The 140,557-nt window shown below is 55.3% G+C and overlaps 2 protein-coding genes across 3 annotated transcripts; both read left to right on the forward strand.

Moving 5' to 3' along the window:
* The first annotated feature begins 8,300 nt into the window (after positions 1-8,300).
* Positions 8,301-19,590, forward strand: LOC146890873 (uncharacterized). Its single transcript, XM_085680123.2, has 2 exons — positions 8,301-9,307; positions 19,263-19,590. The coding sequence occupies exons 1-2, from the start codon at positions 8,301-8,303 to the stop codon at positions 19,588-19,590; spliced, it is 1,335 nt and encodes a 444-aa protein (XP_085536249.1).
* Positions 19,591-19,631: 41 nt separating this feature from the next.
* Positions 19,632-93,785, forward strand: Grm4 (glutamate metabotropic receptor 4). 2 transcript variants are annotated; one of them, XM_087898399.1, is made up of 10 exons: positions 19,632-20,150; positions 47,171-47,387; positions 63,702-63,837; positions 66,104-66,258; positions 68,029-68,169; positions 79,447-79,647; positions 79,803-79,939; positions 82,319-83,254; positions 87,623-87,869; positions 92,905-93,785. In XM_087898399.1, exons 1-10 carry the CDS (start codon positions 19,632-19,634, stop codon positions 92,952-92,954), a joined length of 2,739 nt encoding a protein of 912 aa, XP_087754525.1. In that variant the 3' UTR covers positions 92,955-93,785. The 2 variants fall into 2 exon arrangements, with proteins under 2 accessions (XP_087754525.1, XP_087754526.1); XM_087898400.1 differs by lacking the exons at positions 63,702-63,837; positions 66,104-66,258; positions 68,029-68,169.
* Positions 93,786-140,557: the final 46,772 nt, after the last annotated feature.

The following is a 140,557-nucleotide window of genomic DNA, read 5'->3' on the forward strand; positions in this document are numbered from 1 at the left end:
TGGGATTAAAGGCGTGCGCCACCACCGCCAGGCTTTATGGGGTCTTATCACCCCTTTCTGTTTATCTAACATATTCTTTAGAATTTGATTTGATCTTTCTACAGCTGCCTGCCCTGTGGATTGTGTTGTATACCTGTAACATGCTTTGTATCATAACAAGCAAAAAGCTGTTTCATTTTTCTTAGACACAAATGCTGGACCATTGCCTGTCTTTATTTGTGCAGGTATACCCATGATGGTTATAACTTCTAGTAAATGTGTAATCACCAAATCAGCTTTTTCCAAACTCTAAGCAGTTGCCCATTGAAAGCCCGAATAGGCATCAATGGTGTAGTGTACATATTTTAGTTTTCTAAATTCTATGAAATGGAACATATCCATTGACAAGATTTCATTCTTTTGAGTACTCTTTGAATTACTTCCTGCAGGTAGTGGTGTTTGGTTATATAAAGAATGAGTAACATTTGCTTATAATTTCCTTGGTTTGTTGCCACATGATGGAAAAGTCTTTTATTTATTTATTTATTTATTTATTTTTTGAGACAGGGTTTCTCTGTAGCTTTGGTGCCTGTCCTGGAACTCGCTCTTGTAGACCAGGCTGGCCTCAAATTCACAGAGACCCGTCTGCCTCTGCCTCCTGAGTGCTGAGATTAAAGGCGTGCACCACCATTGCCCAGTGTGTTCCCCATTTTTTTTAATGTGGGGGAAAAAATCTCTCCCATTTTAACCAATTCCTCCCTTTAAGAATTCCCAATTTTTGCCGGGTGCTGGTGGTGCACGCCTTTAACTCCAGCACTCGGGAGGCAGATACAGGTAGATCTCTGTGAGTTCAAGGCCAGCCTAGTCTACAAGAGCTAGTTCCAGGACAGGCTCCAAAGCTACAAAGAAACCCTGTCTTGAAAAACCTAAAAAAAAAAAAAGAATAAGTCTGCCACTGATGATGAAGAAGATGTGTGGCTTACTGCTGCTGTGTAGAACAGTAAAAGCCTGACTGGATTACAGGACCACTACGAAGCTTGGCAGCAGTCTGAGAAAGGGATCCAGGAAAAGCCCACCAGGAGAGAAGAAAGGAACACCTAGCCAGCAGGGCAGTGACTCTGGCTATGTGTAGCTCCGGCCTATGTTGGTGGCTACAAAGCCACACACAAATGTCCTTTTTGTGAATTCATATCCCAAAAGTTGGGTGCCTAAGTTTCCTTAGTTATTGTTCATTTGTTTGTTTTGTTTTCTTTTTTTGAGATAGGATCCCTCTGTGTAACCCTGGCTGTCCTGGGACTTGCGGTGTACAACAGGCTGACCTTGAACTCATAGAGACCCACCTGCCTCTGCCTCCCAAGTGCTGGGAATAAAGGCATGGGCCACCACAGCCTGGCTTTTTTTGTTTTTGTTTTTTTTGTTTTGTTTTTGAGCTAGCATGTCCTAGGGTTTCTATTGCTGTGAAGAGACATTATGACCATATCAACTCTTATAAAGGAAAACATTTATTTGAGCCTGGCTTCTAGTCTGAGAGGTTTAGTCCATTATTGTTTGGTGGGAAGCAAGGCAACCTGAAGACAGACATGGTACTGGAGAAGGAGCTGAGGATTCTATATCTAGATTCACAGCAACAGGAAGTGAACTATGTCCCACACTGGGCATAGCTTGAGCACATGAGACCTCAAAGCTCGCCCCCAAGGTGACTCCAACAAGGCCACGCCTCCTAATAGTACTACTCCCTATATATAGGATAGGCCAAGCATTCAAACACATGGGTCTATGGGGCCATACCTATTCAAACTACCATACAGGGTTTCTTTGTGTAGCCCTGAGTGTCCTGGAATTTGCTCTGCCGACCAGGCTGACCTCAAACTGACAGAGAGCCCCCTGCCTCTGCTGGGATTAAAGGCATGTGCCACTAAATGTCTGTAGCTTGTGTCACGTTTACAAAAAAGAAAGCGCTGGCCTTTTGCACAGATCTAAATTAGCAGGTTTGAGGTACAGCTTGGAGTTTAATAAGAGTCCTTGTAGCTCCATCGTGTAGCAAGTGTGCACATTGACCAAGAGGGCTGACTGGAAGGGCTGAAGGTTGCAACTTTCTGCCCATCCTTGCTGGCTTCCATCCTTGGCATCACCTCCTACTTAAGAAACTGGGGACCCCCCTCACCTGTGGTCTTTTTTAAAGGGCGCATGTGGATTAGAAAAAGCTTTCTTCCGTCATTGCAGGTGAGTGGCTGCGCACGAATCTGAGGGCGGCGGCCCAGCTGGGAAACAGTCCTGAAATAGGCCCCCTGCCACCCCCGCTGCCTCCTCCCAGAATCTGTTCAGGTGAAAACAACTCTCTCCATCCCGGTGCCTCCCCTCCTCCCGCTCCTGCGGGCAGCTCACACCTGGGGTCCTGCTCGATCCGAAGACGAGCCGGAGGCTGGCCAGCGCATGCAGTAAGGGCACTTGGCCACGGGGAGGCGCTGCAGGCTCGCGATGGGAGCGCATCCAGGCTCTGCTCGCGGGCATCTAAGAGATGGCTTCTTATTTGAGAATGGTGGTGTGTGGCCAAATGAGACTCCATCCTGTAGAGGATGCTTAGAACAATTCACATTCTGCTGCTATGGGTACAGGAGAAGAGGGTTGGAACCCTGCAGACTCCCCCCCAGGTCTCTATATTCACCCTCCGGCTGCTGATTTTGGTCCATTTCCACAGTTTCTGAAGTCTAAACTTGGTGGGTACAGGAGTCAACCCACCCACCATGCACTGAGATCACTGAGATAATGTCACCCCCTACAAGCCAAAGAAACGGGAGGAGTATATAACTCCATCTGCGGGAGGAGAACCGTGGACCTGGGTACCTTAAAAATTTCCACTTGGGCCTTTAAAATTGCAGAGAAATTTGGGGTGGAGAAGGCGTCTGGACAGAGGGTGAGAAGGAGCCCATATGGGGCTGGAGGACTGTGAGGCTGTGGGAGTCGCTGGGTGCCGCCTCGGGGTCAGCCCAGCAGCCTGGGTTGTGGAACACTGTTCCTCCTCCTCAGACAGGAGACCAAGGCCAGAGAGGCCTGGAGGAGACGCAGTCAGTGGGCCTGAGTGCAGGTGTGGCTGTGGCTTGAGATAGGGTCCCCTTATGTAGACCAGGTTGGCCTCAAATTCGGTGCTCCTCAGTCCCTCCTGAGCCCCAAGACCACAGAGGTGTGCCTAGGTGGCCCTGCCCAGTGAGCGTCCCAGGCTCCTTGGGCCCCGTTCTCACGGTCACGGTTGTCCCCTCCTCTTGGAGAGAGCCTGTGGCAGCCTGCACCTGGGCAATGTGGAGGGAAAGCGACTACCTCTGAAAACGCTTTGGGGTCAGGTGGAGAACCAGATGGAGCAAAGCCTGAGAGGAGCCTTGGGGTCACCAAGACTCCTGCATCCCCAGGGTGCCGGGCAGCCTGAGCATAGTGCTGAATGGCTGCCTGGCTTGGCTTCTTTGGGTCCAAACACGCATCCAAACCAGGAGGGGTGGTGCCATCTCAGAGGCAGGGAGGGCTGCAGCTAAGTCAGGGGCGGGAAGTCAGGCATGCGCTGGGGGTGTGGTGTGGGAGGGCCCTGGTACTCAGTGGACCCCTTCCCTAGGACCCACGGTGGGTCTGTGTGCCACACTGGCCTAGTGACTGGCTTCGGAGCATCTGTATCTTAGAGTGGGTGGTTACACAAACCCCCTGCTGCAGGCTATCAGGGAGAGTCTGGCTCATATGGTCTTAGCAGTGCACCTGAAGGCACACAAACTTTCTCTTCCGATACCCAGTGACACAACCCTGTCTCAACTCAGCTCCCTTCCTCTTCAGGCATATTCCCACTTCTCCTTCCTGTTCCCCCTTTTTTATCCATTGTGGGGGCCTCATGCCCCTCTCCAGCTGGTTGAAAGTCTATTAATATTTCAGTTTGATGAATTAGAGATTCTTTCCTACCCTCCTTCTGATGTCCCAGGAGGGAATTAAGAGCGCATCCGATCCAATCAAATGCCATTAGAATGCAGCCCACGGGGTAGGTACTGGCAGCGCAAGCCTTTCTTCCCCAGCCTGCTTTGTTTTGGGGGTCTGCACTGTGGCGGAGTGGCCGAGAGAGAGAGCACCCGGAGGAGTAAGGGAACCATGGCAGGGTGACTGAGAGGCAGCAGCCGGAGGCGGGGAGGAGAAGAGGTAATCTGGGGCTGGTGGGGAGTGGGTGCGTGTCCCTGCAGCTGTGACCTCAGCCCCTCAGCTCTGCTCCCTGCCAGGACACAGTACCCCTCCTGCTCACCTCCACGGGGATTTTTTTCTGGGTCAGTCTAGTGTTTTGGTGTTCTGTGCTCCATGCTGAAGATAACCTCTGAGCAGGGTGGAGAGCTCCAGATGAATCTGGATCGATGGCCTCTTCCAGGCTCTGGCAGTGAGCTGTCCCAGGGGCATTTCCAGCTTTCTGTCCATCCTGGTCCTCCACACGGAGGGAGCCACTGTCCAGCAGTTTCCTAAATAGGCCAGGGCTGTAGTGTGGTGGGGGCAGTTGACAGAGGGGCCCCCAACCATCCATCGGCTAGGCTGTGTGGCTGGAGGACAAGGGTTTCCAGGCCCAGTCATGGAGTCTCTTATGCCTGTTTCTTTCTTTTCTCCCCATGCAGTCGAGTGAGTGGCTACATTACGATTCCCGACTGATAACCAAGGCTGGGATGGCCCCAGGAAGGGCAGTCGGCCTATGACAGTGTTGGGCTGGGACAGAAGCCCAGAGTCCTAAGGTATGAGCGGCCGGCAGTTCAGGAAAGGTCCAGATGGAAGACAGGATGAAGGGGACTCCCGTGGGTGCTGGGAAGCCGGACACTGCTACAGGTCCCTCCCTCCTCCCCACCTTATCTGAGCACCAGGCCAGCGAGGAGGCCTCCTGCAGTCTCCTGGTAGCCCCCTTTGGTGCCCAAGGCCCTGCCACTCAGTGGAAGGAGCCACAGAGTGGCTGGTCACCAGGCTGAGGGCGGGCGGGAGCAGCTTTTAAATGTTAATTGTATTTTGACATCTGGGCTTGTGACATCCATCCTAATGACATTTGGCTCGCAGCTGACAGCCCCTGGACATGTGGGGAGAGAGAGAGAGCCGTGATAAGTAGTTTTAAATTGCAGAGTGGCAAAGAAGCTGGAAAATCCTGAGTCTTAAGAAAAAAGAGAGAGGGAAGGCGGAGGCGAGCGGAAAGGAGCAGGGTAGGAGAGCCGCTCACTGCTGAGCGCCAACTGTATGCACGGAGCATTCACTGTATCTACTGTATGTTGGGAGAATCAAAGGCCTCTGGAGGATTCAGGTGTGTCCAGCTGTGTTTGCCACACCCCACATCTGGAGCTGTTGTTTTCTTAAACCTTTGCATCTTTCAAGGCCTCATTCAAACTCTCCCTGCTCCGGAGGCCTCTCTGTCTTGGTAGTCCCCAATCCCAGCATCCTTAGGTGTGAGACAGCAGATGTTCCATGAACCATGAACGAGAGGGTCTAGGTCCTTGGGAGGGTGGGGACCGCTGCCTCCTCTCCAGATCTCACTCCATCTTCTTCACTAGGTCGCTGTGCCATGGCAGCTGAGGCAGGCTAACCCTGCTCCCAGTCTCCCCTGCTTTTCTTCCCTCGTCAGAGGGAAACTGAGGCTGTGGAAAGAATTTGATGCTTCTCTTTCAGACCAGGAGACTCTGGAATGGCAGTTGAGGAGAAGGGTTGGCCTGGGGGCCCCTTTGTCCCCCTTGCCTCCCTGCCCAGAGCTACTCCTGCCCTGGTCCCTGTGCACAGCCTTCTTGCTAGTGGCAGCAGACACAGGCCCTTGCCACCCCTGACCTCTTGTCCTGCCTCCCCTTGCCATGCTGCAGGTGCTAAGGGGCACCTGGCACATTGCTGAATTGCAGCCCATCCTGATTGTCCTGTGGTGGGCACAGCACTGTGGTTCCGGGAGACTTGGCTTCGCAGAGGTGTGTCTGACACCCTATTGTCCCACGTTGTCCCACCTTGTCCTGTTAGCCAATCAGAGCAAATGGAAATTGTGGGTCTGAGTGTCAGGGGCACACCTGGATGGAATGTTAGGGGTACATAGGCATGGGACCAGGAGGGACTGGAAGTTGCAAGGCTAACATGGTGACAGTCTACGGGAGACCTGTGGGCAGTAAGTATGCCGTGTTGGTGGCACTCCTGTCCTGTAGTCACGGAGCTGCAGGAGGCTCAGAGAGGGGCCTTCAGCCAGGTTCTTGTGTCCTGCGAATGTCTCTGAAGCGAACAGGCAGATTGCAGCTGGCAGAGTGGTTTGGATTTGGGAGTCACAGTGAGGACGCTATTCTGCTCTGGAGGATTCTGAGAAGCTGGCATGTCTCAGAGCAGATTCCTGGCCCTCTGGGGTTACTCACCTTGCCCCTTCCTGAGAATGGGTGAGGGGAGACACTGTCTCCTGGAAAGGTTTGAGGTGAGGCTTGACTCTGCAGTCTCGAGAGTCCCACCAGCCATACCATGTCAGGAAGGCTGGGAACTCCACATCCAGTGGCTCTTGGTACAGAGGACCCAGCCCTGTCCCCCTCCCCTCCAGCCTGGACCAGCTCTGAGGTCCAGAGGGTCTGCAATTGGTCTTCAGGGGACAACGGTTTGAGTGCAGGCCTTGGAGATGCGGGTCCAGCAGAGCCCGCAGGTCACTGGAGGTCACTTCCTCCACGGTGCCTGGCTTCCTGGCAGGAGCCACCATGGAAGTTCTCTGAAGGGCATGTTTGTCTCTCTCCACGACCAAACCAGTCAGGCCAACTGGGGCCCATGGCTGATGGGGGAGTGCTTTGGAGGTCTGAGGTGTCATGGATACCGGGCAGATCTCCTCTCTGCTGGGGACCTGCCTCTGGCCCAGCCACAGACTTGGCATCTGCCAGCAACTGTTTCTTTTTTTAATCTCTGAAAAACAAAAACAAAAACAAAAACAACATAGCCCTTTCCGGCTTTAGCAACACAGCTGGTGGCGGATGGGGTAATTATGGGCGGAGTGGAGGCAACACTGGGGGGCAGGAGTAGGGAGCGGCTGATAGTAGTAGCTTTGGGTCTATTAAACCGTGGCCTGTGTTATTTTCAGTTCCATCTACCCATCCAACCCAAGGAGGCAGGGATTATGTTCTGTCTAGGAACTGTTGTGGCTCCCACTAACAGGAGCCCAGAGAGGCAGCCAGTGCAGTGGACTCAATTCCCTTTATGCTGGCTTTGTAGGAGGGCCTAGGGCAGGGACAGCTTGGAGATGGGCGCCTGGGTACAATGGATGGAGGAACCTCTGACTCCAGTTCCTCACAGACCACAGCCACGCACCCTTGGCTGCGGAGGAGTTCTGCCGCCTTTGCATCTGTGGTTGGAGATGCACACAGCTGAGGTCACTAGTGGCCCTGTCCGTATCCACCTTGTGAGTGAAGCAGGGTCCCCGGTGTCAGTTACATACAGACAAAATGTAGATGAATAAACAGTCTGGCCGCTTCCATCAGAGACTCCAGACTGACTGGCAAAGGAGACATGCATTTGGGTCAGCAAGGAGAGAACGCGGTTTGCCACTAGTTATCCATTCACCAAACACTCCTAAGCTCACCGTGGTCCAGGCTCGGTGCCAGGCACTGCGTGAAAGATGGTTAACAGATACAGCACGGGCCTTCATCGGCTTCAGAGCCGGAGGTGCAGAGCCAGCACTGGTAGGGACTCAGGGAGGGAAGCAGACAGAACACAGGAGCTCAGACATGGTCTCCCCAGACTCCCTAGCGTTCCTCTAGAGTCTTTGGAAATCAGTGGTGCAGCAACCAGGATAGCCTAATGCTCCAGGCCTGGTGGCTCTCCTGCAGAGAGCCAGGGTGAAGGAGGCCCCTAGCCCTCCCCATCTCTGTTGGCCACCCTCTCTCCAGTCTCCCTAGGACAAGGCTGGGCACTTCTCCGGCTCTCAAGGAAGCCGGCTCTGCACTCTGGGCCCAGCGTTTGCCGCTCTACAAGGACTGTTTGACTTGTCCCTGGCTTTCTCAGCCGGCCTCTGACGCATCCTTTCGGGATCACCAAAGCCCACGCGAGGGAAAGGGGGCAGCCAGCTGTCAGCTTCTGGGTCTGAGGGACTCTTCTTGGGGCTAGCTCCAGGCCACCTGTTACACTGCGTTCAGCAGATCCGGGCCTGAATTGCTCCCCTGGTCTGGGGGCACAGGATTGCTAGGGGTTCTAAGAGTGCTTACAGGCCATGAGACCTGGGCCAGGAGGAGTCACCTCTCTGGGCCTCAGTTTCCTTCCTCGGCATGCATGCTCGTGACAGGAGTGTGTAAATGAGCATGCCACGGGGGGGGGGGCATATGCCACGTGTGTGTTCGGCTATGAGAAGCGGCCCTGCGGGTGGGGGTTCCAGTGACGCACCGGGTGGGTGTAGCGCGCCCCTCTGCGTCCCTGAGCTCTGCTGTACTTTGCCGGGTGTGCGGAGGAAAGCTGGGCTCCCTGACCCTCGACCTGTGGGGGTGAGGAGGGGTCTCCGCCATGTCTTTGGGGTGCAGGGGGTGGTGAGTTGGCACGCGCATGGGGCTGGGGGACAGGAGGGGAGGCTTCCTGAAGCGGGTGACAAACGGGTGCGGTGGGAGCGGGAGCCGCGGGCGGGGCGGGCGTGGAGGGGTGGCGAGTCCCAGCTTCCGGAGGTGGAGGTGCAGGTGTGTGTGTCGGGGGTGGGGGGAGGACCCGGGCGCTCGCTCTTTAAAAGGCTGGCGGAAGTGTGGCGCGCTCGACCCGCACTCGCGGCGCAAACTTGCGGGCAGGGCTCGCGCGTGCGGTGCGGCAGGGCGGTGGGCGCCGGGAGCGGTGCGGCCCCCTCGGCCCTCGGCCCGCGCTCCCGGCGCTCGCGCCCCTCCCGCGCCGCCCGGCTTTCCGTGCCTGGCTCGCACGCTCTCATTTTCTCCCCGCCGCTGCCGCCGCTGCCGCCGTCAGGTGCCCGCACCCCGGCCGGCTGCGCTCGCTCGCTCCGCAGCCCCGAGCCTCGGCGCACGCAGCGCCCCGCACCGCCTCGCTCGCGCTCTCGGGCTCGGCGGCGGCGGCGGCGGCGGCAGTGGCGGCAGCAGCAGCGGCACGGTGGCGGCCGCTCCCAGCTCCAGCTTCCCGGGAGCTGCCGCCGAACGCCGCACGCTGCTCCGGGGCTCCGGCCAAAGCGGCCGCCAGCTCCTCCCCGCCGCGCCCGGGACTGCCGGCGGCTCCGCGCCCGCCGTGGTCCGCAGCGTCAGCGCCGCCCGCCCTGGCCCGGGCTCCCGGCACCGAGAGCAGCTAGCGGCTGGCCTCCGCCTCCCTGCGCTCTCCGGGCGCAGCCGACCCCCGGCCGCCGCGTTCACCTCGCCGATGCGCGGTGAGTTGTGGTCCGAGAGCACGGGCGGAGGGGACTATGCCCTCCGGTCTCCGGGAGCGCGGGCTGCGGTGGGGACCCCAGCATTTTGGGAGGTGGCCTCAGCGAGCTCCCTAGTTCCGGGAAGAGGGCTCGGGACCCGGGTACAAGGGCTCCTCTTCGGGCTGGGGCCACCTCTCCGATGCTCCCTCGGGGATGGGGCACAGCTGTCTGCGGATCTGGGGGAAAGTGGGGTGGGGGCTGCCCTGATGACAGGTGGAGTTGGCCCCGATGGGGACGGCGACACCAGCGTGCCCCCTCTGCGGAAAGGCTAGGTGGTGGGGGCGCGGGCCAGGGTGTGCGCCTTTGCCCCGTGGTCCTCGGCCGGAGGGCAGTGCCAGCGCGGCGCTGGGGCTCCCTTCTCTGAACCGCGTCGGGCCCCGGCACCACCTTCGCCACTGGCTGGAGCCCGAGCACCTCCCGCCCGCAGCAGCCGCCGTGGTTTGCGGTGGCGCTGCAGGTCTGGGGTCTCTCCACAGCTCCGGGACCTGGGGTCAGGTTTTCTTAACACTTGGGGCCATACCATCCCCGAAACCCCGGTGAACCGGGCGCCTCTAAGGAATCTGTGAGAGCGCTCGTGTAGCGGGGGAGGTCCCTGCTCCGGGGTCGGATCCCCGAGCCCGGGCAGTCGTGTCCCCTCCCCGCGCGGGGGCGGGGCCGAGGTGGAGGCCCGACTGTGCGCTGCGCCCCCGCACCTCGCGCTGCGAGGCTGTTTGTGCTGAGCTGGGGCAGCAGTACGGCGGCGGGGAGTCCTGAGCCCAAAGAACGAGCGCCCTCTGCCCCTGGCCCTGGGCGACACTTGCAGACAATCCTTTCTGCAGGGGGCACCTGGTTTCTTCTTGCTTCGCTCACTACTCCTACCCCGACTAGGGAGAAAACTGGCTTTTGGTGGCACCCTCTGAGCTGGGCTTTCAGGGCCAGGGTACCCCAAGTCACATGTGTGGCAGTGTGGTGGCCATCCTGCTGTGAGTCTGGCGGCAGGTGTGTATGTGTGCTCACAGTCACCCGCTCTACTCTGGATGGTTGGACTTAGGGCAGACAGGCAGGCCAGTACTCTGAGGATGTCTCCCTTCTGAGCACCTCAGGCCGCTGGAGCATCTCTGCAGCGGAGCCTAACATCTAACCAGCCCTGGGGAAAGGACTTCCCTTCTCCCCTCTCATGCCAGCTCTCTACCTCTCAGGGTTGGTCTTGGCCCTCTTTCCCCTGGGCTCAGTTCCCCTGTGCACAGGAGGAGGTGACAGGCCTTTGGTGAGGAGCTGAGAACTTGGGAGCTTTCCTGAGCTGCTCCTATAGGAGCTCAGAGATGGGAGGTGGGGTAGGGGACAACTGGATTACAGAGGACCAGCACAGGTGGTGGTGGGGTCACAGAGGACCAGCACAGGAGGTGGGGGGGTCACAGAGGACCAGCACAGGTGGTGGGGGGGGTCACAGAGGACCAGCACAGGAGGTGGGGGGGTCACAGAGGACCAGCACAGGCGGTGGGGGGGTCACAGAGGACCAGCACAGGTGGGGGGTCACAGAGGACCAGCACAGGTGGGGGGTCACAGAGGACCAGCACAGGCGGTGGGGGGGGGTCACAGAGGACCAGCACAGGCGGTGGGGGGGTCACAGAGGACCAGCACAGGAGGTGGGGGGGTCACAGAGGACCAGCACAGGTGGTGGGGGGGTCACAGAGGACCAGCACAGGTGGTGGGGGGGTCACAGAGGACCAGCACAGGCGGTGGGGGGGTCACAGAGGACCAGCACAGGAGGTGGGGGGGTCACAGAGGACCAGCACAGGTGGTGGGGGGGTCACAGAGGACCAGCACAGGTGGTGGGGGGGTCACAGAGGACCAGCACAGGTGGGAGGGTCACAGAGGACCAGCACAGGCGGTGGGGGGGTCACAGAGGACCAGCACAGGCCCTGGGCAGGCTGTAGGGGGCTGTGGGCATTAGTCCTCAACAGAAGACTGCTTCCTGGAGGAGCCCCCAGCCTTGGTCAGATTCTTGCCCCTGGGGGATAGTCCCCCCATCTCTTCTCAGCCCTGAGCTGCATGCCTGCCCCCCCCACCCCGGGGAAAGACGGCTACCATTTTCCTGGATTCTTCTCACCTGCCTCACACCACTCAGGGATAAACACCCCAGAAATGATCCCGCACCCTGAAAGTTGGCAGTGGTTAGCCTAGAGGAACATTCCATGAATGGTGGATTTCCAGGCAGGTTCAGAGATGGCTCACATAGAACAGACCCGGAGCAGGAAGGGCTGTAGGAACAGGCCGGGAGCTGTGCAGATTTCCTGGTCTTGGCCTAGCAGAGGGTACTCCCCTCCTCCTCTGACCTGTATCATGGCTTCTGCATCCTTCTGTTGGAGGCATGATGTCTCCAGGAGCTTGGCAGTCAGCCTGTGACTGAATGGTTTGCTGGCCAGAAGAGCCCGGAAGGCTCTGCACAGCTTTGCCCCTGTCCCGAGGGCTCCACAGCCCAACCTTGGGGCTGCTGGGCCATCCCTACCCCACCGCAGGGGCCAGCTGCTGGGAAGACATGGAGCAGAACCTATGGACTTCAGAGCCTTGTAATTACAGCTGACAGGCCTGTCCTCTTCCTGCAGCTCAGAGCAGCAGCCCCTAATTACCACCCACCCCAAGACATCTGCCCACCCCTGCTGTCCTCCTCCTCCTCGCCCAGAACCCAACTTTCCAGTGGGCAGGCCCTGCTGGGAGACTGGGCAGCTGGGCTGGCAGCTCCTGCCACTGGAAGGTGGTTTGCACACTTCTGCAGAGCCCACCTCATGCCACCTGGAGAAGAAGCAGAGGAGCTTGGGGTGGGGACAACATCTTCCTGTCACTCCCTGTAAGACCCTATTTCCAAGAGTGCCAGCTCTGCCCGAGTCAGCTGGGATTACCAGGCAATGGGCTGACAGGAAGCAGGAGGATGGCTCATTTGGCAAGCCTCAGGTTCTCAGTTTGGGTGCTGGCACCTGGGTGAGCAAGCACTGTGGTGATGTACCTGTGATCCGGCACTGGGGAGGCAGAGGCAGGTCACGGCTCAGTCAGCCTAGCCTAACCATGGGCTTCCTAGTCAGTGAGTAAGAGCCTGTCTCAACGAATAGGGAGGAGAGGAACCGAGGGAGACAGCTGTCGGCCACGTCTGGTCTCCATATGTGCACAAGTGTGCACGCGTATGCGCACAATCCATAGACAACATAGATCACTACTACTCTATGCACACAGCAGGATTGGGAGATGTCCCTGCCTGGAGATGTCCCTTGGAGAGCAGGCTGTCTCCCCGGTCCCATGCACCTGCTCTCTATGCAGTAACACCTCCCTCCGACCTCGCCCCTTGCTCCCTCCCCAGGCTCTGGTTCCTCTCTCTGAACAGCTTTGCTTCTGCAGGGAAGGCGGTGAAAAGGAACCCAAGAGAAGCAACTGCTGGCTCCAAGCTGGGCTAGCCCACGGCAGCCATCCTCTCTGAGCCCTGTGAGGCTGCAGGCCGAGAGAGGCTGCTCTGCCTTGTCCCAGTCCTCTGGTTTCTCGGTAAAACCAGCACACCGAGGAGCGGACAAGTGACCCCTAAATGAAAGCCGATCCCTCCCATCCAAGTGTCGTCCCGTGAACGTCACTGTGAAGCAGTCTCATGGTGGCAGCCAGGTGTTAATATGTGTGTACACGCAGATATTAAATGAATTGGGTAACTTGGAGGATAATGGCATTATCAGGACCCTGTTCAATTAAAGCAGATAATATCTGCAGTAATTGGAAAATGACAGCCCATAATGGCAGCCGGTGCCATCTTAGGCCTTCGCGAGACAGTGTCGTTAAGCTGTTCCTCTCCTGGAGAAGGTTAGGCCACAATCATTGGGCTGAGAGTGATAACTTCGGGACCAGAAGGAACCAGCAACTGCTCCCATGGGTTGTACTAAGGCGTGAGTGAGTGTGTGTGTGTGTGTGTGTGTGTGTGTGTGTGTGTGTGGCGGGGGGCGTGAGACCAGAGTTCTGGGCTCTCTGGCTACCTCCTCACATTCTTGGGTGACAGAAACCAGCCCTTGTACCTACTGGTTGGGTTAGGACTTCTAGGTAAAAAAAAAATCTCTGCCCTGGATGAAGAACCGTCTTTAGTTTCAAATAGAGATGAGAGTCAGGACTCAGCCTGAATTCTGCAGCTTCTGGCAGGCACTGTCTGTCACAGTTATCAGCATGGCCACTTATGGTCCATGGCCTTTGTGTGGCTGGCCTAGGGATGGAGTCTTGTCCTTGGACGTGGCCGTGTCTCTAACTCTGCGGCAGGATGATTCAGATTGGGCTGAGCACCCTACTCCAGCAGTACTTGGGCCTGGGGCATTGGGTTTAGGGAGAGAACAGGACAAGGAGGGGGCATTATCAGGGCCACAGCAACCCCAGCTGCTGGCTCAGACACCCGTGTGCTTGGGTCTTGTGCAGGGAGGGCTGGGGACCCTGGCGAGGAGATGGGGAGATGAGACAGGGAGGAGAGGGCTGGGCAGTGGGTCCTGGGCCTGAAGGTGGAGGAGGCAGCGTGGACTTCACTGCCCCAGAGAAGGTGGCAGAGCAGGCAGGACGGATGGCTGATGTCCTGAGCTTTGGTGATTAGCTGACCTGGAATGGCCCTTTCTGCTGATCTGGGCATCTGTGGCCTGCATAGGTGGCCGTCCCTCTGGGCCTCAGGTTTCTTTCTCATCTTGTTGCTGGGCTCAAAGCCCCCATTTCTCTGTCTGAACAGTGGCCATGGAGTCTGACTTGACCTTAGCCAGTCACCCTCCCTGAATTTGTCCCCTCTGCTCCCTCCCTGTCCTCTGGACATGCTGTCCTCTTGCTCTTCCTTGACAAAAAGCTAAGCACCAACCTTGGGGCCTATGTCCCTCTGGTCCCCTCCTGGCTTCTGCCCCAGAAGCCCACAGGGCTAATCTGTCCCTGTTTTACTTTCTGTTTGAATGCAACTCCTCAGAGACACCTTCCCCCATGATCCTCTTCCCAAAGGGCTCTTGCAGGTACCTTCCCTCGCCCCCTGCAATGCTGCGTGGCTCTTGTGAGTACCGTCCCTGACCCCTCCCCAAGTGCTACGTGGCTCTTGTGCCCCCCTCATCTCCATTCAGCTACCCAGGTATGTGTGCCTGAGTCTTAGTGGGGCAGATGGTCACGGCAGAAGGGACTGCAGTCCGTGTTTGGCCACACATGAGGGTCCCAAGGGTTTGGTTGAAGGGCTGAGTCCCCATCTGTGGACGGCAGGCGTTGCTGCTGACTGTCCTGGGCTCTGCCTCAGTGGAGTGACATGACTGACTCCGGGCGGGGACCTGCCTCTGCCTGTCATTGATTGAGCGTGTTATTTTGTCTTCTGAACCGTGGATGAAGCACAGGAGATGTAAAGAAGCTGGTCACATGGGCCCCGGATGTGCCGCCAACCCCCAGCATCAGCTTCAGCATGAGCGAGGCTGTAATATCTGCTTCAGGATTTCCTGGGGAAGGAGGGCTCTCGGCTGCCCCTGGGAGGGCAGAAGTACAGGACCTTGGATGCCGTGTTTTCCTTTTCCTCATTCCCACTGATATTAAGCTGAGGTGTTACTTGCTGTGTCCTCTCCACCTCCTGCCCCGTTCTCGTCTCTCCTTCCACACACGACAACCTCTGCATCAGACCTGTGCTCTTGCAGAACCTGAATGAATGGGTGCCTGCGGGTGTGGACTGTTCTAGAACTTGATGTGGTTTGGGAGCTTCAGCTATTTGGGTTGGGGCTTCCAGAGTGGGCACCAGCATGACACTCTCGGTTACCAGCCTGTGGCTGTGGTGATGCTGAGGGACCCAGAGCTTCTCTTTAGAATAATTCTCAGTCGGCTGAGTGGGTGGAAAGTTCCAGATGCCTCAATGCCTTGGCCTTGCCAGTCAGTCCTGTTTATGGCCTGAAAACCTACCCCAAGATCCACCTTTAGAACTAGCAGTGTTAATATATCATAGGGTCTTGTGAATACAGAGCCGGGCCCTGGGGAGCAGTGCAGGCAAGCATCCATTCTTCATACCATGCTGAGAATATAGGACTGATATGCCAGGGTGCAGAGGCCATGGAGGGCACAGCCTCCTCATGGGAGGCTTTGTGCCAAGTGGGGTTGCGAAACTGTTCTCAGACAGGCAGGGTTATTGTGGACTTTCTCACTGCTGGCCAGGGGAGAGTTTGAGTGGCTGGCTTCCTGTGTCTGGGCACAGGTCATGTCCTGTAGGGAGGGTACTGACTCACAAGCCGATCCTTTGCTGGGTGGTGGAGAGAAGCTCAGGCAGCAAGAGGGGAGAGGCCTCTGGGTCCCTTTCATTTTGCCTGTTAGTGTGTGAGATGCTGAGGGCAGCCCCAACTCAGCCATTCACAGTCTCCAGCTTACTGAGCACCTGACTGGATGGAAACCAGAGGTATCCAAGGGGGCAGGTCACCGTGGTGATGGAGCAAGGCTCAGGAGGGCTGAGGGTATGGTCTGGCCTCTAGTTTCCCCTATGGCACCCCATGGATGGCTTGGTCCTCTGCACATGTATTTCCCAGGGCACAGCCCTCAGAAGATCAAGTATAATGACTCCCACCCTGTCTTGTGACAAGGTACATGGTTACCCCCATTTCCTGCCCTCGAGTTTGCTGTTTGGGTTTTGTCCTGTTTGGTTGGTTTGGAAGAGTGAAAGGCAGCTCAGTGAAGGACGCCTGGAGTTTTGGTGGATCCTGGTTCTCCTGGCCTGGTTGTTGCTCTGTGCCCCAGTTCCTCCTGGACTGGGCCCTGCCTGGGCGGGAAGGACTGAGATCAGAAGGGCACGATGGACCTGCTTGAGGGAACTCTGCGCTGCCAATGAGACAGGGTCCTGAGCCCCCCCATGATGGAGGCCCTCAATTGGTCCTTGCCCCTCTTATTGTGCAGCCCACCCCAAGTTACCTTTGCCACCCTCATTCCCTGAAGAGACTTCTCTGGAAAATGCCTGACTATTGGCCCGTGAGCCAGTGCTCTATGGGGGAGGACTCTCTGTCTGACCATCGGCCCGTGAGCTGATACTCTACGGGGGAGGACTCTCTGCCTGACCATCGGCCTGTGAGCTGATACTCTACGGGGGAGGACTGTCTGCTCTGCTCCTCCTCTGGTACTGCCACCGTCCACCCTGAAACCAGTGGGAGGGAGTAGGGAGGACTAAGCCAGGGATGGTGGGAAGGGAGAAGGGGAAGAGGAGGAGATGCTGGACTTGCAGCCATCCTGGTGGCTCCTTCTGCAGGGAGGTTTGAGCTTCCCTGGCTATTTTGAAATGTGTGTGTGTGTGAGTCTGAGGCCTGGAGAATGGACTTCAAAGACCCCCCCCTTCCCCTGCAGGTGGAGACAGATGTCCCCAGGGATATCTCTGCCTCCTTTCAGGGTATTTTTACTTCCCCCATGTTCCTCTTACAGCATCAAAAGATGGTGTGGACGCTAAAGTAGGTGCGTCCACCAATCCCCTTAGAGGAACTGCAATCTGCCCGGGGACCTGATATGGCCAGAGAGGAAGGAACTCATGGGGCAGGTCTGGCAGCTGGAAAAGTTGCCTTTGGGGCTCCCGATTCTGGCCCTGCTGTGTTGGGCATGCTTCCCTCATGCCCTGATCGTTCCCACATGTGGGCAGTGTGCTGAGTCCCTAGGAATTGTCAGTGAACCCCGGGAAAGGGCTTCAGTGGAGTGACCGGAGCCTAGGGCACCCTGCACAGACACTGGATTCCTGGGCTCTGTGTGACTCGCAGTCTGCAGCTGCTCCCTCTGTGGGCCGGGCTGAACGCTCCACCCTACTCCAGGGCAGCGCACTGTGCTCTTCCACTGCCCTGGGGTTGTCTGAACTGTTCAGTAACCCCTTGGCAGTTGCCGGCATGTCCATGCCCTGCCGGCACGCAGATCATTACCCAAGGAGCCTGCATGGTGCCCAGACTGGAGCCTCGCCCAACTGACCCCACTTACATATCTAAACACAAGAGAGACCCATGGGAGATGTGTCCACCTGGCAAGGCAGGGCAGGGTTCTGGGACCCCATGTGACACCAATCTCTGTCCAACTGCTTATGAACCGCCTAGTGCCCATCTAACCATTCTCACAATCACCTCGAAAGTGAGCCCATAAAGCCCTTCTCCTGAGGGGTGAGGGATGGCAGCTCTGAACAGGGATGGCCTTGAGACTGGCCGTGGCTCTAGCCCTGGGTCCCTGGGTCTTGGAGAAGGTGGATCTTCGAGGTTCTCTATGTGTCTGTTTCTAGACCCGACACATCTGATGTGCTGGGTGACTTTGAGAGGGTTATGAGATGCCTCTGGGCTACCAGTTCTCTGGTTGAATGGCGCTAGGTGGGGTCCTTGCTAGAGGCTTGACTGCTGAGGGCTGTTGCAGAGGGAGATTCGAGGTCTGGTCTCATAGCTCGGGGGTGGAGAGCTTGCCTAGCTTGCGCTTGACCCTGGGGTTCAATCCTGTCCCCCAACACTCACTGTGAGGCTCCCAAGGCCAGATAAGCTCAGAAGCTGAGGCTGTAATTGGGTCTGCATCCTTCCATTCCCTCCCCTAGGGGCTTCAGTAGGTGAACCAGAGGGGAGTTGGGGAGGGGAGGCTCCAAGACCACTGCTGGGCCTTGATGGAAGCACCCCATTTCTAGGGGGATGTTTTCCATTCAGATCCCAGCTCCTTCAGTGCATGGGAAACTGAGGCACAGAGTGACCAAATAGCTAGCTGGCTTTCACTTGAAAAACCCTTGGAGAAGGGGTCTTGGGGTCGCCTCTTAGCCCAGCCCTGACTCAGCTATCAGCCATTTTGTTGGTGGCCTTTGAAGTAGAGGAAGTAGAAGGGGAAGGCTGCTGGCTTTAGGGGGAAGGCTGGGGGGTGTGCACAGAATTCCCAGGGGAAATTAGCCCAAATTAGCTGTGAGAATGAGGAAAAGCTCTGTTTTCTCCTCTACCCTGCAGATAAATATTTAACCACAACAATAACAACAATGATGACAACTGGAGCCCCACTGGGGCAGACAGAGGGCAGAGAAGACCAGACCGGGCAGGGAGAGGGACAGGAGGAGGAGACCTGACTCTGCCCTCTGCTTGGGCACTTGTGTGACTGGGGTGAACTGCCTCTGAACCCCAGATTTCCACTTCTTCCCATCTTTGGAGTTGCAGCTCCTGGCCTGGGCCCGGCCAGCACTCTAGCCTTCTTGGGCAGGCTGCTATCCTCCCGGGGTCTTGGCTTTCCTTCCAGAACTCTGGGTCCCCCCAAAACAGCTACGTTTCTTATTTAGGGCTAAGGTGAGAAAGATCTGTGGGATTCGGCCCAGACTTCTATGGGACCTCAATTCTTTCCTTCCCCCCTTCCCTTCCCTTCCCTTCCCTTCCCTTCCCTTCCCTTCCCTTCCCTTCCCTTCCCTTCCCTTCCCTTCCCTTCTTCCTCTTCCTCTTCCTCTTCCTCTTCATTTTGAGACAGGGTTTCTCTGTGTAGCTTTGGACGCAGTCCTGGAATGGAACTTGTTCTGTAGACCTGACTGGCTTTGAACTCACAGAGACCCACCTGCCTCTGCCTCCAGAGTACTGGGATTAAAAGCGTGCACCACCACTGCCTGGCCAGTTTCCTCATTCCTGTCATGAGGTTGGATTGACAGAATAGGTATCTCGCTATATCTTCCCAGGGCATGCTGAGGAACCCATTCCTCCCCAGCCATGCTTGCTGTCCCTAGGAGTACTTTCTCAGAGGCCTGGCCTCTGAGGGCAATGGGTCCTGGCCAGTGAAGGTCTTTAAACATGACCCAGTTTCTGCTTCCAGCTCTGCATTTCCTCAGGAGCTGGGCCGCAGCAATGAAAATCAAGTAGAGATTTATGGCGTCTTTGGCGATAACCTCTGGGCTCCCTCTCCCAGGCTCCTGATGAGGAATCAGAATAGTAAATGTCCTCCTCGGGCTGAGTTGATAGTCTCTCTCTCTTCCCAGGTTGTCAGCACTGGTCGGAGCTGTTTTCTCCTTGATGCTAAGATCCTGCCAGGATAGGAGCTCAGCTCCCTTTCCACAGCCAGACGCGGCAATCTGGCCTGCAGGACACGGGGACAAAGATCTGAGACCTCCTGTAGCTCCGGCCACTTTCTGTCGTCTGGGGATTTGGCCTGTGTGGGCCATTGAGCTCCATTCAAGTATCAAAGAGGAGGAGGGGAGGAGATCTTTGGAATGGGCCAGTCCATTGGCCATCTCCAGCCACCCTGCTGCTGAAGCTGCCTTGCTCATGTGTACCCAGGTCGTGGGACCCAGGGCCTGCCAGGGCTAGGAGTGGGGCCCACTCTTCATGGGTCTCTAGGCCTTTTCGACATGTCTGGGAAGGGAGGCTGGGGCTGGTGGTGGGCCCGGCTGCCCCTCTGCCTGCTCCTTAGCCTTTATGGCTCCTGGGTGCCTTCATCCCTAGGGAAGCCCAAGGGCCACCCCCACATGAACTCTATCCGCATCGATGGGGACATCACCCTGGGAGGCCTGTTTCCTGTCCACGGCAGAGGCTCTGAGGGTAAAGCCTGTGGGGAGCTGAAGAAGGAGAAGGGCATTCACCGGCTGGAGGCCATGCTCTTTGCGCTGGACCGCATCAACAATGACCCGGACCTGCTGCCCAACATCACGCTGGGTGCCCGCATTCTGGACACCTGCTCCAGGGACACCCACGCTCTCGAGCAGTCGCTGACCTTCGTGCAGGCGCTCATTGAGAAGGACGGCACCGAGGTCCGCTGTGGCAGCGGCGGCCCACCCATCATCACCAAGCCTGAGCGCGTGGTGGGCGTCATCGGGGCTTCAGGAAGCTCAGTCTCAATCATGGTGGCCAACATCCTCCGCCTTTTCAAGGTTAGTGTCCTCCACAGCCCAGGGTGCCTGGCCCACGACTCCTTCCTTCCTCTCTACCTGAGAAGCGAGGCAGCCCTCTTGGCTCTGGTGCCTGATCCTGTGTCTGAAGCTTGTGCACGGTGGAGTGAGGGTGGGGCTGAGGGATGGGGCTCGGCGCTGGCCGTGGTTCTGAAGCAGCACCCGCTCGGGCTCTTGCTTTAGACCCTGAACCTGGAGCGGGGCTGGAAGTGCGAAGGAACACCAGAGAGGCAGACAGACAAATGGAGGACAGGTGGATCGATGGAAGGGCAGACAGACAGAATGTAGAATGGAAACCACAGTGTTGCAGATTGCCAGGGGGATAAAGCAAGACTTCTGTTTTGACATTGTTTCCAAATAATTGCAATTCCCGAGAAAGATTTGTTTTCTTCTGGTTAGTTGAGGAAGCCCCTGGTGGCCCTCCCAGCCCGCCCTTCAGTTCCAGCTAGAGAAGAGTGTCCTGGTTTTCGGTTGGGGGTGGGGTTGTGTGTGTGTGTGTGTGTGTGTGTGTGTGTGTGTGTGTGTGTGTGATGAAGCCAGGAAGGGGAAGCTGGCCTATTCAACCTTAGCCTAGTTACCTGAACCTAACCTTGGCCTCCCTCCCATCCTCCCCTCTGCCCTCTGCCCTCCTCTTTTAAGGTCCTTCTCATCTATCTCCCAGCCCCTCCCTGCCCCCTCCACCACCTCCCTCCTGCTCTTCCCGGGGCAAGAGCTGCTGATTTGCAATTCAATTGGAGCCAAGTGCTTGCTAAGCTGCTAAAACAACTGAAAGCTACTGGGGAGAGGGAGAACGTTACGAGCATTTTACCAATAATTATGCACCAGCTCCCCCCACCCCCGAGCCTGCCTCTTTTGCTCGGTCTGTGGTGTGAGTGATGAGGGGGAGGGGGAGGAAGGGACCAGAAGAGGCCACTGGTCCTCTGACTCTGACATCTGGGTCCCTTTGCCTGGTCTCCAGAGCTTGCTGAGGCCTGGGAAAGGCTGTTTGAGCAGCTTAGGGTGGGAGGAGAGGAAGCCAGTGCCTCTCACCCGGATCTCATCTGTCTAACGCTGAGGATACATCAGTACTGGGGATGGTGTGCTGTGAGTGCTCCGGGAGGGGTAGAGTTGAGCCATGACTAGTCTCAGGTAACCCCACTACAGAATGCATACCCTGCCTCCCTCTGCAACCATCATAAATGTGTGTGCACACACGTGTGCACCTGCTGTGCTCCCAGGATAGCCTTTTCCTGGGTGGTTTTACTTGATTTGGGTGTAGGAACAGCAGGAACCTCTAAGGAGTCAATGTCCCTGCAAGGGACATTTCAGGGAGTCCCCAGGGACCTCGTGATCCTGATCATCATTTCGTGGGTTCTCAGAGTACCGCGTTGGAGTGAACAGCCTGGTTGGGTCTTCCCATGCCTCCAGCCTCAGGAAGAGGAGAGGACAAAGGGAAAACTGGGGCTGTCTGTCCCAGGCCTGTTCCACTGATGGCTGGGACAGCTGAGTCATCCAGGCCCTGCCAGGCCTGGGAGGGAGGCAGCCTGGGCCACCCAACTGTGCTCCCAGTGATGTTGGCCCAGCCTCCACTCATTGCAAGTGAACCTTGCATGAAACCCTGAGACTCTTCTCCTGGTGCTCAAGAGAGAAGGGCCCCCTGACTTTCTGTGTGCTGAGCCCCTAGAACGGCCTATCTGGATGCTAGACTTCAAAGTGCATTTGTAGGACCACATATATCTGGGAGACAAGATGCTCAAGGCACCCCGAGGTGGGGGTGGCTGGTATTTCTGTGCTGTTCTGCCCAAGGATGGACACAGTTGGTATGATAGGAGCCAGGGCTCAGGCCACCTTGTTTCCTGGTCAGGTGTGAAGAGGCCTGGCTGCTAGGTCTGCGCCTGCCTTGTGAGGTGGGCAGGCTGCATTGATTGCTGGTCTGGAAAGAGAGGGAGTGGGGGAGGGGAGCATCCAGAAGTTGTGGTCAGTGTTCCCTGGGTCCCTTTTAGTGATGTCAGTGGTCCAAGCTGGGACAAGCTGCTTCTTCGCTAATGAATCTGATAGAACTGAGAGGCTGGCCCAGGAGCTCAGAAGCCATTTACAGAGGCAAGAAGGTTAGCTTGGGGAGGGTGGGCAGGGCAAGCTCAGACCGCGCCAGCTGGCTGTCCAGCTCTGGGGCGTGTGGGTATCTGTTCCCCTGTGCGTGTATAGGGGGGTGTCACTGTCTGACTCTGCCTTCCCACTAGATGCAGGGGGACCTGGGCTCTGCTGCTCTGATCAATGCTTTCCTTCCCTCTGAAGGGAGTTCCAGGGGCCAGCCTGCCTGGAGGGGGCTATTGGGATGTCAGGGGCCAGATCTGTGCTTCCTCTAGCTGGCTCACACCAGCGCAAAGTGGGATGGGGGCCTGGCCATGGGGAGCAGACGCCTGACTCTGGGGATCCACAGGCCTGGCAACCATTTACATCCTGCTCAGTAGCCTTGGTTTGGCCTGTTCTCCCTCGGGCACCTCGCTGAGGCCCCATGGTCCCTGAGGAAGACACGGCAGAGACTATGGACACCATGTAATGGTGACAGCCTTAGGCAAGGTCAAGCCTTAGCATTAATCCTGCTCCTCCGGAGTCATTACCACCCCACTTACTGTAGCAGCCATTGACACCGGAGTTTGACTGAGCCAACAGGATCTTCTGAGGACAGACACTGTTGAGAGTGGCCAGCGCAGAGTGCAGACTCCAACCTGTGCCCTGGAGAGAACTCAGAGGAGCCGACTCTCTCATAGGAGAGTGTTGAGGCCTGGAGGAGAGGGCAGCCGGGCTGACCACTTGGGCATGCTGGTTGGCCTTAGCCTGCCTTCCTTTGCAAACTGTGTACGACAGCTGCCCCAACCCCCTCAGCCAAGTGGATGGAATTAGGAGGTGAGGTGTGAGCAAGGTCAGCACAGGGCCTGGCACACAGTCAGCCCATGGGAAATGTCACACCCAGCTTGGAGCTGGGCCTCAAGTCAGCGTGAGACACTGCATCGATGCCCAAGAGCTGGGAGCAGGCAGGCTGCAACAGACGGTGACCTTTGAGGCTGATCCCAGAGAGTTCCCGCCATCTGCTGGGCTTCTCGTTTCTTCCTGTGAGGGCCTCGAGCTTGCTCGGTGCTGACTGAAGCAGCCCGTGTCTCCACGGGTAGTGACAGGGCTCCAGGTGGGCCTAGTGCCCCAGCCTGGCCTTGAGGGTACTGCCCTCGCACGTGGGGCTGTGAGTGGCCTCATGGCTCCTGGCTGTTGAGCAGATCCAAAGCACAGCCCTCAGCCCCTGCTCAGGGCTCCTGGAAGCTTTGTGGCAGAGTTGAGACCAGATTTCCTGTGGAAGAAACAGCTTTGTGCTTTCACCATGTCCCAGGTCGTGGATGAGAGGAACTCTGAGAGTCTCCAACTATTCCATGGCCGTTTATGTCCCTGGAAGGCATGACACTGCCTTCCAGGCCCAAAGCTGGGACTTTCAGGTACTGGGCCCTTCCTTTTTGTGAAGGAAGTGGCTTGGGTTAGTTCTGAGCTCATTCTAGGGCTCCCCAGCCTTCCCTTCCAGCCTGTCCCCTGCCCTCCCTCCCAGCCTCTCCCCAGCCCTTCCTTCTAGTCTCTTGCTTGGTTCTGCCTCATGCTTCTCCACAGGCTGCTAAGTGTTTTGAACAGTCTTTCTTTCCCTCCCTCCCTTCTTCCCTCCCTCCCTCCCTCCCTCCCTCCCTCCCTCCCTCCCTTCCTCCCTCCTCCTCTTCAACAAGGTCTCCAGTAGTTCATGCCAGCCTCAAACTAGCTGTGTAGAGGGCTGACCCTCTTCCCTCCACCTCCAGTGCTGGGCTGACAGGCATCACTATGTCCTGGTTTTTATTTTATTTTTAATTTTTTCCCCAAACTTGACACAAGTTGTCTGGCAAGAGGAATCTCAGCTGAGGAAATGCCTCCATCAGATTGGTCCATGGGCAAGTTTATAGGGCATTTTCTTGATTGATGATTGGTGTGGGAGGGCACAGCCCATTGTGGGCGGAGCCACCTCTGGGCGGGTGGTCCTGGGTGTGTAGAAATCAGGCTGAGCAAACCGTGGGGACAGCCAGGACACAGCTCTTCTCCTCGGCTTTTGCATCGGCCCTTGCATCGGCCCCTGCCTTGGGTTCTGCCCTGGCTCCCCTCAGTGATGGAGTGCTACCCCAAAGTGTGAGTTCATTTTGGTCACGGTCTGTCTCACAGCCATGGAGACCTAAGACACACCCTCAGGCCCAGTTTATGCAGGGCTTTCCTTCTGCAATGCTAGGAAGCCCCCACCCCTGGGCCACATTCCAGCCCCCGGAACCACCTTTCTAGAGCTCAAATTGAGCCCCCTGCCTCAGCTGCTCAAACCTGGTGTTGACTTCCCATTGTGCTTAACAGTGTCAAGTCCTGCTGGAGGCCTGTGGCACCTGATAGCCTCAGCTACATCCTGTCTCTCAGAGAGCACCCCACACCAGCCATACAGGGTGCACCCCACACCAGCCATACAGGGTGCACCCCACACCAGCCATTCAGGGTGCACCCCACACCAGCCATACTGCTTTCTTCACATTGCTGAAGACATCAAACTGCTTTTCAACCCAAGGGCCTTTGGCCCCATTGTCTCCTCTATGTGGAATCTCTTATTTATTTATTTAGACAGAGTCTCTCTGTTAGCCCAGGCTAGCCTCGCGCTCACAGAGATCTGCCCAGCTGGGCCTTTCTCATGCAGCCCTCAGTGTGAGGCTCCTCTCCCACCTGACTTCACTTCCTCTTCATGGCACTCACTCCTTGTCACCATCTGGGTCATGCGCTCTCCTGTCTGTCTGCTCTCCCCTTGGCTCCCTTTCTAGACCAGACCCCTATCTGGCCTGCTCCTGCTTTCATATGCTCTGTGAGTTACAGAAGGTCCTTATGTCCCAGATGTGTCTCGTCCAGGCCTGAGGCTGCGTGTACTCTAGAACAGATACAAATATAGCCGAACACAAAGTCATAAACTTACTTAAACATTTTGAGGGTGCTGTGTGATATTTTGATTGTATTCTGACAAATAAAACTTGCTTGGAGTCAGAGGGCGGAGTTAGCCACTAGCCAACCAAAATGAACCACAAGGGTTTTAGAAGACTCAATAGATAGGACAGGAAGTAGGAAGGTGGGGCGGAGAGGGATCTGGCTCTCTGTTTGGAGGAAGGAATAGAGCAGGTCAGGAGGGTTAGTGACTTCTCTACTTCTCTGATCTTTCAGGCTCTTACCCCAATATCTGACTCCTGAATTTTTATTGATAAAGAATAATTAGAGTAACACGTTCCTCGAGGGGCTGGAGAGTTGCTGCTCTTCAGAGGACCAGGCTCAGTTCCCAGCACCCACATCAGGGGGCCAGAATTACCTGTAACACCGCTTCAGGAGACTCAGTCGCCCTCTTTTGGACTCTGTGTGCGCGCACGTGTACACACACACACACAGACATAAATAAGTAATAAAAACATATTGTTAAAAATTGTGATATTTTGGGCCAGTGAGATGGCTCAGTGGGTATAGAGGCACCTGTTGCTAAGCCAGATTGCTGGAGTTCAATCCCCAGGGTCCATATGGTAGAAGGAGAGAACTGACTCCCATAAACTGTGGTGTATATACACTATCACACATATACATAAACACACACACACACATACACATAAACACACATACAAAATAATGTAACTTTTTTTTTTTAATTATGAGGCTTTGATCTCTGTGAGTTCAAGGCCAGCCTGGTGAGTTCCAGGAGAGCCAAGGCTACACAGAAAACCCAGCCTTGAAAAACCAACAATAACAAAAAAATTGTGGCTTAAAAAACAAAAACCTCAACTGCCTAGTTATCATGTGTGCTCTGCTGTGTTACCCTGTCAAAAGCTCGGGTATACCTGGAACCCCCAAATACAACGTGTGATAACGTGAGAAAGTCTGCAGGACACAGCCACAGCTGCCTGCTTCCTGCTCCTGACCTACAGCTTCAGGAGCTGCTGAGGTCCCACTGTCGAGCTGCGGGCCTCCTGGTGGAGGCCAGGAGAATAGCAGGTCCCAGAGGGACCTCCTCCATGGGCTCCTGGAGGGAGGGGACACATATCCCATGAGCAACCGCTGCAGCTGAGGTCTGAGTAACTCCCCTGGAAGTTCCTGCATGGGGAGGGAGTAGCTGAGGTCACCTCCCAGTGCACCACACCAGGGTCACCGTCTGGATGTGTTCCTCCTGGAACACTCCCTCCGTGCTCTTTGTGTCCCACCCAACTCCTTGTCCCTGTGGAAAGGGCTCATGGTTTCGATAGGGTTTGTGCATAGCTCGGGGGGGGGGGAGTGCAGTTCCCCTAGCAGCAGGGGCTCAGGACCTGCCCTCCTTTTACACATGTATGCACAACTAAAGAGTGTGCTCAGTGTCACACAGGTGACCTGGAGAGCCTGAGTATGCAATGGGCACCCGGACCCAGCTCAGCCCCCTCCCCACCATCTCCTGCCCCCCCCCAGTGGGTGTGGGTGGCTCGCTGGCAGAACCTGCAGTGTGCACCCAGAGCTCTTAACGGGGTCTGGAATGCTGGTGTCCCCAGAACAGGTTTACGGATGTCTTACTTTTCTGTTGCAATGAAGAGACTTCATGGCCAAGGCAGCTTGTAAAAGAGGCATTTACCTGGGGGCTTCCTTACAGTTTTAGAGGTGAGGCTGTGACCATCATCGCAGGAAGCGTGGCAGCAGGCAGGAACTGAGAGTCCACATCGGATCCACAGCAGAAGGGGCAAGTGTGAAACCGCAGAGTTGACCCCCTCCCCAGTGACATACCTCCAACAAGGCCACACCTCTTAATCCTTCCCAAACAGTTCTGCTGCCTGGGGACCAAGCATTTGAATGTATAAGCCTATGGGGGACGATCTCATTCAAACTACTACAGTGGATGCCAGGGCTGCAGGGGAGGGCAGGGGAGGATGAGGTTCAGGGAAGGCTGGTGACCACTGGTGTCCGGAGGCTCCTGTAAGGGGACCAGTTGCCATGGACCCTGTTGTCCTTCCCACAGTGGCTGACCCTGTGAGGGGCTGGTGGCTTGGGAACAGCTTTTGGTCCCTTACAAGTGAAGCCCAGGGTCTGGTGACCCTGCTGTTTCACTGTGGTGTCCCAGCCACTGTCTCAGGAGCTGAGGGCATCAGCCTCGGCAAGCCATGACCCCACACCTTAGCTAAACCGGGTCCGTGTTTCCCAAAACCAACCTTGGCGGTCTCCTGCTCCCTCCTGGGACATTCTTTTTGCCATCTGATGGGCTAGCTGGAGTTTTCAAGGCCCAGCTCAGCCTGCTAAAATTTTCTGACTCTTCCCACCCTCAGCACGTTAGGTGGCAGGATGGAGGCAGCTTTTCCTGGCTGTTCCTCGGGTTTCAGCCCCTGGCTGGAGACCAGCTGATCAGCCAGCAGGCAGGGATGCATGGTTTGCAGCTGGGTCAGTGCCTGGCCTGGGTCTTCAAAGTTAGGGCCAGCGCCTCCCCGCCTGCCTCCCCTCTAATCTAATGAGCTCCGACCTTTCCGTGCCCCCAGTTTATTAAACTAGCATTTTTATGACCTGCACGTGCCGGGAAGAAAAAGAAACCGAGGTCTGCTCGATGGAATACTTGACCTTTCCCAGGGTGCCACTGGGGGCCTGGCGGGGTGAGGGAGATGAGAGAGATGTTGTGGGAGGGGCCGGGACTCCCTTAGTCTCACCCCCTCCTCTGTGTGTCCAGGCCTCATGCCTGGCCCTGCCCCCCATTGTTTAAGTGACTCAGTCCTGGGCCCTTTCTTGGGTGGGGCACCCGACTCCTTGTACTCCCTCCCGTGGCTCAGGACATCCCTGATTCCTGTAGCCTGGATGGCTGTGGGGTGACGAGGCCGAGGCATCGGTCCCCAGGGAGGGATACAGGCTGGGCCCATGAGCTTGGATCTGCTTGAGAAAGGGAAGCTGCAGCCTGGGTTTGAATCATGGCTACCAGTTTCCAGGGCCGTGAGCTGGGAGAGATGTCATGTCACTGAGCAGTAGAAAGACTGGAACCCAGTACCCAGATGTGCAGGAGAGGCTGGGTTTCCTGCGCCCTCTCCTTCTGGAGGTCCTGGAGCCAAGTCCTTCCCAGGCCTCAGTTTCCCTCTGGTGCTGGCTGAGAGCAGATGCCCTCTGGGACAGGCCAGTAGCAGCCGTGGCCCATTTTGTAGCCTTCCTCTAGGGCATGGGGGAATTTGAAACTTATCCCAGGCAAACTGTCCTGAAGGGGCAGGAGGCCCACCCTGGAGGGAAGTAACAGGGGAGTAGTGGGGCTCCTGGGCCGCAGACGGCAGAAGCTGTGCCTACATCCTGTCCCCAAGATGTCCAGGTGGGGGAGGGGCAGCACTAACTCTGCCAGGGCCTAGGGTGGCATGGGTACACCTAGATCGATCTCTCTCTCTCTCTCTCTCTCTCTCTCTCTCTCTCTCTCTTTCTCTCTCTCTTTCTGTCTCTCGCAGAGAGCAGGGTCTCTCTCAACATAGCCCTGGGCTGTCCTAGAACTCACTGTGTAGACCAGGTTAGCTTCAAACTCACAGAGCTCCGCCTGCCTCTGCCCCCCGAATACTGGGATTAAAGGCGTGCACCACCATCCGGCTTGGCTTCTGTCGGATCCCTTTGAGCGGAGTCGGCTTCATGTGTGACTCCGGTGGCTCCGGTGGCAGGAGGCTTCCTGTAGGAAGCTGCTGTTTACTAAGCGGACAGTTGGAGGAGAGACATTAAATATGATGTTCCTGCCTGGGAGAGTTGACTGTCCCACCTGTGGGAGGCTGCCTGGGCTCAGGGTTACTTCCTCTGGTGGCAGGATGTGGGGAACTGGGGACACAACAGATGTCCCTGCCCCTGCCCGAGGGCTGAGGAGTGTGGAGACCAGTTGAGTACCTTGTAAGTGCTTTGATTATTTTAAATTGCTTAAGTGGCTCAGATGGCCCTGAGTATCTTGAGCACCCTGGGGACACAGACACAAAACCAATTAGGAAAGTACAACAAACCTAGCAGGAGCCCTCACCTGCCCCACCCCCTCAGGGGCCTGGCCAGTCACTGCCCTGGCCCTGCCTGGAGCTCTGCTGGCCTCTGCTTCTGCTTCCAGCTGGGGTATTTCAGGCCACTGGGGTAGCCTGGGGGTCTCCTGGAAAACCATCCAGACACCAGGGGCTTGCTACAGACCAGCCTGACTTTCTCTTAAAGGGCGGGGTTAAAGGGCTGACTGCAGTTCAATAGTCCAGATTCCGCAGGAGAGGCCGGCCCCGTGGACCCTTGGTCAAGATCTCGGGCACTCTGGGGGATTGCATAGAGACTTCCTTTGTCCTCAGGCCTCGAGGAACCCCTCCCCACCACCTGTGTGGTTTCTGGGCATCGCTCTTATGGGTGTGAAAGGACCCTTTTCTCTGTGTGGCAAGGTGACACTCTTGGCTTCTGTGGCTTCTTGGAACAAGGTTTTCTGTCACGTGTGATGGTGACCCTGTCTCCACTGCTGTGCCCATTTCTGTAGGGCGGTTTCCTCTACACAGGGTCCAGGCTGGACCAGATGGTGCCCTGTGGTGGGCCTTACCTCTGCATCCAGCCAGGCAAGGCACGTCCACGTGTGCTCTGGTCCTAACCTGGCCTCTGTGCGGCCGGAAACAGGCCAATGTCTCTCTGTATGTACAGATGTCTGTGCAAACAAAACATGCTTAAACATAAGATAAACCCATAAAAGGGGCAAATAGAGATTGCCAGTTTCCCTTCCAGGTGGAAACCTGATTTGTGCCCATTTCCCCACAGCCTTCTGTTAATTTAGCAGGTTGAGTTCACATCTGTGGTTAGTGTTTGCACCAACCATGGCGGTGAGCATTTTCTATGTCCTTAGCCAGTCTTTGAAACATGCAGTCTGCTGGCTACATAGCCACCCACTGGAGCCCCGGCCATTCCTGGTTCACACCGTCCTGGTTCACACCCTCCTGGTGGTTGACTTGACATAGAGTCTGGGGGCTGCTCCTCTCTCTGGCCATGTCTGTGCTTCCACAGGAAACGTGACAGAGTGGTGCCCAGGTGTCTGCGGGAGGTGACTCGGGAAGGACACTTATCTCTTGGGAGCAGTCAGTCTTGCAGTTGCTAGGGTGAGCTTCAGGGAGGTGGGGTCGAGGTAGGGATGGCAGGGGGAGCCTGGGAAGTAGAGCAGAGTGTCGCTGGCAGTGAGTGGGGCGAACCTTCATATTCAGCTCCTCTTATGAAATGGGGGCTGATCTAAGGCTGGCAGTAGGGAGAGGAGCTGAGGACAGGGTGGCTTGCTTGGCGGGAGAGGTGGAGAGGAGGTGACGTCCCCCAGGAAACCTTGAGCTGGCCTAATGTGTTTAGGCATCCCCCTTGCAGCTCCTCCTTCTACCTTGCCATTCCCATTAAGACAGAGCTGTCCCTTCTCTCATTCCTGAGCACCTTAAGGTGTGACTTGTTTCCATAAAGCGTGAACTGCAGACACATTACAGGGTGTGAAGGCGGGGCCATGGATGACCCTCATCACTGTGCCTTGTGTGTCCGGGAAGTTCCCTGTAGCCTCCCCAGCCAATGTCTCTCTCCACAAGGCTCATTTGCTGCTGGGCTTGTTTCCAAGCTACACCTCAGCACATGTAGACAGATACTTCCGCTGTGTGAGATTCGTCCATGGTGCCTCTGCTGTGTGAGATTCGTCCGTGGTCCCTCCGCTGTGTGAGATCCGCTGTGTCCCTCCGCTGTGTGAGATCAGTCCGTGGACCCTCCGCTGTGTGTGATTTGTCCGTGGTGCCTCTGCTGTGTGAGATCCGTCCGTGGTCCCTCCGCTGTGTGAGATCCATCTGTGGTCCCTCCGCTGTGTGAGATCCGCTGTGTCCCTCCGCTGTGTGAGATCCGTCCATGGTCCCTCCACTGTGTGAGATCCATCCGTGGTCCCTCCGCTGTGTGAGATCCATCTGTGGTCCCTCCGCTGTGTGAGATCCGCTGTGTCCCTCCGCTGTGTGAGATCCGTCCGTGGACCCTCCACTGTGTGAGATCTGCTGTGTCCCTCCGCTGTGTGAGATCCGTCCGTGGACCCTCCGCTGTGTGAGATCCATCTGTGGTCCCTCCGCTGTGTGAGATCCGCTGTGTCCCTCCGCTGTGTGAGATCCGTCCGTGGACCCTCCGCTGTGTGAGATCCATCTGTGGTCCCTCCGCTGTGTGAGATCTGCTGTGTCCCTCCGCTGTGTGAGATCCGTCCGTGGACCCTCCACTGTGTGAGATCTGCTGTGTCCCTCCGCTGTGTGAGATCCGTCCGTGGACCCTCCGCTGTGTGAGATCCATCTGTGGTCCCTCCGCTGTGTGAGATCTGCTGTGTCCCTCCGCTGTGTGAGATCCGTCCGTGGACCCTCCGCTGTGTGAGATCCGTCCGTGGTCTCTCCGCTGTGTGAGATCCGCTGTGTCCCTCCGCTGTGTGAGATCCGTCCATGGTCCCTCCGCTGTGTGAGATCCGCTGTGTCCCTCCACTGTGTGAGATCTGTCTGTGGTGCTTCCTCTGAGTGTGAATTCTGTACATAGGGCAGGGTGTGTAAACAGCTCTCTCTTTTTTTTAATGTCTCTGTATTCTTCCACTGTGTCTTTATATAATTCATAATTCATGTGTCCTTTCTGCTGCTTCTGAAAACTTAGGGTGAGTCCAGTGTTTGGGTCTCATGAATGAAGTGGATCTGGATGTCCACGAATGTGTCTTTCAGTGGACTTAAAGGTTCCTTTCCCAGACTCTATCACGCCACTGAAAATGCTGGCTACAGAGCTGGATGCACTGTCACCTTTAGGGGGAACTGTCCATCATTTTTCCAAAGTGATGCTGCGCTCTAACCAGTTTTAAACCTCCCATATCCAGAGGCCCATCTCAGAGGCCAGCTTGTCCACATCCTGGTGGGCAGCGCTGGTCTCTGGAGTCAGCTCTGCAGGATGCACAACTTCACTACCCCTGTCTGGGATGCAGCATCTTAGTAATAGAGATGGGTTTCCATGCTGGATCTGTTAAAGTAGATGCATCAAAAGGCTGTGAGGTGGCTCAGTGGTTAATGTGCTAGCAATCCAAGAGTCTGGATCAGAGTTCGAATCCCCAGAATTCACATTTGTGCGGGTAGGCATAATGGTAAGGATCTCCCAAAGCAAGCTAGCTAGCCATATTGGCGAGTTCTGGGTTTGATTGAGAGGGCCTGCCTCAATGAACAGGCAGAAAAATAATGGAGGAAGACCCTTGACTTGGGTTTCCATTCACATGCAAAGCATGTACATACATACATATGGACACACCATACACGTGAAAATGGAAAAAAAAGTAAGGGCTCATGGAGGCCTTGGGCCTGTGGCACTGCCTGCAGCCCCCCCAGTGCTCTCCCTGCAGCCCCCCCAGTGCTCTCCCTGCAGCCCCCCAACTGCAGCCCCCCCAGTGCTCTCCCTGCAGTCCTCCCAGCTGCAGCCCCCAGTGTTCTCCCTGCAGCCCCCCAGCGCCCTCCCTGCAGCCCCCCCAGCGCCCTTCTTGTAGCCCCCCAACGCCCTCCCTGCAGCCCCCCTGCAGCCCCCCCAGCGCCCTTCCTGCAGCCCCCCAGCGCCCTCCCTGCAGCCCCCTCCCGGCGCCCTCCCTGAAGCCCCCCCAGCGCCCTCCCTGCAGCCCCTCCAGTGCTCTCCCTGCAGCCCCCCCCCCCCCCGCTCTCCCTGCAGCACCCTCCCGCAGCGCTCTCTCCCTGGGCATGTGGCACCAATGCACTGCTCTTTCTCAGCCCGCCCACTCTGATTTCACTGGGCCTCGTGTTCTCATCTGGGGGCTAGTGAATTGGATCTGCTGGGTGACCCAGTTAGCTTGTGACCACAGCAACCGTTGGCTCTTGTCCTCTGTCACCTTTCCGGAATCCGGAATCAGGGGTTTCTGGCATTGGTGGAGGTGATGAAGGCTTAGAAACCTACCCGGGTGTAAGTCCACTTCTCTGGTGTGGCTGACCTCCTCCCATTTTAACCTTTCCAAAGCCCCGTTCTTTTTTCTTTTCGGTTTTTCAAGACAGGGTTTCTCTGTAGCTTTGGAGCTTGTCCTGGAACTAGCTCTTGTAGACCAGGCTGGCTTCGAACTCACAGAGATCCTCCTGCCTCTGCCTCCCAAGTGTTGGGATTAAAAGCGTGTGCTACCACTGCCTGACTTCAAAGTCCCTTTCTGAGGGCCTGGGTTGTGGTTGCTTAGCATGGATGGAGTCCTGGGCTCATCTCCCTGCACCACGCAAACCAGGTGTGATGGTGCACGCTTATAATCCCAGCACTCAGAAGACAGAAAGATCAGAAATCCAAGCTTGTTCTGGCCTCAAGCCTGCTGACACAGAAATTAGGAACTCTCTAAAGTATGGCTCAGTGCTTAGTGGAAGAGTACAGACCCACAGAAAAGAGACACTTAAATTATAAAATAAAAATTTGTTTAGTTTTTTTAAAAGTTAATTTCTAATGACTGTGAGCATCCCTGGGTGGAGGGGACTCCACACGTAGCAGTTTTAGGGAGGTTCAGTGCTAGAGATCAGTCCTACATCAAGGCTGGGCCAAGCCCCTTGGGAAACGAGAAGGGCTCTTTAAGGCCATGGATTGACTAAGGGGTCCTGGAGGGAAAGGACTGAAATGTTTTGGTGGACTGGGTCCAGGGCTCACGACTCCCAAAAATGTCCATGATGCAGAAACAAACCCAAGGTGGGAGACAGAGACAGAGCCAAGGTTTAGGGCTGGGGCGCTGGCCAGGGTGCTGGCTGCGGATGGAGGCCCTCTCGCCCTACGTCAGAGGGAGTCGTGTGGCGAGGCAGACAGTGTGGGTGCCTTGATATTTTAATTGAAGCCTGGAGACACAGCTGCTCTCTCTACAGTGCTAACAACGTACGGAATAAATAATTCAGCCGTGGCTGTGTTGTGCCTGCTGTCCTCACCCATGGGGGTGGCCACACATGAGCGAGTACACACACACACACACACACACACACACACACACGAGAGAGAGAGAGAGAGAGAGAGAGAGAGAGAGAGAGAGAGAGAGAGCCAGGAGTTGGGCAGAGCTGCTGTTAGGAGCCAGTGGCTGTGGCCAGACCAGAGGCTAAGCACTTTCATTTTAACTGGGCACCTTTTAACTTTAGAGCCGTGGTTTCTTTTCAGGCAGTGTTTAACGACAGGTTAGCAGGCCAGCAGGCCAGTCGCTCCTGTGCGCAGCAGTTAAGTGGAATGAATCTAAAGGCCTGTGTGTCAGGAGACCAGCCTGAGATGCCAAGTGACCAGGAGACAGGGACCCCCTTAGTGGTGTACCCTCTGGCCTATGTCTGTCTTGGGTCCCTCAGATTTAGCAAATGCCACGAGGCTCCAACCGTTGGAGGGAAGTGTGGAGCAGATTCGCAGGGCTGAGGTGTTGGCCAGAGTGAATGACTCTTGTCTTCCTGGAACGAGGAGGTGTGGCATGCTCTTGGATGGCCACTGTGACAGGGATGGTGTGGGCGGAAGTGCAGTTGGGGCAGAGGGAGCAGCTCTGGCAGGGAGGTCTACGGAGGTGGCTTCCTCAGGTGACTGCTCTCCCTAGACAGAGATAAGGCCGTGGCATCAGGGCATGAGGGGAGATGGGACGTGTGGGTCTGCTGGGGACACAACATGGCTGTCAGGGAAGTCACCTGGAAGGGACATTCAAACATAGACTCATGTGAGGGTGGAGCCAGTGAACAGCTTCTGTGGGAGGAGAATGCTTGACCTAGCTGAGAGGCAGGGCCCCAACATGGTGCTTCTGGTATATCTTCCTCAGACCCTGCTGAGCACCAGCCCCCATCTGATACACCCAGCAACAGGGCCCTCCCCTAAGCCCCCCATCTGATACAACAGCAACAGGACCCTCCCCTAAGTCTCCCTAAGCCCCCCCATCTGGTACACCCTGCAACAGGACCCTCTCCTATCTGCCACCAGCTTTGAGGTTAAGCGAACCTTTTGTTTCTTTAGTTTTGGCTGTGCTGTAGAGATGGACTCTGCCTGGTGTCGCTGTCTGCCACAGTCCCCAGCCTGCACAGTTATAAAGCCGTAGAAGGGCCGCTGCCTCCCTGGGGTGGGGAGAGGAGGGAACAGAGGGCCTGTTTAATTTAATTCCCTGTTTTATTGCTCGTTGGATAAATAACCTTCATTAAGACAGAAAGCGCGGGGCGGGGGGACATGGACAGGGAGAAGTTTGATTAATTTCGGGCTGCTTTCTCATTTGTTAATTTTCTTCCAGTTCAGCGGGATTATTTAAACAAATTACAGACATTACTGTCCCCTTCTTCCCCTTCTTCTCCTGCAGGACTGTGGTCCTCAGGGAGGGTCCTGGCTCCCTCGTGGTTATTTAAGAGCAACTTGGGGCAGGAGAGGAGGCTCCTCCAACTCTTTGTTCTTCATGTAGAAGAGACTGGCGAGACAGGACACAGCTACAGTCTAGGGGCTGCCCCAGAGCCCACCCTTAGTTCTCTTCCTCCTGCTGCCTCCTGGCCACTGCCCTTCTGGCCCTCACCTACCCACCCCATCCCCTGCTTCTGCTCTCTTGCTGTCTTCTGCTGGGCTACTCACAGGGGAGAGCAGGCTGGGAGGTGGGAAATTAGCATCTCAATCTCCTTTTCTCTTTCTTTACTCTCTTCTCCCTCTTCCCTTCCTTCCTTTCTCTACCTCCAGTTATGGGAATTGAACCCAGGACCTTTCTCGTGCTAGGCAAGTGCTCTACCATTGAGCTACGGCTCCAGGCCCCCTTTACCCTGTTTTGTGACAGTCTCACTAGTTTGCACAGATTGGCCTTGAACTCAATCTGTTGCTCACATAGTACTTGATCTTGCAGCCCTTCTGACTCAGCCTCTTGAGTGTGCGGAATGACAGGTTGTGAACAGGCCTGCGCATCTGCAAACAGACTGCCAGCTGCCTGCTGTCCTGAGTCTCCATGTGTGCATGCATGGTATGTGTGCAGCATGCATGCCGAGCAGAGGCATGTTTGTATGCACAGACTGTGGGCATCATCAGGTTCACCTCTCACAGTGAGCCCATATGCTGTGCAGAGGGCTGTGTGTGCACCCGGGTTCTGGACAGTATGTGAAGTGGTATCTTAGGTGCCCCGTGTATGTGCACATCTGTATTCTTGAATGTATGGGGCGGGGTCTCAGGTGCTACTCTGTCCCCGTCATGCTCTTGTGTCACACCTACAGGCCAGACTGGAGGGAGAGGAACACAAAACAGAACCGGGGAGTACCATGCTTGTTGGGATTGGGCAGAGCTGGGGAGTACCATGCTTGTCAGGACTGGGCAGAGTTGGGGAGTACCGTGCCTGTTGGTACCGTCCGGGCACAGCTGTGCTCCCGGTGTGAAGGTCGAGGTGGAGTCAGCGCTGAGAGGGTAACCTGGAACAGACCACGGTGAAGCTGTAGGCCACCTGCTTAGAGAAACCCTGTCAGAAACACAGCAATGGGGAGGGAGCCAGGGCCAAGGGTCGGTGATGAGAGGGTCTTTTCAGGGACATGGGTGGGAAGCACAGAGGGGACTGGGCAGGGTTTTGGGAATCCCTGCTTTTGCTGTGCTGGGACAGACTCAGGCCCCTGAACATGCAAGCAATCACTTACCACTAAGCTACAGAGCTCTCGTATTTTGAGACAGGAGGTACCTGTGCGGCTCAGGCTAGCCTCAAGGACGTGCTGTGCCTGTCTCCGCCTGCGGGGTGGGATGCCAGTCGCTATATTGCGTTCTCGTTCTCCTGTGATTATTCCCTGAAAGACCACTGTCTGCTGTCACCGCGAGGCCTTGCCACGCCTCCTGCACATGGCAGGCCCCTCTGTTTCTTGAGCTGGCCCCAGGGACCCACTTAAACCGTATGGGACTTTTGGGGCCCACAGGGTGATAAAGGCCCCCTCTGCAGGACTGGGTGTTGTGGAGCCTGTGGGCACCTCTTGCCCACTCCTAAATGATTTGGACAAGACTCAGATATGCTGGTGGCCCTCATGGACTTGGGGGAAGGTCAGGTGACAGGGACTTTGGTGCCCGTGGGCCCAGATCTCAGCAGCAGCTGCCGACGGCACTCCTGGAGTCTCTGCGACTCCCTTGCGGTTAGTTACGGAGGTGACAGTGGCCGACTGATAGTGACAGGGCAAGTTTCTAGGACAGGCCTGAGGTGAAGTTGTGTTGACTGACTTGCGCAGTGGCCTCTGGACCCACGTGAAGAGCAGCGTCAGGGTAAGGGCTGCAGAAGGTCTTAATGAGTAAGTCCCTTTGTGGGTTGCATCCTCCACACCGGAGAGGGGCTGCCCTGCACTCTGCTGAGTCCTGGGAGCTGGGGCATGATGGGCATGTGGCTTGCAGTGCAGAACTGAGTGACACCTGTGGAGGTTTCCGTGGCAAGGGGTTGGGGACGCCTGCTCCGTATGCACCTGCTGCTATCAGCAGAAGTGGTATCCTGTCCCTGGCATTTCTGGCCCGAGGACCATGGAGGAGGCCTCCTCCCCAGGTCCCAGGGGTTCAGAGGTGACAGAACTCATTCCCTGTGGAGGTGACAGGTTTTGCTGGCACATGAAGCAGAAGTGCAGGTGGTTCATCCGCTCGCCACCTGGGTGACATTAAATATGATCCTGCACCCCTTGGAGGGAAGGGCGCAGCACCTGTCCCCTTTGGAGGGCTGGCAGCAGTGAGTTTTGGTGACAGAATGAATCTGGTCAGAACACTTATGGGCGTGGGTTCTCTCCCACCGTGTGAGCCTCAGGGATCACACTCGGGTTGTCGGCCTCATAGCAGGCGACTTTACCCACTAAGCATTCTCGTGGACGTCCTGTATGAGCCCTTCTCTGACAGAATCTTGATGGGACCTACTGAGGAGAGCCAGTAAAAGTGGATTGCTGCTCCAAGACACTGTTCAAAGTCAGTTCAAAGTTCAAAGTTCAAATGTTCAAAGGCATTCATATTCTTGGTCTACGTCCTGGGGCTGTGGCAGACGGGGAGAGAGGTAAATGGTTCTCCTCAGGGTCTGACGTTCCAGTCGGGAGGCACCCAGTCCACACACCTGTGGGCAGTGTGTGTTGTTGCAAGTGGGAACTCTGGGTAAAAGGCCCTAGGATGGTGGGTAGCACAGCCCAGAGCTGGGGAGCGTGGTGGAAAGGAATCAGGCACAGGCAGATCCTACCAGGCCTGCTGGGCTCCTGAGAAGGGAGGAACTGAGTTAATGGGGTTTTGTTAGGTCCTTCCAGCTGTAGACAGGCATGCAGGTGTTTGAGAGGGTGAGTTGGGGGGCGGATGAGGAGACTGGGATCCATCCTGCCAGAGGCATGGGAGTTGGCTTGGTAGGGGTCACATGCCAGAGTTGGTAAGTGGCAGATGGGTTCTGGTTGTTTCCAGAATGAGGCCAGCAACACCTGATGCTAAGTCAGGCTAAGGCAATGAGGCAGACTCAGGGTCCTGATGCTGCTTTGGCCTGAACAGCAGGAAGGACAGATAGAGTGGCTGTTTTGAGGCCTGGCAGTTCCTGCTCAGGACCCGCAAAGTAGGACACATCAGCAAGCTGGTGTCCCAGGGGAGGTCAGCTGGCTGGGATCCTGGCCTTCAAGGTTCATCCAAGGGGTGAACATAGAGGGGCAGCCGGGGCCTGTGTGCTGTAAGCCCTGGGGTGCAGGGCCGAGGACAAGGAGGCTGTACCAGCCGAGGAGGCTGAGGAGGGCCCCAGGACCAAGCAAGGAGGAGCCACACAAGTCATCTGCCATGGTGGGGACAAACACTGTGATGGAAGCTACTTTGGGGAGGACTTCTGGGGGCTCCAGCTGGGCACCTGGCCAGGCACCCCACGGCTGTGCCTGCTGTGCTTTGCCCTGCTTCTGGCTGTCCCCCGCCTTCTCCCAGTCAATCCCCAGAGTCCCAGTGGGGCTTCCTCCTGGCTGCCTGGCCGGTCTGAATATGGCCTGGCTGTGCATATAAATCACAGGAAGTGCTGGCGGTGTGACTTTTATCATCTCGTGTGTTCAATGATGTTAATACACCCCATTATATCATCGTATATTAATATAGTGCAGTCCGTCACACACACACAGCGCCTCCGCTGACTGGGGGGAGTGGTGGGCAGACAGTGGTTCATTTCCTTGAAGGCCAGCCACGCCCCCGTTGCTTACACTCTGTTGCTAAGTGGACCTCAGGGTATTTGTGCAATGGCAACCACTCTGGGCATTAAACCAAGAGGTCCTCCTGGCCCTACCCCAACTCCTGCAGCCCATGGAGGGTCGCCAGGTTTGGGAGAGGTTTTCATGAGTCCTTGCCTACTGTGCAGCCCCTCCCTCTGTTCTGGCTGAGGGCCAGGCAGATCATTAAATTCTCACTAAGCAGGGCAGGTGCAATGGTGTGAAGCAGACGCTCGGGGTGCAGGGGAAGCAGCAGGAGCGATCCTGACCCTTATTCAGGCTGCCTCTCAGCCCAGAGATGGTGTGAGTGAAGATCTGGAAGCTGTGTGTGAACACAGGGTAGTGCCAGGGAGGAACAGGCTGAGGCCCCTCAGGGGAAGCCAGACAGACCTGGGTTCAAATCCTGCTGTATGATCTCAGGACATATTTTCTTATCTGAAAAAGCAAGTAAGAAATAGTGGTCCTATTGTGTGGGCAAGGAAGGAGACGGTCCCTGGGGGGCAGGCACCGGGACAGGTTGATTCTCAGTGTATCACATGCTCTCAGACCCGGTTACCACAAACACTGCTCCCTGCTTCACAGGGTTGCCAGTTCTTCTTCCTGCTCTTCCCACTCAACCCCACTCCTAGCACGGACCCTGGAGTCCTGAGGCCACCGGGCCTGTCTAGTCTGTCTTGGCGACTGGGGGAGCCCTTCCCCTTCTCCACACTGGCCTTTCCTCCACTGCAGTGAGGGTTAATGCAAGAGAGCAGAGAGGGCCTGCATCCTGTCACCTGCACCCCGACAGGACAGTGGCTGTGGCATCTGGGTCCCTTCCCTCTCCCCAGCTACCTTCCTGCTCATCCTTCTGTGTGCCCCTCACTGTGACCTCCGCAAACACCCGATTCTCATCATGATGCCCACTTCACAAACAAGGAGACTGAGGCCCCGTGAGATGGTGATCTGGGACGGCTCAGTGACCTAGCGACCCGCGTCTTACCTCTGGGGGCTTCGTATTAGCTCCTCACATGGAGCCCAGGAGCTGTGGTTCTGAGGGTGCCAAGCTTGGCTTTAGCCCTCCCCACCCAGGCCTCAGCTGCCACCCTCCTCCCCGGAGATCGCTGCTGACGAGGTGGTACAGTCAGCGTGCGAGCCCGCTAAAGGGAGTGTAATTTATTGATCTACATTTTGCTTATGAAGTAGGGCAAGTGCTGATGTGAAGATCTTGTTTGCTCTCGGCCCAGGGCCGGCTCCCCGCCCGAACACTCTTATCTGTCTCCAGGCCCTGCCTCCAACGCACCAGTGTGGCTCCTTTGTCAGCCGATGCCAGGCGAGCCAGGCGCCCTCCTCCCGGCACATCCCATTCTTCTCAGCTCCCAGCCTCCTGGAGGTGTGTGTGTATGTGTGTGTGTGTGTGTGTGTGTGTGTGTGTGTGTGTGTGTGTGTGTATGCTGGGCTCCTGTGAAAACGTGCTGTTTAAAAGGGCAGGCCGGGACTGAGCACACGTCTTTTGGGATGCATCTGTCCAGGGCCCATTCCTGTGCTGCTGGTTCCCCCCAGCAGAACAATTCAGAATAGGAAATTAATCCAAGTGCCAGTTTCCTGTCTTGATAGGATGCTGGGCAGTCATAGTGGAGGCAGGGGTGAGGCCACCCTGATCTACAGAGCGAATTACAGGATGGCCAGAACTACAAAGGAAAAGCCTGTCTCAAAAGTGCCCCCCACAAAGCAAACCCATTCCTGGTTAGCTCTCTCTGCCTCATGCTTGGGGGGTCAAGATATGAGCTCTCAGCTGCTGCTCCAGCGTCCTGCCTGCCTGCCTGCCTGCTGCCATGGTTCCTGCTAAGACAGTCATGGACTCACTCTCTGAAGCTGTGAGCCCCAAATAAACTCTTCTGTAAGTCACCTCGGTCATGTTGGCTCCTCCCAACAACAGAGTAAGCTGGTCGCCAAGAGAAAAGAGAGGCCCAACCCATGGTATGCGCTGCTCTGTGAGGGACAGGGTCCTCTCCTGTGGGACGCTGGTGCTGTAGGGGTGCCCCACACCACAGCCAGGCCTGTGCCCTGCTAGAGGGCAGTCACAGGCAGGAGCCCCTCTGGCAACCTGGGGCTGGGGTGCTGCTGGTGATCCTAATTAAAAGCTCAGATCCAAATGGCTCGATGATGGAATTTCTAATTAAATCAATTTCATCTCGTCTGGGAAGCAGAGGTTTGCATACGATAAGCATGAAATTAATAATTACGTTTAGAAATTAGCTACTTCTCAAAGCAGACCATTCGCACAGCCCTCTGGAGCCCGGGGCAAGCTTCACCCTGTCCTTTGTGTTAGAGACAGATGGACCACTTCAGCCCAGAGATGGCGGGCAGGAGAGGCACGCGGTACTCGGAGGCACAGCTTCTCTTTGCTGCTATGTACTCGGTCCTGTGGGAGACACAGGCAGCCACTTGTCACCGGAGGCTATGGTGTCCTCAATTTCTATTTAATTTTATTTATTTATTTTTAATTTTTTTTTTAGTTTATTGAGACAAGGTCTCACTAGCTATGTAGATCAGACTGACCTTAAACTCAGTGAGATCTGTCTGCCTCTTCCTTCTGAGTGTTGGGATTAAAGGTGTGTGACACCACACCCGACTAATTACTGATTTTTTTATGTGTATGAGTATTTGCCTGCATGTATGTCTATGTAACACATATGTGCAGTGCCCACAGAGGCCAGAAGAGGGTGTTATATCCCCCAGACAGTTGTGAGTTGCCATGTGGTTCCTGGGAATTGAACCTATGTCTTCTGGAAGAGCAGCCAGTATTCTTAACCACTGAGCAATATCTCCAGCCCTAGCCTCAGATTCTCCATGTGTATGCATGTTCTCTGTGTGGATACATGTGTGTAGACACACTATATACAGAGGATACTGAGGTTTCACATAGCAATTACTGCTATGGGTTTTGGAGCAAGTCTCTTTGGGTTCAAATCCTGCCCTATCCAGTCAAGAGCTATGTGACCATAGGTAAGTAACTTAACCTTTCTGTATTAGTTTTATATAAGTGAAGATTAAATAGGTCCTCTTATAGTATACACTTGAGGGTGTTAAGCTTAGAAACCTACTTAGGATAGTAAGGTGTATAATAGGCATCTAATCGGTGTTGGTTCTGATAATGCTCATGAGCCGTGTGTACCTGAAGGAATCTAGCTCAGTTTAGTAGTCCCCCTACTAGCCTAAGAAGTGTGGTAAGTGTCAACCGGACACATTCAAGTTCTGAAGTGGAGAGCCATTATTAACATATGAGACACGCAGAATCATGTCACTGCTCACAGTACAAGTTAACACGAGTGAGGCGATGCTGCAGTAACAGCCAGCCCTCAGACCTGCCGCCTGTATCAGTCAGCATGTGTGAGGCGATGCCGCAGTAACATCCAGCCCTCAGACCTGCCGCCTGTATCAGTCAGCTCAGGTGTGGCGATGCTGCAGTAACAGCCAGCCCTCAGACCTGCCGCCTGTATCAGTCAGCTCAGGTAAGGCGATGCTGCAGTAACAACTATTCTGCAAACCTCTGGGATTTGAAGACCATTGACTTAGTCATTGCTAAGTTGCATATCTGTGGATTGGTTAGTGCTTTGTCCTGCCTCGGGAACCCACCACAGGCTGGAGCCTTGCAGGTGACTCACCTGCAATGACTGCTCTGCCCAGAGGAAGCATGCATTCCCTGCTCCCAGCTCATCAAGCCAGATGTGTCATGTGACCTGGCTAACGTGTGCCACAACTGTGGGCTCTGACTAGGGAAGCAGCACCTGGCATTAGGTCCCTGCATGTTCAGTGCTTAGGCAGTCATCTCTGTTTCTTCTGCTGGGATTGGCTTCTCCGAGGTCTGTCCCTGAGTTCATGGCAGGTGAAGCCCACAGCAGGTGCTCGGGAAGCCATTACTGAGTGAGTGAGCTAATGAAGAGGCCACCAGGGTGCGCGAGGAAGTGGAGGAGGAGGAGAGTGTGGAGCTGGTGGCCATGGCAGCCACAGACGCAAAAGAACCTCTTGGACCTTGTGGACCAGATTTACTTCCTGTGACACCGTGGCAGTTTGGAAATTCCCATGTGTGCTCCCAGTCACACTGGGGTACCCTGGAGGCTCCAGAGTGTAGAGAGGCACTGAATGGAGTTCCCAGCCACACTGGGGTACCCTGGAGGCCCCAGAGGAGAGGGGCGCTGTGTGGAGCTCACAGCCACACTGGGGTACCCTGGAGGCCCCAGAGGAGAGGGGCGCTGTGTGGAGCAGACTATGGCTCCAGGGGCAGAGGAGAGCCAGGATACGGTGGAGTTTGCATGACAGAGCTGAGCGGGACAGGACGCTCCTTGGATAGAGGCCAGGCAGAGCCGCCTGCTGGACCCAGCGAGACCAGGCTGTGTGTGTAACCAGCCCCAGAGCGGCCAGAGGCTGGGGCTGGCCTTTGTCTGTAGTTGGTGTGAAGCAATGAGGGGCAGGCCAGGTTGGGGGAGCCATCCCTGCTGGTCCAGCCTGAGTTCCCCAGGTCTATGGGGAGCAGCTGGCGACTCTGGTGGGTGTGGCTTCTGAAGGGGAAGGTCCAGCGTGTGGTCCTGGAGGCAGGGGTCAGTTCATCTGCCCATCTGAGGCCTATCATGCGCCTTTCAGAGACTGCTGGGACTGTTCCTTGGTGACTCTCATCCTGTGGGTCATGACCCTTTTGGGGCCCGGAGGAAAGGGACAGAGGCTGTTGCCATTCCTGTCAGGTGGCCTTGAAGGGTCTGTGGGAGGGTCTTGCATGACTGGCCACTTGGCTCTGGCACACCAGGTCACGTGGAGGTTGGGTGGAGATTTCGCTCCAGCTGCTCTGAATGGTTTTAGAGACGATGGGAACCGTACTCAGTGATTCTATGGAACACTGACAGCTGCTTCCCTGGGTTTGATTCTGACACTTTGGAGCCTTTCTCTTGGGCCTGAGCCACGGTGTGCCGAATCCCCCTGTGTCCTGGCCAGGGTCGGCTTGCCTGGACTATTGGGGGAGAGCCAGATGGCAGCCTGTAGTCCCAAGGCTACATGCACCCCAACACAGGCCATGTGCAGGCGTACCACCTGTGGTGGGTCCCACTAGGCAGATCAGTCTCCCTCAAATCCAGCAGTGGCTCTAGGATCTGACACCCATGTCACCCTGCCAGGGGCCTTTGGCTCATCCCCTCACACCCTGCCTTCTCTTTTCCCTTTTGCCTTCTGATTTTCTTTTGAGACAAGGTCTCACCATGTAGCCCAGGCTAGCCTGGAACTCATGTCAATCCTCCTGCCTCTGCCTCCCAAGTGCTAGGTTTTCAGGATTGCCTCCACACCCAGTTCCTCTTGCCCCAGATTCCCTCAGTCCGTTACTCCCCTGCAGGAGACCTGGGGCGGAGGCGGGTGTCCCCTGGACTCGCAGCACTCCGCAGTGCAGTGGCTGTGTGCAGCCAGAAGTGTGAAGGAGTGTGCCATACCCACGTGCTCAGGTGGCTCGGCACGTGTTCTGGAACACGCATGCCTGCACAGATGCCCTGGGATTCCTGCTTGATTGTTGCTGAAGCCCAGAAGCAGCTTTTAATCTTGTGGCATGGACCTCCTCATCATTCCAAGAGTGGGGAGGGGGGCAGAGGGAGAGAAATTTCCCACTCTTTCTTCTCAGTCCCCTGCATGAATCAGAGCTCTCCTGGGGCCAGCGGCAGACACACTACGTGTCTAAGTAGCGCTTGGCCACAAGCGCCTCCTGCCTTCTCTCCTGTCTCCTGGGGAGCAGGGGTGTCCACCAGTGCGCAGGGTTGGATGCTCACTCACCTTTACATTCTTCTGCTGACACCACGCAACAGGTGACTTAAACAGGGGACACTCGGTGCTGTGGCAGGCTGAGGAGCCTGGAGGGGCCAGGCGGGCTGACTGCGCAGTACGGTGCCTTCTACCCAGTAGAAGGGTTGGGTGTGTGAAACAGTCCATGGCTACAGCTTCCCTCAGGACCTGGGAGTGGAAATGGGCTGCTGAGCCTGGTGGCTGCGATGCTTGTCCCCGTCCCCAGAGTGTAGCAGAAGCAGCGTCCTCAGCACCAGAACAGAGCAAGTCTCACATCCAGTGGGTGTTTTGTCTAGGACCAGGGCAGGGGAGGCTGAGGAAGTGGCAGGAGTCCTTCTGGGCCACCATTTTGAGATGTGAGTCTCTGAGGAGAATGCTAATGGAGCATCCTTCCCTCTCCAACTGAGACAGGGAGCCGAGGAGGGCACACAGCCCCATGAATCAGCAGGGCTGAATCACCTGGTGTGGCAGACTCTCAGACGGGCCCCTTTGCCCTGCAGTGCCCCTGTCCCTCCCCCATGTCAGACTGGGGCAGTGGGAGGAAGGGAGCCTCAGAAAGCAGCAAGCATTCAAGGATGTCTCCCTGGTAGTGTTGGGGCTGTGGACGGAGGTGGGGTGAGCTCAGGTAGAGAGGGCAGGCCTGGGAGGCTGTGTGTGTGTGTGTGTGTGTGTGTGTGTGTGTGTGTGTGTGCACATGCGTGCGTGCACGCGCCCTGCAGATAACCACAGGCCTGCTCTCAGGAGTACCAGGAATTCCCCCTATTACCAGCCACTCCTAATTGCCCATTCTGTAACTGCAGAGCCTGGGGCCTGGGGTGGAGAAGGGACTGGTGAGCAAGAGTTGAGCTCGAACCCCAAACCTCAGCCTGAAACCTTTCTTGGTGGGACTTCAGAACCTGTGCTGTGACAGGGAGAAGGGACTGGTCTACTGTCCCTTACCCTGACCTGGTCCAGGTTGGTATCTGTTCCAGAGCCTCAGGGACTTCTGGGGCAGTAAAGCCTGGCTTTCCTGCTGGCTACCACGCAGAAGCTCCATGCAGACCCCCATCTTTGTGGGAATGGAATACAGTCAGTGTGGTAGAGGGCCCTCGTGTGAAGCTGCTGACTGCTGTCGGGGGCGGGGCCGGGCTCACCGGGGTTGGGCTCCCAGCCTGACAGTGGGGTACTTGGGTGTCTGTCACTCTTGGCCTGGTTGGGAGGGAGAGAGGATGAGTGAGCAGCAGACTAGCTGAGGGGACAGAGAATGGGGACCCAGACTTTGGTGCCCATCCGGAAGAAACGTGGGCAGACGGGTCCCATCCCAGCTGTCCCTTTATTCATGGTGTCTTATTGGGTTGGTTATGGGGTTGCAGGGGTTTGGGTTTATTCTGTAGAGCAATCGTGTAGGAAAACGGACATTTTAGATGTTTGCAAAGGCCCACGTACCTGTCGCGGCTTTCACTGAGTGACCGTCAGCTCTCCAGGATTGGTTTGTCCATCCTCCTGCCCCCCAGGGTCCTGAGAAGCAGACCCTAGATGTATCCCCCCCCCCCCCAGGGTTTCTCTGCAGCCCTGGATGTCTTGGATCTCTAGACCAGGCTGGCCTTGAACACAGAGATCCGCCTGCCTCTGCCTCCTGAGTGTTGTTAAAGGTGTGTGCCACCACTGCCCGGCTTCCTCTCTAGCATCTCAGAACAAATTTCTAAACATTGGTTCTCGCCTGGGACAGTCGCTCCCCCGGGACCTCTGACCCTTCTGGAGATATACTGTGGTCAGTGTAGGATGAGGTGCTTCTGGTACATAGGGCACAGACTGGGTATGGAGGACATCCACAAGGAACAGAGCAACCCTGTCCAGGAAACTCTTCCATTCCTAGACTGTCTGTGTGGCAGCCGAAAGACCCTAGGAGCAGGGAGCTGTGGTCTCCATGCTGTTGGAGAGGAGGGGACCGTGAAGAGGGCCACATGGCTCCTTTCTTGTCCTTTGGGATGTCTTTAAACAGCTAGACGAGGGGAGGGAGGCAGTGTCTATGGAAGGGCGACCGGGGTCAGCTGCCCCATTTATGCATTTGTCCATGGACCTGCCTGTCCCTCTCACCCCTAGATTCCCCAGATCAGCTACGCCTCCACAGCCCCGGACCTGAGTGACAACAGCCGCTATGACTTCTTCTCCCGCGTGGTGCCCTCGGACACGTACCAGGCCCAGGCCATGGTGGATATTGTCCGGGCCCTCAAGTGGAACTACGTGTCCACGCTGGCCTCAGAGGGCAGTTACGGTGAGAGCGGCGTGGAGGCCTTTATCCAGAAGTCCCGAGAGAACGGTGAGTCCTGCGTGGGGATGGGCCCTCTACTTCCCTGTTCTCAGCTCTTCCTGAGCTGGATTTGTTTGGTGCCCCCTGCCCGCCCCAACTCCACGATGCTGTAGCTCCTGCCATGGGTGAAGGCCATGAGGGGCAGCTCTGTCCTTTCGTGGGAAGGGAGAAGGGGAGCTAGAGGACTGTATGTAGGTGGGGATCAGGGACCCTGTGGCATGGGTGATCAACAGGGGGTGCTAAGGGATGGGTGAATGAGGACTGGCGGCTGCTGGGTGCCCTCCACAGTGGGCGTCTGGGTCTCTGCTGCCTTACCCACGGAATAGATGGCTCTTCTCACTTGTCCCTATAACAGGTGCTCCGGGGGCTCCACTGGTAAGTGACTGGCACAGCAGGGGTTAACATCTGGATGTGGACTCCAGCGATCAGGAGGGTCCTGAGGGGTGGTGGTGACAGCAGGAGGGTCCTGAGGTGGCAAGCAGGCCCCTGTGGCTTCCTAGGGTTCCCTGAGTGGAGGGCAGGGGAGGCCCTGGTGCTCCTGGCAGCCCCATCCTGTGGGCTCTAAGTAGCTCACCGCTGCCCTCGACCTTGGCCAGTGTGTATTTATACCTGCAGGGCCCGAACCTCTAATTGCTTTTCCCAAACCTGCAGTGTGGCCGGAGGTTGGTGGTGGTGATGCCCTGCAGGCATAATCCTGCTACAATTCTCTGATAAACCCTTTAATTGTAGTGGGAAAGCTGCCTGGGTGCCACTCTGTGCTACGGGTTCTGTAATTCCAGGGCTGCTCCTGCCCTGGACCAGAGAGCTATTGAAGGCACAGGCTTGTCCTTCGTGGGACTTGGCAAGGCAGAGAGGGTTTAGTCATAGTGTTTAACCCTGCCGTAGGGACCTGGAGGCAGTAGAACATGTGTTGAGCCTGCCGTCTGGGTGGCCCCAGCCTCGGAGGAGAGTGTCACTGCAGGCCTCAGGGGTCACCCAGTACCTTACTTCTTGTCACGGTACAGAGGGGCAGGTGTGGCTTTGACCCCAAGTTCCAGGGCAAGGAGTGTTGACCGGCTTCGTGTCCTTATCTACTTTATTTTCTGCCCTCGCTGTCCCCTTGCTGGGATCATGGCCAGCTGGGGTGTGGCAGGGACACAGGTGAGAGTGTGTGCGTGGCCTGCAGGCACAGGAGAAGCTGGTGTCTGCCGTATTCAGCCAAAGGCAGGGCCGCGAATTGCTTTTTCAAGCACCTAATCAGGTGTTGGGAGTGGGGAAGAATAGTCCACAAAAGATGCTTAGGAAGGATGGCAAAGTCTAGAAAAGCAAGAAAACCAGTCCTTCCCTTGCTGGGCCCTGGATCCTCCAGCTCCTGTCTGGCAAGAAGCCCTTCCCGTGGCTACCTCTCTATACTGTCCGGTGCCTCTGAGATCCGGCTGTCTAGTCTATCATCGTCTGATTCTCCCTGTTACCTGAGGGGTACCCACCCAGCCCTGTTGCTAAATGGTATTTGGTTTGGAGGATACCTCTTGGTGGGTGGGGGGAGAGAGAGAGAGAGAGAGAGAGAGAGAGAGAGAGAGAGAGAGAGGGAGGGAGGGAGGGAGGTGGAGAGGGTGGAGAGCTCCAGCAGGCCAAATTGAAATCAGAATTGAACATTGGGAGAAAGAGGCCGCAGCACCTTATAGCCTAATCCCCGAGAAAGATTAAAGATGTTTTTGGCCGTATATTGTATTGATTTGTCCTCTGAAGTATAAGTCATCTGGGAGGTGGTGGGAGACTTGAGGGGAGGGGAGATACAGAGGGGAGGCAAGGCTCTGCTTTTGGTCACAGGCTGGGACTTCTCATGGTGGTGGTGAGCATGTCAGGTCTCTGCCCTGGACACAGCTCTGGGTCCTTCAGAGGAATGTGAGCCCTCCCTCCCATTTCAAAGAGAAGCAGAGCCAGGGAAAGCAAATGGCCTTCCCAAGGCCACACAGCCAGATCGAAGGGGCTGGGACAGGAGCTGGACACAGCTTTGTCCTATGGTGGAGAGTGTTGTCCCATCAGCCCCATGACACCCTCATCTATTAACTCCATGCTTGGGGCAACTCCATGGTTGATGAAGCCCTGCCTGTGCCAACCGCCTCCCCATCTCCACCTTGACGATTACAAGTCCTTCCGCACATTGTTTAAGCGCACATAGACACTGAAGACTTAGGCCCACCTCCCTCGTGGAGAGCTTGGAAGGACCGAAGACTGCAGGAGTGGGCACCCAGAGGGGCACAGGGGTGGGCACCCAGAGGGGTGCAGGAGTGGGCACCAGAGGGGCACTGGAGTGGGCACCAGAGGGGAGCAGGAGTGGACACCCAGAGGGGCACTGGAGTGGGCACCAGAGGGGTACTGTAGGGCTTCATCTTTGGGTTCAGGAAGGCTATGATGGGTGCTTAGGAGTAAGCCCTGGCTACTCTGTGGGTGGTTCAGTCAGGAGTAGGGGGAGACAGGAGGGGACTGTTGTGGCTTTAGCTTGGAATATCTGCCTATTTGTGACCCAGCAGCTTCTGCCTCCCCTCGCCGCCCCACAACTGCCTACTCTTTGAGGAGGTGGCCTGAGGCCCATCTTGGAGAATTTAGGAGGAGAGGGGCCTTGCCACATGCCTGTTCCTCCCCGCATTCCAGAAACCCACAGGCTGCCCTGAACCTCAGACCCAGCGTGTCTGGGGCCTGGCACTGCCCGTGGGACCACCATGATCAGCCCGCTGAGTGGCAAGACCCACCAGGCCCCAGCTGGTGTCTTCGCTAGGCTGGGGATTGGCAAGGTGTTGACATGAATGTGGCTGCTACTGATGTCCAGGTCAATCCTGTGTGACGAAGATGAACCCCCATGCTTGCATGGCCCGCCTCGGGGACTTTGCCTGTCTGCTCTGGTTTCTCTGATGCTCTGGCCTGCAGCAGGGTGTTGACACCTCTCAGGTTGGTGAGTCCCTAGGGTTAGATGTCATCAGGCCCTGGTGTGTGTGCGTGCACGCGTGTGTGTGCTGCCACTTCCCCCGGTTCTCTCTGCTGGCCTTTGATGAGTGTGCCTTGACAGCAGCGAGAGGGAGATGTCACTTGCTGGGCTGCCCTGCTCTGAGTCTACTGCCTTCTGTCTTCCGCAGGAAGCCATGTGCGTGCTGCAAGGAACATGCTGTTTCTTTGTGTAACAGTCCTAACTGTCCTGGAACTCGCTCTGTAGACCAGGCTGGTCTCGAACTCACAGAGATCCGCCTGCTTCTGCCTCCCGAGTGCTGGTATTAAAGGCACATGCCACCACCGCCTGGCGATGTTTTGGGGTTTAAAGAATCCCCCTTGGTGGCGTTGGCTTTTGCTGCTCACCTCTGGGCCCAAGTGCTATGGCAGGAGACTCAGGGCCCAAGTGCTACGGCAGGAGGCTCAGGGCCCAAGTGCTACGGCAGGAGACTCAGGGCCCAAGTGCTATGGCAGGAGACTCAGGGCCCAAGTGCTATGGCAGGAGGCTCTGGGCCCAAGTGCTATGGCAGGAGACTCAGGGCCCAAGTGCTATGGCAGGAGGCTCTGGGCCCAAGTGCTATGGCAGGAGGCTCAGGGCCCAAGTGCTATGGCAGGAGACTGAGCTCTAACCCACTGCCTTGAACCTGGGCCTTCCGTTTCCACTTTGGTCCAACAGGAATATGAATAGTGTGTGCACCCCGCCCCTCCCCTCCCCAGAAGCGCTGTGAGGTTCCACTGAGAGTCAGTCTGAGCTCTAGACCTGTTGTGGGTGTGGTTGGCCTTGAACTTGGAAGGGTACTTCTCTGAGCCTTAGCTTCTTCGCTGATGTGAAGGTGTGGGGGCAGGGGACCTCTGGATTCCCACGATTGAGTTCTTCATGCCCTTAGCTTTCCAGTCTTACCTCACTGGAGGCCAGGTACCGCGGTGACCCTTGGCCCCAGACCTCAGGTCGCCAGTGCTCCTGCAGCCAGGAGTTCCTTTAGCACCTCCTAGTGTTTCATCCCAAAGTCTCTAAGTTTATCTTCTCCCCAAATCCTCTTGTGTCTTCCAGGCACCCATGGAGTCAGGAGGGGGCTCCTCTAATTGCTTCTGGTTGTTCAGCAGCAGCTGACAAAGGCCCAGATCAGTCAGATCAGTGGCTTTCTCCTGTCTGCTGACCTGTCTACCCTGCTGCTCCCTCCTGTGGCCCTCCATGCCACCACTAAGCTTTTGGAGTAGCGGCCAAGCATGAGCCATTGCCTTGTCCCAGGGGTTGGAGGAACCACAGACAGTTTCCTTGTCTGACTCCCTTGGGGCTCTGCCCCACCCCCGGCATTGTGCAGAGTGCCAGCAGTGTTGTCCCGCCCCTGCCCCATGCACACTTGTGTGACCCTAGTCACACCTCTCCAGGATTGTTCAGTTCTTCTTGTGTAGGACCAGCACAGGGCCATGTGGGTGCTGAAGCCGTTTCTGTCTGCCTTGTTGTTCTGTCCCCTTCCACATGTCCCCTTCAGAGTACTTGAGGCTGAACAGACTCTGCCGCCTCACCCAGCTCCTCAGACAGCCCCTAGGACAGCCTGCCTGTTCTAGACTTCTGAGACTCTATCCACAGTAGAGCCAGACTGGCATTTGGGGAGAGTCATGGGGGGAACAGGATGAAGAGAAAGAAGAGGAACCTATCACCTGGAGCCTCTTGGGCCACCAGAGGGGGAGTGTGCCTGGAGCCACTGAGGGCTGTGAACAGAGACATGAGGGTGTGCAAGGGTGATGGACTTGTCCCCCCCCACCACATATCACACACACACACACACACCACACATTACATACCACACACCACACATACACACACGCACACACACCACATGCCACACACACACATACACCACATACCACACACATCACACACATATACCACATACACACACATACCACATACCACATACACCACACACACACACATACCACACACACCACACACACACATACACACACCACAAACCACACATACACAGACCCCACATACCACACATACACACACCCCACATACCACACACACACACACACCACACACACACACACACACACCACACACACACACACACACACACACCACACATACACACACACACACCCCAATATATTTTTAAGAGATGAGGGTTTGGACCGTGGGTTCAGGTGGAGAGAAGAAAGGAGGGTTGTGTTCTAGGCACTGTGGTCTTGGGCTCCCGCGGACAGAGGTGCTTGGGCCCAGCCCAAGCTTCAGCACCACGGAGAGTGGCACCGAGGCCAGGCTGGGCATTCCTGGGCAGCTCTGCTCAGCCGGGTTGGCTCCAGCCTGTAGCAAACTGCCTGTTCCTGGCCAGCCTGCAGACACCGAGCCAGCCGGGCGTCTGCGAGACACAGCCCTTCCCCTCTGCTTTGTTACCAATTTCCTCCTTACCCAAACACATTTATTCCTGGACGCTGCTGTGACCAGGCAGGTCTGGCCGCAGCAAGGAGGGAGATGAAAGTGCTGGTCTCCAGCCGTCAGTGCGCATGGCTGAAGGGGCTGTGGTTGCAGGCTAGGGAGCCTGGGACAGGAGAGAGCTTCCTTTGGGAGACCCAGGACTGGGCCTGGCTCAGAGGGTGTCCTGGTGGAGCAGGCCAGATGGAACAGGCTACGAGGCAGGAAGTGTGCCCAGGCTGGCCTGGCGGCTTTCCCGTGTGGTTGGGCCACTGGTCCTTTTGGGCTCTTGGTTTCTCTGAAGAGGTAATTGGGCGCAGTGAGGACTGGAGGGTGCGGGCTTGCCTCTGGGCGTGTACACCCAGGTGAGCACTTGGTCTCCTGGATCCTCCTCTTCCTGCGTCTCCACCCTCCTTGACTCTTGTGTGCTACATCTGGCTCTATTTTACCATAGACAGAATAACCATGTAGGTATTCTAGGCAAATTCTTTGCAAATTTTTAATGAGCCAGAAGGAAGCTAAGGAGGCCTTGGGACCCAAGGGAAGCCTTGGGTGTAGGAAGCAGCGGGACAAGGTTGACAAGAAGGGGATGGAAGAGAGGATGAGGGGGGCAGGAGGAGCAAGAAGAGCCCTGAGGCCCTTGCCACCTCTTGCCAGGAGAACTTCCTTTTGGTCCAGAGATGTGGGGAGAGGGACAGGATGACTTACTAGTCACCAAAAAGAAGTGAAATAGAGGAGGGGCTGGGGAGGGGCAAGAGGCAGGGAGGAGAGAGCACCTAAGTCAGAGACAGAGTGGGCGGAGGCAGCCATGCAGGCTCTGGATCACAGGTGGGCTCAGTTTCCTTCTCCACATACCCAGGATGTGAGCTGATTGGGAGGGGCCAGCGAGGCAGCACAGGGCAATGCTCACTGTCTAAGGAGGGCTGTCTGGTCAGGGAGGGCTGATGGGGTGGGTGGGAGGGAGAGGGGGAGAGGAAGGAGGCTGAAGACAGTGAATGGGTAGGGAACACAGGAAGCGTGCGGCGGGGAGGGCTAGAGATGGGGCCGGGCTTCTGGACCACTGTCCAGCTACAACTCAATTGTCAGTCAGTGAACTGAGCTTGCTCCTTCAGTATCCACATGCGCTTCGGGATGACGGGGTTGTAGTGGCAGGGCTCCTGGGTGGGGAACAGCAAGAGGGAGCTGGGTGCCCTGTCAGCCCCTGGGGGACACTCTGGAGTGGATTTAGGGAGGGGCGAACACAATGGACTGGAGAGTAGGAGGGGACGCTGGCTGTTCTGTGAGAATAGGGCCCACAGGGAAGGGGGCATCACAGCTGGGGCTCGAGTGGTCGGCTGCCTGGGTCAGCCTGGGACAAGCTGAAGTCCCTCTGCGGACTCAGGTTTAGATCAGAAGGGAGCTAAAGGGCCGGTAGTCAGTCCTTTCTTGCTCCTGATGCTCTTAGAGACGTGAGCAGTTATTACAACTTCATCTCTAATACCCAGTCAGGTTCTGGGGAGGGTCCCTCGTGCCATAGCTAGTGCCAGTCTGACACGAGGAAAGTCCCACGCCAAACCAGAGGAGCTGGCAGGTCCCACCCCACCCCACCCATCAGGGTGGGCATAAATGTCCTACAGGCCACCTCTAGGACTGAGGCTTGAAGCCCCCTTCCTCCCTGCCTAGCATGTCTTTCCCCTCCCAGGGCTGGTGGCTAGCTTTGGGACTGCAAGCCTTCGCCCAACAGCTGCAGGTCTGGGACAGTTTTGATGGGTCAGTTCCTGATCTGGTTCATCAGTTCTTACTAACTGGAACTTGTGGCAGCCGGGTCTCTGGGTACCACCCCCCCATACCACACACACACACACACACACACACGCACACACACACACGGCCCTGACCATTAAGCTGGGTCAGGCTGACTTCTGCTGTTTTGGGTCTGTGTCACCCTCATTGCTAGCCACCAAGGCCAGACGGTTCCCTTTCGGGGGCATGGGTCAACAGCCTCATTTTCCACCAGGAAGCTAAAGCTAAATGGGGTACAGGGTCTGCCCCCGACCCCTGGTTCTATTGCTCAGCCGCCGCTGCCCTTTAGCCTGGCTTGCAGAGAGGGCAGGGCTGGCTGGGAGGGCCCTGGAGGACTTCCTTACCAGGGACTGCGGTGCCAGGCTCAGGGCTGAGCTGCCTGCAGCGAGACATGCTTGGGCTGCCTGCGTAATTACATCTCAACATTTCATTTTGCTTGTCAGTTTCCACTTCCCGGGGATGTGGACTTCTAAATATTTTATCCCAGTGTGCAACGGCCCGCCCCACTCTGGCCAAACCGCAGGGCAGGATCACTGCTGCCAGCCCCTGACCCCCTTTGCTCTCTCCTGCCTGAATGTTGCTCCTATGGGGGGGGTGGAATTGGCCTGGCACCCTAGGTCTCTCTACATGCAGGAATCTCCAATATCAGCCCACTGGCTTCCCATCTCCTAGACAGCAAATGGAAATTATTATTATTATTATCTTTTTTGAGACAGAGTTTCTCTGTGTAACCCTGGCTGTCCTGGAACTCACTCTGTAGATCAGGTTGGCCTCAAACTCAGAGATCCACCTGCCTCTGCCTCCCGAGTGCTGGGATTAAAGTCATGTGCCACCACTGCCTGGGTGTATTGAACTATTATTAATTGAGCTCCCCTGTCTGCTGGGACCTGGAGAGTTAAAGGGAGGATGATACATCTCTTGAGGGACTCCCATAGAGGAAAGCCAACCTCAGGACAACACAGGGCAGTTTTGTTGTGTTCTTGCGTCAGGCACTGTCCTGTGCCCTTACCTGTGTTTGCTTGCTTAGTCTTTCTTTCTTTCTTTCCTTCTTTCTTTCTTTCTTTCTTTCTTTCTTTCTTTCTTTCTTTCTTTCTTTCCTTCCTTCCTTCCTTCCTTCCTTCCTTCCTTCCTTCCTTCCTTCTTCCTTCCCCCCCCTCTCTCCCTTCCCCACCAATCTCTCTGAGATAGAGTTTCACTATGCAGGCCTGGTTGGCTTTGAATTCAAGGCAATCCTCCTGCCTCAGCCTTCTGATTGCTAGGATTATAGATGTGTGCTACCACACTCTCCTATATGCCCCGTTCTTCACACTTGATGATGGACAACATCCAGGGAGAATTAAATACCTTGTCCAAAGTTACAGAGCTAAGAAGTGGGACTTGGGACTTCAGTCCTGGCTCCGCTCAGCCCTCTCTCTGATGCAGACAAGTTACACAGCACAAGGCAGGGGTGACCAATGCCATTAGAGAGAGCAGAGGGGCAGGACTGGACCACTTCCAAGAGCTGAGAAAATTTGGGGGCATCAGACCCAAAGGCTTTGTGGGGAAGGCAGACAGGAGGGAAGTAGCGACTGCTTGCCTCGGGACCATAGTGGCCAAGACTTGAGGTAGCAGTGGCTCGGACGAAGTGGTCCTGTTTAAACAGCTGGCATGGATGGGGCTGGAGAGCCCTTGTGTAACCCTTGTCTGCCTGCTTCTGGATGCAGAGGTGGATGAGAAAGGAGTAGAGGTCTTGTTCTGTGTGTGGTAGGTACCCTTGGGTATGACTGATGGAGACAACCTTGGCCAGACTGGGCCCTTTTAGCTACTGAGCACCCCTTGTCCACAGACTGACCAGTGAACTGGTCAGTAGACCGGGGTCTGCACTCAGCAGCTAGGAGTATGTGAGGGTCTTGGGGAAACCCCAGCCCTCTCTGCAGTGAATCTGGGGAGCAGGTGGATTTCCTCCATCCATGAACAGTCATTTTGCTGAGGGGGAATGGGTGGAAGGATATTAGTGGACAGGCCTCCACCGATTTTCTGTTTGCATTCCGTCCCCTTGGTTCCCTCCTCAGCACCTGCCTCTAGCACTTCCCTTCTCTGAATTTTTTCCGGCTTCATTGTTTCGGAGGTGCTTTGCCTAAATGCATTTGTGTTCGATATTAGGACAATCACTCAGTGGATTTCCTCCCTAGAGTCCAACACCGTGAATAATGAAGCCCTGAGCCTTGCTGTAGGCCAGCTAGGGACAGCAGGGCTTTCATGGTGGTCTGTGTATCCTCCCTCACCCTGGGCACTTGGCCTGGTCCAGGCTGGATATGTATCATGTTCTTACTGCTGGGTGACTTGGCTGTCAGTGGGAAGTAGTGGGTGTCTGAGGTGAGACCGGGGCCGTCTGCGCCCTCTTAGCCCCCAGTGTCACAGTGTCTCGCTGGTCTCTAATGCCTCACTGGGTATCCCTAACCCCTCAGGGACATGGCTCAGTGCCAAGAGAGGAGACAGTGAAGATGAGGCTTTGCCATAGACCCTGGGTGCTGAACAGCAGCTCAGATCTGCCCAGCTAAGTGCAAAGGCCTAAGCAACGAGACGTCTGAGGCCTGTAAGGTGTGAGCCTCCAGAGAGCTGCCGTGAGCCTCAGCTTCCAGCAGACCCTGGAGTGTGTGGGGTCGCGTGGTACCTGGTGTGAATGGGTGGTTCACTGGGCGCTCAGTAAGAGGACCTCCCCATGAGGAAAGGGCTGGGCCTGAGAGAGTGAGTGTACATGCTTGGTGGACATGGGAGACTGGGGAAGCTGTGGGGGAGGGGGCCACGGTGGGTAGACTTACTGCCTGACTGACTAGGGACATTTGCATCTGTGTTGTCTCTGTGACAGCGTGTTGTCTGTGGCTGTGTGCTGTACTTCTATAAGAAAAGGGCTCCATGCTTGGGCATCCATTCGAGGTCATTTAGGCACAACTGTGTGGGCTGGTGGGCTCAATCCATCTCCTGTGGTGTGCACAGCTGTGGTGTGTGGGGGCCGTGGCATCAGCAGTGGCCGTGGTGCCTGCACGAGCTTGCATAGCTGTGGATTGTGCAAGGTGTGGCCGTTTCGGGTGTGTGGCCCTGCGTTAGTCCTTGTGGTGGTGGCTCTTCTGTGGGATAGGATGGGAGAGCTGTGTCTCTGTGAGGTCCTGGAGTGTGGAGCCACCACGAGCAGTGTGTTGAGTGTGTGTGTGCGTGTGTGTGTGTGTGCGTGTGATGTGTGTGCTGCTGTGCATGCATCCGTATGTGTGTGCATGTGTGTGGTGTGTGCTGCTGTGCTTGTGTGCGTGCGCGCGTGTGTGTAGTGTGTGTGTGTGATGTGTGTGGTGCTGTGCATGCGTGCGTGTGTGTGTGCATGTGTGTATGTGTGTGGTGTGTATGCTGCTAACGGCCTCCAGAGAGGATGCTGCCATCGCCTTGAACAGCCCTCGTGCTTCTGAGCTGTGGCCCCGTGACTGCCCAGCACCGTGTTTCAAGAATAGTGAATGCTAAGCCCAGACCCTAGTCTCCAAAGCTGAGGACCCGAGAACACTCTGAGGGACCCTGACCCAGCTGAGTGGTGAGTTCCATCTCTGTCCAGCAGCCCTGCCACACTAAGTTCTACTGCACCTCCACCAGCCCCACCAGGGGACATTTGCAGCCTTCTCTGTCTTACAGGTCAGAGAGGCTTGGTAACCTGTCTGAAAGTTCATGGGGAGGAAGCAGCCAGTCCAGCTCACCTTCCTTTGCCCTGCTTGGTTTCCTTGTCGCACGTCAATTCTGAACACCGGGATTGTGTTCTCATTGTGCACAGACCTGAGTCCACTGAGACCTGACACGTCTTTCCCCAGGTGACCCGCTGCCCACCAGGAGCTGGAGTCATCTCAGCAAGGGAGAGGATGGCGCCACACGCCCCTCTCTGGCCCAGCTCTCTCATGCTGAGCTTTGGGACAGCCAAGGGACACTGTCAGCTTGCTGTCCTTCTGCCTGTTTGTGTTCCGTGTCCCTGTTCTTCCAGTGCTTGCTGCAAGGGAATAACAGAACAGACGGCAGAACTGAGAGAGGCCCATGGGCATGTATCTACAAGTGTGTCTAGAACCCATGGGGGCAGACTGTCCGCTTCATGAAGTGGACATCCGGCACCACAGTGTACCCAGAGCCTGTGGAAGATAAGGTGCTCTGAGGGACAATCACTGTAGGCTCTGGGGGCATAGACACCCCTGAGAGGGGCATGTGCGGGTGGCATTCCTCCAGAGCCTGTCACCCATGCTCACCACTGTCCCTTTGCACCCTGTCCCTTGTTCCTGTAGCAAACATGGACGACTCCCTTTCCCCAGCAGACCCCTGGGTACGTGTCCTAGGGAGAAGGAACCCAGTGAGAGAAAAGGGCTGGTGGGTAGTGGAAAATCCCTGGCCAGTTGGTACAGGGTGCTCCTGGCTAGGGGGGCAACCTGCCCAAAGACCTGTTGTAGGGCAGAGGTTGTCAGAGAGGCAGGTCCTGGGAGGCCTGAAGTGAGGTAGCAGCTGCCAACCTGAGCAAGCCACATGGATGTTACCCATGTTGGTGTGTGTACATCTGCACAGTGTGAACTCACCGGGACAGGTAGGGTGAGAGAGTGAGCAGGCTGGACAGTGCCGAGTGGAGAGGAGGTTGGGACAGTGCAGGCCAGGCCTGACTGAGCCACTGTCTGGCCAGACCCAGAGCTCGGTGTAGTGTTGGACCCAGGGCGATCCAAGTCCAGCTCTCTCTCCCCTACCCCTAGCTCACCTTGGAGCAGCCTCAGGGGAAGATGAGATCCCTGGGTGGGGTGATCCCCACCACAAACAGTACTGGACCCCAGTTCTGCTACCTGAACTCTACTATCAGAACCCCATCATTTAGCCATGGCCTTGCTTCATGGCAGGACACTGTCGGCCACCCACCCCTTCAAGGGCCCATTTTCTATCTCTTTTCCTGGGAGCAGGTTTAAGGCTGGGATTGCTGACAGCCTGGCTTAGGAAGGAAGGAGGGGAAGAGAAAGTGGTGTGTGTGTGTGTATGTGTGTGTGTGTGTGTGTGTATGTGTGTGTGTGTGTGTGTGTGTGTGTGTGTGAGAGAGAGAGAGAGAGAGAGAGAGAGAGAGATTCCCAACTACCTCCTGCCTGCCCTGTTTCCTGCAGGGAGCCTAGCATGGCCTGGATGCCTTCCCCTGCCCTCCTCTGTCTTCCCCTGCTCTCCCTGCCCTCCCCTGCCCTCCCCTGCCCTCCCCTGCCCTCCCCTGCTCTCCTCTCTGCAGTCTACTGTATTCTGCAGCAATATAGGCTTTTCCACTTGACTTCCTAGGGTTTGTTTTTTCATTATTTTTTTCCTGGTTTTTACATTTAAAAGCATTTTTCAGAAAAGGGAAAAGAGAATGAGAGGAGGAGCCTGCAGGACCACTACAGTGAGAAACCGAGGAGGACCTGAGCAGGTGGGGAGGAGCCTGAGCAGGTGGGAAGGACCTGAGCAGGTGGGGAGAAACCTGAGCAGGTGGGGAGGAGCCTGAGCAGATGGGGAGAAACCTGAGCAGGTGGGGAGGAGCCTGAGCAAATGGGGAGGAGCTGAACAGGTAGGGAGGAGTCTGAGCAGATGGGGAGGAGTCTGAGCAGATGGGGAGGAGTCTGAGCAGGTGGGGAGGACCTGAGCAGGTGGGGAGGAGCCTGAGCAGGTGGGGAGGAGTCTGAGCAGATGGGGGAGGAGCCTGAGCAAGTAGGGAGGAGTCTGAGTAGGTGGGGAGGACCTGAGCAGGTATAGGAGGAGCCTGAGAAAGTGTGAGAGGTGGGACCCAGCCTCAGGCATTCAGAACACAGGCGGTGGTCAGCATAGAATGTGGAGATTTGCCCCTGCTAAGTGTCTCCAGGTAAGGCGAAGTTCCTCTCTGGCCTTAGACTCTCTGTTCTCCTAGTGTGTACTGGGGTCTTGGGCCCCATGGGCTGCATGTAATCAGAGATCTCTTCAGTGAGAGGCTGTGGCATCTGCCTCTGGCCAGCACACTGAGGCCCTGGCTTGGCTAGGACGCGGGTCTGCAGCTAGCACACGGTTGGTTCTGGACAGGGATCTGGCAGCCAGGTTCCTGGTAGGAGGTTGGATAGGACCTGGGGAATGATCTGAGGGATCTCTAAAGGAGACCCATCAGGCTTTGGAGGGCATGGGAAGCCCAGATTCCTTCAGGCCGCTTAGTCCTGTGTATGCCTAGAGCTAGAGATTGGCTGTTTCTTGTCTGTCTGTCTGCCAGCTCCTATTGCTCCATACTGCAGTGTGGACAGAGCTCTTGGCAGAGTTCACAGAGAGCTGGAAGGCAGTGGAGTGGGGGAGGAAGACAGTGCCCCAGGGAGAGCAAGGGTATCGAGTGGTGGGTGCCGGTGCTGGACATGGGCACCCGATAACAGTGTGGTCTGTGAGTCCAGGAAAGACCGCGTGATTGTGCACACATACACATAGGAGTGTGCACACACATGTGTGTACTCTGCACCTGTTCCACAGAGGTGGTGAGACTTTGGCGGTGGGAACCTTGCCTCTCATCTCGAGGCTGCTGCAGAGGGAGGGGCTTTCTGGATGAGGAGGGCTTCAGGAGAAAGTAGGTTGGTCTGATGGAGGCTCTGGGCACGGAACAGGATTGCTGCCTCACTTCCCATCCTTCGCTAGGCTACCTGCCGGCTCTGAGCCTCAGTTTCCGAGTCTGTCAGATATGGATATTAGTATTCATTCTTGGGTTGGCTGTGCAGACACACAGAGGTCAGACCTAGTCAGTGCGAAGCACGGGGTGCGTACTCAATCAGCGCGGGGCCTCAGGAGCCACTTTGTTTCTCTCTGTCTGTGACAGGACCCAGGAGAGAAGTGAAGCAAAGTCTTGCCACTCACAGGAGCCATGTCCCCCTGGACAGACCCCATGAGGCAGTTCTCTGTCCCCACTCCCCCAGCTGCCATGTTGACTGTGGGCAGTGAAGTCATGACACTGTGGGCACTTGCTTTCTTGTGATTGAGCAATGCACTAAACATCCACCCAAAGCCACGCCTAGGTGCGCCCACACTCCTGTGCCCAGAGCTGCCCATCTCTACAACCATCTCCTCACTACACACACGGTAGGCTAACTGGTGGCTTGCCACCAAATGGCCTGACTTTAAATCTCAGCTCCTCACCGAACTATCCCCATAACCTGGGGAAGCCACTCCACCTCTGAGAGCCTCAGTTTCCCTATCTGTCTACTAGAGCTGGGGACTGACTGTTTCTTGTCTGTCTGTCTGTCTGCCGGCTGCTATTGCTCCATACTGTAGTGTGGACAGAGCTCTTGGCGGAGTTCACAGAGAGCCGGAGGGCAGTGGAGTGGGGGCGGGAGACAGTGCTGGGACTGTGGTGTCACGCCACAGAGGAGTGACTTCATGTGGCCTCTCTTAGGTCACAATCAACTTGTGTGGGATGCTCCATAAATACCACATCCTCCAAGGCCACACACAACACTCAGTTTCCTGTGACTAACATCCCCTTCAATGAGCCATTGCCTCTTCCTCCTCCTTTTCGGCAAGATGAGGCATGCAGGCCAGGCCAGCTTGCGCTGGCCCGGGAGTGTGCCTTAACCTAACACTTTCTCCCTGTAGGAGATAAACTCCGGCTTCCCACTTCCTCCTTGAGCCAGGTGGCCCATCCCCACTGCCTGGACTAGCCGCTTCCTTTTGTCCATCTGTGTCCCCAGATGGGGGAGAAGACACGTCGCCATTGGCCCATTTTCTAACTGGAGAGAGACCATATGGCAGGTTGGCAGGAGCTGAGTACTGCCATCGTAAGAATGCCGCCAGCCAGCGAGGGCAGCCAGCCCTTCCCGGGCTCTTTCTGTGGCCCACGGCTGGAAGGGGTGGAGACCCAGATCAGGGACCCTGGGTCTGGTTCCCTTGACCATGTTTGAGACTTGCTGTGTGTCTAGGAGTGTGTGTGTGTGTGTGTGTGTGTGTGTGTGTGTGGTGTATGCTCGTACACATGTGTGCCCTGGTTAAGCAGCCACCCTCAGTGAGTGTCTTTGCCACTGTGTATGTCCCCCCCGCCAGCAAGCCACCTCCTGCCCTCTCACATGCAGCCCTGTGTCCTCTTGGGAGGTAGCCTCCAGGAGCTGCCACCTCCGGGGCCTCCATTGCCTCCAGGAGCTGCCGCCTCCGGGGCCTCCAGTGTGACTAGTACCCGGGGGCATGGCATCTGTGCAGACAGACCAGGTGGAAGCCCAGGGGACATAGGACAGCAGCTATGGAATTGGCCACAATTTAAGAGATAGGATGCTCCCCAGCTCCACCAGGGGCCTTGAGGGTCTTGTCTAGAGTCCCCAACTCCTGACAGGGTAGGGCTGGGCCAGGCGGACTATCTGGGCTCCAGTTTCCTCACCTGCCCCATGCAGTGGCAACCACAGGTGGCCTCAGTTGCTCTCCACAGGGGACGTGCAGGTGGGCCACAAATATATGAATGGCATGGCCTTCTGCCTGCACCCACCTGAGAGGCCTGCCCAAGAGCCTCTGGGAACTGACTGACTTCAAAGTGTCCGCTGGCCGCAAAGCTGGGTGCATCCTGGGACACTATGTTCACCCTAGCCCATCACAGCAGCCACACATTCAGTCCTGCCCCAGGACCTGTGGGGTGCAGGGTCTCTGAGACAGGGATAGAAGTGTGCAGACATGGGTGCGGGGACACCGGTGACCAGGGTGTCTATTCTCAGACTCAAGCCTTCAAAGAACCTTCTCAGGTGATACTGATAAAAATAGCCGATGCTTCCAGGTCCTTGCTGGGCAAGAGACAGCGGGTTTGATCACGCTGACTCACAGGTTCCGTCCGCAAGAAGCCAGTGAACTAGGTCGCCTTCTAATCTCCACTTTATAAATGTGATCTTTGAGACGCAGAGAAGTTGAGTGGTTGCCTTGAGGTGACCCAGCATTAACTGGTAAAAACCAAGGTTGCAGATAGGCAGTATGGCTCTTGCTAGTCTCCATCAGGGACACCGAGGCACAGCGTACTTAAGTGTTCCAACCAGGGTCTGCATTCACGCTGTGGTTGGTGTTTGTGAGCGTGATGTGGGTCTCTGGGAGTTAAGAGAGGGACCCCAGTCACAGTTTCCTGGACTGTGTTGGAGAAGTGGGGATTTCAGACTTGGTCGCTTAGGCTGACGGGTAGGGCCTCTCCACAGGAGGCGTGTGCATTGCCCAGTCGGTGAAGATTCCTCGGGAACCCAAGACCGGGGAGTTTGACAAGATCATCAAGCGCCTCCTGGAAACATCCAATGCCAGGGCCATCATCATCTTTGCCAATGAGGATGACATCAGGTAGGGTGGCCATGGCAGATGGTAGCCCAGGCATGTCCCTCCAGGAAGATGGGGAGGGGCACAGGGTGAATCAGAATGGTTGGACTCCCAGGCTAGAACCAGCTCTTCTACTGGGGCCCCTTCCCCTCTCTGTTTCTGACATCCATGCCACCTCGTGGACTTGGGACATGCTCCGTAGTCCTAATTCACCTGCTGGAGGTGTGACCTCAGCCAAGTTCCCTAATCTCTTGGAGGCTCTTTGCTGCTTAGCAAACCAAAACAAACAATACCTGGTCAGTAGTGTTTGAGGACCAAATGTAAGGGGGGGGGGTATTTGACACCGTAAAGCAAGGCTTGGCCTGAGCAGGGCGCTCAGTGGTGGCTGACACGTTTCTGGTGAGCTCGGGGCACAGGACTTGGACCGACTCTCACTGTGGTAGGCAGGCTCCTTCCTAGACCCCAGAATTGGTGTACAAGCTGTGGAGACCCTGCCAGTCCCCCCGTGTATCCTCCACGCCTGCACAGGGGTCAGAGGTCACCAGCCCAAGGGCCCTCTACCAACTGTCCCTGCGGAACCTTCCCAGCTTCCCTCCTTTCCTCTCGCTTCTCACTTGACCCCGCTTCTAGAAACCCCTGTCAGGCCCTGGAGTTCACCTTTGACAGAGAACCCTGCTTATGAGCAGAACTGGGGGAAGGGGTAGACCTGATTTCACAGAGGAAATGAGCCCCAGGCTCGGTGACCCTCTCCTGGAGCACTCTAAGGCCAATGCTGACCCTACTTCCCCCTTCCAAACCATCCCTACACCCTGCCTGGAGCCCTGAGTTGCAGCAACACAGAAGACCCTGGGACAATGCAGGAATCGGGGAGTAAGGACCCACTCAGACAGGGGTTCCAGGCAGATATGGTCTCATGCAGAACCCTCCCGGGTGCACAGAGGCAGGCACTATGAGCCTCTCCAAAGCACACAGGTTCCCCTATACTGGTGCCAGAGCTCTCCATGCCCTGAGGGCAATGGTTGCTTAGTGACCGCAGGCTTCTCTGAGTCTTCCCTTTGCCCCCTGGCTCCTCTCTGACACTCCTGGAGCCAGCCCTGCCTCCAGCTGTGCATTCTACTTGGGTCCCCCTGCTTCTGAGGGGACCCTAGTTCAGAGAAGCCTCCCATTGGGAAGAAGGGTGATGGTCTGAGTTCTCGTGTCTAGGGGCGGGGCTGGATGGGACTCTGCTGAGCCACATGGGCAGCCTGGCAGGAGGCAGGCTGTTTCTGGAAATCCACGGTGTTTTCAGAAGTGGACTGAGGTAAAAATAAACGCGGGTGATGGCTTGGGTGTAGGATGAGAGCTCTCCCCTTGGCTTCTCAGACTCAGGAAGCATTAACAGGCCTGTGGCTGAGGTTCCATGTGCCTGCCCCATCTGCCATTAGTGGTGGCCCAAGGTGGGTGGTGGCCTGCTAAGGGGCCAAGAGTTGGCAGAGATGAGAGCAAGGACCTTGGGTGACAGTGGGCTGGCTTGGCAGCAGGTTCTGGGGCTTTGGGAGAATATTTCCCCTCTAGAAGTCCAGTTCATATTCTCCCCTAGACTTCTGCATGCCTAGACCTTGCACCCCAGGACCCTGGGCAGGAGCAGTCTCTGGGGTCCCTGTCTCCCACATGAGAGTTTCCAACTCCTCTCCAAGGGAGCGAGGTCAAGGGACTCCTATCTGCTCCTCTTCTTCCCTCTGAAGAGCTGGACGAGAAAGACCCAGTTCAAGACCAGTGGAGTGCCGTGTGGTCTCCTCAGCCCTGTGATGGGCTTGGGCTGTGCCCCTTGTTCAGTGCCCTGCCTGGAAGAGCGGTTAGGGCTGAGAGCTCTGGAGCAGCCCTGGAAGGCTCTGACCTCTGGCGGAGGAGGGTCGAATGGAACCCAAGTGGGGCAGACATAGATTTGGGGACACACGGCTGGTCTTTGCAGGGCCAGATGTAGGCTCATGGAGATAGACCTGGATGAGAAAGGTCACTGTAGTCACGTGGATAGGCATGGGCCAAAGAGCTGGGGAACTCCAGGCCCAGAGCACTGACAGCAGCAGTGACTGTGAGCCAGGGGTGAGGAGGGAGGGTATAGCCTGGGGGTGAGCATAGGCTGTGGTGTGTGGGGTATCCTCTTGGCTGGGAGTAGGGGCAGGCATGGGTTCTGGGCTGTAGAGTGTGGATGGAGGGTCCAGATACAGCCTGGGAGATAGGCGTGGAGGGTGGGGCAGCTGGGCAGCTGGGCAGCTGTGCATACCTGGGTTGGGCTGCTGTGTCCCCACAGGAGGGTGTTGGAAGCTGCGCGCAGGGCCAACCAGACTGGCCACTTCTTCTGGATGGGCTCTGACAGCTGGGGCTCCAAGAGTGCGCCCGTGCTGCGCCTCGAGGAGGTGGCCGAGGGTGCTGTCACCATCCTCCCCAAGAGGATGTCCGTCCGAGGTAGGCCCAGCAGGTGGGGAGGACACCCCCCCCCGTCCTTCCTCATGGCATCCTGTCCACTCCCATCCTCTCTGTCCCCTGTCTTGTCCCGCCTCTTCATTTGCCTGTAACCGCTTGCATGCAGAGGCCTCTAGCATGACGGAACTGAAGAGCAGGCCCAGGACTGTCCCTGTGGTTTCTTAGCTGCTTTGGGTTGTGGGATAAGCCAGGCATGTGGTCATGACAGAGTCCCTAGCCTATCCAACCCTTCCCTCTTCTATCTGGGACCCTTCCCCTGCCTTGGAGAGGGCTCTGCAGGAGAGGTCTGCGTGACAGCATGTTTGGGTGGAGCCAGCTCAGGGCCAGCGGCTGGGACTGGGCACCCTGCTCTGTTTTGCCTCCCTTCCTTTCTGCCTTGCCCACACCCCTTCCACTGGGGCGAAGGCAACAGTCATCTTGGATAGGAATAAAGCTCTCTGGCTGGAGTCTTGCAGGGTGTGGGGCATGAGGTCAGTGTCCTGGTGGCAGCCTGATTTGGTAGCACCCCATCTTATGAAGGGGAGATGGCTCCCAGGGCCTTCTGGTTACCTTTGTTCTACTCGGTGAAAACCGGTGTTGAGGTGACAGGCCTGGAAAGGACCTCAGGAGCCAGCCTCTCATCTGCCTCTCCATCACTTGCCGAAGGTCACATAGAGTGTCCTCCCTTCACCTTGAGGCCCAGCCAGCACAGGCAGTGGAAAATTCCACACCCCCTCAGCCACACTGAGCCACGATGAGCACAAAACGACTAACCGGTGCGACAGATGCCGGCTTCTGCCAGGTCCTCATTTGGCCTCCCGGCGGCTCGGCCGTTGAGTCACAGAGCTGGGATTTGAACCCAAGACTTAAGTACCCTTTCTGTCTGGGACATTGGGAACATTTTAAGGTCACTGGTTCTGTTATTTTTTGTTTTTGAGACAGGGTCTCACTAAGTAGTCCTGGCTGTCCTAGAACTCACTATGTAGACCAAACTGGCTTTGAATTCACAGAGATTCACCTGCCTTTGCCTCCCTAGTGCTGGGGATTAAAGGCATACGCCACCATACCTGGCCACTGGTTCTCCTCTGGAGATGCTCCTGGAGTCTGGTAGGTGGAGGCCAGCCATGCTATTAAACATCCCATAATAGTCCACCCAACAAAGAGTTACCCAGCCCCACCACAGGCCAGACTACATTTCCCTCTGTCCCTCATAACTTCGATAGTCCCCTGAGTTCCATTGGAATCCTCGTTAGGATGGGCCTCAGAGGGTCTCTGGGCAGGAGAAGAGGGCACCGCCTTACCAGTACCAGCCCCAAGGTAGAGCTGCCTGAGCAGGAAGGGAGCTGGGCAGCTCACAGTGGGGCGCCAGAAGCCGCCGGTGTTTGTCGGCAATGCGGATGTTCTAGACTGAGGAGGCAGGTGCAGGGCCTGGTCTTCTTGTTTGGTCTAAGTGACCCCCTGCCTTCTCTGGCCACAGTTTCCTCTGTGTGCCCAGGCTGGGCCTGACCCGTGACGGCATCTCTGCCATGCAGGCTGTGGCCCTAAATTATATGTGCTCCCTGGGATCTAACCCAGCTCTTTTCATTTTGCATGGCACAAAACTATGCCGTGTCTGTTTGGTTTTGTTTTTAGCTTTGTCTGGATCCCAGGTCAGAGGATGCTTCTTTCCCTTCCTGGCCCCGGTTATCTGCTTGCCTGGGTGTGTGTGTGTGTGTGTGTGTGTGTGTGTGTGTAGGGCAGGGAGGAGGCCCTGACACCCCCATTCCCTGCCAGGGTTCGACCGATACTTCTCCAGCCGCACGCTGGACAACAACAGGCGCAACATCTGGTTTGCCGAGTTTTGGGAGGACAACTTCCACTGCAAGCTGAGCCGCCATGCGCTCAAGAAGGGAAGCCACCTCAAGAAGTGTACCAGTGAGCACGCACCTGTGGTGGGGCTGTGTAGGGGCGGGGTCCCGTGGGAGGCGGAGCCTTCAGAAGGTGGGGACTGTGGGGGTGGGGTGGAGGCCTGTGGGAGTGCGGGCAGTGCCTGCTGGCTGCGGGGCCAGATAGATACGAACTCCAGCCAATCGTGTGGCACCAACCCTGTTCTCTGGCCAATCCCGAAGAGTCCAGAGCCTAACTAGTGGGGCTTAAGGACTGGTACTCAGAAGCTGCCCCTCCCGTGTGTGGACTTGCGAGGCCTGAGAGTGGAATTGGTAGGGCGGAAGGAACAGGGCTATAGCCAGAGTAGGGTGCAGCCCAGAGAACTCAGAGGGCGAGGGCTGCGCTGTGTTCCCTCCGAGGACAGAGCTGGAGGAGGTTGGCCCCCAGGTCTCACAGAGGTGTCTCACTGCCATGGGATTCACTGTGCTGGACTGGCCCTGCACAGCCGGTTCCATACCTGCCACTCCGCACAGGGCACCCCTGACCCACCAGGGGCTCCACCGATCACTCAGCAAGCACTAGGCTGGCTCACGACCGCCTGGGCCTGTTCTTGTGGAGGATGGAGAACAAAAGCGCCTGAATCCTCATGGAGTTTTCATTCTAATGGAGAGACAGACGATAAACAAGATAAATAAATCATGTGCTGGGTCAGAGGGAGATGCGCTGTGGAAACAAAATCCATTCGAAAAGGAGCAGGCAGAGCTGTGGGGGAGGGCAGCCGCCCTTCACAGCCACAGGGACGCGCGGGGGAAACTGAGCCTCAAAGGGGTCACGTGGGGGAAGGTCTGAGAATGGGATCTTAGTTCCCACAGGTGCCAAGGGCCAAGGCAGGGTTTGAACCGAGGCCTGAGGCTCTCCACCCCGAGACTGCAGCCCGGCACCTGCTTCGTGTGCATCTGGACCCAGGTCCTGAGAGCTCTGGATGTGAACAGCTCTGCAGCAGGAGCCCCACTGCATGACCTGGCGTTCTGGGTGTTGCATTCATGTGGTACCTCACCAAGTTCTGTCTTATGTCCTCTGGAGTGTCCTGGGCAGCTTGTGCAGGGAGATGGGGGTGGAGACACACCACAAGGATCAAGGTTCCCTAGGTGGGGTGGGAGGGAGCTAGATGAAGTGATGGAGTGGGGGTCCGGAGCGTGAGAAATATGCTGCCCTCTGGTGGCTGCAGCCCAGAGAGACGAGCAGCCACTGGGCAGTGCGTTCCTCTTGGGGGTCACAGCCAAGCCTGTGGTGTCTGGTCTGCAGAACATGTGTGTGGGTGTGTCGAGGGCAGTGTGTGTAGCTATGCGTGTGCACGAGTGGTGGCCTGAGCTGCGGTGCGTGTGGGTCTCGTGTGGAGGTTCATGAGTCTTTCTCATGCTTCTCCACGTTAGGTTTCTGATTGACAGGATTTCATCTCACCCTCCCAACTCTAGAAACCCTTCCATTTCAAGTGTAAAAGAGGCTATGGAGACTCAGAGAGACCAAGCAATGTGAAAGGCTGCACAGCACATGTCAGGCAGGAATCACAGAGGCCATGCAAGTATGGACATATGGGGCTGGGGCGATGGCTCCGTGGATAAAGCACTCACCCTGCAGATGTGGGGACTTGAGTTCTGATCCCTACAGCTCACAACTGGAGGGACGGCTCAGCAGTGAAGAGCGCTTATTGCTCTTGCAAAGGACCCAGGTTCAGTTCCCAGCACCTATAGAGGGGCTCACAATCATCAGTACTTCCAGTTCCAGGGCATCTGATGCCCTCTTCTGGCCCCCATAGGCACTGCATGAACATGGTGCACAGACATACATGAAGACAAAACACTCATACACATCAAACAAAACCATTAATAAATCTAAAAAGGAAAAGCCAGGCATGGCTTGCTCTTGTTATCCCAGTGATGGAGAGACAGGGGCACAGGGAGATGGGAGGAGGTGGTCCCTGGCTTTCTGTAGCTTGCAAACAGAGGGTGAAAGGCACCTGTGGAACGACCCTGAGGCTGTCATCTGACCTCTGCACACACGTGTGCATGTGTGCCCCTCCCCACAAGCACGTGTGCACACACATACATACAAAGAAGCACATGTCTAGTGACGGAGGATGAGCCCTCGTGAGCAGGTAGATCATATGTCCTGTCCACTTACTCCCTGTGTCCCTCTGGAGTTGGAACATTGTGTGGACACCCTAATCATGGCTTCCCGGAGCTGGTTCCCAGGATGGGTAGGCATGCCTGGAAGTGGGGTGAGATGGATAGTTGGGGCATCCTACTCCAGCATCTAGGTGAAGATCAGGGCTCTCTGGAGTCCCCTCCTGTCTGTGGGGATTCCGAGAAAAGATCCGGTGGTCTCCTCAGGCTGAGCCCAGTCTCAGCTTCAGACTGAACACGTCTGAGGCAGTGCCAGGTGCAATCCCAGAACCTTTGCTGCCTGTTGGAACAGGCAGAGGCCTTCTGAGCGTGTGGAGCTTTGCAGGGTGCCTGGGGACAGCTCTGTGACCCTCTGGCCTTGGATTGCTCCTCTGAGAAATGGGGCTGACGTGAGCGGCCCGCTGACGTGAGCGGCCCGGGGGTCTGCAGGAGGAAGGGAGGGCGCTAATGGAGGGCTCTCTGAGCTGGAAAGCAGAAGCTCTGCAGCCTGGCTGTGCTTTAGAGCCACCTGGGGAGTGCTGAGGTCCCCATCACGGGTGGGAGTGGCTTTTAAAACTCCCTTGGTTACTGAAATGGGGACTTGGAGGTGGGGCATTGGATTTGCAGCTTAGCGCACAGGAAACGACTTGGGGGAAACTCGTGAATGCTCATCCTTGACTCCATGGGGCAGTCTGGCCCCTATCCCGAGAGCATCTGTCTTGTTTACTCGTTCTCTTATAGCTTAGGTTGGTCTCAAAGTCTCGGTGCAGTTGAGGGTGACCTTGGACTCTTGACCCTCCTGCTTCTACCTCCCAAGCACTAGTATTGTAGGCAGGTACCACCACGCCTGGTTTGTTTGTTTGTTTGTTTGTTTTGTCTCACTCTGTAGCCCACTGGTCTCAAATTTACAGTGATCCTCCTGCTCCCATCTCCCTACTACTGGAACCATACCCGGAACACCAGGGTTTGAAATTCCCTGGGAGTTGTTCTCTGCGGACACCAGGGGCTTTGTGGTGAGGATGAGGAGGAGGGTGGAAGTCATTGGTGTAGGCACAAGCGGATGGATAGGATGCCATGGTGGGACAGCACCCAGTGGAAGACCCTGCCTCTCCCCCGGAGCCTCTTGGTACAGATTGTTCTGCTGTAGAAGATGTCATCCTGAGGGTGGGTGATTTAGGCTGTCTCAGGGCTAGAACCCATTTTGTAGAAGAGAAAACTGAGGTCCCTCCCAAGCATCACGGTGGTAGAGTTGACCGGATGCAGTTTGACCAAGTATTATGGCCTTGAAGCCGAAGTAGGCACCCTACCCTGCTCCACATCTCCCTCTTTCCCCCCAATCTAACTCCAGGGCCTTTTTCATCTTCATCCAAACAGCCAGAGGCCTGGTGGGACTTGCGTGCCCACCTTCCCACTGCGTTGGAGTCTGACTACCCTCTCCCATATCGGCACTGCTCTGCTCCTTGCAGTGGTCCTGAAGGTGTTTTCCTCTGGAACAGCTTTGTTTGGGATAGGAAAGAGGAGAAGAGGCAGCAAGACAGGCCACGCTGGGGACCATGGAACGTGGTCCTGGGTCCTTGGAGGCCAGAGAGAAGCAGGTCCTCATTCCTTGGGATCTGTTAAGTGGTGGGGCTGCCTGGGGGGCTCAGAGGTCTCAGCATCACTCGAGGGTGCACGGAGGGCTGGCCTGCAGTGATGGGTACAGGGTATGTGGATGCAGATGAGGAAGGCACCCGTGTGCACGGGTTTCTCCCAGCACAGCTGTGGGAGCTGTAGACCCGGGTGTGTGTCTCGCTGCCGCCACTTGCCAGCGTGACCTTGAACAGGTCCTCATTTGTAACTGGCATTCTGCCACCCTGCTCAGCCTCCAGAGCCCTGGGACGGGATTGGCCCCCCCTCACAACCTCACTGGGACCATGGGAGCTGACTTGCAGTTGGCCTGTGGGCTGCCCACACTGACTGAGACGGGTCACGGAGAGGAGCAGTCTGTGGCTGTCAGGCCCAGGAGGGCAGTGCCTGCCACCTGCCTCCTCCGTGCCCAGCCCCTCCCCAGGAGCTCACCGAGCAGGCTTGGGAATTAAAGTCATAAACAAAGCAGATGTGGCATCCGTCTTTTTGACAGCGCTGCCAGCCAGGTGATGGCTGAGCGGAGGAAGGCTCGGTTTATGAGGAGATCGGAAAAATTTACTGTTGGCTGCTCCCAGGGGCTGGAAGTCCGGAGAGGGAGGGCGGGATGGGATGGCAGGGGCTGTGTAGGAGCTGTGTAGGCTGTGTTGGTAACCCATTGTGCTGTTGCAGCCATGACAGCAGCACAGCCATCCCAGCAGCCAGCTTAAACTGCGTTCACCCAAGGATCATCAAGATCTGTCTTAGGATTTTGCGTTTCATCTTTAAGGTAACCCACTTTACAGATGAAGAGCCTGAGGCCAGGTGAGGTAAGCACTTACTGGCCTATGGTCATATAGGTGGTAATTGACAGAGCTGGAATTTGGACCCAGGGTTCTAGAGATGTCCCGCCTCAGGTTTCTTGTAGGATCTTCCTACCTCTTCTCCATGGAGGGACCAAGGAAGTCTTTCTTTAAAAAAAAAAAAGTAAGAAAGGACAGTGTTTTGGGAACACCTACTATGCGCCACCTTGCACCCATTACGAACTCGTAGTTGTTCAGACTGTCAGGTGTTTGGTGACCAGAACATGCCCCAAGCCTTTCTCTTGGTAATGCAGCCCGGAAATTACTAGCTTTTATTTAGAGGCTGGCTCTGGGGCTGCGCAATGGCCCAGGCAGAAGAGCACTTGCTTTGCAAGCGTAAGCAACTGAGCTTACCAAGCCCCATGTGTGCGTGACTGTGATTCCATTCTAGGGACGCGGAGACAGACAGATCCCTGGGCTTGGTGAACAGTCAGCCAAGCCCATGCAATGAATCTGGGCTGGCGAGAGACCCTACCTCAAAGCAGAAACAAAAATAAAAAATCCCTGTGTGGATGGCTCTGAAGAAAAACATCTGAAGTTGACCTCTATGATCTACACACACACACACACACACACACACACACACACACACACACACACGGAGGCCCAAAAATCTGAGCCTATTTTTGCTCCTACCCTGGTAAATGGTATACTTGATGAAGATGGTCCTCGACACACACACACACACACACACACACACACACACACAGGACACACACATACACACACAGCAGGGGGAGGGTGAGAGGGAGAGAGGCTGACTGCGCCCAGCCTGTGCTCATTGAGCAAACCTGCCTCAGAATGTTCTGGCAGTCCGGCCAGGAGAGTGGTATAGTCTGACAGCTCCAGAGAGGAGAGAACTGGTCCTGGGGGACACTGGAGGGAAGCTGGGAGCTCTGGGAGCCTAGATAGCTTGCACGGTCAAGAGAGTGGTGAGCAGAAAGTGCTCGGGCCAGGTGGAGGGCAGTGTGTGCAGAGGGCAGTGTGTGTGTGTGCAGAGGGCGGTGTGTGCAGAGGGCGGTTGTGCAGGGGGCAGTGTGTGTGTGTGCAGAAGGTAGTGTGTGCAAAGAGCGGTGTGTGCAGAGGGCAGTGTGTGTGTGTGTGTGCAAAGGGTAGTGTGTGCAAAGAGCGGTGTGTGCAGAGGGCAGTGTGTGTGTGTGTACAAAGGGTAGTGTGTGCAAAGAGCGGTGTGTGCAGAGGGCAGTGTGTGTGTGTGTGTGCAGAGGGCGGTGTGTGCAGGGGGCGGTGTGTCCAGAGGGTGGTGTGTGTGTCCAGAGGGCGGTGTGTCCAGAGGGTGGTGTGTGCAGGGGGCGGTGTGTGCAAGGGGAAGTGTGTGTGTGCAGAAGGCAGTGTGTGTGTGCAGGGGATGGTGTGTGCAGGGGGCGGTGTGTACAGGGGCAGTGTGTGTGTGCAGGGGACGGTGTGTGCAGTGGGCGGTGTGTGCAGGGGGCGGTGTGTGCAGAGGGCAGTATGTGTGTGTGCAGGGGACGGTGTGTGCAGTGGGCGGTGTGTGCAGAGGGCAGTGTGTGTGTGTGCAGGGGGCAGTGTGCAGAGGGCCTGAGATGGACCCATGGAGCCTCTCCCACAGGGCTGAAGCAGAGCAAGACTAGAGAGGGAAGGCTAGGGAGGTCACTTGGCACTCAGCAAAGCCTCGCCAAGTCCAGGGGTCTTCAACCTGCTGCCTGGGAAGGAGTCTACAGGGTGGACGGTGGAGATGGCAAGGAGGCTGGCTGTGACACAGGAGGGACAGGGCACAACAGTGGTGAGCACAGGTCAGGTTTCCGGCAATTTTTCATTGTCACTGCGGAACCTGCGGAAGGACTTCAGACCAGGGAAAGAGGACAAGAAGCCAAGGTTGGACCTCAGCAGGCAATGGAGGGACAGGATGGAGGAGAAGTGGGCCAAGGACAGGCAGGAGCTTGGTCTAGGATCCCAGGGAAGTGTCAGCATACACCGCTGTGAGCATCTGAGTGAGCATGCCTGGAGATGCCCAGGAGGCTGTGGGAAGAGGGAGGAGAGGTGGGACTGCCAGGAAGTGAAGGAACCCTGGGAGGGAGTGGCCACAACGGCATGACTCTAGGGGCTGCTCTAGGGGCTGTGCCATACCCACTGACCTCAGCCAGCTTCAGCAGGCCCACTCCCCCAGCAATGTCCTGGAGGTTCCCAGGGAGACAGACCCCACACACTTGGCGATTTCAGCACTTGGGAGGCCGAGGCAGGAGGATCACCCTGGTACTGGAGGCTAACTTGAGCTGTAGAGTGTGACCCTATCCCAAAAATCAAACCAAATCTCCTAACTAACCAAATAAAAACATAAACAACGAACATGGAGTCAGGTATCAAAGCCTGGTCAGTCTGGGAGGACTGAAGGGGACATGGAAGTGAGTCTTGTCTGCACCTCCTTATGGGATGGTTCTGTCCAGAACGAGGAGACTTGTGTGTGTATCACATGTGTGTTTATTTGAATGTCCGTGTATGGGCGTGTGTGTATGTATGTATACACAAACATGTGTGGATCTGGCTGGCGAGGGAACTGGCTCGATCCTGAAAGTGTCTACAGGAATGACACTCGGGATGGTGGCAGGGTGGGCTCACGTGGGGGAGTGGAGAGGAGCTGTGGACTCTGATTATTTCAACCTTGAAAACTCATTCCGATTACAATTTACAACCTGGCGACAAAGGCTGCGGTCTCTGCAGTAACCACCGCTCAGGGCTTTGAGAGAGAAAATCCTCCCCACCTTCCCCGCTGCCTGTCACCCGTGGCTGAGCCAAATGCATCTCTGCCTTACGGTGCCCCGGGACACAATTAGGACATCTTCAAACTGTTGCTGCTGTCACTGCGCCATGTGTCTGGAATTTATTTCCTCCTGTGGCTCTTTGCACGCGTGCCTCACCTCCTCCCACAGCTGCAAGGCTCCTGCTGGGCCTGGGGTTCCGTGCATCTGTGAGAGAGGGGACACTGATTCCCTTTTCCCCTGCCACCTTCCTGCTCTAGACCTGCAGACAGGGTCCCTAATGTTGTCTCTGGCCTAGCTAGATGGGGGATGGTCTGGGCCTGGGGTAGGAGGAGAGAACAGTATGGGGATCTGTGGAGCAAGAGGTTCAGATCACCACCCCACCGAAGGGCACTTTAGCCTGTCATTATTGCCTTCTGTGGGGTTCAGGCCGGGAGTCCAAGGCTGGCAAGGGAAGGAAAAGGAAGGAGAGAGAGACACACACAGAAGCGAGAGATGCAGAAGGCTCTCACAGCCTGGCCCACTCCGGGTGGCCATCTTAATTTGTGTTGTTTGTAGCCGGGCTAGCATATTGAGGTGTCGGTGGCCAGCCCTGTGGAACTGCCTTCTGGAGAGTCAGGAGAGCTGGGCATGAGTCTGCACCTAGCCCTCCCACAGCACTCCAGCAGAGACGGGCTTCCCTGTCAAGACAGCTCCCGGAGGGTGTCTGCATCCTTAGCATCCCTTTCCCCAGTGACCTATGACCCCAGAGGAAGCAGAGTGGCCCTGGAGCCAGTGCTCCATCATGATTCTGTGGAAAGGTTCCATGGGGAGCCAGGGCCGGGAGAGGCCAGGGATATTGCTCCAGGGGGGCTGCTGGCCTTGGAGCCACATTTTCTGCTGCTGCTGCCTCCTGCTGCATTCCGTATCCTTGCCTGATAACGGACTTCTTACTGAGTGTGCCTGAGTGGAGGTGGAGGGGAACCGCGACAGAATGGGGTTCAGGGCCTGGGTGTGGGGTACCAGGAGGGGGTCTTGGCTGGGATATTGAGCCGAGTCCTGGTTCTAGGAGAGAATCTTGGGAACTGAGCCCAGCCCCCATCTCCTGCCGCCTTGTTCTCTCCTGGCCTCTCAGCACCCCATGGTGGAGACTCTGACAGGAAGATGGGACGGGCAAACTGGAGGATCCGCATTCTGCTGCTCCAGCTGTTTGTGTCTTGACCCGGAACTGACAGTACTGTTAGCAAATTAGACAGTGGGGCTGGAGGAGGCATAGGGCAGTGTGGTGGGAGGAGGTACAGGCTGGCTCTGAAGATCGGGACATTGGCCATGCCGCCCAGAGACCCTACCCTGTCTGTGTGGTTGTAGCATGCTTCTCCTGTCCTCTGTTTTCTTTCTTGTGGCAAGAGGGTAGAGGCAGGCAACCAACCGCTCTCCTGCCCCAGGCTATTGCTGCTGGCATCTCCAGTGTCCACTCTCAACCAATGAACACCTGCCCTGGCTGAGCCAAGGATAGTCCTGGTCAGCAGCCTAAGTGACCAGGCCAGCCACTAGTGACAGGTGCCATGGCCCATCAGCCCCATCTCCAGGATTTAGGGGACCATGAATGCCTTACTGATGTGAGGGTATTGGATAGTGGGGCACACACTAGAAATGGCACTGAGCTCTCCCTACCCCAGGTCTGATTCTGAGGTGCCCTGGGCAGGGGGATGGACATGTTGACCTCCAGAGTTCCTAGAGAGTGGGGGCTGAATGCTAGTCTAGTCCATGGGGCCTCTGTTCATGCACTCCACATCCTTGGGCAGAATCTGGGAGTGTGGCTAAGACCCAGCCGGTGCCCTTGTTTCGCTCCGTGGCTAGGCAGTGTGCAGGGCTGTGGCCTGCCAGCTCCCTGGGCTTCCTGCAGACCATCTATTTTCTCTCTTCTCCTACCAACACCTCTGAGACCCTGGACCCTCTTTTCAGCCTTCTGCTGCTTCCTTCCTGTGCCCAGCACCAGGGAGAGGCTTGGGGTTAGAATGCCTGCCTCTAGCTCCCGCTAAGACCCTGCCTGTCGCCCAGCGTTTCTGTGCCTTAGTCTCTCCATTGCAAAGGGACTAATTACTCCTGGCAACAAGGTAAAGGTTCAGTGGCGTCAGTGGGCTCAGTCCCGAGACGCACATAGTACAAACAGACTGACTACTCCCAGTTGTTCTCTGACCTCCACATGTGGGTTGTGGCTCATGAGCTCACACACATAGTAAATAATAAATGTGATTCAAAAAATGTCATAAAGAAAGAAGGGGGCTGGAGAGATGACTCAGTGGTTAAGAGCACTCATTGCTTTTCCAGAGAACCCAGGTCAATTCCCAGGACCCACATGGCAGCTCACAGCCATGTATAACTGTGACTTCAGGGAATCCAATGCCCTGCTGACCTTCACTGGCGTGCACATGGTGCCCATGCATACATGCAGACCAAAAGCTCATACAGATAAAATAAAAAAATCTTAAAAAAAATAATACTAAGTGATCCAGAGTTGATCCACAAAGCCAGGCACCATGCAGGGCTCAGCACAGCCTCTGACTCAGGCAAGCTCAGCAGATCCTGGAATGCATAGCTTTTGTGATCATTACCACCACATAGGGCCCAGAACAGGAGCTGCCCCCTCTAGGAAGACCTCCTGGATGTCTGCTGCCACTTCAGAAGCCCCCATCCTGGCCACTCATACCTAGGTGACATTGTTTGGCCACCTGTCTGGGCCTTGTCCCCTCACGGTTTCAGCAGGGTTGGCAGACCCACTGACCACACCCAGACCTCTGGAAGCTCAGGGCTTCCAGGGAAGAGTCTGGGTGGCCATGCAGGGGAGTGTTGTAAGAAACCTCCCCAGGAATGTGTATCTCCCTCTCCACCGCCACTGCGCCTCCTTACAAGGTCCCAGCCACAAGCCAAGTTTGAGTCTCCCGCAGCTCACCCGGGAGACTGATGAGCAGACTTACAGAGCATGGGGCAGGGGTTACAGGCAGGAGTGTGGGCAGCCTCACAATAGCCACACTGGAAGGTCTGCACTTTGAATGACAGCTCCTCTGTGGCCACATAGATGGAGCTTCCCTCCATTCATATTCCCCAGCTTGGATAATCTAGAACCTCCTTGTAACCCAAGGCCACGTGTAATTAGAGAAGAACTGAGTTCAGGTGGCTGGGAGAAGTGGCTAGGGAGTCAGGCGAGGTCCAGTGACCCTCACGTCCCTTCCTTCTGTGATGGGATCCAGCTGTGAGGAGCTGCTGATGCAGGCACAGTTGGCTGGATGAAGATGGCAGTTGTTTTTCTGGGAGGATGATACCCTACATTGGGGGGTATGTGGGGGAGGTGGGGGCGCTTCAGTCAGTGGTGAGAAGGCTACTGGGGGGTTCCCTCACGCCGCTGCTGGGAAGGCCGTGACTGAACTGGGAAGCATTGCAGGGCTGGTGACAACCGGTGTCAAGCAACAAGAAGACATTGAGGGCCTCAGGCAGCCAGATTTAGCCTCTTTGGGCCTCCTTTTATTTGTGTCTTAGGAAGAGGCTGTCGTGGTCTGGAGTGGCAGCCCACGGAGAGCTGCTTCTGGGATACCACGGCCCTCGGAAGAGGCACAGCTCCTGTCCTGGCTGCTCCCAGGCCTGTGGGGGCAACTGTTTTCTTGGTGATCCCAGGTCCGCCAAGAGAGGGTCAGCAGATGCTACAGCCCTAAGGCTGTCAGAAGATCGCTGCCCACTGAAGACGGCAGGATCAAGGGGCTTGTCCTGGCTGTTCTGGGGCCTAGTGGGGTACAGTGCAGGGCCATGGACTCACCTTTTTACCCTCTGAGGTCACTTTCTGGGCTCCATTGGAGCACCCTCTCCATATCCACATGGGTGATAAAGCAACCATAGGGAGACCTGGCTGTGCCCAGCCTGGGCTATGCTCAGGCTGCTCTGCTGAGCTCAGAGGGCCTCACAGGTGCCTGGCATGGTGTTCCTTCACAGACCGAGAACGTATCGGGCAGGACTCAGCCTATGAGCAGGAGGGGAAGGTGCAATTCGTGATTGACGCGGTGTATGCCATGGGCCACGCACTGCACGCCATGCATCGTGAACTGTGTCCTGGCCGCGTAGGACTCTGCCCTCGCATGGACCCCGTGGATGGTACCCAGCTGCTTAAGTACATCCGGAGCGTCAATTTCTCAGGTGGGGACCTGGAGCGGGACACTACTTGACTCTGGGGTGGCCTGGGCTCATGAGGGTGGGAATGGCGGTCTCTGCAGATGCCCTGGCGGGTGTCTTCCTGGAGACGCCTCTGTCTCTGCGCCAGGGTGAAGGCTCAGCAAAGTCCTTCCATGCAGGCATCGCAGGGAACCCCGTAACCTTCAATGAGAACGGAGACGCACCAGGACGTTACGACATCTACCAGTACCAACTGCGCAACGGCTCAGCTGAGTACAAAGTCATCGGCTCCTGGACTGACCACCTGCACCTCAGAGTAAGGGAGGGAGCATGGGGGACAGAGTGCAGGCATCTGGCTGGGTCAGAGGTCTCTGGCTGACACCAAGCTATTTGAGTGTGAGTCCCTGGCTGCCAAGACCTCACTAGAAGGCAGCCATTTTACCCAAGAGGTGCCCTTGGGGTGATACCCCCAGCAATGAAACAGTGTTGTTTTTTGTTTGGGGTTTTGTTGCTATTGAGAGGAAACTAATAGTGAATTGTCTGGGACTTCCTCTCTACACTGCAAGAGGTGCATTCCCAGAGGGCAAAGCGTGATACCTTACAGCCTTCTCCAGGCATCCTCTCAAGGCAAGGATCTCCTGCAGCCTGCCCAGCACAGACCCCTCATTCCATGTCCCAGAACCTTCCCAAACGGAGCAGATGTCTCAGGGTACTGTCCCTAGAGAGGTCCTGTGGCTTGGAGGGACGGAGCCTGTTCCTGGAACATGGTTCTTCAGGGTTGGACAGAGAGCAGGTGGACCAGGGAGAGCTTTGTGTGGAGCACAGAGGCAGCCTGGCCTGTTCGCAGTGGCAGTTGGGCGCGTGTGCACCTTTCTGTACTGCTGTTCTAACCGTGTGATCTTCCTGAGAGGCTGGTAGCCCTGGGCCTTGAAGGCTGGGTAGGTGTGTATATAGTTCTGAAGGTCTCCTCTTCCCTCCCTGCCGGTCTGTCTGTTTCCAAGTCCCAGCTCGGCACCCTCCTGCTTTCTGTTCTGCCCTGATCTAAGGAAGGGACTGGGTCACAGCAGTGAGGTAAGATGAGGGCTCCAGCTTTCTCCCTGGGTGACTACGTTTCGGTTGCCGGAGGAGCCAGAGCAGGCAATCGTGCTGGAGCTGAAGAAGAGAACCAGGGTGACCAGGCTACCTAAGGGGATCTGTAGATAAAGGAAGCTATCCTATGGTGAGGTCTCACAGGACTCCCTGTGGGAGTCACTGGGAGTGACAAGAGGCAAGGTGACTTTAAACCAGCAACTCTTGGGACAGGTGGAGAGCAGCGGCTCAATGGGTCAAAGCGTTTTCTCAAAGGTGCGCAGCCCCCTAGGCATAGTGCAGACCCCAGGACTGGACCATCTTCCTGGGAACCAGGGTTTTCCAGGATATCCATCGTCGTCCTGGGGCCTCATCTTTCCTTCAGGACCACTGCATAGCCACTGCTCCTTTTGGCTGCTGGAGTGATACATCCCATAATACACAGAGCCCATGCAAACCTCTTCATGTAGGTCTCCTTTACGCTTTGCCCTTCCCTACTCCCTGCTACTCAGTTCTGGAGCTCTCTGAACAGCCTCAACCATGGAGCACATTCATGCAGGAGAGGGCATTCAGTAAACACGCACGCACGTGTGCACACATTGTCCATCTGGCCAGGCTTGCTGCTCTGAGAACAAACTCACTAACTGGTTGTCCTTAGATACTCCCTTTGACCAGGGCTCCCCAGATTAACCAGACTCCCTGGTCAGCACTGGTAACTCTTCCTGGCCACTGGGTTACTTCCTACAATGTTGTGAGGGATTTGGTAGGGTGACACACTCTGGGAGTGACACACTTCTGGGTGTGACACACTCTTGTGGCGTGACACACTCCTGGGTGTGACACACTCCTGTGGCATGACACACTCCTGGGTGTGACACACTCCTGTGGCGTGACACACTCCTGTGGCGTGACACACTCCTGGGTGTGACACATTCCTGTGGCGTGACACACTCCTGTGGTGTGACACACTCCTGTGGTGTGACACACTCCTGGGTGTGACACACCCCCATGGCTCCCTTTGCTTGCAGCAACTGCATCCTCAGACCCCTGGAACTGATTCAGTTTGAGCCGGATGTAGAGGACTGCTAACCCTGGGCTCTCATAAGTGGCTTCTGATTGCATCTCTGCGCCTCCTTTCAACTGAGCAGGACTCGGGAGTTGCTGGGTGGAAGGGAGCTCAGGGCTGAGCCGTGAGGCTGCTGTCTTCCACTCCACGGGGCATGAGAACCACACGGGAGGGGCTTGTTCACCCAGGCGGATGTCTAGGCAGGTTGAAATGGGCACCATGCTTTCCAGGCCTCGGGGTTTGGAAGCCGGAAGTCCTGGGGTCTTTGCCCTGCACTGATGCTCAGTATGACTTTAGGGCGTCACTTCTAGGCTCTCTAGACTCAGTTTCTCCAGAAGAGTATTGAGAGTTTCAATTCTAGCTAGGTTAGTGGTGTCTGGGTCACATGGGTAAGTTGTCTGATTCCAAAGATCAGCCAGTCAGCTCTGGTGAAGTCAGGAAGCTGGGCGTTTGGCCAGTGATGGACTGATTCAGGTGTGCAGCCAGAGAGTCGATCTCAGGGGTAAGGTCTGGGCGCTGCCAGCATATCCTGAAACAGCTCTGTGGTGCTGTCATTGCCAGATAGAGCGGATGCAGTGGCCAGGGAGTGGCCAGCAGCTGCCACGCTCCATCTGCAGTCTGCCCTGCCAGCCGGGTGAGCGGAAGAAGACGGTGAAGGGCATGGCCTGCTGCTGGCACTGCGAGCCCTGCACAGGGTACCAGTACCAGGTGGATCGCTACACCTGCAAAACCTGCCCCTATGACATGCGGCCCACGGAGAACCGCACGAGCTGCCAGCCCATACCCATCATCAAACTGGAGTGGGACTCGCCCTGGGCTGTGCTGCCCCTCTTCCTGGCTGTGGTGGGCATTGCCGCCACGTTGTTTGTGGTGGTCACTTTTGTGCGCTACAATGACACTCCTATCGTCAAGGCCTCGGGCCGGGAGCTGAGCTACGTGTTGCTGGCGGGCATCTTTCTGTGCTACGCCACGACCTTCCTCATGATCGCAGAGCCAGACCTGGGGACCTGTTCGCTCCGCCGTATCTTCCTGGGGCTTGGCATGAGCATCAGCTACGCTGCCCTGCTCACCAAGACCAACCGCATTTACCGCATCTTTGAGCAGGGCAAGCGGTCGGTCAGCGCACCACGCTTTATCAGCCCGGCCTCCCAGCTGGCCATCACTTTCAGCCTCATCTCCCTGCAGCTGCTTGGCATCTGTGTGTGGTTTGTAGTGGACCCCTCCCACTCGGTGGTGGACTTTCAGGACCAGCGGACACTTGACCCCCGCTTTGCCCGGGGTGTGCTCAAGTGTGACATCTCTGACCTGTCGCTCATCTGTCTGCTGGGCTACAGCATGCTGCTGATGGTCACATGTACCGTGTATGCCATCAAGACTCGGGGTGTGCCCGAGACCTTCAATGAGGCCAAGCCCATCGGCTTCACCATGTACACCACCTGTATCGTCTGGCTGGCCTTCATCCCCATCTTCTTCGGCACCTCACAGTCAGCTGACAAGGTGGGTGGTGGGGGTCAGGGTGCATGGCTGAGTGGGGATTGAGAGCAGGAGCCCAGAGCCCAGGCAGCCCCGTGTGGCACCTTCTGTGACACCTCATTCTGTTTTCTCTCTCAGTTGCAGGGTTTCCCCCTCTGGGGTTTTTATCTCCCATGCTGAGGGCAGGTACAGGCAGATGCCAGACTCCTCTCTGGGGTGCCCTTATGGTGTGGGCCCACGCCCGAGGAAGATGGCAGCTTGAGAAATTGCTCTTGGCATCACCAGCGGAGCGATCCCCGGGAGTCTCTCCTGTGTGTTCGGGCAGGGGTGTCTGGGTTTGTTGCTGCTAGGCCACAACATGGCAGCTAAGACCTCCTTCTCCTTCACCCCTGCCTAGTGAGTTCCTCTCCTCCCAGAGGCCAGACCTCTGCCTTCAGACACTGGGGCCAGCCCTATCCTGGATCCCCACCCTCCCATCCTGGATTCCCCACCCTCCCATCCTGGATCTCCGCCCTCCCATCCTGGATCCCTGCTCTCCCATCCTGGATCCCCACCCTCCTATCCTGGATCCCTGCTCTCCCATCCTGGATCCCCGCTCTCCCATCCTGGATCCCCGCTCTCCCATCCTGGATCCCTGCTCTCCCATCCTGGATCCCTGCCCTCCCATCCTGGATCCCCACCCTCCCATCCTGGATCCCCACCCTCCCATCTTGGATTCCTGCCCTCCCATCCTGGATCTCCGCGCTCTCATCCTGAATCCCTTCTCTCCGATCCTGGAGGGATTTTTGGCTCTGTTTGGCTCTGGAGGGTCACCTCTTGGTACCTGGGAGGAGCTGCTAAGGTGTATCGCCATCGGAGATAACCCCTTCAGAATCCAGACAGGGTAGGGTTGCACCCGGAGCTACATTACAGGCTGCCCTCACCAATGTGGCCATGCTACCCAGCACTAGCCCTTCTCCTAGCCTCCAGATGGAGTCAGAGTGGAGAGACCGAGTTTGAAGTCCTTGCACTTGGTACACCAGTCTCCATAGAAGCTTCTGCAGCCATGGTGTGAAGTTCTGACAAGCCAGAGCTATGGGATACCCCGGTGCAAGCTGGGATGGGATCAGGCTACATTAGGAGCCATGAAATGAGTATGGGGGGGGAGAGAGAGAGAGAGAGAGAGAGAGAGAGAGAGAGAGAGAGAACAAATGTAAGCATGGCCTTCTGATGTGTGCCTGCTCAGCAGTAGATGAGCTATGTCTGAGGTACACAGGACCACTAACGGTCATGAAGGCATGATGTGAGCTGCAGGGTTCACAGCTGTCTGCATGGGGAAGGTGTGTGAACACAGGGGGCAGGTGCTGGTGTGAGCTGTGGGGTTCACAGCTGTCTGCATGGGGAAGGTGTGTGAACACAGGGGGCAGGTGCTGGTGTGAGCTGTGGGGTTCACAGCTGCCTGTATGGTGAGTGTGTGAACACAGGGTCAGGTGCTGGTGTGAGCTGAGGATCCACAGCTGTCTGCATGGGGAAGGTGTGTGAACACAGGGTCAGGTGCTGGTGTGAGCTGTGGGGTTCACAGCTGTCTGCATGGGGAAGGTGTGTGAACACAGGGTCAGGTGCTGGTGTGAGCTGTGGGGTTCACAGCTGTCTGCATGGGGAAGGTGTGTGAACACAGGGGGCAGGTGCTGGTGTGAGCTGTGGGGTTCACAGCTGCCTGTATGGTGAGTGTGTGAACACAGGGTCAGGTGCTGGTGTGAGCTGCGGGATTTACAGCTGTCTGCATGGGGAAGGTGTGTGAACACAGGGGGCAGGTGCTGGTGTGAGCTGAGGATCCACAGCTGCCTGTATGGTGAGTGTGTGCACACAGGGGCAGGTGCTGGTGTGAGCTGAGGGGTTCACAGCTGCCTGTATGGTGTGTGCACACAGGGGCAGGTGCTGGTGTGTGCTGAGGGGTTCACAGCTGCCTGTATGGTGAGTATGTGCACACAGGAGCAGGTGCTGGTGTGTGCTGAGGGGTTCACAGCTGCCTGTATGGTGAAGGTGTGTGCACACAGGGGCAGGTGCTGAGGGTTGCATAGAGGTGGCCGTGCAGCTGTCTGAATGTCTCTGTGTATATGCTTGTGCTGGGGGAACTCCTTCGCCTACATGCTTGTACATCCAGCAGCAGGGAAGGAGTGTAAGGTGTGTGTGTGAGTTCAGGTACATGTGTGCAGGTGTTAGCAGGAGTGCATGGCTCCCCTGGGTTCAGGCTGCTCTAGTGAGCCAGTGATGGCTCTTTTGCCTTAGCCAGGACTCCCAGGGATTAACGGATGTGAGATAGGGTGTACCATCTATAGTGGCCACTCTATTTCGTGTAAGGTCACTGCTCAGCCAACCTTGGACTGGGACTGGGTGTGGCTGGAGAGTCTGCCAGGATACAGGAGGTTCCAGTCCCCACTGGATCAGCCTGAGGGACGGCCCAAAGTGGGCGGAGCTTCTCAGTCCGTCCGTTCTCCCCCCCCCCCCCCCCCCGGGCCTCTCAGAGCCCTGGCACAGAGACAGAGGACTGTGGCTCACACATCCAAGTCCTGTTATCTGTGCTTTGTCTCCCATCAAACCCTGTTCACCACTGGGGGCCCGTGGCTGTGGCTGGCAGGACTTCAGAGAGAACTCCACAAAGAAGCTGCAGTATTGGCGGGCTGCCTGCCTGGTAACAGGATGGTGGCATGGGTCCCAAGGCTGGGAGATGGTTAGGTGGTGAGGTCACTCTGCAGGTTGTCCCTCACTCTGCTGCCTTTAAGAACACCCTAAGGACTGGCTCCCTCCCACACTTCTTCCCCCGACTCAGGCATCACCTGAGCTCTAGAGGACCCGTGGCTTCTCTAGGAGGGATCACCAGCCACCTGCTCCTGGTAGCCACATATGCCTGTACACAGGGGACCCCAGTGGTGCTGAAGCCAGAGACCAGAGCCAGGGTTGGGGGGGAATCTGAGTCCTGGGGCAAGGGGAGAGTCCTGGTGGGCGCCATTCCTTTACCTGGAGGTGGCTAGGGACCCCAGGGAGCTAGAGAGCAGATCTTCCGCGACTTTAACTCTAGTCTGAGCCACTCCGGACCTCTTTGTGTCTTCAGGGAGACTCCTGGGCCGGAAAGGGAAATAACCCAGAAACAATGACTGTGTTCAGCACTAGGTGCCTCTTATAGATGGGGCAAAGGCACACACAGGGCTCCGGGCACATATTACATAGTCCAAAATGCTGCCTACTTTGCCTGTGGGGGCCATAAGCCCAAAGAGGGGAGCAGGCCTGCCCAGCATCTCACTGTGGGCCAGGACAGATGGCAGAACAGACGGCCCCTACTCCTCAGGAGCCCCACGGCTTCAGAGAGAAGGGTGGGCTTGTGTCCTGCACCGCAGGGCTAGCGGTGACTTGTGCAAGCTGCACATCTGGGAGTCCTGGCAGTCTTCCTGGAAGAAAGGAATGTCAGCTGCACTCTGGAGCCGGAACCCAGGCTCAGGGGCATTTCCCGTCCCCTCTATGCCAGCATCTGGGGCCCCAGCTGAGCTGAGAGGGGCAGCCAGGGCCTGGATCACCTGCCAGAAAGGAGGAGGCAGGAGAGAACCTGGGCGGGGCTGTGGCAATTGCCGGGCTCTGTTTGGAGGGCTTCCGCCATTGAAGAATGGATTATCCGACACCCAGATTAATGGGCTTTCATTTTGCTAAACATCTGTCACCGTTAGTGCTGGCGAGCGAGCATGAAATGAGCTTTGGCAGTACTGCCGCCACAGCCGTCTTCCGCTGGGTGTCGTGGGTCCCCTGCCAGGGCCTGTTCCACATGGGCGGCACATGGTGGCTAGTCACTGGATGGGGGGCTGCTGGGAGCCATTCCGAGGGACTAGCGGGTGCTCCTGTCACCCACAGCAGCCCTGTGCAGGGACTGTTGCTATGAAGGTCAGCTCTGGTCCCCAATTCTCCAGGTTGGATATGGGGGTGTCCCACAGGCCTCCACCACTCTATCCCAGACAGACATGCTCCCCACACCCTGCGCATTGTTAACCTTGCCCTTGCCACAGCCCTGTGGGGTAGGTACTATAGTTTTCAGGCCTGTGCTGTACACGAGGAAAGAGGCACAAGGGCTGACCTGTCCAAGTTCACATGCTAGGATGTGAGTCCCGGGAATTCTGAAGTCCCGGCTCTAGACGATGATTCCTTCGGCCGAAGCCGTCAGGTGCAGTGTGGGCCTATCCCAGCTGTATCCATTCCCCGGAACAGTGCTGAACAGGTCAGGGCCCTCTAGGATGCAAGGCAGCTGAGCAGAGCAGGGCGGAACTGAGTGGGGCGGTGAAGCTGGAGCAGGGCGGGGTCAGGGTCAGGTGGGCGGAGTCTTGGCCCGGAAAGGCGGAACTGACCCCCCCCACCTGCGGCCCCCCACAGCTGTACATCCAGACCACCACGCTGACGGTCTCCGTGAGTCTGAGCGCCTCTGTGTCCCTGGGAATGCTCTACATGCCCAAAGTCTACATCATCCTCTTCCACCCGGAGCAGAACGTGCCCAAGCGCAAGCGCAGCCTCAAAGCTGTGGTCACCGCAGCCACCATGTCCAACAAGTTCACGCAGAAGGGCAACTTCAGGCCCAATGGGGAAGCCAAGTCAGAGCTGTGTGAGAACCTGGAGGCCCCAGGTGAGTGTATGGCCTCTTCCCTGTGTCTCCCAGGCCCCACCCCCACCCCCTTCTTGCTCAGGCAGCTACAGGCCTCATGGCTACCTGCTCTCAGGTGGCCATTAGGAGACAGCGGGTGGGGGGTGAGCACAGTTGTCCTGTCTAGCCCTTCCTGGTGGCTTCAGAGAACTTTAGAGGCTCCTTGTGGGCGGCCACATCCTTCTGTGCCAGCTCACCTAGTTCCTGCAGGGTGCTGAGACCCTACCATAACCCTGTTCCCTCTCTCAGTCCCTTTGAGGGAGGGGCTGCCACAGAGGCCCAGTTCCTAGAGTGACCCAGAAGGAGTCTTTGGTTTTGTCTCTAGTGGAGTCTGAAAGACGGGTACCCGAGAACATGGCCATCCTGGGACAGGTGAACGAGGACTTCGACTAATGTCCCCACGGAACATTGCCCCCAGGGGCTTGTAGGAAGTCCCAGTTGAGAGGGTCCTGAGCTGAAGGCCACATACAGAGCCAGTTGGTGGCAACAGGGTCAAGCTTGACCTGGCCTTGATCCCCAGAGGAAGATGAGGCTGGCCTCAACATGGTGTCTTCCCCTGTGCTATGACTTCCCTGTCTCTGGGGTCCCCATCCTCTGTGTGGGGCAATATACCAGGTTTCTGATGTGTCCCCCACCCTGTGTTAGCAGCTTCCCTGCAACATACTTCCCTATTCTTGCGCCGTCTCCTCCTATAGAACCATGTGACCCTTGCCTCTGATCCTGGCCCTTCCTTCATGTTCCGGCTTAAGATGGGAAGGAGCAGGGTGCCCCCCTCCCCAATCCATGCAGTTACATTTGTATTTCTGGCCTGAGCATGGAGACTCCTGGCTCCTTCCTATGGACATTTGCCCAGTCCAGCCCTATCCCTTCAAGGACCTGTGCAGCAGAGCAGAAGCAGCTTTGCACACAGCTCCGCACACAAATGGACAGGCATTCTCACACACACACACACACACACACACACACACACACACACACACACGCATGCATTCACACGCATGCCGTCTATCAAGAGCAGCATGTATCAGTGCTGTAACTCAGGAGGGTGACAGGCACTGTTACACTCAGCCATCAGAAGGAACCACAGGGTGAGGGTCTTTGCAGCGTTCTAATGGCCACACTGGCATTGTCCCTCTGCCCTGCACAAGTCCATCACAAAGTCACAAAAGGAAGTGTGGCAGGTGGGGGGAAGCTAAGTCCACAACCCCCACTCCTTCAAGGGAGGGGCCAGCACCCCCTGCAGCTAGGGCCAGAGGAGGCAGCTCCTTCTGTCCCCTGTCTCTCTCATTGTGACAGGGCTGCAGAGTGATCAATTCCAGGGATAGCCCAGATGAGGGGGTGTGAGAGGGAGGAGTGGGGATGTGTCACGTCCATGGAGCAGGGACATTTTTCACCCTGTCAAGTTCAGGCCACATATCTTTAAACAAACAACAGAATAAATAATTTAGAACCCTGATTGCAGGCAGATTGGCGCAGAATCACAGGGCAACAAGCGGTGGTTGTTAGCCTTGTGCCTCAAGCTGTCTCGCAAATTGCCATATGGTTGGCTGGTGACTGAGAACCCTTGGGAGGGCTGTGCCACACCTTCGTGCCTTCTCTCACAAAGAGGGCACTTCTGCAGCGCCAAGTACCCACCCTGGCCTTGCTGCCACGGCCCCTTTCTGTCCAGCATCTCAGAGCTGAGGGTTTCGTCTGTCCCTGACCTGAGTGCCAGCTGCTGTGTTTTTGTCCCCTGGTTTGCAGGCAGAGAGAGCCACTGCTCCTGCCTGGGGAGGGTTGATTTGTTAGCAGGCTATATGGCTCTTGCTGAGGAGGTCCCCTCCCTGCTGGCTGAATTTTACTGTGTGCCTACTGCTAGCCAACTTGCTGTTCCCATTTCCCAGGTGATGAGACAGACTTTGACAAAGGCCTGGGGCCCCCTGGTTTGCAGCTGGGGGCCGAGACCCCATTCTGCAAGCTCTGGAGTCAGTGATTCAGGTAGTTTAGAGGAAACAGACAGCTCTGGTTAGTGGGACCCAGATGGCCTTGTCACGTACTTTTTTCTTATCCCCTTAACAGCTTCCGATGCAGCAGGGCCCTAGGCATGCATTCCCTGCAGGGGTCAGCTCCCACCACTGCTGAGGTTTCTATCTCAGGCCCTGAGCCGCTGGAGGATCTTGCAGCTGGGAAAGTTTTTATCCATTTGCACAGGGGATGAGGGAGTCTGGGGAGCTGGTTCATGGGAGCTGGGACTGCAAGAAGGACCATGCACTGTGGCTTTGCTGGGGCAATGGTTTAGACGGGGGAAGTGTTGAAAGTTTTAGCAGTCCTTTGGAAGAATAATTCTTGCTTGCTCCTTATAACTATAGGAAGGGAAACTGAGGCTCAGCAGAAAAAGGAGGGAGCCACCTAGGGTTACCCAGGAAGGAGGAAGCTCTCTTCTACTAGAGTGAAATTCTGCATGCTTCTCATCCAGCACAGCCGCCGTCCTGCATCCCAGCTTCTTCTCCTGAGCTTTCCCAGTCCATCTCAGGGCCAGGGTGTCTCCCAGCTCTGCCCCATTAGCCTGCAGTTCTCTTGGTTATCCAGCTCCCTGGAGAGATTCAGGGTTGCTTTGCATACCGCTGTTCTTACCTTTCCCTGAATGTTAGGACATGCTTCCTTCCATTGCACCCGGCTTCTGTTGGATACTTCTTCAGATAGGGCGCCCCCCCACCACTTCAGGTCTCTTGTCCCCTTCTCCTGGACAGGAGAACATTGTTTCTTTAACTGAACTGAACTCTGGTCTTGGTACATCCTGAGGTCCCAGAAAAAGAACCAAGAGGCTCGAATCAGGCAGATATTTATCTCTCGCTAGTGTCTAAGAAGACGGGTGGGCAGGAGTGGGTATGGGCCCAGGTTCCTTCCATCTCGTTGCTCTTTTGGCCCCCAAGAATTGAAAACTGGCTATCTCCAGTGTTTGCTTTCCTCATGAAACAGAAAAGAGAGGGCAGGCGTGCAGGGGGAGCCACTGTGTTGCTCAGACTGTGGTGGAAGCTGCACACCATCATCCTACCTGGCCCCTCATCGCTGTGATAGACACCATGACCATCAGCAACTTGGGGCCGGTGGGGGAAGGGTGTATGCCATCCTAAAGGTTGTAGTCATCATTGAGCTAAGGCAGGAACACAGGGCAGGAGTTGAAGCAGAAACCATGGAGGGAGGCTAGAGGCTACTTACTGCCTTGTTCTCTGGCTTGTGCTTTCTAGCTTTTTTATACAGCTCAGACCTGCCTGCCTGAAGATCGTGTGGCCATGGCGGGCTGGCCCCTCTGCATCCATCATTAGGACAATTCCTCACACACATGGCCACGGGCCAGTCTGGTCTGGGTAATGTCCCAACTGAGGCTCCTTCAAATGACTGTAGGCTGTGTCAAGTGACCCTAACTAGGACACCATCCTCCCTTGGATTTCATTAACAAGATTTACCACGGAGCCTGCTCACCTGCAAGAGAGGCTGGGAGGCATCCTTAACTTGGCAGCCATGTGCCCAGTGTAACAAGGATCAGGGAGGCAGCCTTGGACCTTGGTGCTGCCCTGTCCTGTCCCCTCTCTTCTGGGTCACGTGTCCCTGGCCCACCCCCATGGGTGTTCCTCCCTTTCAGAGGTGAAAGAGTCCCAAGGGAAACACGGCAACTCCAAGATGAGGAGAGCATTTTCCCATCCAAACCCTCTCCACCCTCACCCCAAGCACCCTGTCACTGCCGCTGATGGAGGCCCCCAAACATCTCAAGGCAGGACCAACCAAGCATGTGGCCAGCCTCCTTGTGCCTCTGATCATAGAGGCAACCTTCCCTTGGTCTTACTGGAAGGCCAAAAGGTCTGTACCCTGGTAGGGTAGGGGAGAGTCACATGACTCCGAGAGCTGACGCCATCATCTGGCTGGGATCCTAGGGCAGGATCCTTAAGGGTGCTGTGGCCAGGAAGTGGGAGGACCTCAGAGGTGCCACGTCAGTCTCAACTGGGATGGAGTTCATGAGTGAGGGCCAGAGTGCCCAAAGCAGAGAATGCCTGGTCCACGGCCTCCAGACTGAGGGAACAGGCCACTAGGCTTGGGCAGGATGGGTGCTCCAGGTCTCCAGGATCAGGGACTGTGTCTTGCTTGGGCAGAGGTGGTTGTGAGTCCACTGCTTGTCTCAGCTGCTTGCCAAGCAGGGCCCCCTGATGGCCACCGATTCTTCTCAGAGCAGGGCCCCCGATGGCCACTGATTCCTCTCAGAGCAGGGCCCCTGATGGCCACTGATTCCTCTCAGAGCAGGGCCCCCGATGGCCACCAATTCCTCTCAGAGCAGGGCCCCTGATGGCCACCAATTCCTCTCAGAGCAGGGCCCCTGATGGCCACTGATTCCTCTCAGAGCAAGGCCCCTGATGGCCACCAATTCCTCTCAGAGCAGGGCCCCCGATGGCCACGGATTCCTCTCAGAGCAGGGCCCCTGATGGCCACGGATTCCTCTCAGAGCAGGGCCCCCGATGGCCACGGATTCCTCTCAGAGCAGGGCCCCTGATGGCCACAGATTCCTCTCAGAGCAGGGCCCCCGATGGCCACGGATTCCTCTCAGTCCCACACCACTCCAGGCCACCACTCTAACACACTGAGTGCTTTCTCTTCCCAAATGTCTGGGGCTGAACCCTTGGAAGATTTCCCTTGGCGAATGTTTTAAGATTCTATAATTATATCATGCATCCAAAAAACTATTTTGAGGCACGATAGAGTTAGGAGATGATAGTGGTCTATAGTGGGGAGGTGCTCAAAGACGGGGTCACATCTGAGTGACGTTGTGGGGACGAGGCATGCTCACCTGAGCAAAGTTGTGCCGGGGGAATCCTGTGTGGAACCTGGGGTTGGGGCTGGCAAGAGAGGCAGCTTTGGAGCAGGTGTGTCCAGGACCCAGCTGGGGTACCCCGGGCTGGAAGCCTGGTGGAGTTTCATGGGGTAGTACCTCTAGGGACAGAGGCCTTGGAAGAGGCAGTGTTGACGCCTGACTCTGCTCTCTCTCCAGCACTGGCAACCAAACAGACCTATGTCACCTACACCAACCATGCAATCTAGCTGGGCTGAGCCAAGCAGGTCGAAGAGTCACAACCTCTGAGGATGGTGCATCGGGCCAGGGCCGTTCCTGAGGGCCCTGCTGATGTCCTGCCTGCCCCATGGGCATCCACGAATGTGGCTTGGTGCTGAGGACAGTAGAATCCCCGACCATCACTGCTGGGCAAGCCGTGGTGGGCAGCCAGAGGACGCTGAGAGGCTGGGGCCCAGCCCCAGAGCACAGGGGCTTGGTCTCGAGATCCCAGTCCTGGCTTTTTCTCCTCCTTCTGCCTCCGTCCGTCCTGTTGGTGACCCTGGTTGGTTCTTACCCCGTCTTTGTGTTTCTCTTCCGTACTTCACTCTGCATGTGTTGTCTGTTTGGGCTTTTTCTGCTCCTGCCCTTCCTCGGCCATCTGCCCTGTGCCATGCCTTCTGCTTCCTTGAGTTGCCCCACCCCCACCCCATGTCATTTCTCATGCATTTGCTTTTCTGTCCCGTCAGCCTTACTCTCTTCCAGCCTTTGTTCCCTTTGCTCCATCCACCAACTCTTTCATGTTGCAAAAGAGAAAAAAAGGGGGGGAGGGGATCGAAACACAAAAAAAGCCCAAACAAAAACTAATCTCGAGTGTGTTGCAAAGTGCTGCGTCCTCCTGGTGGCCTCTGTGTGTCCCTGTGGCCTGCAGCCTGCTCGCCCACCCTACCCGTCTGCTGTGTGTCCTGCCCGCCTGCCCGCCTTGCCCCTCCTGCCGACGACACGGATTCAGTGCCTGGGTGTTTGGTGATGGTTCCCGATGTGTAGCATGACTGTTTTTATACTGAGAACATTTCTAATAAAGATAAACACATGGTTTTGCACCTGGCCTGTGTGTCCACTGAGGGCCCCATGCTCAGCCACAACAGGTGGCCAGGGGGCAGAAGGGCAGCGAAATTCAGAAGGCTGCTGGCAGGGGGTGGGGGAAGGCTCAGTGGTGGTTTTAGATCTGGATGGTTGGTATCCCAATAAAGTGAGCAGGACTCTGAATATTCCAGCACCTATTGTGGCTGGAGGGATGGCTTGGTGGATACAGGTGTCTTGCAGAAGACCCAAGTTTGGTTCCCAGCATTCACATCAGGCATAGCTCCATGTTTTAGTGGCTCTGCTGCCCTCTCGTGGAGTTCTTGGGTACTGCATCCACCCATGCACATAATCTACACACATACACATATAATTGAAAATAAGAAATTTCAGCCGGACGATAGTGGTGCATGTCTTTAATCCCAACACTCAGGAGGCAGAGACAGGCAAATCTCTGTGAGTTCAAGGCTAGCGTGGTCTACAGAACGAGTTCCAGGACAGGCCCCAAAACTATAGAAAAACCTTGTCTCAAAAAACAAGCAAACAAAGAAATCTCTAAAGATTTAAGTACCTAGGGGATTATTCTACTGTTAACATTTCTCCTGGCCCCTGCTTCCTCCATATAACGGTGTCCCTTACAGAATTTGGTTCAAGCAGTGGTCCCCAGATCTAGCCTGACTTTCCTATCTCCCAAGTGCTAAGGTACCCGGGAACCATGTCTTGGTACATGGTGCTGCAGGGGTGTGACTCTGCGGGTCTGTATATCTGTCTGTTCTGGATGTCTCCAACTTCTCTGCACACATCTTTGTTGTGTGTACGGGTCTGGCTGCTGTGTGTGTGCTGTTGGCAGGTGTGCACGTGTATGCTGTTGGCAGGTGTGCAAGTGTGTGCTGTTGGCAGGTGTGCAAGTGTGTGCTGTTGGCAGGTGTGCAAATGTGTGTTGTTGGCAGATGTACAAGTGTGTGCTGTTGGCTGGTGACTCCCTTGACAGGCTGGGAGGTAGGCGGGGGCACGACTCAGAGGCTGGGCTCTGCCAGGAGAAAATCAGAGAGTTGGTGGCACAATGAGGCACAATGAGGCCACAGCTGGCAATGGGACTCACCCCTGAGTTCTTGGCACTGCCCCTTCCCCAACTCTCTCACCCTATAGCTAGATGACAGGGATGTGATGTGTCATAGCCCAAGGGACACAGGGTCCCTGGGTAGGGAGGCAGCAGGGACCAGTGTGAGATATGCAGATGAGATCACCGTGGGGTGCACCAGTTGAGGCTCCAGCCCCATGAGCCAGCCCTTATTCTTGGGGCCAGCTGTGTTCAGCCTCTCCCTCTCATCACCAGGCCTGTGTGTGGCACCCTGCACCTGCCAGTGAAGGGAAGAGCCAGAAGGGCTGTCTCCCTCTGACTGTCTGCTAGGATGGCTCCAAGGCCTCTCAGATTCTGCCCAGCGCTGGGCTAGCATGAGGCTTAGTCAGGCAAACCTAGATTGTCGAATTACAGGTGATTTCTGGAAGCTTTCGAGTAAGCAGGCATATGGGGGAAAGGATTGGATTCGAAGGAAGAAAGGCATCTTCTGGGGGACTCCTACAGCGTCCCTGCCTGGGCACCTTGCCTCTCAGCTCTGAGTCTCAAGGCTGGGTAGGTAGAAGGTCTGGCCCAGAGCTACAATGCCAGCTGGGCCCATGCCCATGTGTGGTAACCTCACCCTTGTTCTACAATGGTATCAGCACCTGGTGGGGACTCTGTTCCTCTCACAGTCAGGAGGGGATGGTGGGAGGAGCCAAGGTCAGTCCTCAGTCTTTCCCCCAACCCTGTGAGCAGGCACAGGCCAAGGAAACTCACTTGCCTGGGAGTCATTCTTGGGAAGCCAGACTAAACTCTGATAGGTTGATTCCTGAAGTGGTGACAGCCACACAGTGTTAGTAGGGAAGCCGTGGGCTGCATGCATTCCGAACCCCTAAACCCAGAGTGTGGGCACAGAAAACTGGGGGCCCATGGACCTGAGGCTAGCAGGAGTGACCTGCAGGTCAGGCTGCCCAGCTCTATGGGGAAGTGGGAGGGTCCTGTGTTCAACTGCCTGGGAGACGCCGTCAGGGAAGCAGATGGAAATGCTGGTGAGACCTGCTCTGAGAAGGTGAGGGGAAGCTCTTCCTGGGCCAGCTGGCAGCTCCCATCCGATAGTATACTTAAATTTTATTATCATTTCTTATTGCTCTGGGGATGATATCTTAGGCCTTTTGCACGTTAGGCAAACGCTCTACAGCTGAGCTCCGCCCACCTCAGCTCCGCCCACCTCAGCTGTTCTGAGACAGCTTTCTCTACATTGGCTCTACACTGAACTCTCATTTCTGTCTCCCCAGTCTCTGGAGTAGCTGGAATAACAGGTCTGTACCCCACCCCACACTCCAGCCACGTGGATAGGTCTGCACCCCACCTCATGCCCCAGCCACGTGGACAGGTGCCACAGATGCCCAGAATTTTACATTTCAGTAAGAAAGAGTTCTTGAAAGACAGGAAGATGGAATCCCTGTAGGGCCTGGAACATTCCCCTGGAGTTAAGTGGGGGGACTATACCCCTAGTACCCTTTCTATCCTTGCTTGCACAGCACAGCTGAGACACACTATAGGCACAGATAGGCACCAGCCTAGAGCAGCTGCCCAGGATGGCTGAGGTACTATGGGTTTGTTGTGAACCAGGCCTCGGGGTATATGAAGCCGGAGGGACCAGCAGTGCCCACCCACAAGCTTGCCTATGGTTCACAGATGAGACAGCCCCTCCTGCTTGGACCAGGGCCGAGAACTGCCAGGTGAGAGGAACAGACACGTGGTACCTTCCCATTCCTCTTGCACCAGGTGAGACCGCTGTGGAATGCCCAGCCTGAGTCCTGGGTCCTTCCTGCTCCAGGGCTGGCTCTGCTAAATGCCTGAAGTCTGACCTCCCAGCAGCTTCTCAGCCTCTGGAATTGGAGGCAAGAGGGCCTGGGGCCCAGAGCTAGGACAGAGGGGACACTAATTAGCACTGTGCCAGCTGTCCCTTGACCACCTCTGCCCTCAGTCCTGCCACGGAAGCCCCCAGGAGGGACTCAACCTGAAGGAATCCATAGGAAAGACCTGAGCCCCTTTGTAATAGTCTCATGAGGGTCCCACACTTTTCTCCTCCCACCCCGAGTCCAGATGTCCTCTGAGCGTCCATGGTAGACTCGGGTGTTTCTCCGGCTTCCCTCAGCCTCCCTGCACCGCCCTGGTCCTTCGAGCATCACCGGGCCTGTTCCCCAGACAGCTCTGTGTGCTGAAAAGCACACGCGCCAGGATCTCACTTCAGCTGGCAAAAGTAGCAATTAACATCTAATGAGCCTTCTTTCTTTATTTTTAGGTAACCTCTGAGGCCCTGCCCGTGGAACTCAGCCCGCCATTGCTGGCTCATAATTAAAGCATGTCACCATAATTTGCCTTTTTTTCTTACAAAGCCCATAATTATGTTTTTATTGCAAGTGAAGGGGGAAAGAAGGGGAAAGGAAACAAGGAGAGGCGGGGCTGGGGCGGGACCAGGGCTTGGCTTCCTTGGCCAGGCAAGGCCCTCCCTGCCTTCTGGGTGCCACTGCCTCCAGAACACCCTGAGTTTCCCTGGGAACTCCCTGCCCTAGCCCATCCCAAGGCTTCCCCCAGCCACTTCTCCCCGCTTCCCTCACAGGCTTGCTTCTGATTTTCCAGCCCGCCCAGGAGAGAACAGATATGCTGTGTCCGAACTGGCGATCCTTGAGTTGGGAGTGGGCACGTGGGAGTTCCTGCCACGCTTCTTCCACAGATGTTGGAAATTTTCCATAATAAAAAGTTAAATAAAACTCAGCTTCCAGGAAGGCGTGTGCTGCCCGGGGGCTGTCGTCTCTGGCAGTGTGGTGAGGGGTGGTCTTACCGAGTCCAGGTAGGCAACTTCCTGATGGGGCTGCCTAAAACCGGATGCTCCTGTCCCCCAAACGACTTCTCAGATGCTGGCTTTGGTGCCCCCTACTCTGAAGTCCATTCGCCCAAAACGCACTGCTCACCTGGCAACTGTGCTGGGGTCCAGCGTGGAAAAATCAGTCATGGGGTCAAGGGACAGGAAATGGGTATGTTTTAGGGCATTCTGGGGATAGGTCTTCCTCCTAAGGGTCCTAAGGGTGGGTTTGGGGAGCTGGGGGAAGCGTGGGACAGCAGCACCCTGCCCCGTGCCCTCCCAGGGTGACAGGCACCTTGCCTGTCAGAAGACCTGGGTTCCAGCTCTGGCACTCACTTTGCTGTGTGTCCCTGGGCAAGTCACTTTCTCTTCTGGTCTAGTTTCTTCACCCTTAAGATCGAGGCAAGTTCTGAACACAGAGCTGATTGAACATATAGAATTCTTGCTCGTTGGAAAGGAGAGGAACAGTGCAGGGAAGAGGCTTCAGGGACAGTTGCTATGGCAACTGTGCCCCTAATAAAGGGCAGGGAGGAGCCTGAGTATGCAAATTAGACCATTCTTCCACTTCCTTGGTAGGCTGGCTGAGACCAGCAGAGGCCTTTATGGTGTGAGGGAGCAGTGGAAGGGGATGGGTTAGCATCAGGAGGCCGAGGAGGGTGCTGCAGGGGTGGTGCTGTGCCCTGGCTGTGGAGACCGGGCTGCCCGGACCACCCATGCCCCATCACACACAGGAATAGCACTGAAGCCTGTCACATGAGGGTAGGAGTTCCGGGAGCTTCTCCTTTCTGACCCCTCAGCTCTTGAGAAAGTGGGGGAGCAGTCACCTGTGTACCCCAGTCACGTCATGCACCCTGAGCTCCGTGTTCTGTTTAAGACAAGGTGTGATGGTTAGCTCTGATTGTCCACACGGCACAACCTAGAACTACCTGGGTACCGTCTCAGTGAAGTATTGTTTAGATCAGGCAGGCGTGTGTGTGTGTGTGTGTGTGTGTGTGTGCGTGCGCGCATGTGTGTGTGTGTGTGTACAGCTGTGGGGAGGGGATGGTCCAGATGGCCTCGCTGGACACGAGAAGATGCAGTCTGCAGTTGGGTAGTAACATTCCCTAGTTTGGACCTGGCTTTAGACTGCATGGAGGAGAGAGAGTTTGCTGAGCAGGGCACACATGCATCCCCATCTCCGCTCTTGACTCGTGGGAGGTCAGCTTTGGGTCCCGCCTCGCCCCCCGCCCTCCACAATGGACAATAACCTGGAATTCTGAGGTAAGCACAACCTGTTCTTCTGTAAGATGCTCTTCTTCAGGGTGTCTCCTCACAGCCACTGAAAGAAACTAGGACTAGGGACTCTGGTGTAGCCTGTGCTTACAATCCTCCTGCCTCAGACATGCCCCTACATCTGTGAAACAGACCAAACTAGATGCAGAACGTGCTTTTGACAGCCAGCCGCTGGGGAGGTTGTAGATGTCTCGGTGTAGGCAGTGCATCCACAGGTCCCTTTGTCTCCTGGCCCCTCCCTTAAGGTTCTGGACCTTCCCTCTCTTACCCCAGAGAGTGGGACTCCTCAGGGACTCCAGGCCTCTGAGCATCTTTTGATTTTTTTCTTCCATTTTAAAGTTCTGGGGTGGGTGAGATGGATCAATAGACACGCCTGAAGACCTGGGTTCCTTGTCTGGGCTCACGTGATGAAGAGACTTAAGTAGTCATCTTGACCCAATGTAAGCCCCGTGGAGTGCATGGCTACAGAGCATGCACACGTGCAGCAGAGGACTGTGACGACAAACCTGCAGCTTCAGCACTTGGCAACTTGTTGGCACTTACCTGCATTTCCCAGCCTGCCTGTGGTTGGGCTAAATCGTGTGACTCGTGGGACAAGTAACTCTGGCAGAGATGGCACCGGTGGCTTCAGTCTGATGTCTCTCACACTGCGCCCGCCCACTTTGGCAGTTGACTGTCTTGACAGCACTTAAGAGGAAAAATGTCTGGAGCCTGAGTGCCTGGGTGGAGGGAGCCTCTGCTGGTCCCATGACCGTCAGTCGTCCATGAGCAAGGAGTCACCTGCCAAGGCAGTTGATTGGGTTGGTGCTTAGAAGAGCTTGCTGCTCTTCTGGAGGACCTGAGCGCAGTCCTCAGCACACCCTGGGAGGCTCACAAACACCTGCTTCTGAGGGCACCTGCAGAAACTGGTCCTGGGCAGACCCCACTGCACCCCCTCCCCACTACAGGCCTGGTCTTCCTTCCCATCCGTCCTGGCTCCTTTCCTACCCCAGCTGTTTCACAGCTCCCAGACTTGGTTTTCTAATTTATATTTCTTTTTATATCTATCTACTGTGGTACACACGCCATGGCACATGTCTGAGTTCTGAGGACAGCTTGTGGGAGCTGGTTCTCCTTCCACGTGTGGATTCTGGGAATTGAACCCAGGTCCTCAAGCTTGATGGCAAGCCCCTTACCCGCTGAGCCATCTCGGCAGCCCCTGTGTCCAGCTGTTGCTTCTCTCTGCACAGAGCTCCCTAGCTGTGAGTGACAGCATCTTCAAGGACCATCCTCCCTCTGCTACCATCCTCGTCTGTATCCGTCATGGCTGTCTGGTTTGTCTGTTTAATACAGGTTTTCTCTGTGTAGCCTTGGCTATCCTGAAACTTACTCTCTAGACCTTACTTTCTAGGCTGACTTTGAAGTCAGAGATCCGCCTGCCTCTGTCTCTGCCTCTGCTGGGATTAAAGGTATTGCCACCACCACCCAGCTCCCCCCACCCCCTTTCTTACCGCTGGAGGTGGGCCCCTCTTGTTTTGAACAGTTTGGTGGTATACTGCGGTGCTGCGTTCATGTTTGCTGAGTTTCTAGGACGTTTTAAAATAAACTTTAGCGTGTACACCCAGCACAGTGCGGAGGTCAGAGACAACTTGGTGGAGCTGTCTTTCTTCACCCACCTTTACGTGGTTCTGGGCATGAAACTCAGGTTGCCAGCTTGCACAACAAACTCCTCTAGCCCCTAGGCCATCTTGTTAGCCCAGTCTCTGGGCCTTTATAGCTGCCATTATATTTGAAAAGTCTGAGGCCATTATTTCTTCAAAAATGTTCAGGTCTAGCTTGGGGAAATGGGATGGGGGGGGAGGAAGGATGGTTATGGGAGCAGGGAGGTATATATCTCAACTAAGGGAGCCATTTTAGGGTTTGCATGAGACTTGATTCTGGAGGGGTTCCCAGGCCCAAGGAGAGGTCCCCAGATTGTTCCCTGGGCAGCAGAGGAGAGGGTGCCTGAACTGGCCTTGGCCCATAACCATACTGATGAATGTTTTGCATATCACCATAGAACCTTCATCTGGCGATGGATGGAGATAGAGACAGAGACACATATTGGAACACTGGACTTAACTCCCTAGGTCCAAATGAGAAGCAGAGGGAGGGAGAACATAAGCAAGGAAGGCAGGATCCGAGGGAACCCTCATCCGACGATGGATGGAGATAGAGACGGAGACCCACATTGAAGCACTGGACTGAGCCCACAAGGTCCAAATGAGGAGCAGAAGGAGGGAGAACATGAAAAAGGAAGTCAGGAATGTGAGGAGTACGTTCACCCACTGATACATGGGGACTGATCTAATGAGAGCTCACCAAGGCCAGCTGGACTGGGACTGAACGAGCATGTGATCAAACCGGATTCTCTGAATGTGGCTGACACGGGGACTGTCTGAGAAGCCATTGATAATGGCTCTGGTACTTGTTTCCTCTGCATGTACCGGCTTTTTGGGATACTAGTCTGTTTGGATGCTCACCTTCCTAGACCTGGAGGGAGAGGGGAGGAACTTGAACTTCCCACAGGGCAGGAAACCCTGAGGGCTCTTAGGACTGGAGAGGGAGGAGGAGAGGGAGTGGGGGGAGTGGGAGGGTATTGGGAGAAGGGGAGAAAGTGGAAATTTTTATAAATAAATAAATAAGTAAATAAAAAAATGTTCAGGTCGCCTCTTTGCTCTCCTCTGTTCCCGAGGCTTCTGTCGCACAGGTACCCTAGGTCTTGATTGTCCCCAGCTCCAAGGTGCTTCTTTATTCTTTAAAACGTTTTCTTTTTATTAAATTTTATTTATTTTGGGGGTTCTTGTGAAGATGGGAAGACACTGTGTAGGAGTCTGCTCTCTAATTTGTGAGTCCTAGGATCAGACTCAGGTGTCTGAGCTTGGCAGCAAGAACCTTTACCCACTGAGCCATCTTGAAGGCCTCCTCTTCTTGATTCTTGTTCCGTCTCTTCCTGTGTTTAGTCTGTCAGTCTGTCTATCTATTTGCCTATTTATTTATATCTCAGACACAGTCTCGTGTAACCCAGGCTGGGCTCCTACTCATTACCTTGAACTCCTCATCCCTAGGTCTGTGTCACCACCACTGGTTTCCATCTGCCGTTTCCAAGGTTTTCAGGTCCCTAACCTTTGTGTTCCGGCTCCCCAGTCTGCTGGGGTCACACCCACCACGTGAGTAGCTTCAGCCGAGGGACGTCCCCACTCAGGAGTTGGTCCTTTTAGTGTCTTCTGTGGCTCTCATCTCTGACCTTCTTGAACACGTGTGATGATGAGATTGGATAGCCTTGGATCTCTGCTGCCAGGTCCCTCGGGCTGGTCTCTCATTGGCCAAGCCTTCCCTCCTTTGTCTCCCGAAGCCAGATGTGACCCCAGCTCCAGACTCCAGACACAGCCGATGGCCTCCTATGGAACCAGGTATTTTTGTCTACAAAGTGATCTGACTCTATGGGATGAGCTGGAAACAGCCAGATGCTTTCAAGTCTGGCTTCAGAACTCCAGAAGATGCTTGGAAGCAGCCGTTTGCCCAGGGTCCTGTGTGCCCACAGGGAAGCCAGGCCTTGTTTGTGCTCCACTGTGCCCACATGCTGGGACAGCCCCTGGGGGCCCATGTGAGCTAAAGATAGTTTTGAGGCCAAGGTCCTCATCTTAAGGGAGCCCAGGTTCTTTCTGTTCCTCTCCTGGCCCTTCTCCAGACCCTGGGTCTGTGCCCTCCCTACCTCCGCCCAGTCTGTGGTCTCACTGGGCTCCTCAAGGCTCCTGTGGCCTGGGGTGTCCCCGAGCACGCCGTGGATGGGCTGTTGTAAGCTTTGTTCTTCTCGGGCTGCCTGTGTGTGGCTTAAAACTCTTTGGAGCTGCGGCTTCACGTATCTCTGCCCCCACCCACCCCATCAACATTTTGTTGTTTCAGAAAGGGCAGTCTGGTCCTTGCTAGGGACTGAGTATATGTCAAGACCAGCCTCTGCTAGACAGTGAGACTGAGGTCTGGAGAGATGGCTTGGCAGTTAAGAGCCATCCTGCTCTTGCAGAGGACCTGAGTTCAGTTCCCAGGGCCTGTGCCAGTGAGGTGCCAGCTGCCTGTAACCCCCTCTCCAGGGCACCTGAGGCCCTCTCCTGACCCGCACAGATCCCCACACTGACACACAAATAAAAACCAAGTGAGGAATGAAGTCTGGAGAGATGGCTCAGCAGTTAACAGCACTGGCTGCTCTTCCAGAGGACCTGGGTTTGATTCTCAGCACCAGCATGGCAGCTCACAACTGTCTATAACTCTAGTTAGATGGATCTCAAGTCCTCCTCTGGCCTCAGAGGGCACCAGGAACACACATGGTACACAGATAAACATGCAGCTAAAACATCCATACATATAAAGTAACAAAATAACAAGATAATTGCTTAAATTTTTTCAAAAAGGAAGATTTATCTCCAGATCCAAACTATGTGCATATTTACTTAGAATGCTGTGTTTAAAGCTCGAATAAGGCCGCTCTAAGGAAAGTTGGGAGAATTAATTACCTGTCTTCTTGCTCTGATAAAATCCCGACTGTCTTAGTTACCGCTCTATTGCTGTGAAGAGACAGCACGACCAAGAGAAGTCTTAAAAAGAAACCATTTAACTGGGGACTGGCTTATCGTACCAGAAGTTTAGCTTGTGAACATCGTGGTGGGAAGCAGACAGGCACAGCCCTGGAGAGCAGTGCTGAGCTTCCCACCCTGAGGCAGCTTGAATGTAATTGGTCCCCACAAGCTCCCAGGGAGCGGCACTATTGGGAGATGTGGTTTTGTTGGAGTGGGTGTGGCCTTGTTGCAGGAAGTGTGTCACCGTGGGCTTTGAGGTCTCACATCTGCTCAGGCCACACCCAGTGTCTCAGTTCACTTCCGGTTGCTTTCAGGTTAAGATGGAAGGAGTCTCAGCTCCTTCTCCAGTACCATGTCTGCCTGCATGCCACCGTGCCCCACCATGATGATAATGGACTGAGCCTCTGAACTGTAAGCCACCCCAATTAAATGTTTTCCTTTATAATATTTGATGTAGTTATGGTGTCTCTTCATAGCAATAGAAACCCTAAGACACAACCGGATCCCCAGGCAGCAGGCAGTTGGGGGTGGGGAGACTCGAGTTTTGAAACCTCAAAGACCACCCTCACTTTCTCCAACACAGCTTATACCTCCTAATCCTTCCCAAAGAGTCCACCACCTGGGGACCAAGCATTCACAAATATGAGCCTATGGGGTCATTCTCATTCAAACAGCTGTGCTGACTGAAACTGCTTCCCAGGAGGTTTTTTCCTGGCTCACAGCTCAGGGTGGAGAATCATGGTGGTGGGAGTGGGAGGTGCTGGTCACACCGCACCTCCAGGCAGGAAGAAGAGACAGTCGGATGTTGCTGCTGACCTGGTTGTCTCCTCTCTGTTCAGTCTGGGATCCTGGCCCACGGGGTGCCACCCACACTCGGGACAGATCTTCTCAGTGAAAGTCTCTGGAAACGCTTTTACAACAAACCGAGATGGATCTGCTAGGTGACTCCTAGCAGACAGAGGGAAGCCATCTCTCTAGGCAAAGATGAGAAGGAGCCATGAGGCACAGAAACAAAGACAACACTGAAGCTGAAGGGTCAGACCGCATATTATCAGACACAGTGGAAGAGAGAGCTGGGGAGCTGGGAAATAGAACGGAGGAAATTATTAGCTATAAATGAGCACACAGCGAGAGCAGACAAGGGGAGGCATGGGACAGAGAACGAGTTCTAAGACATCAGGAGAATTGGGAGAGGTGATATTTAATGGTATATATTGATAAGGAACTTTTCAGAGCTGATTAAAAAAAAAAGACACACTGAGGAGGATTCTAAGAGAAAAATCAAAGAAACCCAGAGCTAAAATCATCACTGTGAGCTACAAAACCCAAAAAAGATGCTCTCTCTCTTTTTAACAATTGTGCGTGTGCGTGCACGCACATGCACACATGGATGTAGAGGTCAGAGAATGACCAGCAGAGTTGGTTCTCTTCCTTCGCTATGTGGGTTCTAGGGACTGAACTCAGGTTATTAGGTTTAGCTGCAAGCACCTCTACCTACTGAGCCATCTCGCTGGTACCCAAGAAAGCTATTTTCAAAGTCAGACAAACCAGGCAATGAGGTGCACCTACCAGGAGAACCAGAAGTTATATTCATCTTTGGCTGCTAGTTCCCAAGTCAGTGCACACAAGGCACAATTACCCGTGCAGAGGCAGGTCACCCACGCAGCGTGCCATGCTGCTCTGGGTACCAGTGTGGGTTCTGGGGAGCAGAGAAGCCTGAATCCTATCTCCAGGACCTTAGGCCTCTTGGAGCCTCTACTGTCAAGGGGCTGGATGGTGGGGCTGCCTGCCTGACCCTCAGAGGTTCCAGGAGAGGGGTGATGAGTGGGGTATGGGAGGAGACTGGGGATGGGGGATAGAAGAGAGGCTGAGAAGGGCACATGAGGACAGAAAACCCAGGGCAATCCTTTCTCATCTATCCCCAACGCACTCTTACATGTGTATGTATGTACATGTGCGTGTGCGTCGCGTGCTCACACACACACACACACACACACGCACGCACACACTCACGCACACACACATTCTCATACGAAACATCCCCCCTCCCTGCCGCCGCCATATGCACAATGCACAGACACGTTCCCCTCAACCACATCACCCTTCTCCATTCTTGCTATGAGTTTCTCACCAAACAAGCTCCATTAATCGTCTAATAACCGGATTAATTAAGGACGCTGAAAGTAAACAGCAAGAAGGTAATTTGCTCCTGATTACTGTGTAATTGCGGGAGGATGAACTCATTTGCATATGCAAAGAAGGCTGTAGACAAAGAGTGACAATGGAGGGAAGGAACGGTGCCTCTGACCTCACTGCTGAGGGGCTTCCTTCCCGGCTGGCTGGCCTCAGCCTCAGGCTCCCAGGGCAGCGGAGAGGCAGCCTTGCTCCCCAGGGGCAGCAGCCAGCTGTCTGGCCCAGGCACTTCCTCCAGAAGAGGGGGGATCCCTAGTCCCGCCTTTGCCCTGTGTGGTCAGCCGTGGGCAACAGGTGCCCCAACACAGAGCAATGTGCCCGCAGGGCCTGACTGTACGTCGACTGTGAGACTAAACCCGAAGAGGCTGCCTTCTGTAAACTGAAGGAGTGGAGAAGGGCTTGCTGGGCTCATTTCCCAAAGGCTTTCAGGCACTGCCAACTCCAGGACGCCTTCCAGAACTGTCCCAGAAACCTGCTTTCTTCTGGTGGGAAGTTGGCTCATTTCTGCAGCACACTGTCCACGACTCTGCTACACCAACCCCGAGGACTGGGGGGCCGGCAGTGTGGCCTAATGACCCTCCTTGCCCCTCACAAGGACACGCAGGCTTGCAGGGGTATTGCTGTGCTTGGGTGTCCTGGCTACTGGGCCTTCCGACGCCAAATTGTTTTCTGATGGTGGCGTCTGTCTCTCTTGAACTCAATTTGCGTTTTCAAAGCAGCTAATAGACGCATTAAAAAATCCATTTTCGCTCGGGATTGAATCTGACTGAGCCGGATCAATCCGCAGATGTGCCCACTGCCCTTGCATGTAGCCATGGAGACTGCGACGCTGCTCTCCCAAGCCCACTGCAGCCCCTGCAGGGCGGGGTTCAATCCAGAGAGGACCCCAATCCCCCCTCGCAGAGTGACCCTTGTCCGCATCCGTGACTTGGCTCATCTACAGACCACATGCATCCTCTTCCAAGAGACCACGAACCTCAAGGCTCCCGAGGCAGGTGGGCACATAGGTGGGTGTCTTCGCATGCTCAGCTGATGCGTGTACTTGACCATTGTATTTGAGAAGGGACCATAGGGCCTGGGTTCAAATTCCCACTCTGCTTTTATGGCTAGGGCCTAGGGCGACATCTTTGTACCTGGGCTCTCTAACCAAAATACACCTCCTTGTAGGGCTGGAAGAGGCTGGGAGGCCCCTCAGATTGGCAGATATCCATACTTCTTTGGGGAGACTCACTTTATATGAACCCCTTCCATGTGAGTCAGTGACTCCCCCACCTCCACACTGGGAGCCCCCTATTGGGTATCTGCAGATTCTCAGTGTGGGCCCCTAGCAGCAGCTCCCAGATTGAAGTCCCTGATAAGAGACCCCTGGGCCGGTAGTCAGAGATGAGCCGGCTGTAGCAGGCCTCCAGGGCCCCTTTCATACAACTTGCTGCTGTGACCCCAGTGAGAGCGACCCATGGTTTCAGCCCAGATGGACCTGGGAAGCATCAGTGGGGATTTGAAGGAGAAGAGGCTCTGGTCTGTACTGTGGTCAGAAAGACGCTGGAAAGGGGGGGCTAGACAATAGGGTGTAAAAGCGGCAGGACTATTCTAGAAATGGAAAAGGAACACAGGCTCACGTTTCCACCTCCCCCCGCCCCGAGTCTGGGATGACAGGCCTGCACCTCCACCCAAATTTCTGTGGTGCTGGGAATGGAACGGGGCTCTGCTGGTCCAGCCATCTTGCTGGCCTTTCTGTGGTTGTCTTGACTCCGAGGCGCTTTCCACTTTCAGGAGTGTTTGAGTATGCAGTCCTGGCTCCCATGCCCCATGCTAAGCACTCGCTCCCCCCATCGCCCCCCATGCAGCCCCGATGTCAGAGCAGGCTGCTCCATCTACACAGGGTACTGATGGCATCCAGACATTTTATCTTCCTGTCTAGGTTTTTGTGGCACAGGCTGCCATTACTTCGCACTGGCTGACCTGGAAGTGTCTCACTTGCCTCGGCTCCCAGAGTGCCTGGGTCACAGACTTGCTTACTAGACCTGACTACAGATCCTTTTAGAGAAAACTGACACCCTGGCAATACTGACTGTTCTGGTCCAGGACAGTCAAGGCCCTCTTTTCTTTTTCCTTCTCTCCCTCCATCCTCCCTCCCTCCGTCCCTCCCTCCTGTTGTTTGAGACTGAATCTCATTCTGTCAACCAAGTTGGCCTGCTGGAATTTTGGACATGCACCTACCATAACTATCATTTTTTAAAAATTAAATCATTTTCTTTATTTTGTGTTTGTGGTGGGTATGGGTGTGTTCCTGCAGCGGCACAAATGTGGAGGTCAGAGGCTAGCATGCTGAGTTCTTTCCCCCCATCACAGGGGACCTGGGGATGGATGTCCACCAATCCTTTATCCACTGAGCCATCACCCCATGCTCCACCCCCACCCCTCATTTCTTTTTGGATTTTTTGAGACAGCTTCTTTCTGGGTAGCCCAAGTTAGTCTAGAGTTCATTATGTAGCCCACGCCTCCAACTCCCATGATTCCTTGCTGCCTGTGCCAGCCGAGCCTGGGTTTGACAGGTGTGAGCCTGTGCTTGCTAGCTGCCTGCTGACTTCTAACTGCCCTGCTGTCACTCACCCTGCCTTGCTCACGGCAGCCCGGCTTTTCTCTGCCTCCTTTGCAGTTGACCTTGCTCAAATGTGCCCTGCACTGTGTCAGACCAGATGCCAACAGGCCAAGGCTGACCCTACAGCTTCCTCAGCCTGGGAGGGCCAGGCCTGGGGTGGGGTGAGATGGGACCGTCCCACTGGAGTCCCCAATTAGGGCTACCTGCTCAGGCTTCCTGGCTGGGCTCATTAAATCCTCGGCCTCTCCAGCCTTGTCTCCTAGTCTTCCGCTTTATGCTGACAGAAGCAGTTTCTTCTCAGTCATTCTTAAAGGGGGCAGGCCCTTTCCGAGGGAACATTTTAAACACAATTACATGGACGACAGTGATTCTAAAATACACTTTACTAAGCACTTCCCTTTTTATTTAAAAACACTTGGATGGCACTTGTCAGGGGCTAAGCACCTTGCCGATCTCATCTCATTTAATTCTCACACTAACCAGGTCACCGGCACCACGGGCACCCGGGTGACAGGCACTCAGAAATGAAGGCGCCCGACGCAACAACCTGACTCTGCTGGAGGCCTGGGCACCTTAGGACCCCTGGGCATCTCTGGGATGCTCACACTGCAAGTTCTCTGCAGGGGCCCCATTGGCCAGCTCTAGGCTGAGGATGAACAAGGCCCTCCCCACCACGCCTTCTGATGGCAACCCCAACTTCTCAGTCATTCTTCAGTTCCAAGCTCAGGCAAGTCTGGCATTGTTTGCTTTTGGAGTCAGCATTTTGGGTACTTGGTTATGGAATGCAGTGGTGTTCTGCGGTCCTAGTTACCTGCTAAGCAGAAAAGTGTCTGGCATGGTGTGTGTGTGTGTGTGTGTGTGTGTGTGTAAATTGGGAGCCTGCAAGAGGAGCCTTGGACCTCATCCAACAGAATACTTCTTCCATGGTGCTGGGGGGAGTTGAAAGAGAGGGAAAGTGGGGACACTCCTGGCTCACCCTGACTCCCTTGTAGCCTAAGACTCGCCCCCTCTGGCTGTCCCTTCCAAGACAGCACACACTCCCCAACTCCTGAGCTCTGGTTACCTAAGCAAGCATAGGAAAAATGTCACTCGTCTGGCTTTTATTTCTGTGCGTCTGTCTCCCTCACAGACTGCAGGAGTGAGGCATTGGCACCACCGTGCCCTCGGTCCCTTCCCACACAGCTGGTGTGTGCTGAGTGCTTGCCAAGGGACTGATGGGGAGCGCTTCCAGGCCATGTGCTGCCCTGTCTCCATGGCTCTCTATGGCCAGCTCCGCCACTGATGCCCTCACTAGCCTAAGGGGTTCCTTTAATCCTATTTGAGGCCTAAGGGGTTCCTTTAATCTTATTTGGGGCCTCAATTCAGGAAACTCAGGGTTCATGGCTTTGATGAAGAAAAGAATTCCAGGCATGTCCTGTTTGAAGCAGAGCTGGAGATTTCATTAGAGATAATAAACATGGGTCCACAGCCTCAGTTGTTGCTGCTCTAACTCCTAACTGCTTCCCAGCCTCCACTGCTGGTCTCATCCCCGCCTTTAAGGATCCAGTTCATCTTTCAAGCCATCACCAGGACCCCAGCAGTGTCCCTGCACCCTCTTCTGTTGAGAGTGGGTCACCCTAAGAGGCACCTAGAAAGAAGGCCTAGGACTGAAACAGAACTCAGGCAACACAGATGGGGGCAGGGTCCTCGCTTGTCTTCATGGTCAGCGTGACTATATTTAGAGTCACTAGGCCACTGGTGAGTGTGCCTCTGGGTGTGTCTGTGAGGGTGTCCCACGGGACGAGCTGAGTGGAAATGCTGTCCTGAGTGTGGGCAGCAGCATCCCTGAGACCATCGGTGTAGAAGGAGAGACTTGATTCATCTGGGTTCACAGTTCAAAGTCTGGGCTCCAACTGGGGTCTGTGACAGAGCAGCAGAGCATGATGGGAACTTGCAGAAGAGGAAGCTGCTCACTTTATGGCTGACAGGAAGCAGAGAAGAAGAGGAAGGACCACGGTTTCAATCTCCCCCTCAAGGACATCTCCCCCACCCAGCAGCACCAGCAGCTGGAGATCACACCTTAACACACACTGCTGGGGGTGTTTGGGAGTCAAACTCTTGCAGACCTGATCCTGCTCATGGGCAGCAGAGTGTAGGGGAGAGACAGGCAGAGGCAGAGGGCCAGCCTTCACTCAGAGCCTGAAATAGCCCCACTGCCACAGCCTGGGACTACAGCCCAGGACTCCCTCAGCAGAGGAACAAGTAACGCACAAAGCACAGGATGATGCTGTAAGACAAAGATGGCCTCTGTGCTGTTTTAACCTTGACACCTGACAATGGAACACCAGAGGCTGGGAGGAAGATAGAGAAGGGGCAGGCAGACAGGGAGACACTGGGGAGATTGGGAGATAGGGAGGTGAGAGACAGAGAGACAGAAGGGAGACAGGGAAGCAGGTATTTCCCAAACTCGCTTTACCATGCAAAATTTCACGTGTCACAGAAAGTAAGGAGAGCTGGACGGAGAAGCCATCCTCTGGCCCGTGAGGTTTACCCATTCTGACTTTTGATGAAGTTCACAGTGAGCCCCAAATGTTAGCATGACATTGGTAACGGGGTTTAGTATTTGCTGATGGCTCGTGTGTGTGTGTGTGTGTGTGTGTGTGTGCGCGCGCACACAAGGAAAATGCACAGAACTTGTGTGGATTACTCTGGAAGGTGACACATCTGTACAATCCAACCTCAACCAAGATATAGAGCATTATCCACACCCTAGAAATTTCCTAAGGAATTGTTCCTGTGTATCGTGTGTGTGTGTGTGTGTGTGTGTGTGTGTGTGTGTGTGTGTGTGAGTGCCTGCATGCGTACATGTGTGCACATTTGTTCATGCATGGGGCACACGGGGTAGGGAAGACAGCTCGTGGGAGTCAGTTCTCCCCTTTTATCACCTAGGTTCTGGGACTGAAGTCAGGGAGGTCAGACTTGGCAGCAAGCACGTCTTAGGGTTTTTATTGCTGTGAAGAGACACCATGACCATGGCAACTCTTTCTTATAAAGGAAAATTAATTGGGTTGGCTTGAGGTTTAGTCCATTATCATCATGGTGGAACATGGCAGCGCAGGCAGACAAGGTGTTGGAGAGGTAGCCGAGAGTTCTACATCTTGTAGGAACAGGAAGTGGATGGTATCTTGAGCATACATGAGACCTCAAAGCCCCCCTCCACAGTGACACACTTCCTCCACAAGACCACACCTCCTGATGGTGCCTCTCCCTTTGGGAACCATTTTCTTTGAGAGCCCCACAAAGTGCATTTACCCACTGAGCCACCTCAGCAGCTCGACGTGGCCTGTTGAGTCCGGATCTCTCACTGAACCTGGAGCCTGCGTCACTGCCCGTGTCAAGTCTGATGACGGAGTCCATTTCCTAGGACGCACATGGAAGAAGAGAACCAACTTTCACAAACTGTTTTCTGACTTCCGCATTCTCGACACAGCGTAAAGATGGTGTGAGCATCTGTGCACACACGTGCACGCCCGCACACTCGCACTCTAAATAAATTAAGTATAATATTTTGAAAAGGTTCAACATAAATGACATGCCTTGATGAGGACTTCTGTTTCCTGTTCCCGTCCGGCGGCTGCAGTGCCACGGCATGAACTGCAGGTTAGCACAGAGGGTCTATGCTACATGGCGGTCACCCACATTAACAGTGACTGAAACGTCTGTGGGGGTCAGGCCGGCCACACCGTAGCTTTGTCACCCAGCTCTGCGGTCAGGGTCAGTGACAGCCTCTGGTCCACACCACGGGGACTAAGCTGTGAACACTAAGTGCAGAGTCTCTCTAGCCCCAGACGGAGCTGTCCATCTATCTCAGGGTTGGCCTGGTCCCTGCCTGTATTTGTGCCCTGGCTCCAAGTTGTCATCTCTGTCCCCAAACAACCCCTCCACCCGCAGGACTCTGCTGTCTGGGGATTTGGAGACAAGGGCTTATCTGGGTCCACAGCAGGTGACACGTAGGCACTGACCCTCTCAGTGACATCACAACTTGACACTCCATGTCTTAATCCTCTTAGACTGGACTCCCTTTGGCTGTCAGATTCTGTCATTCCCCACCCCAACTTACAACTCTGATCGAAGCCGTCACATTTCCAGTCCGGTCCCCGCACTCCAGACAAGTCACAGGAGCCTGAGGTTTGCCAGTCGCTCATGTCCTAGGGTCCAGAGGTCTTTGGATTTGGGAGTTTTCTGAAAAACCATCCCTCAAAACTCCCTGGGACTTGGGACTGGTAAGAGCCACTAACTGTCACCCAGAACTTCTGCCTTCTGGGTACCTGCTTGGTGACAAGTGTCCCGACAAGTCCCCTGTTGTCTGTTGATGCAGAAAACCAGCTCTCAGCTCAAACAGAGAAAGGGGCAGTTTGTTCTGGAAGCTAAGATGAGTGTCTGTGCCCTAGAGTGCACTGCCAGGGTGCCCCAAACACCACGGCCCAGCGTGGAATGGCAATAAAGGGCGGCGAGTAATAGCACAAAATAAAATGGAATCAGGCTCTGGACCTGCAGCCTCCCGACTCTACAATCCAGCCGTGTGGAATGTTATCACGGTGTGGCCTCCCCTCCCCCTTGTCTCATAGATGAAGAAACTGAGGCTCAGCGGTATTAGCCAGTCCTGACCACACAGCTCAACGGAGGCCTGACTCCGGGGCTCTACCCTATGTCACCCAAAGCCCTGCAAAGATCTGGGATCTGTGGACAGACCAGCATAGTCATGCCTGTAAGTGGCCATTGCATTGTCATGCATGGGGACACATGAAGTCCTTTTTCACAGTGCAGTGTGCCTGTGTCTCTCCTGCATCCTGAACTCTAGAGGTGCTGTACCCCTCAGGTCCTGGCTCTGCCCAGCCCCCCAGAAACCTGGGCAGCACCAGCCAAGGCGGCACAAGCTGTGAGTTCAATACTCGCTGTGGAGGGACCTGAGCAGGAAAAAGAGGCCCAGGGGCTCCTCAAAGTGAGGTGGTCAAGGGAATGACAGGAGAGAGAGAGACTGTAGAGTGGACTCTGGTCACAGAGGTTGGGGTAGAGGGACTTCAGCAGCAGAGAGGGGACCTGCAAGGCATTGTATGCAATAAAGACAAGAACCAAGGTGACATCAGAATTTAGCTCCTGTTAGAACCATCCTGACAGAAGATTCCCAATTCCAGCTGGTTCCAGTCACATCTGTCCTCCACTGTGTAACTCAAGGCCTGCTTGCTTCTCTGGGCAGTGGCCCCACCCTCCTTGGAAGCTTTCACTTCCAATACCCCAGGCCCGAAGACATTCCCACCTGCTCTAGGTGTGGCGGGCAGTGTGCAGTTGGAACCAGGGAGTCAGGAGGAGAAAAGGGACTCACAGAGGACTCTGCTGTCCTTGGCGGCAGCCTGGGGGTGCAAGCACAAAAATTTCAGAACAAACTCCAGGCTGTTTACCTGTGGGCTCTGCTCCTGGGGGTTATTTACTTTTCTTCAGTGCTGGGAGGGAAGGAGCTGGGCCTCAAGGGCCTTAGCACACGGAGGAGAATCAGCAGTGCTAACTGATTCTGTCAGCCACTCAGCCAGCTTGCATCCCAGAGGTCATTGGCTTGCATGGCAGGCATGCAGGAAACTTGGTTACAGAATGGGGGATGGAACGCTCGAGCACCGGGTACAGAAGCCCTGCCACCACACACTGTCCCAGCGTCCAGCCCACTCAGAGGAGACCCTTTCCCAAGGTCTAAGGGCCGAGACAGGAGAAAGAGCTCGGGGGAGGAGTGATCAGGCCCTCAGACTCTGAGCCAGGGTCAGGATGAGCCCTGCTGTCAGGAACACTGGCTGCTTTTCGATGATCTGGGAGTTCTGGGGTCCAAGACTCAGTGGACCCCAGTTTTGTCCCTACCATGTTCTTAACCTCTTGGGTTTCTGTCTCTCTGATCCCAGTGCAAGCGTCTGACTTTTCTGTTGCTGTGAAAAGATACTGTGACTAAGGTAACTTATAGAAGAAAGAGTTTATTAGGGGCTCCTGGTTCCAAAGGCTTAGAGTCTCTGACTGTCATGGCAGGGGACATAGCAGCAGCAGGCAGGTAGACAGGCAGGCAGACAGGCAGGCAGACAGGCAGGCAGGCAGGCAGGCAGGCAGGCAGGCAGGCAGGCAGACAGACAGACAGACAGACAGGGTGCTGGAGCAGTAGCTACATCCTCATCCACAGGCACAAGGCATAGACAGCTTATGGTGAATGACGTGGACTTTTGAAACCTCAAACCTGCCCCCTCAGGGACACACTTCCCTCAAAAGGGCCTCACTTCCTAATCCTTCTCAAACAGGTCCACCAACTGGGAACCAAACCCTCAAATATATGAGTCTGTGGTGTCCTTTCTCATTTAAGTCACCCAGTAGGACTCAAGATACCCACTGGTCTTTCAAAGGCCACCCAAGGGCTCACGTCTTGGCAAACTCCTTAAACTGGAAGCAGCCCCATTTCCTCCCATCCCTCCCGGAGGTCAGGGTGACTTTCCCTCTCAGAGGAGATGCTCCAGTTCACCTGTGACCTGAGTGGTCATAGGGTGCCCACCTCACACATCGTCTTAGGGAGCACAGAGTTTCTCAGCAGCGTCAGTAGCAGTGACCACGCTACAGGCTTGTGCAGTTCTCTCTACCCCACAAACCGGTGGCTTGGCATGAAGGGCGTGGTGGTGCCAGCCAGGGCTGAAAGCCATGTTGTCTTGCCCCCTCACACCGGCTAGGAAGAAAGGACAGTCAGCCCCACAAAAGACGTCTCTGAGAGCTGAGCTGAGACCAAACCCGATTAAATCCCCTCCTCCAGTGTATGAGTCTTTAACATTCTAAAAACCTCAGGGTGACGTGGAGGCCCTCCGCTGCACAGGAGGAGGGAGGCAGAACTCTAGGCGGAGATTGCTCTCTCTGTGGGACACTCTTATCACAGGGTGGGGGCAGGGCAGGGCCTGCGAGGTGGCTCAGGGAGTAGGGTGCCTGCTGCCAAGCCTGATGAGTTCAATCCCTGGCACCTGCATGGTGGAGGAGCAGAAGTCACTGTAGTTAGCTGTAGTTAGCTGTCCTCTGACCTCTGACCTCTGCACGTGGGCTGTGGGCTGTGGGCACACACCCATCCCCACACCCCCACAGACAGATCAGAGCTGTTCTGTCTGGGTCCTGAAAGAAAAAAAAAACAAGTATGTTTCTTTGAGGTAAACACTGTTAGGATCTAGTGCCAATGATAGAGTTTGAGTTTTCAATCCATAATCAAGAATTCAGGAAGCAGGGGCCCTTCCGGCTTCTCCAGCCTTGAAAGCAGTTCTCACAAGTGGCCAGGCTTGCATTGTTACCATGGGAAGCGGTGCATTCGCGGGAGCGGCACGAGGACTTTAATATCACGGAGTGCAGAGCCTGTGGTTGCCGTTCCTAAGATGCCAGGCTGTAAGCCCTCCAGGCTCTGCCATATGTTAAGGTTTGGTGCGGAAGGCCCACAGCCGGAGTTTCTTAATCTCCTTCAACCAAAACAGCATATTGCCGGAGAGTTGATGCAGAAGCAGCTAAGAATCCAGTTGTCTGCGTTTAAAGCGATGTGACACGCTTTGGCGGTGGCGCGCGTTGGCGGTGGCGCGCGTTGGCGGTGGCGCGCATTGGCGGTGGCGCGCATTGGTGGGTACTTTCCTCACTGTGGTGACAGAGCAACTTAAAGGAGGGGGTTTACAGTTTGGCTCCAGGGTGAGGGGACACAGTCCACCATGGTGGCAAGGCATGGCGGCAGGAGTCAGGGGCACCTTGTCACACACCCACGGGACGGAGGAGGTGGGTGCTGCACTCAGCTCACTCTCTCCCTTTTTTCAGTCCAGGATCCCAGACACCGGGGACATCAACCAGTCAGGGCGGATCTTCCCCACTCAGTTAAACCCTTTAGGAAATCCCCTCAAAGATAACCCCAGAAGTGAGAGAGGTTTCCAAGGCGACTCAAAATCCACTCAAGTTGATAATGGAGGTTAATTATCACCCCTCCTCCCTCCTGCTTTTAAAATAATTATCTTTCACAAAAATACATCACTTTATTAATATGAACTTAGATGATTATTTTTATCTTAAATGAGTTAGTTAATTGGATATTTTAAACTTTTCTTAATTGATTTCATGTATTTTGCCTGCATGTATGTACACCATGTACGTGCAGTGCCCACAGAGGCCAGAAGAGGGCACCAGATCCCCTGGGTGGCCCAAGGTACAGACAGGCGTAGTTGCGATATGGGTGCTGGGAATGACCTGTGTCCTCTGGAAGAGCTGCCAGTGTTCTTAGCTGTTGAGCCATCTCTTCAGCCCCTTGAATCAAATATTTAAAAGCTTCTCAGTTTTTATTTTGATATAGCAAAAACTGCTGAAACCATACAAATCAATACTTTGAGAGTTTTTGATAATTTTTATTTATTTTAAATTTATTTATTTATTATGTATACAACATTTTTCCATGTATGCCTGCATGCCAGAAGAGGGCACCAGATCTCATTATAGATGACCGTGAGCCTCCATGTGGTTGCTGGGAATTGAACTCAAGACCTCTGGAAGAGCAGTGACTTGACCTCTTAACCTCTGAGCCATCTCTCCAGCTCCAGTAATTTTTATTTTTGAGTCAGGGTCTCACTGTGTAGCCCTAGCTGACCAGGCTAACCTCCAACTCACAGAGATCCTCCTGCCTCTACCTCCTAAGTTCCTCAAAGGTTTGTGCTACCATGTCCACCTCAATAAGGTTTTGTGTGTGTGTGTGTGTGTGTGTGTGTGTGTTGTTTTTGGACAAGGTCACAAGTATCCCAGGCTGGTCTCAAACTTTATTTTTAGTCAAACAACAACAACAGCAGCAAAACGACCTTGAACTTCTGATCCCGGTGTGCTGACACGTGTGTGCCACCACACCCAGCTTTATGAGGAGCTTGGACATGGGACCCAGGTCTTTGTGCATGTCACACAAGGATACTATCCACCCAGTTACATTCCCAGCCCAGTTTTTAAGACACAAAGGGTCCTGACATCCAGGGTGTAAGAACTGGTTGTCTGGGTGTGTGGGGAAGGAAGGAAGGAGGAGCTCTGTAGCCTGGTAAAGGCAGCTGAAGGCTTATGGTCAGGTAGCACCCTGGGGAGACACTGGAAAACATGGTGGACAGGAGCTTGTCCCTATCACTGGGACTGAAAGACTGGCAGGGAGACCTCCACACAGCAGGGAGACTTCCCCACACAGCAGGGAGACCCCCACACGGCAGGGAGACCCCCCGCACGGCAGCGAGACCCACACACAGCAGGGAGCCCCACACATGGCAGGGAGACCCCCCGCACGGCAGGGAAACCCCCACACAACAGAGAGACCCACACACACGACAGGGAGACCCCCACACGGTGAGGAGCCACACACACACACACACACGGCAGGGAGACCTCCACACAGCAGGGAGATCCACACACATGGCAGGGAGACCCACACACGGCAGGGAGACCCCCACACGGCAGGGAGACCCACACAACAGGGAGACCCCCACACGGCAAGGAGAACCCCAGGAACTATAGAAGAGGCAAAGACCATGAGCACCTGAACAACAAGGTAAGCCACTTCCTGTAGACAAAATTCAGGACCCATGTCCACATGTGTCAGGTCTAGAGGCCCCAGTATGGTTAGTACCCAAGCCTCTACCTGCTCCTTGTAGAGTGGATGGGGGTATCTTCTGGAGAACTCTGCCCTTGGGTCCCCTCAGTGCTAACTTCTCTGACATTAGTTTGACCTGCCATGTTGGGGCTGGAAATGACACCACACCGTCTCGCCCAGCTTCACCTCGTGACCCAGCACAAACCTAGCTTCTTTTCCAAGCCAACATCCCTGCCGTGTCTCGGCCGCCTGAGGAGCACACGGCAATGTCCCCTCTGTCCCCACATCGCCCCGTGCTTCTGATGTAGTCAGCCTCCCCCAGTCCCCTGCCCCAGCCTCTTCCCTTGGCCTCTCCTCACACCGGCCCCACTGGTCTAAGGATCACGTTGTCGGGTAAGGATTGTAGACGGTCAGGGCTCCATGCTCTCTGCCTTGACCACTGCCCAGCTTCTCAGCAGTCAGATAGGCTGCTCCTCTATGTCTCTAAACCTCCATGGGGGTGCTGCACATCCTGCCCACCTGCTCTAGCCAGCCCCATTCTGGTCTCAGCCGTGCCCACTCAGAGGCCTTTACCACTCAGGTCACCAGCGACTGACAGGTTCATCACCAGGCCCAGGAGCATAAGGTGTCCTTGCCACACTTTCTTCCAAAGGGGCTGGGCAGACTGGGGCAGAGGAGTGCTCTCCCAATAATCTTTGTCACAGTTCTGTCTCTCAAAGTCCCCACTCCCCTAAAAGCCACTTAAGAACTCCTAGGAAACACTCTGCGCCCCTCTTCCCTAGGAAGGCCAGATACCGTGGCTTGGATCTCATCACCCCCACGTTAGGACATCTCCCCGTGGTGTGTATGTGGGCTGGGACCGCTCTAGGATGGTCCTCTTTCTGGCTTGTTTCTTGACGTCTGCACAGCCCACTTGTGTTGCAACCATGAGGGGACAGGTGAATATTGAGAATGTTGGTGGATGTGCCCTTGTATGGGTGACGTCATCATTTCTGTGGGTAATGGCTCCAGTCTTCCTGTTGGGTGGCGTTGCATGCACAACAGTTTGGGGTTCCCTGGAGCAGAGCCTGAGTTGAGGAAGGACTTGCTTTTTCTGAGGTGAACCCCCCCAAAAGTAGGGTGGGGCAGAGTGAGTGGGAGGAAGGAAAAGGCGGCCAGTGCAGACCATGGGCACTGTGGCTCTGTCTCCTGGGAGCTGGAGGAGACCACACCCCGCAACTGTTCACTGGAAGTAGGAAGTTGTGGCTGTGGCCCATCAGCTTCATCCTCGGCTGAACTGCCTTGGGACACCCTGACTGCCCGGCGGAGGGTTGATTGGGCGGAAGTCCTGAGGTAGGAAGTGGAACACAGAGATGGACACTCACCCCCCACTCCTGCCCAGCTTCAACTTCCAGAAGGAGCGCTGCTCCCTCTGTCTTTAGGGGAAAACCAGCAGAATCAGGGGCTTCTCCATTTACCACAGGCCCTGTGTGGCCATGACACCCTTCCTTTCGGCTTCCTTTAGAGGACCGTCAGGCCTCTAAAGGCCTGGGCAGCCACCATTGCTCCCCCTCTCCACCCAGACACTCACATCCATTCCTCTTCTGTTCTAAGAGCAAGGCCTTTAGAGACGGTTCTGGACGCTGCGTCCAGGCCCCTTCCCCTCTTGCAGCCTGCTCAGGACAGAATCCAGTAAATAACATGCTATCCATTGATCGGAGGTCACCAGGGCCAGGGCCAATCGATGGCTGCAGACAGCTGGGCAGGCGGGTAATGAAGTCCCTGCTCCTCAGCGGGGTGCTGGCCAGCCTGGACTTAATCCCCTCACCTCCTCCACAGGCTTTGTGACAGGAAGGAGGAGGGAAGATGGATGGAGGCTCCAAGGCGTGGGAGGGATGAGGAATGTGGAGCCGGGGAACTCACTGGGTCCCACTCCCTGTCTGCCCTTAGGGCTTTGGTCCAAGTCTGCCTCCTCAGCAACCTCTCTTAGGTACCAAGGACGCAAGCTCCCTCGGCTGTGTCCGTGAAGGCACACTGCACCCTACACCTCCTCCTCAACACTGTGGGCATGAAACAAGTTCTTGAAGACAGAGCCAGGGACAGGGCTGGGGACAGAGCTGGGGACAGGGCATACACACTGTTGAACACATAAGGGGATTCTAACTCTGCACCTGGGTACTTTGCACATCCTTTTTTTTTTAACTATTTAAAATATTTTAGATTTATTTATTTTATGTGTCTGAATGTTTTGTCTGCATTTATGTCTGTGTGCCACATGCATGCCCCGTGCCCACAGAGATCAGAAGGTGGCAGTAGGTCCCCTGGAACTGGAGTTACTGAAGGTTGTGAGCTACCATGTGAGCGCTGGATTCTCTGCAGAGCAGCCAGTGCTCTTAGCCGCTGAGCCAACTCTCCAGCCTCGACTTTGAGTTCTTACTACACAGAAAGAGGGTAACCTTGAACTGAGCCTCCAACTCCACCTTGGATGCAGGGACTATGAGTTTGCCCCACTATGCCTGGTTTATGTTGTGTGGGGACAAACCCAGGGCTTCACGCATGGTGGGCAAACACTTTACCAACCGGGCTACCCTGCAGCCCAGCTCACATCATCTCACCCAGCTCCCCAGCTCAGCATGCTAAACCTTACCAAGCTGTCCTACGGACAAAGATACCGAGAGAAGAAACATCTGGCGGTCACCTGACGACGGGCCAGGCCAGGAGGCCGCACACAGCAGTGGGATCCCTGTTATTCTAGGCATCCAAGCAGAGCCAAAGAGAAGTGGAAGATTCTCTGCAGAAGGCAGGCTTCGAACTGCATGGCCATAGGTAATTTCTCTAGCTGTCCTTGTCTTCAGAGAGACAGAAAGAAGCCCCAGGAAAAGGCAGGGCCCAGTCCTTAGGAGGCATCACTGAGAGAGATGTGGATTCCCTTGGCCCCTCTGGGTGCAGCTCTGAGCTACACATTTGGCCCAAAGTTCATCATTGAGGCTTGTGTTGGAGACAAGCCCAGCCCGAGGAAGGCACAGCGCTCAGCAAACTGGACGCCACAAGGCAGGGAGTGGGAAGGCCTCAGGCTCAAGAGTACCTGTAGCTGGTTTCCCTTTGTTCTTTTTGCAGTGCTGGGAGTAAGCCAGGGGCCCCAAGGATGCTGAGCCACTCCCTCAGCTCCTCACTGGGGGGACACTAGGCAGCTGCTGTACCTCTGAGCTGTGTCCCCAGCCCTTCCCTGGTTGGCCCTGGGATTCTAGCAGGGCCACTACTACTTAGCCACAACCCCAGCCCTCTTGAATCTGTATTTGATTGGAAAGCATTGCAAGAAGGGGTAGATAGAAATGAAAACCCCAGCCGGGGGGTGGTGGCACACGCCTTTAAACCCAGCACTCGTAAGGCAGAGGCAGGCGGATCTCTGTGAGTTTGAGGCCAGCCTGGTTTACAAGAGCTAGTTCCAGGACAGCTAGGGCTGTTATACAGAGAAATTCTGTCTCTAAAAAAAAAGCAAAATAAATGAAAGAAAAAGAAAAGAAAAGCCCCTCATTTACTTGCAAGTGGTTATCTGAGAGAATAGACGGCAGCTCGCGCACAGATGTGAAGCAGAGGAGCCGAGGCTGCGCCTGACGCAGGAGGGATCTGTCTCTGGCATCCTGCTTCTCTGTTTTATATTCCCCGAAGCAGCATCATTCCCATCTTATCTGATGTGTTCCTAATTGCTCTCTCCCATTAGGAGAAGAATGCGGCACACGTGTGAACACGCCAAGGGCATCTGCCCTCGAGGAGTGCGACTGATTTGGGGCACACATTCACACAGCTCTGTTTAGATTTCATTTGACAAAGAGCTCGAGTTGAGTGTGCTAGCACTACCATGGTGGGGGACCCAGGCGCCACCCCCAGACTTCTTCTAAGAAGGGTGGGGGCAGAAGGGGGAGACTGGGATCCTCATTTCTCTCTTCCAGCTTGTGGTCCGCAGCTGGAGAGACCAACAAGTCCCAGTGGGAGAAGGGGTCCCAACAGGCCTTGGCTGCTCCTCTGTGAGGGTGGGGGTGAGCCCAGCAGGGCGGCAGTGCTGGTGACTCCAAGGCCATCTGCAGCTCCTGACCCTGGTACAGAAGGCCCTGTACCAGGAGAATGATGAGGTCCTGACATCAGAGGACTCGTTTGACCAGCACTGGGGTTAAATGAGCAGATGAGCTAGTCTCCAGGAGGGACTGCCATCTTGTTCTATGTCCAACAAAGGGAGCCAGAGACTGTCCTGGGCCCTGAAGCTTCCGTACCCCCACAGCTGTGGAGCTGCTGAGGCCATTTCTGGGGCTGTGGAGGTGCCCGTTGGCTCGACACCAAAGACCCTGTCTGGGTCCACCAGAAAATAAAGAGCTGTCTTCTAACAGGCCTAGGGTTGACCCTGCTTAGGTCAGGGTTAAAGGATCCAACACTAGCCTTAGCTTCTACCCTTCAGTCCTTCACTCGGGCCCTCCAGTGAGCCTGGGCTTCAGCCTCTCCAGCCGGCCTCCAGGCACTTCCTACCCCAAAATCTTTGCACAAGATGCTCAGATCTTCCTTTGAAAGTCCCTCCCTATACAGCAGCATCCTCTTAGCCTCAGGCGGCACTTCCTCTGACCACTTCACCCAAGATAGTCAACCTTGGCCTGTGACACCTCCCCCACCCCAGCCTGCACCCCTTGGATTCTTGCCACAGTGTGTCATGCTGCCCACGATCACCCTGCTTTTGCCTCTTAACCTTTCTTCACGTCAGAAATGCCAGCTCAAGGACAAAGACCACCTTTCCTGTGTCTGCTGTCCCTAGTGCTGTGCCATAGGGGCTCAACGGACATTAGTGGGATCTGGGAGTTCACTGGGAATTGCGTATGGCTTTTTGGGGTGTTTTGCTGAGAAACGGGCTGTCGGAACACGGTCCAAGAATGAATGGGTGTGAGGGGAATTCTGAGTGCTTGTGAGGAAACCCTAAGAAAGCAAGACAAGAGTCTTGGCACCTCATTTCATCTGTGCCCCTCTCAGGTGCAGTGGATGGGAGCTAGCTGAGTTCAGATTATTCATTGCAGCTGGCCGTTATTTGTTTAGATGCCTCTAGGGGAAAACAGGGTTTTTTTTTTTTTTTTTTTTTTTGCCACGCACTGCCCGCCCACCACATGCCCTTGGCTTACCCTTGTGATTGGACACTGTGCTCATGTGACTTTTAACCCTCAGTTTATAAATTGTCTGCCGTCTGCCTGAAGTTGGCTCTTCAGAGATAAATGAGATTAGATCGCCTCATTTTTAGGCTCCACTCTACGGGTTCAAACCGCCAACTAGGGCGGAAAACAATGGGCAAATTCAGTTTAAAATGCAACATGAAGCTTGAGCTGAGACAAAGAGCGAGGGTGGAAAGAGAGGGGCGAGGTGGGGGTGGAGGGTGGGAAGGAAAGGGCGGGAGAGGGAGGCGGGAGGAAAACCTAAACACGGGCAGAGTTCTGAGGGACAGGGAAGCTGACTCCTGCTTTTTCGGAAGCCGGAAGCCGACTGAAGTGTGTTTGTGGGAGTGTGCATGTGTGAGAACCAGATGAGGGGAGAATCACACCTGGCTTTGCCCACTGCCTGCGTGGTCCTCTCAATCCCATCTCTGGGGACAAGTGGCTCCTTGTTGAACTGGAGAGAGGGATTAGAAATTTTGGAAGGGAGGAAAAAATCTGTAAAAGATCTCTCCTGATTTTAGGGCATGGTAGTGCACACGTACAAGCCCAGCGCTTGAAGGCGGAATGGCTGAAAGTCTAAGGCCAGGCAGGGCTGCATCTCAGAACAGTGAAGGATAGCCTGGTGGTGGTGGCGCACGCCTTTAATCCTAGCAGCAGGGAGGCAGAGGCAGGCGGATCTGAGTTGGAGGTCAGTCTGGTTACAGAGCGAGTTCCAGGGCAGGCTCCAAAGCTATGGAGAAACCCTGTCTCAAAAAGCCACACACAGAGTGAAGAAGCAATCTCAGAATTATGCTTGGTCATGTTCTTGTCCAAGTGTCCTTCCTGAGATTGTGCCCACAGTTGGGGAGGAGGGGTTGGCATGGGGAGGTAAGGCTGGGGAGGGAGAAGCTGCAGGTGAGGCCCAGAGGCCCCTGGGGGCCTGGCCAGGTGGTACCAGCCCAGGGTGTGTACACTTTGCAGCTGACCATGTTGTAGTCTCTACCTCATCCCCGGCTCCCGGCTCCATGACAGCACCCCTCAGTCCTCTTCAGGGCCACTGCCCACCTCTACACTGTAACCTTGTTTGGCAGCAATTAAATTTTAAAAGTCGCATCATTGTACATGGAAGCCTTTTCCCAGACAGCATTATTTAATACACAGAGGCTCTAGGGCTGCAGACCACCGTAGTAGGAATTAACAAACACCATCATCCTCTAGCTGCCTCTACCAGGTCTCCTACAGGGCCAGAGGCAGTGGCCTGCAGAAAGCCTGAAAAATCTAGGGACCTTGACAGTGACCTGAGGCCTGCTGCCCTGGTGAACTGAATGGGAAAGGACGGCATGATAAGTCTCTAGCCAGCAGGACAGGGGAGGACAGGGTCACAGGTTACACATAAAGGACTCCGGGCAGGACTTGGTTCACAGCATCCTCTCCCCTTCCCCAGTGCCACTGGTGTCATGACTCCAGGGTGACAGGGACTGTGGTTGGGTGAGCTCCTGGGACTCAGGTGTGGGCATCAGCAAGAGTGCCCAGGACCCACCATCCTGGGTGGGAACTTTGCTCCTCCATCTCCTCAGCATGCCATGAAGCTCCTTGGCCCGTTTCCTCACCTCTATAATTAATACAGGGTAGCGGCTTTGTGATCTTCATGAGATGGTCAGAACAGCCTCTGCCCCAGAAGTAGGTACCACAATTCTTGGGCTGGCCCAGGGTGTCCCCTTGTGCCAGTCCTGTATAATGCCCACCCAACTCTTAATCCTGGCAAGCACTAATCAGTTCTCAATAGCTACAATGTTGCCCTTCCCAGAAAGCAACAGGAATGAGGCTGGGAAGTTTGAGACCTTTTGAGACTGGCTGCTGTCACTTGGTGCAATGCCTCTGAGACTCCTGCAAGCTGCTGCCGCGTTGGCGGCCCCTCTTCACGGCTGAGAGGTATTCCTCAGCACATGTGGGCTGTTTGTCGTTTGAGTTGTTTCCACATGCGTGTGGTTGTAGGTAGAGCTGCGCTGCTGCACGCAGCTTTGTCTGTAGTCCTTTCTCTTTTCTTTTTTTTTTCCCCAACCATGTAAAAATGTGTTTTCTCCAGGGTCAACACCAGGAGTGGGATTGCTGGTGCACATTCTGCTTTATAGGAAACACTGCTGGGCATGATGGCATAGCCCTGTAGTCCCAGCAGGCAGAGGCAGGGCCGTTCTGTGAGTTCACAGCCAGCCTGGTCTACAGAGTGAACTCCAGACCAGCCAGGGCTACAGAGTGAGACCTGGGAGGGAGGGAGGGAGGGAGGGAGGGAGGGAGAGGAAGAAGGAGGGGGAAGAGGAGAAAAAGGAAAAGGAAAAAGTAACTGAGAGGCTATCCCCAGAGAGTCTGGGGCAGCCCAGTCCTCCCAGCCATGTGTGAGCAGCCTAGACAGCTAACGTTTTTAAAAATTACATTTTTTATTTATTTGTATGTGTACCATGGAGAGGGTGTGGAGGTCGGAGGATAGTTTGTGGGAGTTGGCTCCCCCCGCCCCCGGGTCCCAGGAGCTGAACTCCAGCTGGCAGCTCCGCAGCAAGTGCCTTTGCCGGCCGAGTTTTGTAGCTTTTATATCAGCGTGTTCACTGCGAGCCAGTCTGAGTCAGGTGTGGGGTATGAGCTGAGATTAACCTTTGTTTGCGGCGACATATTTTGGGAAGATGAAATTTCTCCATCAGCTCCCTCTGCTCTTTGTCAGAGGACGAGGGCAGCACGTGAGAGTCTGTTTCGGCCTCGAATCTGCTCCAGCCGCCACCGTGTTTGTCTCTTCGCTGATACGCCATTCTTGACCAGTCGCTTTCTCAGTCTCAGCATCGCTTACTATCATTCAAGTTTAATTTTTCAGCCTAAAATTTTGAAACAGGTTTCATTCTGTAGCTGACCTGGAGCTTAGAGTGATCATCCTGCCTCAGCACTCTGGGTGCTAGATGACAGGCCTGCATTAGCACCCTCAGGGAGCCTCTCCTTTGGCCAAAGTGTGAGCTGTTCTTCTGCCTTTTCTCCAGTCTGCAGGAACACCTGCTGGGAGTGGGTGAGTCTGCGCTCACCTGAGTCCTCTTCATCACACCTGCACTGTGCCTCTTCGTTTGGATCTTCCCAATCCGGGAACACGTTATGTTTCTCTGTCTGGGTCTTTCATTTCCTACATCAGCATCCGTTTTGTTGAAACAGGGTCTCTCTGTGTAGCTCTGGATGGCCTGGAAGGCACTGTATAAACCTGGCCTTTAGCGCAGGTCTGCCTGCCTCTGCTGCCTTAGCTCTTGATTAAAGGCGTGCACCACCACATAATATTGGAATTCTCCATCTGCAAGCACCCACCACCTGCCGTGGACATGGGAGGATTTCTGTGTGTGAACCTGCCTTCTATAACCTTGCTAACTTCCCTCACTGCCACTGGGGGGCTCTTAGAAGTAGGTTGTCTATATGTTATATAATCACGTGGCCTGTAAGACAGTTTTATTTCTTCGTTTCCCATGTGCATGCCTTTTATTCCTTTTCCTACGTTATTGCTGTGGCTAGCATTTCCTGTGGCGTGAGGTAGGTGGGAGGAGCGTGAGCAGTCCTACTCCTGCCCTTAGAGAAAAGCATTCACTGTTTCCCTTCAGAAAGTGGCTACAGAAAACTCACCTGACTTGTTCAAAGTAAATTATCAGTGTAAACAGTTCATTCATCTCCCAGACAATGTGCCCACTACTCGCCCTCCCTTAAAAGTGAGCACAGCACCGGCGGGCCTGTGGTCTCCCCTGTCATAGGAAGCCAGGTTCGGATGTGTAGGACCAACTATTCCCATCACCCAGGCTTCTGATGTGTGGGAACCAATCATTCCTGTCACCTAGGCTTCTGATGTGTGGGGACCACCATTCCTGTCACCCAGGTTTCTGATGTGTGGGAACCAATCATTCCTGTCACCTAGGCTTCTGATGTGTGGGGACCAACCATTCCTGTCACCTAGGCTTCTGATGTGTGGGGACCAATCATTCCTGTCACCTAGGCTTCTGATGTGTGGGGACCACCATTCCTGTCACCCAGGCTTCCTTCTGATGTGTGGGGACCAACCATTCCTGTCATCCAGGCTTCTGGCTGACCTGCCAGGTTTTGGGTTTGCTAGGACCTTTTCTTTCCTGACTTCCACTCATCAGGTTCTCTGTCAGGGAAAGACCCGTTTCCAGATTACCCCTCTCTGTTTCAGTTAGCTCAGAGGAAACCATCCTCAGATTGGCAGGTGTGGTGGCGACAGCTGATGCGGGAATTGCCACCTTTACCATCACCGCATGGTGGCTGTGCTGTCACCACTGCGGATTCTGACTCTTCAAGTGAGGATTCTGCTGTCCTGCAGGGTGACTTTATTGTCTGTTTTATTGAAGGCCATTTTAAATTGCAGTCATGGCCTTGGGCCACGCGTGGCTGGTGGAATGCTTGGGAACAAAGCAGCCTCAACTCCCAGAGGTCCCAAAGAGGCGGCAGACACCCTGGGTGTCAGCGGAGTGGCACAGCGGCACGCGCTGGCAGGACCTGCCCCTGTCCCCGTCCTCTGTTACCTGCACCCACGCTCCATGTGTATCCTGCCCCTTGCTGGCCATGCTGGGTGTCCTTGCTATCACCCACTGTTCTCTCCACTTGGAACCCTTCCCTGGCAGGAGGAGACAGCCCCCCTCAGGTCCTGCAGACTGCTTCATTCTTCCCCATCCAAGAGACTCTTGGGGACCAGTCTTTTGCCAACACTGTCCCAAGCCTGTAGCACACATTCTAATTGGTTTTAATAATAAAGACCCTGAGTCACATAGAGGGGTAAATCCTGAAAGATCAGAGAAGCAGAGCAGCCAGCCAGCCACTAGTTCTTACCTCTGTCGAATCCCGGACCGGATGAGCAATCCTGTCTCTAGGAGTCCTCAGACTGAATGCCTTCTCTGCGAAAACTCAGACTGAATCTGAGCTTCCATTTCCTCTTGCTTTATACTCCTCTCAGGCCAGCCATATCCTTCCCATCTCCACCTCCCTAGGGCTGGGATTAAAGGCATGTGCCACCATGGCCTGGCCTCTAGGGCTAACTAATGTGGCTAGCCTCACACTCTGATCTTCAGGCAAACTTTACTTGTTAAAGCACAAACAAAAGGATCACCACACAAGCCTGCCTTTGTCTGTCTTCTTTTTTCCCTTATGATTTACTTTTTTTATTTAGAGTATGGATATTTTGCCTGCACTATTTATCTGTGCACTATGTACATGCACTGCCTGAGGGGACCAGAAGAGGGCGCTGGAACCCTTGGGACTGGCATTATAGATGGTAATGAGCAGCCATGTGGGTGCTGGGAACCTAACTTGTGTGCTCTGGAAGGGCAGCCTTCACTCTTGAATGCTGGGCCCCAGGGAGGCATCACCTGATGTCCAGGATAAAGAAGCAGAAGCTGCAGAGAGACCCTCACAGGATCCCAGCTTTTGTCAGGGACAGAGCAGCAGGGGAGGAGGTGTGGGGTTTTAGTGAGGCACGAAGGCCTGGGTGAGGAGTGGGGAAGTGTGTGTGAGACAACACGGCACGCATGTGTACGTGTGGAGGTCAGACGACAACTTGGGGAAGCTGCTCTCCTACCGTCTGAGTTCCAGGGATGGAACTTGGTCCTCAGGAGAGTGGCCAGCACCTTTGCCTGCTGGGCCCTGTAGCATACCATGGAGGTTTCCAGGTGACCACAGCATAGCACCGCAGGAAGCTCCAAATCCCAAGGGAGGGACTTTGGTTTCTGAATCCACAGTTGGCAGAGGATCCTGGGCCAGGAAATGCAGGTAGTTCCCCAGATCTCACACCCAGTGGACTTAAAAGGTAGACGTGCCCCCAGGACTTGCTGTCTCCTCATGGCCCCCATTTCCCTTCATGCAGCCCCTGCTGCCAAGTGGCCTTGGTGAGGCTGGGTTAGGGTGGGCTCAGAGATGCCAAGGAAAGAGGGTCCCGGGGAAGGAGCAGGGACGGTGTCTCACTGCCCAGAGGGGCATGCCTTGGCTCCAGGATGGCAACAAAAACCTGGATAGTCCTCCTGCCAGTGGTGGGGTGCTCTGTGTCAATCTGAGGGTGCAGAGCTTGTCTCGGTGCCCAAGCTTTTTCCAACACATGAAGCAGCAAGTGGGAGACTCCAGAGACCCATGGGACTTCAGGGACCCCGGGGTGGGGGCGCGTCGGGTCTGTGCTGTTAGGATCCGATTCAAAGAATCGTGACCAGACACAGTGAGAATGCTTACCCTGAATGCTAACTTGAACCCTAAATTCTAACACTATCACAAACCCTAACCCTAGCCACTAACCCAGACTCTAAAACTCAAACCCGTTTAACTTCTAACCCTAAACTACAATGCTAATACTAACACATAATCTAACCCTGACCACTAACTACTGTAATATGAGGCCGGCTTGTTGGGGTTTCTGTCCCGCCCGGTACCCCACAACCGGCATGCCCCAAAAAGAAAAATCAATCACACAGAGATCTCTATAAGTTATAAAGCTGATTAGCCCATTAGGTCAGGCTACTTATTAGTTCTTATGACTTATCTTAACCCATTATTCTTATCTATGTTAGCCATATAGCTTGGTACCTTTTTCAGCTGTCAGCTTACATGCTGCCTCTTCGGTGGTCTGCGCAGGAGTGACTGAGGAAGTTTCCTCCTCCCTAGCCTTCTCCTATTCTCATTGCCCTGCCTCCACTTCCTGTCTGGTTGACACACCTATACTTCCTGCCTGGCCAATCAGCGTTTTATTAAAATACATGATTGACAGAATACAGACAATTCTCCCACACTAAACTACTACCCTACCCTAACCTCGATACCAACCATTGTTCTCAACCCCTCCCTTGCACCCTAATGCTAACTTCTAACCCTGGGGTAACACTGAGCCTCTAGCCCCAACCCTACAGGGATGCATGGCACAAGGTTGTAACAGTGACAGCTTTAGCCATGGGCCAGTTACCCAGGGTCTCATATTTACTGTCTTTTGATCTCCCTAGTGACCTTTGAAAGACAGGTCACTCCCTGTCCACCCATGTCCTCTCACTTCTTCCCAGGTGTGTGACTGACCCCATCTCCTGGCCTGCCTTGTGGCTACGTGGGTCGTGTAGCCCCTTGTCTCCTATGGAAGCTGGACCAGGGGTGTGGGACCACTTCAAGCAGGGCCTTAAGATCGTGGCTGAGGCCCTCTCCGCTGCCAATGGGACTCTGGTGGTGGAGACACAGTGTGAGCCATGAGGACAATGGCTGGGAAGGTGGGACAGCAAGACAGAAAGAACCTGGGCCCTGTGCGACCGCACAAGGACACACATGTGCAACAGGCTGTACCTCTGGGCTGCACCGTGAGAGCAAGAACTGACGCCAAACTTGTGCCGTGACACTTTGGGGCTCTTATAGAGACTGTTACTTTCCTAATGCAGCAGCAGGAAAACTGAGGCACCAGCTGCTGAGTAACTACCTAGGGTCACACAGAAAGTAGGTGGCCAAGGTGCCATGCCCTTTGACCTCAGCAGGGTCTGATGGTTGTGGAAGCTATGAGCCAGGCTGTTGGGACTTGGGGGTCTGCAGAGGACTGAGAAACAGTCTAGGCCAAGCTGGGGCAGGGGAGAACACTGTTGGGGGCCAAGGCAGGAGGCAGACAGAGAGGGCTGTGAGAGGGGGAACTGCTCTGTGGGGCAGCCGTATGGAGCTGATGGCTGGCACTCCAGGGAGTCATGCAAATATGCTGCCTTGAAGCGTGTGCTTTTGGAGACCCTGGGGGCCCAGTGCCTTCCGAGGAGGAGGCTGGTGAGCCTGGTCAAGCGGCTTGCTATACATCCCAGTCAGGGTCCTTCCATTGCAGTAGACACCTTGTGAGTGAGGTACGTGCTCAGCCTGACTCACATCTGGAGCCTGGGGTTCCCCAGGGCAACCCATTTCCACAGCTGGCTCACGCTGGCACCCCTTTGCCCTCTCAGGCCTCACTTTCAGAGAGATCCTGCCAGCATGCTAAAGACCGTGCTCATTAATTAACCAGGCGCTTCATTGAGAGTCAACGGCATAATTGTTGCTCGCAGTTTATAAATACTAATTGAATATTAAGGGCATATTTGTGCAGAAGGAGCCTCATCAGGAGGAAGCCATGCCCTTTGTCAGCCAGATGTCTGGCTTGTTAGGGAGGCTGAGTCGTGAGTGAGCTCCCTGGCATTTGGGCCCTGCTGTTCAGCATCTGAGAAGACAGATCTGAGAAGCCCTGGGAGGACTGGCTACAGGGAGGGGAGGCCTCTCCTGGGACAGGCAGCCGAGGAGCACGTGATACACTGTGGCTTGGGCAACCCAAGGCCCTCAAGGGTAGCAAGTCTTTCTCTGCACCTCCAGTTCCCAAATAATGACACGGAGACTCATTAATTATGAAAGCCTGGCCTTAGCTTAGGCTGGCCCCACTAGCTCTTATAACTTAAATTAACCCTTTTATATTATATTAGTCTACCTTTTGCCTCTTGGCTCTTTACCTTCCTTTCATTTTGTAGGTCCGACTCCATCCATGTCTTGTTGATGTCTGACTTGCACCTAGATTTCTCTCCTACTTCCTCTGTCTCTGCCTGGAAGTCCCGCCTATGTCGCCTCCCTAGCTCTCTTTATTAAACCAATCACAATAGTATATCTTTACACAGTAGACAAATATCCCACAACACTCAAAACTTGTCCCTTTGAAACCTTTACACAGCTGATTTAATCCTGGCCAGTGCAGCAGGTGAGCGGCCCTATCCGCCATTTTATAGCGTGGCACACTCGCTCCCCATAGGGCCAGGTGCTCAGCACCCCAAGCTGTCTCCACCTGCTGTTGCCTCATCCTCCTGTGAGGGTGGCTCAAGCTTGGCTCCTAGACTCCTGGTTAGCTCAAGGGGGGCAACCAGTGCCTTCCCTGGTTCTCAGAAGCCCTGCCTCTCACCCCTTCTGTTGGCAGCAGTCTAAGCACTTCCTTGGGCATTGCCCCACCAAGGCAGAGGACAGTTAGCAATGCGGCCAGAACTCTTGGATTCCAAGCTTAGCTGTGTGCTGAGGAATTGAGGGAAAGTTGCTTGAGCTCTCTGTGTATCAGTTCTATGTTCATACAATAGACCTATTAATTTCATGAGCAACTTGGTGTCTGCACACACTGGGCTTTTAAATAAACTTGGAGAAGCCCCTGCGGTGGTTTGAATGGGAATGGTCCCATGGGTTCATATATTTGGGTGCTTGGTCCCTAGTTAGTTGAATTGTTTGGGACGGATTAGAAAGTATGGTTTTGTTGGAGGAAACCTTACTGAGGGTAGGCTTTGAGGTTTCAAAAGCCCATGCTATTCCCAGTTAGCTCTCTCTGCATTATAATCATCGTCTTAAGAAGTGAGCCCCAAGACCTGAGGATGTGATAGTGGAGCAGCTAGCCCCACCCCTCTCGTCTGTGTGGTCATGAGGGCAACTTCACCACAGGTGGCAGGGCGCTGACCCTCCCCCTTACCAGCTGCAGCATTCCTGAAGGTGGGCACTGCACCTCACTTGGGCAACATAGTGGAACTGACCCGATTGACGATTGACGGGGTGTGGGAGATCTGGTTCCGCCCCTCATCTGCCATTTGGTGGTATGGGCAGGGGGCTGGGGAGGGGGAGATGTCCCTCAATCCCTTGCTGCCCTGCAGGTGAGAGAGAGGGTCCTGTGGTCTTAAGAGCTGGAGAGAGTCTGTGGCCCTCACCGGCTGTAGATTTTGGGACAGTGACCCTGCACCTCTCCTGGCCCTGATGATCCAGGTGTGGTACAGCCAACCCTGAGGGCGTGAAAGCAGGAGAGCTGGCTCTGCCTCTTGCTCCATGGGGACTGGGGCTCAGAGTGCTGACGGGATGGAGCCTGGCCCTCCATCCCAGAGATCTGGGAAGATCCCAGAGTCTTGTCCATCCTTGCTCATCCTGGTATAGCCAGGATCTGTCTGGTTCCTCCAGGAGCTCTCACCACAGAGCCCCAGGGCCATCCCCCTACCCCCGTCCTCTCCACACGTGTGAGGACCTCATCTAAGGGGAGGGGCAGCTGTGTCAACCAGGTGTTGGCTGGGATACTGGGGTCTAAATCCGCCACAACACAAGAAAAACTGAAGCTCATCCCCCTGATCTGGGGTTCAGTGGGGTGGGTAAGGAGTGTGTTGTCTTTCCGGGATGAGACGCCCTGGAAATGAGGGGCTCCCCTCACAGACAGGCAGGGAACAGTGCAGAACCCAGGGGACCTATAGCTAGTGCCACCCCAGGGGCTGTGCTCTGAGTGGTCTGAGGGTGTTACAAAAATGAACCCCTTGTGGGCACTTCAGTGGGGCTCAAGCCTTGTCACCAGGACATGCTGGAGAGGTCACAAACGGCCGAGGTGTGGAAGACCCCCAGGCACAGAAAGGTGACCTCTTACACCGCAGCCTCTCAGTCTCAGGAAACCACCCGCCCAGAGGTGACAGACAGAAGTATTTGTGTGGTGGAGGCGGCCTCCTCACCTCCACTCCGCCTGCCTTCTGCTTCCCTGCTGGGGCTCCGCCCTGTGGCTGCTGCAGCCTATATTAGGAGTGAGGCAGATGGGAGCGGCAGGACCCCCTCCCAGCCTGCAGGAGTCTGGCCCACCACCCTTCTGGGAGAGCTCCCTTCCAGCAGCAGCCTGGCTCCAAGGAACCCATTGGAGGGGGGGATCTACAGAAAAAGGGGTACTTGGGTGTGAGGTAATGGAGGAAGAGAGGGAGTAAGGGCAGAGATCCGAGGACTTTGGAGCAGGAAGGGGGAAGTAGGAGATTAGGGCCAGGTATGACGCAGAGGAAAGGAGGCCTGGGTCTCATGGCCCCCAGCGTCAGCAGGTAGAGTCCATTAGAAGAGGGGCCATGCTGGTGAGTGGATTGGAAAAGGCTGGTGTCCACAGTGCGAAGAAAGTTGACTTCCTCTATGTGACGTGGCTCCACACCATGCCATGAGGCTGCGGGGAGAGGGGCTGCTCCCGTTCCTTGCCTGGCCTGAGCCCTGCCGAGAGTGGGTGCTGAAGCTGGGCTGCCTCAGGCCTGACTGGGGTGCAGGACTAACCTAAGTCACCCTCAGTCAAGACCTCCCAGCCAAGGGCACTACACTGACCCATCCAAGTGGAGCTCCCAAAAGCCCTGGCAGTTCCAACTTTGTGCCCTGCCTGACTCCTGGTCAGGGTCTAATTGCCTCTTCTGCCAGGGAGTCTCCAAGTCCTGGGTGCTCCGGCTGCCTCCTGCCTCTGTTCCTTCCTGTAGTGTTCTCTGATTTGGGGTACTCAGAAGATGCCAGAGACTGAAGCACAATTTGCATTTTAATAAAGAAAGTTGGATTTCAGTCATTTGCATTTAAATAAGATGCTGCTTCCTTCCTTGCTGTTGGCACCTTTGGGAGAAGGTTCCCAGGCCTCCCCAGAGAATCTGGGTACAGCCTCTTCACCCAGGCAGCTCCAGGGAAAAGGAAAGCCAGCAGCAACAGCCCACAAACACAGCTCTCTACAGAGATGTCACCCAAGTATGCGTGTGCACATACCCACGCACTCGTGCACGTTCCCACAAGCATGCATGTACTCACACCTAATGCACATGAGCACCCGTGCACATTACATACACACTTGTACACTCACAAGTGTGCCCTGGACATGTAGGCACACACATACCCACCTACATATTTATGTGGATATGCACAGGCACAAGTAAACCTGTGGGCTCGAAATGCCAAGTACTTGATGCAGGTGAGCAGGTGCCAACTGCAACCGCATCCCTGAGCCTGAGGGATGGGTGGTCCTACCTCCTTCCTGGAGGCCAGTGTAAGGAGGGGCCGATGTGCTTCCAAGGCACTGACATGGCTGCCACTTGCTTTTCTCCGCTCAGCTATCTTCTGTAGCAGCAGCCCAGCCCACACCCCTGCAGTAGCTCTCCAGGTCCAGGAAATGCCCCCTTTCCCATGGTGCTATGGGACAGCTATGGCCATGTAGAGCAGGCCAGGCTGGACTTGGGGTGCTGGCACTCAGCCTCAGTTCCCTTATCTCTCCATGGGATATCTGGGACTTTTCTTTGACTTGTGGAGATGCACAGGTCACAATCACACTTGGCCTGGAATGGAGGCTTGTTGAGTCCCTGCAGAACCCCTAAATCCACGACTGGGCTTCAGAAACCGTGTGAGTCTGCTCCAGCAGGCACTGCCGCACCAGGCTGAGGCTGGCAGAGGAACTGCGAGGGATGCTCGAGGCCTGTGCAGAGCGAGAGAACCTAGGGCTGGGCCACCTAACCCGGAGTCTGGGGCTCTACCTGTGAAGTGAGCGAGACATCAGTTGGGCCCTGGTGCTTGGGAAACCACATGTGGGCAGCATCCCCTTGAGACCCAGAGAGACAACCCCTTGTTGGATGGACATCAGATCTAGAACAGCAGGTGTGTCTGCCTAACAGTCAGGAGTCTCTAGCAGAACAGGGCAGGGCCTCAGTCTCCGGTTTGTGCAATGCCACCCCTTCCCGAGACTGTGGCGCACCCAGCAGGGCAGATCTAAGGTCCCTGGGGTGCTCAGAGCTGCTGCTCTCATCCCTTGACTCACTGTGCAAACACCAGGGAGTCCCTCACACAACTTCCTCTGCTCCGCTGTCAGGAACATCCTCTGTACCCACTTCTCAGGAGGCTCAGAAACATCTTCCCCCATCCACGACAACACTGCCCTCCTCCAGGGACAGCTCCACAGACAGCTGCAAGACCAGGAGCCTTGGTCTCAAACACAAGGCACAGCTGGAGGAACATGCTTGTGGACTGAGTGAGGCACAAAGGAGTTGCAGAGGCCCTCTGTCGCTTCGCTACACCTATTCCTCTTGGATTTGCTTAGATGTCCCAGGGCAGGGGAGGGAGGACAGCTCAGTTATTGAAATGTTTGTCACAAAAGCACGAGAGAACCTGCATTTTGTCTCCAGAACCCACCCATGTGCAGACAGGGTGGCAGAGGCCGGTGTGCCCTAGCCTTGCTTTCAATCCAGTTCTGGCCAGTGAGAGGCCCAATCTAAAAACCCAGGGTGAGGTTGGGCATGGTGGGGGCCCACCTTTATGAAAGGCAGGGATAGGCAGATCTCTGTGACTTCTAGGTCAGCCTACTCTACATAGTGAGTTCCAGGCTAGCCTGGGCTTCACAGTGAGACCCTGTCTCAAACACTGAGATGAACAGCTGCTGAGGAATGGCATGCCCACACATGTGTGTGCACACGCACACATATGCACCTATATACATGGGCACATAAAATGCAAAATTTTAAATGGGGAAAGTCCCAAGCAGCAGACAGCCATGTCCCTCGGGAGTGTCAGGAGCTGTCTTGGGAGCTGCTATTTTCCATGGTCTGGGCCTCTGACAGGCCCCGACTTCTCAGCTGTCTCTCTGTCCCCTATGGGCCTTGCTGCTTGGCCACTGGGTTCCTTCCAGCATGGAGTTCCATGGGGGAACTTTTGACTCTCCTTCCATAAGAAGCCACAGCCCAGGAGTGTTCCCAAGTCCCACAGGCTCAGACCTCACGTCTGAGTCATGCTGTGGCCACAGCCTACCCTCACTCGGTTTTGTATAGTTCTGGAGCTGAGAATGGCTTTTATATTTTTGAATAGGTGACAGAGAATTCCACTGAGTATTTGTGACATGCAAAGTTGTATGAAATTTGGATCACAGAGCCATAAATAAAGTTTTATTGGCACATGGCCATGCTCACTTCATGCCAGGCAACTGCAGCTGCTCTCACAATTGTTAGCAGCACGAGGTTTGAGAGTGTGCAGGCTGGAGTGAGCCAGGCTCAGACACTCTCTGATCCTTCCCAGACTGAGGCTGAGGACTCCTGGCCTTGGAGCACGGTGGCCTCTGGATCAGGTTTCTAGAGTCAAGAGCAGGTCACCATCTACTTGCTGGTTAGGGAAATGTTCTACAGCCCTTCCTAGCGTGAGTGTCTCTCTACATCATGCTTCCAGATCAGGTCCCTGAGGGTTCCAGGAGAGTGGTCTTGGTGGCATCTGACGTGTGGAGGGACTCTGTGAAGCTTTTCACTCTCTGGGAGTTGTCCTCGGCAGGTGCTCTCCACAAGTCGCGGAGGCCACAGTGGGTGGGGAGGGGAGCCTGGCACGGAAACAGCTGCAGTGTCTGTCCTAAGAGGCATGGTGGCTGGTGATGGCCTCCGAGCCTCGGATCAGTGGACAGTCACCAGGCTTGGGTGGCTGCTATCTGCCCAAGGGTGAGTGGGGGGAAGGGCAATCCTCACTGACATCAAGGGCACAGGCACAGCCCTCCTGTTGCAGGCCTGCAGATGGGTGTCCCCCCCTCCAGCTCTCACCCTTTATGTCCCTGTCATCCACTACTTCTGACCGCCACCCTGCAGGCTGTCCTAGGAGCAAGTTTGTGTGCCCTGTGGGAGATAGTACCCCTCCCTCTACCTCCCACCATGGCTCTATTAATTGTTTATATTGCAGTCTGTTAATTGGCAATAACTGGCGTGCTGAAGTGTCTTTTAATCAGCCCCTCTCAGCCCCCGAGGCTGTGAGGGATTGGTGGATTCAATAAAGCAAGAAGGAATTAGTGGCCCCCTTCTCTTCATTATCACAGCTAGATAAGCTGCCAGCACCTGTCAGCAAAGGCAGAGAAGGAGTCAGCCCCTCCCCAGGCTTCCCTGTCCCCCTTCCTGCCAACCAGGACTCAAGACAGACTACCCTGGAGACAAACAGGAAGCCAAATGCATACAGGGCACAAATGCACATAGCTACACAAGACCACAAGTACACACACAGGTACACATGCAGCAGGCCCATAGACACACACATGCCCATGTGTGCACACTCAGTGCACAGAGGGACACTGACCCTGTGCAGCTCTGGGGGTGCCATGCAGCCATTTGGGAGCACACACTGTGATCTGTTTGCCCTGGAAGAACTGTGGCCCCAGAAGGGACAGACTAGACAGGGTTGCACAATGTCACCGTTACCCCAACAGAGGCCTCCGCAGGTGGAGACAGCCCAGAGAGGAGTTGAGGATGCTGGGACCAGAGTTGGTCCATGCTCCTGCCCTGTGGATCTATACCCAGTAGTTCCAGAGGGAGGCTCCTGGAAAGGGGAGCCCCACCTACCTTTCTTGTCATCATTTAGCATCTACCCAGGCCAGCAGGTCCTGGGGACAAAGCCACCCAAGGACCTACAGGTGAGTGACTGTGCTCTCTCCTAGGACAGGCTCTGTGTTCCCTCTTCTCCTCCAGAGCACCCCAGCCCCTTCCTGGAGAGATGACATCAGCTACAGGGCCCCTGATCTCTCTTGTCTGGTTCCCTCTAAGTCACCCGCTGCAGCCCCCAGCTGCTCCCGACCTCTCACTCTCCTCCTGAGATCCTCATGCCATCACTGAGAAAAGTCCCTGGGTGGGGTGCTGTGCTTTAGCCTTCTCAAAGAGCTTAGCTCTCTCTGTGTCCATCCATCCATCCATCCATGCATCCAACATGTCCATGTTTTGGGGCATTATATTGGGGCCCTACCTTCTGGCCTCCTGTGGGAGCCAGCCCCCTGGCTTTTCTTCTCAGCATATCGAATCCACGAGGTTAGCCTTACTCTTGGCTCTATATGGACACCAGGCTTCAGGTTCATCTACACAACATGTTGGAGAGGGCAGTCCTCTGCAGCAGCTTTCCAGCTCACAGAAGGAAGACTTGGCTGAAAGTGAAGCTAGACACCTGGATCCAGCCGTACCTGAAGCTTTTCGTCAACTCGAGCCAATAAGTGCACTCCTGATACTTTGACAGAAAACTTGGTTAACACAGGGTTGACAGAGTCACCAGTCCACATCAGGTTTACAGTTAACTCCCAAAGGAATAACACACAGGAAGGACTGTGTTAGGCCACCAGCCATCAGCTCCACCCCAGCGTAGTTTCACCTTGGTCTCCAGGTCTGCTCCCTCTCTATGCAGGTTCCCTTTCTAACCTGAGCTACTTGCTCCCTCTGCCTTCCCACTGCATGTGGCACCCACCTAACATAACTAGAAGCTCTTTGCTCATTATGGCTCTGCCCTCCACCGCACGGAGAGCCCACCCCCGAGTCTGGCCTGCCCTCCTGACCCTGTCCTAATTGGCCCACTTTGCTTCTTTTGGGTCCCAGCCTCTGGACCTTTGGGTCCTTCCCTCTGCCACGACTCCTTGTCCTGTAGATTTGGCAAAGCCTGTGCCTGTGGTCTGGAATAAGAAGTGATGGACTGGGGCAAGGCCTGAAGGGATTGCATGTGTGCCTGTGTGTGTGCATATGTGTGCATACATGTGTGTGTCTATGTCAGAGGCCCCTGAGGGTGGAACATTCCATAGAGTTCCCCATGGCAGGTTGATTACCCCTCATTACCTCTCTTTTCTGACAGAAGAACACAGATTCCCTCCTGACATCAGGGGCCGGTCAGATGAGGGCCTGCTGGAGACAGAGCTGCCTGTCTCTGGAGACAGAGACAGGGAGCGGCAGCGAGAGCTCAATAAAGCCTGAGTGAGCACCTGGTCCTCGAGCTGCAAGCCCATTAATCCCTGAAAGTCCTGCCCCTAAATGAAAAGCCATTAAGTGAAGAAATATTTTCATTAATTTTAATGAAAAAATTACCGAGAATTCAATCCCAGGCCATGACAGCCAATTTCTCAGACATAGGGAAAATTTTGCCATTGGACAAGGCAAACACAGCTATGCACGTAATCAACAGCTGCCTGAAGTCCAAGGCCCTGCCCTTGGGGTTAACAGGGAAGTGAGGTTTCTGTTTCCACAGAGGGCCGAGCCAGCAGCCCGGAAAGCATCAGTTCCAGGCGGGGCCTCTGGGAGCTCACAGGGGCGACAGAGTTAAAGAGAACAAGACCTTTGGGGCAAAGTGAAGGGAGAGGGAGGGAGTGGTGGGGGCATGGGAAAGATCTCACAGAACTGTGATCTAGTTGAATTTTTGTTTATCTTGCAGAGGACCTGGGTTCAGGTCCCAGCACCCACATGGTGGCTCACAACCACCTGTAACTCCAGTTCCAGTGGATCTGATTCCCTCTTCTGACCTCCATGGGCTTGGCAGGCACATGGCCTATATACATACAAGTAGGCAAAAAACAAATATACAGGATTAAAATAAATACTTTTTAAAGGAAGAAGTCACACACACACACACACACACACACACACACACCTGCTCTGCACGTGATGACAAGGCTCAGCGATCTGTTCAAATCTGGTGTGATTCAGATGGAGCCACAGCCTCCGTCCACAAACTTTCCCCTGAAATCAGAAACACCTGAGAATCTTCAATCACTGGGCTTCATGACAAGCAGAGGAGACCAGAGTTGTGTGAAGTGGGGCGAGGCTCAGAGGGTAGACTGCTTGTCTGTGGTGTGAGTCTGTATCCATCCCCAGCTCTGCAGGAAATCGGTGTGGAGGAGCAGCCAGGGATGCCAGGACTCGGGAAGC

This window comes from Myodes glareolus, chromosome 18 (genome assembly GCF_982192425.1).
Source record: "Myodes glareolus chromosome 18, mMyoGla1.1, whole genome shotgun sequence".
Classification (NCBI taxonomy): Eukaryota; Metazoa; Chordata; class Mammalia; order Rodentia; family Cricetidae; genus Myodes; species Myodes glareolus.

What these genes read in the sequence shown, in the direction of transcription:
- LOC146890873 (XM_085680123.2), top strand. Translation starts at nt 8,301, where the DNA reads ATGAGAAGCGGCCCTGCGGGTGGGGGTTCCAGTGACGCACCGGGTGGG. An exon ending in GTTCACCTCGCCGATGCGCG is followed by an intron (nt 9,308 to 19,262) that starts GTGAGTTGTGGT and finishes CTCTCTTCCCAG; the next exon opens with GTTGTCAGCACTGGTCGGAG.
- Grm4 (XM_087898399.1), top strand. Translation starts at nt 19,632, where the DNA reads ATGTCTGGGAAGGGAGGCTGGGGCTGGTGGTGGGCCCGGCTGCCCCTC. An exon ending in GCCAATGAGGATGACATCAG is followed by an intron (nt 63,838 to 66,103) that starts GTAGGGTGGCCA and finishes GTGTCCCCACAG; the next exon opens with GAGGGTGTTGGAAGCTGCGC. An exon ending in CCGGAGCGTCAATTTCTCAG is followed by an intron (nt 79,648 to 79,802) that starts GTGGGGACCTGG and finishes CCTTCCATGCAG; the next exon opens with GCATCGCAGGGAACCCCGTA.